The sequence below is a fragment of the Staurois parvus genome, unplaced genomic scaffold (genome assembly GCF_062004578.1).
Source record: "Staurois parvus isolate SC_StPar_1 unplaced genomic scaffold, SC_StPar_1.0 ptg000182l, whole genome shotgun sequence".
In the NCBI taxonomy this organism is placed as follows: Eukaryota; Metazoa; Chordata; class Amphibia; order Anura; family Ranidae; genus Staurois; species Staurois parvus.
Genome location: NW_028317978.1, coordinates 286,751 through 430,929, shown reverse-complemented (window position 1 = coordinate 430,929; position 144,179 = coordinate 286,751). Strand labels below are relative to the sequence as shown.

Here is a 144,179-nt window from a genome sequence, read left to right as displayed (position 1 = left end):
CAGCCTGGGCACCATTCAGAGAACATTTCGTATTTTCTCTGCTTCAATTATTTATTTATTTTTTTTAACAAATCATATAAACTATGGCTCCAATGGTTTAGCATCATTCCAGTTTCCATAAAAATGGTTTGTGCTCAACTTAGAGTGCATTACAGGAAGACAAGGTTAGCTGTTACAAAAATACACAAGACTATCAATTACATGTCATCTTGGACAATTTCCCCCAAAGGAGTACCTTCCTGACCAGTAGGGTGAAAACATATTGAGTATGCCCTCAGGGTATATACACTTGATATTTTCTCAATGGATCCATAGTGTTCTCTGATTGGACAAGGTGGAGATTGTGATGCCATTGCCTCACCTCTCCACCTAGTCCAATCACAGAATGCTTTCCATTTACTGAGAAAATGCTAAGTGTTCCCTGAATTGCCGAGCGAGCAACCTCCTGTGTTCTCAATGCAGCAGGTTATGGGACAGTAAGCTTGCGGAGATTGCAGCAGTAGTGGTGCTTATGTGGTGGCACATACATACAACCCCAATTCCAAAAAAGTTGGAATGCTGGTTCACACTAATGTGGATTGCACAGTTCGCGCTTGCTTGGGCACGGCAGACCATGGCAGACCACTCATTTGAATGGGCTGCTGTGCCCATGTCTCCATGCTTAAAGGTGCAAGAAGGCCACAGGGAAACTGCATGTTTTTTTTGACCATGCTGTTCCCGCACCCACAATCATAGTGCGGGCTGAGATGCATGGGATTGTCATTCAGAATAAATGGCAGTCCCGTGTGTCTTGTAAGAACAGAGCGATTCGGTTGAGGGTGGTTGTGGGAACCAATGAGATTCCTGCACCCATAACCAGAACGCACAGTGTGTACCGAGCCTGTACAGTGTTACAGGACTGGTGCCCTCTATGACACTTGCAGTGCTGATCATTCACTTATAAAGGATAAAGATCACACAGCACTGCGGGGCTGTGTGATCCATCTACCATGGCTGTGTACAAGTAGCAACAGACAGACAGAGCCACAGGTTAAGTGATATTCTGGGAATAGTAGCACTGGGCTCTACAGTGGTCCGTGTTATGCAAGAATCCCTCTCCTTCCTAGCAGCGCAGTTACACATTGAGGGAACAACTGTCTGACCACACTGCTTAACAACAGCAACATGGATTCCAAGACCAATTGATACATGCACTTGGTCCCCAAAGGGTTAAAAGAAAGTTTAAAAAGTCCAGTGCGACTTCTTATTTAAAGATTTGGCAGAGGGCCTAACCGTTCCTCACACTATCTAAAAAAAAAAAAGTTTTACCTTTGCATATATTAAAAAGGTATGAGAACTAGCTTTTAATACTGGAATGAAGAAAGGTGGGTGGTCAGGGGGCGGTGAAGCTGCAACCCAATTGCCTGCTTTTACCACCCACAGGCTGTCTGTGTGAACAAGCCTTTAAATGACATAATATATATACACTTATACTTTGAATATGTATAATTTTCCTTTGCAAATCTAGGGTCGTTGGTTCGAATCCCAACCACGGAACCACCTGCCTGGAGTTTGCATGTTCTCCCTGTGCCTCCGGGTACTCCGGTTTCCTCCCACACTCCAAAGACATGCTGGAAGGTGAATTGGCTCCTGTCTAAATTGGCTCTAGTATGTCTATGTATGAATGTGAGTTATGGACCTTAGATTGTACGCCCCTTGAGGGTTAGGGACTGATGTGAATGTACAATATATGTGTAAAGCTCTGCGTAAATTGATGGCGCTATATAAGTACCTGAAATAAAAAATAAATAAAACCAAAATATCATTGGTTGTTGGATGTAAAGTAACACATCCACTATAACATTAGTTGTACTAGACCAACATGTTGAAGCTATGGACTTTACATGTTTACTGTAGAATTGACGATATTGGCAAACGTAACGAGTAATGCAGTCATCTGCATACCATTCATCTTATATGTACTTTACTCACCTAATTGAATTCAATTTGCACTTATGCATAATGAAACAGAGTCAATCACATGAAAATGGATGTGAGAATATGGAGAATTGGTGCCACCTACAGACAGAATGAATAACAGTGTAAGAAAACACTACAAGCAACATCATTGCTTTCTCATTAAGGGTCAGGAAAAAAAGAAACAAGCAAAAGAGATTGCTGAGCATAGAGGTATTGATGTGAAATGCAAGCAAATTAGCTCTTTAGAGTTAATGTTGTTGTGTATTATTTCTTACAGCATTTGCCGTTATTTATGGCGTCATGGACTAAGCATCAATTCACAAGGGCTAAATGCATGCAGAATTTCCATTACAGTGTATGATTTGCTAATTTTAATGGTCAAAATTATTTTCCAGTTCAAAGGACTTATCACACAGACCAGATGAATCTACCTGTGGTATTTTCAATGTAAAACATGATTCATAAAGATTATTGTACAGGTTTCTTTAAAAATATATATATACAGTATAAAGCTTCAGGCTAAAAACAAAGTTTATATCAGAGCAATACTAAAAAAAAATCAGTACATTTCTACAATGCATGCACATGTCCCCATGATTTTTCTATCTATATTTTTTCTAAATATAGAAAAATCGGTTACTAATTACCTGCAGTGTGCTGATTCTGGCGCACTGAAATCTCAAGCAATGTTGTCTGTCCGATTCTCCTCTGCTGGACTACAGAACACCTCCCCCTCTGCTCATCTCCATAATATGAGGGGGAGGTGCTCTGTAGTATATCAGGGGAGAACCCAAGGCAAACACTTGTTCTGAGACAAGAAAAACAATTAAGCTTACCATTGATTTCCTTGATCTCTTCCTCCATGATCCACGCATAGCTTGCTAGCAGGGGCGGACTGACCATTTGGAAACTTGGGCACTGCCCGAGGGCCCGGGGTCAGTAGGGGACCCCATGATATGCCCCTGGTACCTTTTTCATAGGCTTTTTTGAGTTTGGGCAAGGACACAGGGGCCCCATGATCCCCTATTGCCCGGGGGCCCCATGAGTTGTCAGTCCGCCCCTGCTTGCTAGAATATTAAAGTGAAATTAAAGTAAAAAAATGTAAAAACCACTGACAGGTAGGGTTTTTATTATTCTTTCTTTTTTATTTTATTTATTATAGGTATTTATTTAGCGCCGTCAATTTGTGCAGCGCTTTACATATATATTGTATATTCACACCAGTCCCTAACCCTCAAGGGGTGTACAATCTAAGGTCCCTAACTCACATTCATACATACACATACTAGGGCCAATTTAGACAGGAGCCAATTCACCAACCAGCATGTCTTTGGGGTGTGGGAGGAAACCAGAGTACCCGGTCTAGATGTCTCTTCCGTCATGCATGCTTCTCCCTGCCTGTCAGCAGTAATGTACAATGAGCTGCGCATGCAAAGCTCAGAGTACATTTATGGCACCGCTCTGTGCCATGATAAAGTGACTCCCATGCACATGCACAGGAGTGACGTCATCGTGGCTCAGTCATTTCAGCAGCTGAACAAAGCAAACCCAGAATGAAGACTGGGTGGAGATGGAAGCGCCCAGGACTAGCTGGAACGCTGACAGCACAGCACTGGAGGGCTTTATTTGACAGGTAAGTCTGCCATAAATTGCTAACATGTTGTGCATACTTGTACGCTGGAGCTTCCAAAAGGGTTCTAAAGTGTTAACAGTTTTTTTCTTTTGCAGTGTTCATTGTCTGAGGTTACTCAAGTCAGCTATGTTCTGTATACAGACTAAGGCTCTTTTCACAACTGTGCGACTTGTCATACTACTTTGGACATCAAAGTCACAGCCCATTCTTTTCAATGGCACCCGTTCAAATCGGTACAACTTAAAGTCACAGCAATTTTGAAACGGTGCGTGCACTACTTTGGTGCAACTTTTGATGCGACTTAGGTCCAGAGAATGTAAAGCCGGATCAAAGTCACACCAAACGTCGAATCAAAGTCAAGCTCCAAAGTCGCACTGGAAATCGTGCATCTCCAATGTGAATTGAGCCTAAATGTTACAATGTAAATGTTTGCAACATTTTTCCTTGGTTGACCTTCTAGACTGGTGGATCTGACAGGGAAACACTGCTGGCCTCAATTTCCCACTCTTTTTCAGAGGGTTACCATCCTCTGCAGGTCATACCATACAAATTGGGGCTCATTAGTGTCCTTGGGGGAAGTGGGAGTGAGAGCGGTTCCAGATATACTGTTAAGATGTTGCTGTTACTCTGCCGGTAGCCCCCATGTTAGAGCCCAGTTGGGGTTCCAAGGGATCTGGATCTACATGAACTTAGTGTATGCTGGACTCTTTTGGAATAACTATGTCCTTTGTGGATTTACTGCTCCTGAAACTCTTGTCTTGCTATGGATTACGTTTATGAACTTTGCCATCTGCTTAAGGTATAGGCATTAGCGGGTGCCAGTAACAGTGTCCCCAATACAGCACCTTAAGCCCCACCCACATTATGACATCCTGGGGACTCAATTAAAGAAAAAATATATATATATATTTATATATATTTATTTATTTTTATATATATATATATATATATTATTATTTTTTTTTTTTTTTTAAAAGACACTGCCACCTTTCACATTTAGGAGAATGTGAAAGGTTTTTTTAAAACAACAAAAGAAAAAGAAAAGAGGGGGAGTGTTCTGTGGTCCTGTCTTAGGGTGACAATGCTGCTCCTCCATAGATACAATACAGTGCATGAGGGTTGTCACCCTAGAACAGAAGGTGGGCTACTGGCAGAATACATAAGTAAGAATAAAGGTAAGGGGAAAAAAAACTCAAAAAAGCTTATTCAGCCATCATATCTAAGAATGAGTAAGCTGAAATATGTTATTTTATATCTTGGGGTTAGATACACTTTAAATTTTGCATTTATTTTTATGGCTGGAAGTCGCTTATCAAGAAGTACTATGCTGTCCACTGTGCTTTTCTCAGCTTGATATTTCTATTAACACCCCAGGGTTCCTTTAAGTAGGTGTGCATGTTATAAAAATGTATACAGTGTTTACCAAGCAAGGCATAAGCATTCATGTTAATCTATAATCAACACTCGCTAGACAAGGAACTAATTATACATTCAGTAATAACAAGTAGAGAATTCATAATGAAATCATATGCATATGCAATGGCACACATGGTGAGAAACTGCCAGAGTGCAACAGCAGGTTACATACTGTAGTTAGGCTCAAAAAAGACACAAGCCCATCAAGGTCATATTATTAGAAAAAAATAAATACATTGAAAACGTACTCATACAAAACCCTATATCCACAGCTGATCCAGAAAAAGACAAAAACCCTTGTGAAGCTTAGTATATTTTACACCTACATGGAAAAGTTATTCTTCTTGACCCCCTAAGACAATTGGAAGTTCCTTGGATAGGACATTTCCAGTGTTATTATTTATAAATATTAATTAATATTCTGTGCAACCAGAAACAGATTCAGTTTTGCTAAACAATCTACTGAGCTGACTAGAATTATTTCCTGCGGAAGTCTGTTCCCCATTATCAAAGCTCTTACTGTGAAGAAGTTTTTTTTTTGTGGACGGTAAACCTCCCATCTCCAGACGTAAAGAGAGCCCTCTTGTCATTTGCAGTGACCTTTAAGTGGACCTTTCCTCCCTTCTCCTAAATTTCATATCATCATGTATTTCTGCATGCTGATGTGAAATTGCCTAGCATTTGTTTTAATTTTATTTCTGATTTACTTACCTTTTTCCCTTCCCCTTCCTGGTTTCCCTGAAGGCTCTGGTGACGTAGCCTCACAGATGCCCCCCTGGGAAACCAACATCAGCATTGCCTTTAGGGAAATCTCATATCTAAACTGCGCATAGCGAGATGAATCTCATAATGCCATGAGTCTAATATTGCATATCCTCTGTACAATTCATTTGTTGGGGAAAAATAGCTTCTCCCCAGAATACTGTAAGAACTCAAGGTTTTTTCCCCAACAGATGCATGTAGTGTCCTACGGCACATGGACGAGATGAAGTACATGATGTCATGGACATTTCAAATTGGTGGTGCGGGAAGGGGGTCCCAGGCAGCACAGAGGCAGTAAAAATGGGTAAATATGAAGAAAAAGTCACCCAGATGAAAGTAATATCTATAAAGTGGGGGTCCTCTTTAAAATAAACAACTTTGCACCAAGCTCACCTAGTGGACCATGTATGTATTTATACATGTTGATCATATGCCCTCTTAATCTTTCTTCATAACTGAGCCCCTCCATGCCTCTGCTCAGTTTGGTTGCCCTTTTCTGCACTTTCTCCAGTTCCCAAATGTACTTTTTGTGAACTGGTGCCGAAACTGACTTGCATATTCCAGATGAAGTCTTATTAATGCTTTGTAAAGGGACAAATAATGTCCCTTTCTCTCTGGAATCTATACCTCTTTCAATAAAAGACAAGACAATATCCTGCTCAGTTTAGAAACTGCAGCTTGTCATTGCATTCTGTTATTAAGGTCCTTCTTTATTGTGTGCTCTTCAATCCAATCTCCCTTGAATGAATGTTAGCTCTAGTCATGGTGAAGTAGTAGAAGAATGGCAGACAAGCACGCTGTCTAGAGTAGAACATTAATTATAAAAATATGTCTTTGCTTTCCCAATACTAGGATTAACCCTATGCATTTTCACATTTTAGTTTTAGTTCCAATTTAAACTCAACTCTCTGAAAAGCAAATATTGTCTAAATACAAGTATTCTTGCTTGAATCTTGGCATGTGTTGCATACGTCTTCCAGATCTGTGCAGTAATCCAGCATGTGCACCTGTGCAGGAGCCTCCTGTAGTCAAGACTAGTCAGTGCCGCTCTTTCTCTTGTGTAGGATTACTGGTCTTTATCTGCCCCCTACTGTAGTTATCTGCTGGCAGTGTGCAGTGGATGGACCTTCTTGGTCCCTTCCACAGCTCTGTTCTCTACAAAAACTATGAACAGCACAGTGATTATGTCACTTGTATTTTATTTGCTAATGACAAGGTTTACAAAGGCATTTGGTGCACACAAAGTAGATGTATATCCTTTGTGGCTATTAAGGAATATATTTACTGTATATGAATGTTTTTGTGCCCATAATTCAGCTCTAAGAAAAGAGTAAAATATCCAAAGTCACATTAAAGCTAGATTCATATGTGTTCTCTTGTGCTCTTTAGTGGATAGCAAAAATGGTGATAATAATAGCAGAAGACCCAGCTACTGTGGGAAGCCCTTACTGATTACTAGCAGCATACTCCTATTCCAGTGGTCTGGCCCTTTGTTCTTGTGTCTTGGACCCCTTTAGCTGTTCACCTGTTTTACCTGAGCTACCCTGAACTTTTCTGTGAGGGATGCTGTTTGAGGATAACTGCAAGTAGCTGTGTTCTGAGCTATTCGGAGTAATGATTCTCAGCTAGATTCTCTGTTATAGAGTATTACAGAGACGATGCTATACAGTCACATGTTATTCTGAGTGAGTCACAGGGACATTGCTGTGAAGAATCCATGTTTGTGCAGCTTTCATATTTAAGCTCTGTAGTGTATGCATGCTCTTTGCCATCCTGAACTTATTTTGCATAATGTCTTCTAGCTTTGCACTTGTTTAGTAAACTGAAAGTTATGGTTTGTTAGAAACTAGAACACCTGCTGGTAGGACTGTGGTCAATGGGCCTGAAGGATAGAGTTCCAGTGTCCATCAGTGAGTGGCTCCCAGCAGTCAGTAGGTCCCAAGAATCTCACCGTGCTTCAGTGTTTTACCTGTGTGCCTGATTTTGCTGATCTGCTGCTCTTGCGCCTGATACATGTACCCACCCCCCTTGTATCTGCTACCCTTTCCATGACAGTTCCTCCTGAACCCACTACCTGTAGCCTTTTTTCTCCTCTCTGATCATTTGGCTCATTACCTATTCTGTTAAACTTGGTGTCTTCTAATAGGATTGGCCAAGGCAGACAATGGTGATGGCGCAATAGAAGAATCTGGTAGTACTACTCCAGAGGAAAGCAGACACCACCTAATCAATACTCTTACTTTCCCCGAATGTTGACTATCACCATGGATTGCAAGGCTTTACTGTCATTGTGGAACCCTTGACCTCAAAAGTAGCTCCTTTTGTCTCCAGGATCCTCACAGTGGTATTTTTGTGTTAGAATCCATAGTACCAAGAAGATACTTCCACTCTGCTTGCTCCCTGAGTCAGCAGTGGTGGAACTGGCTCTAATCATGGATGTGATTGCTCCCAAGGTGAGGAACTTAGTGCTCCAAGAGTTTCATGTTCATCAATGCATTATCAGACTGAATATGACTTTGGAACAGGGGCGGACTGACCATTTGGAAACTCGGGCACTGCCCGAGGGCCCGGGGTCAGTAGGGGGCCCCATGAGATGCCCCTGGTACCTTTTTCATAGGCTTTTTTGAGTTTGGGCAAGGACACAGGGGCCCCATGATCCCCTTTTGCCCGGGGGCCCCATGAGTTGTCAGTCCACCCCTGCTTTGGAATGAACCGAGAGTGGACAAAAAAGCAAATACTACCACTCCTACATCTCACCACTGAGGAACTGCCACCCACTCTGTTAAAAACAGTAAGGTGCCTACTGAAAAAGTGATTAGATATATTCTCACAGGGGGGCCATTATCTGGCATGTAGAAATGGGACTAAACTCAAGATACCCACAGGAGAGCCCTGCCGTCCAGGAGACATATTGAAGCATAACTCCATCCCTCTACCCATAAGTCAAACAGATGCCAGAACAGATGATGCAACAAGGGGTGATTGAAGATTGTAAGAGCTCATGGGCAGCTCAAATCATCTTGATGATGAAGGACAGTACCCTCCACTTTTGTGTGAGCTATAGGTATCTGAATGTCATTACCACGAGGGGCTCCTATCCTCTTCCGCATCAAGGAATGTCTTGCCGCCATAGGACAGAACACATTTTTCCCCACACTCCATTTCAACAGCAGGTATTCCCTGTTGCCAAAATGGACTAGTCAAGTTCCAAGTTCATCACTCCTATGGGGATATGCCATTACAAAAGTATGCCCTTCAGTCTAAACAATGTGTCATCCACATTCCAGATGATAATTGAACACTGCCTTAGAGACATGAATCTGGATAATATCCTTATCTACCTAGATGATGTAGTTGTGTTTTCTGCCACATTCAAAGTCCATCTTGCACACTTAAAGGCTGTGCTGACCCTGGCTGCAGCAGTATGGGTTGAAGCTCAAACCCAAGAAGTGACATTTATTTAGGCATGAGATTGAGTTCCTTGGGCATATCATTTCCAGACAAGGTGCACTCCCTAATCATGAAAAAGTAAAGGCCATACAGGAATGGAGGACCCAATGACCATTAACAGGCGCAAATAATTCAGAACTTTTCTTGGGCTGGCAGAATATTATCAGCATTTAAACAAGCACTACACTCATCACTCTCCCCTTATCTGTGCTCTAGAAACAGGGCCACATGAAAGTATAATGGTGTTTGGAACAACTGGAGGAATTTGACTTCTGGAAGCAGAACTTGATGTTGGCTTCCATGCTGGCCCTTGCTGACTTCTCCCTTCTGTTCTGGCTAAGAATCAACACCAGTGCTCAGGACCTGTGAGCTATACTTTCACAAGTAAGAGGTTGCCAGGTCATCGCCTATGTCAGTCAAACTCCAAATGTGACTGAGAGGAACTCTGCAAACTAGAGCTCATTTAATCTGAAGCTATTGGCCTTAGTGTAAGTAGTCACCGAATCTGTTGCACAGTAAGGATGGTATATTGTACTGGAGAATACAATTCCCCAATGACTCACCAATAATCTGACAGGTTTTACTGTCAAGGGCACAGGCCCTTTTTATGGCATAAAGATTATATATGGAAGTAGGATACTGGGGTTTCCACAAAACATTTACCTGGTTCAAGAGACAAGGGGGTTGATTTACTAAAACTAGAGAGTGCAAAATCTGGTGCAGCTCTGCATGGTAGTCAATCAGATTCTAATTTCAGCTTGTTCAATTAACTTTTGACAAAGTAACCTGTAAGCGATTGGTTTCTATGCAGAGCTGCACCAGATTTTGCACTTTCCAGTTCTAGCAAATCATCCCCATTGCACACGTTCCTGTGCAAGTGAGCCAGTGCTTAAAGATAACATCCAAACATTTTAATAAAGTGAACGCATCACAGCGATAAAGTGCAATGTGTCGGGGTCACACTGGACCCCTTTATCAGGCATGTAACAAGCACATAATGTAATGCATTTAAAGTATCAACCACCAATCAAATCTGCAACATAGAGAGCCACTCCCTGACCTCTGACATCATAAATCCTGCCAAAATATTTAAAAAAGTCATTATAAATACTCCTGCCTCTTCCATGTCACACATGCAAAAGGTTAATAATAAATGTTGTCATGGTGTCCATGGTGCTCAAACCATGAAATGATGCACAGCATCTGATCAGACACATCTGTCAGATGAGCCTGGTCAGAGAGGTTCATGTACATCCCCAAAGTCTGGCATCATCGTTGCTAAGGGACTGGACTATCATCCAATAGGGGCCTAATATGCGGCTTGCCTATGTGCTGCACAGCTGTCGATGCCAATACAAGAGACAAGACATGTGTGTAGGTCTTTTTCAGTTGATTGATTGTCAAAGGGTTTTTTTAGGCCCAGATTCCACCTCTGACTTGGCACACATCTGCCCCACTGCAAGTACTAACCATTACCTTTCTTATCCTTGACATTCCAGAAGATGAATTCCATCAGATTCTAGTTATGGTGAACCACTGTACCATGTTTGCAGTGGCAGTACGACCTGGGATGAGACCACCAAACCACCATCAAGATGGTGTGGTAGCACTTCTGCTCTCCTTATGGCCACAGAAGATACATCCAAACCAGGGACTTCAAGTTCTTTCAAGAATGGTGCCACTCACTAGACATTAAGAAGTTGAAAAATATACTGTACAACCCTCAAGACAATGGGGCATGTAAGAAGTTCAATCACACACTGATAAAACTCCTGAGGGGATAAGCTCATGAGAAATGAAGGGATTGGGCACATCACTTAGCCGAAGTGGTCAGGAAACACAACCATTCAGCACATCCTTCAACAGGCCACCCACCCTACCATGTTATGTTTGGCTGCATTCTCAGGGGAACCACAAACCTATGGGCTACAGTGCCCACAGAGGAACTTGAATAAACTCTGATTTCCTGGATTAGGGGGTGGAAATGACGCTTGTCTGTAGTACAACAGTTTGTTAAGTACTGGTCAAGATTAGAGCAAGAAGAGATGGAAGCATGAGACTTTGACTGTTAGCCTGGGGACAGAATGAGGTAAAGTTGTTCTCCCCCTCCATCCTAGTTCCAAGAAAAACACCTACATCATAAACTCCCCAAACCCATCAAGACCCAAAGACGGGACCATAAGGGGGTTTTCCAGGAAATTGTCCAGATTCATGAGCCACCAACATCTCCACCACCAGAGGTTCTGCAGTGGCTGCCTCCTGCTCTTCTACTATTGTCTCCAAGAGTCTCATGAATAGCCATGGATCCTGACAATAATATACAACCCAGTGGTCACGGCGCTAAAGCCCATGCTCACACAGTAGAGCCTTCCAAACCACTATTCGCAGACATACCTGGAGACGGAGATACAACTCCTCTTGTTCCATCAAATGGAACTGACATTCAGTCTATGAGGTGCCTTTAGAGACCCAACTTTGGAAGGCTCCCTGTACACTTTGTGCAGGATGAATTTGAATGGTCTGCAAAGTTGCCAGAGACAGCATATTCAAGTGAGTGGAATGTAGAGGAGTGCATACTTACTCCCTATGCTCAGATGCAGGCACAGGCCTCTTCAATCCCCTTTTTGCACAAATCATTGGTTTCCTGGACATGCTTAGGGAGTACAGAATCCTCAGTTTCTCTCCCTCAGCAGCTCAGAGAGGCCACACATGATGAGGCAGAGGTAGCTGGGGAAATGATCTGCAACCAGGTGAGAGGCACTTCACTGTAAATACTGGATTGCAAGCAGCTTTGTCAGAGCCCAATAGCATGCAGCACCTTCAGAAGACCCAGCTACTGTGGGGTGGAGGGAGGACACTTCAGTTGTTTCCGGAGTACATCAGTTTCAGTAGGATGGCCATTTGTCCTTGGGTCTTGGATCCGTTCATCTGTTCACCTATGTTACCAGAGCTACCCTAGACGTCAATATGAATTACACTGCTAATGAGCATAATCACAAGAACTATGTTAATGAAGTAGTTATTCTCAGCCAGACTCTCTGTTGTTATTATTCTTATGAGTCTTACATAGACCATGGGATGCAGCCACTTGTTATCTTGATTGAGTCACATAGATAATGCAGTGAAGAGTCTATATTTATGTAGCTTTCATCAGACTGAGAGTTGTATGCATGCTCTTTGCCATCCTAAATCTGGTTTTCATCATTCTGCAGTATATGCTTGTTCTTTGCTATCCTGAATCTGTTTTGCATTATTCTGCAGTGTATGCATGCATTTTGCCATCCTGAACCTACATTATTAGTTCCAGCTTTGCACTTGTTTAGTAAACTGCAAGTTAAAGTTACTACCTGTCTGATAATTCGGCTGAATACCTATTCTGTTAAACTCAAGATGAAAAAAATCCTTTCTGAATACCAACTTGTACGGAAATGGATTTACTAATCATTATCTGACAGACTAAAGCATACCTGCACTTTGCTCATACCCGGTTTGCTGTATAGCAAGCACCATGTGGTGCCTGTGCTTATCTTCCCTTTGCCCCACCACTGCTTCAGTCTACTGCCAGAACTCCTTAAGATTCCAGGCCAAGGTTTAACTTTCTCAAATCAAATGTACATTGGCCTCAGAAAGCCCCCCCCCCCCCCATACACACACACACTCCCACTCAACACTTACAAATGGCTACTTAAATGGCAATTGGTGACCTAAGGCATGTCTTGTATTCCCTATACAAATAATGCTAGGTATTTCTCAGCATTTCAACTGCATATTGTAGATGTAGCCTACCTTTCCTGGTGTCAACAAAGTGCATAAGTGTTTTAAAGTGATTGTGAATGCTCTGATTTTTTTAAATAAAATAACTAACATTTTATACTTGTCTGCTCTGTGCAATGGTTTTGCACAGAGAAGCCCTAACCCTCCTGTTCTGGGGTCCCCTACTGGTGCTCTCAGCTCCTCCCCTCAGCCTATTGCCCCCATAGTAAGCCACACTCAAAGTGGCCATTCCCTCTTCACTGGCTTTAATTGACAGAAGTGGGTGCCAATGTCTCTGAACAAATGAGGGAGGGAAAGAGTGCTGAGAAAGCCCCTGCTTTGGTGCACATTGCTGAATCGAGATCAGGATCAGTTAGGTACAGTATAAGGGGGGCAGCTGTATGCAGAAGGTTTTTTACCTTAATGCAAAGAATGCAGAAAAAGTAACAAAGATGATCTTTTTGTGCATTCTGTAACAATCAAACATGCATAAAAATGAGTTTATATATTAAAGAGTTCCCAGTCTTAAAGTGTATGTACACCCACAATCTTGTTTTAGTATGTTTGGCCTCACGCCTCACTGCATACAGTTTTATTAAGCAAATTTTTTTTGTAAATTGATTAACCCTCTAGCAACCAATAAAAATTCATCTTGGTCTGTTATGACTTCAGCAGTGTGAATTCGCATTGGTTATTATGGGTTACTGCACTTAAGAATTTGCATTTTAAAATAAGAAAGCTTAACTAAACAGGGCTAATTGTATGCATACATGCTGGGCTGTTGTGTGAAAGTGAATAATCGGATATACTGCTTGAAAGTGTCTATAAACTCTCTTCTGCCTACTTATAATTAGCTTGCTGCGGGTGTAAAGAAATGAGGTGATCAGATCCTCAAATTTTTAGGACATGTTGGAAATTATAGAGGGTTTCTGCTGAGATGATTGTATTTGTGCTAAAGACGGGAACAAAATGTGTGGCCAGTGACTGCATTAATAAAATCAGCACCTTTACCTCCACAGCCTATAACATTGGCCTATTGGTAAATTTGGCGTTGGTTGCTATTATAACTCAAGGTCATGTAATGTAGTTAAAAGCTGAAAGAGCAAGGGGACTGCGTGATCGGTTCGCAGTCGAACGTTCAAACTTAATGAACGTTTGACTGCGAACTTTGGACCCAATGCAAATTTATGGGTCTCGAACTTGTAAATTCAAAAGTGCCCATTTTGAAGGTTTTTATGCAAGTTATTGGCCATATAAGGGGTATGGGGACTCGGGGACTGCCCTGAGGGACATGAATCAGTAGAAAAAAAAAATTAAAAAGTACTGTTTTTAAAGTGGCAGTCGTTTTCATTTCTTAAAGTTAAAAAAAACATTCCTTTAAATATCATGCTTAGGGGGTCCCCTTAAACTACCTGCAAAGTTGCACATCTGTACAATGTATAGAACCTTCTGCAGCTGAACTGATATTATTTTTTTTAATTACATTATTTTTTTTTAAAAAACAGCATGGGGTCCCCGTAATCCATACCAGACGCTTTAGGTCTGATAGGAAGGTTAAGAGGAACCCCACAGTAAATGTTTTTTTTTAAGTGCGTGGGGTACACCCTAAAAGCCATACCAGGCCCTTGAGCCTGATAGTACTTTTAAAGGGAGTCCCAACCCCAAAAAAGGGGAAAAAAAGTGTGTGGTCCACCCTAAATTCCTACTAGAACCTTTATCCGAGCACAGGCCTGGCAGGGCAGGAAAGGGGGGGTGGCTTACCAGGCCATGTGCCCTCGACATGGGGGTGGTATCGCCATGCTGCTGTTGACAAGGGCCTCTTCCCCACAACCCTGACCCAGTGGTTGTGGGGGTCTGCGGGCAGAGGGGCTCATTAGCATCAGGGTACCCCTTTAAATAAGGGGGCACCCTGATGCTGCCCTCCCCTTGTAAATGAGTAAGGGGTGCTGGTACCCCTACCCATTCACTAAAGAGTGAAATTCAGTAAAAAATAAAGAGACCTTTCTTTTGAAAAATTCTTTTAATTGAACAAAAGACAAAACAACAGTTTTTGACAAGTCCTTTAATAAAAAAAAAAGCCAAAAAAATGGTTCCATCATTGTAATCCATCGTCAATCACGGTGTCCAGCATTGTAATGACAACACCAACTCACCAAAATAAAAAAAAAAACCTGCCGACCCCTCGAGCACTCGCTGCAATATGACAGGTCTGACATTTGCCATTCAGATATAAACAAATAGGCATGGCTAGAGGTGATGTCACCGCAAACATCACTTCTAGCTCCACCCAATTGTGCTGTGATTGGCCAAAGTATTGCACCTGACCTGTGGACCAGTGCATTGTTTTGGCCAATCATGGCTCTCACATTACACAGTGAGAGTGCAGTGCATTATGTGGCACTCGGCAGGAGAACCGCCCGCAACACGCCATTGCCTTTCATATGTTTGGCGAACACACAAACAGCTGCTCTTCAAGTCGAATTTACGTTCAACTCAAACATTGAGCCCATCCCTAAGTGTGAAGTAATGCTAAATTACCTGTATGTGCCTCTATTGTTCAATGTATAAAATGGGTAGTCAGCAACTGTCCAGTGTACAATATGGACCATCATCATCTGTCCTGTGCACAATATGGGTGGCCAGCACTTGTCCAATACATAACCTGGGTGGTCAGCACCTGTAAAATGTACAAAATGGGTAGTCAGCATCTGTCCAGTGTACAATATGGACCATCAGCATCTGTCCTGTGCACAATATGGGTGGCCAGCACTTGTCCAATACATAACTTGGGTGGTCAGCACCTGTAAAATGTACAAAATGAGTAGTCAGCATCTGTCCAGTGTACAATATGGGTGTGGTCAGCCTATGTCTAATGTACAATGTGGGCTGCAATGACACCTGATATTGGTCAGATTTAGCCTTCACTATGGATAATCACATTTGTTGCAGATTAGGACAGCTGCAGTCTTACACATATGAATTTTGCCTTTCCCAATCATTTCCCTGTTATAATGGATGAATACTTCCACTGTACTAATTTCTATGGCGTTCTGTATTTGTGATTCTATTGTTACCTGTCTTGAAAATAATAGGAATGAGCACATTATACTTTCCATTCCACCAAATTTGTAATATGGCCTTACATTGTTGTTCACAGCGTTATACTTTTATAATATTCTGATAAGCGTTGACCTATCAGAAGAAGAAACCTACCTGCACTATCAGCAACAAGCTTCCAGGTAGTTTGCCAGGTAACCGTTGGCAAAATAACTGTAAATATATTTTTGTATTAATATGTCCCTATATCTTCCTTTGCATTCATAAGACAGTTTTGTGTAATGGCAGGCAAGTTGAATCACCTGCAGACTTCTTATATCTCTTAGAAGCTTTGCACCAATATATTTTCACCACAATTGATGGCTCTACTCATAGGGGTTGAGTCACTAAGCAACAATGGTTGTTCACTTTACATAGTGAATGTCCACAGATCTTAGTGAATAAGGTAAAGCTGTGTACACTTTACTTATCCAATCGCGCAGGAAAAAAAAAAAAATTTTAATCTTAAAAGAATGGGTATTCAAACAGAACACAGCTTTATCTTGATTTACTAAGTCAAGGTAAGATTCACTTTGCTAAGTGAACAACCTCTACTCCTTTAGCAAATCACAGCAGCAGTGAGGTCTATGTAACCAATAAAGGACAGCTAAACCCAAGAACAAAAACTTAATCTATTGCTTACTCTTCTTTAGACATTCATTTTCATTTTTCAGGCAGAAATGTTTTCAGAAAGTACAGAAAATACCTGCTGATCTTGGCAGAAATGCAAGTGTCCTTGTCATTTCATGTAAGCTGAACTGAAAACAAAAACATAGTTATCTGCTTTCAGTAAATTACTAAACTTCCTATCCCTGTGTTTGGGAATAAGCAAAGGCAGACATGTTTGAAGTCTAGCCTGGGTGACAACCATGGTTCTACAATAGTGGAGTGAGCGTAGTTACCCAAGGACAGGAGGTATTCTATTTGTAGGAATACCAGGTGAAAAAGAAAGAAAAAAATTAAATTAATGCAACAAATACATATCTAAAACCTCAAACTTTGATTTGGGGTTTAGGTATGTTTTAATCGATTGCTGACCACATCACATATATGTAAGTCAGCAAAGTGGGCTCCCTGCGCCAGATCATACTCTCATATGGACATAACCTAATAATTGGAGAGAAAACAGCAGCAGTGAAGTAAAGCTTTTGTTATGAAACCGTAAAACAATTTATATATATATATATATATATATATATATCTACACTATACACACACACTCACCGGCCACTTTATTAGGTACACCTTGCTAATGCCAGGAAAATATCCCCCACACCATTACACCACTACCACCAGCCTGAACCATTGATACATGGAAGGATGGATCCATGTTGTTTATGCCAAATTCTGACCCTACCATCTGGATGTTGCAGCAACCAGTCTGCACATTCCCCTCTGACATCAACAAGGCAATTTCATCCACACAACTGACTCTCACTGGATGTTTTCTCTTTTTTGGACCAAGAAATAGTTGTGCATGAAAATCCCAGTAGATCAGCAATTTTTGAATTACTTGGACCAGCCAGTCTTGGCAACAACAAGCATGCCACTTTCAAAGTCACTTAAATACCCTTTCTTCCCCATTCTGATGCCTAATTTGAACATCAGCATGTCAGTTTCACCACACCTACATGCCTAAATGCAGTGAGTTGCTGCCATGTGATTGGCTGATTAGCAATTTGTGTTACCAAGCAATTGAACAGGTGTACCTAATAAAGTGGCCGACGAGTATATATATATATATATATATATATATATATATATAGATATATAGATATATACACTATATTGACAAAAGTATTGGGACACCTGCCTTGACACATCTTGACACATGAAATTTAATGGCATCCCAGTCCTAGTCTGTAGGGTTCAATATTGAGTTTGCATACCCTTTGCAGCTATAACAGCTTCAACTCTTCTGGGAAGGCTGTCCACAAGGTTTAGGAGTGTGTCTATGGGGAGGTTTGACCATTCTTCCAGAAGCACATTTGTGAGGTTAGGCACTGATGTGGGATGAGTAGACCTGGCTTACAATCTCTGCTCTAATTCATCCCAAAGGTGTTCTTTGGGGTTAAGGTCAGGACTCTGTGCAGGCCAGTCAAGTTCCTCCACCCCAAACTCACTCATCTATGTCTTTATGGACCCTGTGCACTGGTGCACAGTCATGTTGGAACAGGAAGGGGCTGACCCCAAACTGTTCCCACAAAGTTAGGAGCATGAAAATGTCCTAAATATCCTGGTATGCTGACGCCTTAAGAGTTCCCTTCATTGGAACTAAGGGGCCAAGACCAACAACTGAAAAACAACCCCACACCATAATCCCCCTCCACCAAACTTTACACTTGGCACAATGCAGTCAGGCAAGTACCCTTCTTCTGGCAACCACCAAACCCAGACATGCCCATCGTACTGCCAGACAGAGAAGCGTGATTGGTCACTCTTGAAAACATGTCTCCACTGCTCTAGAGTCCAGTGGTGGCATGCTTTACACCACTGCATCCGATGCTTTGCATTGCACTTGGTGATGTAAGGCTTGGATGCAGCTGCTCAGCAATGGAAACCCATTCTATGAAGCTCTCTATGCACTGTTGTGCTAATCTGAAGGCCACATGAAGTTTGGAGGTCTTTAGCTATTAACTCTGCAGACAGTTGGCGACTTCTGCACACTGTGTGCTTCAGCATGCGCTGACACCGCTCTGTCATTTTATGCAGCCTACCACTTCGTGGCTGAGTTGCAGTTGCCTCCACTTTGTTATAATACCAATAACAGTTGACCGTGAAATATTTAGTAGCAAGGACATTTCACAGATGGACTTATTGCACAGGTGGTAACCTATCACGGTACCACTCTTGAATTCACTGAGCTCTTGAGAGAGACCCATTCTTTCACAAATGTTTGTAGAAGCAGTCTGCATGCCTAGGTGCTTCATTTTATACACCTGTGACCATGGAGGTGAATGGAACACCATTATTGTCCCAATACATTTGGTAATGCAGTGTGTGTATATATATATATATATATCTCAAGTAAAATAAGTATTGAACACGTCACCATTTTTCTAGGTAAATATATTTCTAAAGGTGCTATTGACATGACATTTTCTGCAACAACCCATGCAGTCCATAAATACAAAGAAACCAAAACAAATACATTCAGAAATTAAAGTTATAATAATAATATTTATATATATAATAAAATGGAATGACACAAGAAAAAAGTAACGAACGTTTGAAGAAAGGGAGGTGCAAAAAGGCATGGAAAGTAGAGTTGTCCAAGAGCCAAGGACCACTTGTGGAGAGCTTCAGAAAGACCTGTAATTAGCAAGTTCAATTGTTTTAAAGAAAACAGTAAGTAATGCACTCACCCTCCATGGCCTGTATGCACACTCACCATACAAGACTCCTTTGCTGAAGAAAAAGCATGTTGAAGCTCGTTTAACGTTTGCTGCACAACATTTGGACAAGCCTGTGAAATACTGAGAGAATACAGTCTGGTCAGATGAGATCAAATTCAACTCTTTGGATGCCATAATACACACCATGTTTGGAGGTCAAAAATGTCACTGCACATCACTCCAAAAACACCATACCAACAGTGAAGCTTGGAGGTGGGAACATCATAGTGTGGGGCTATTTTTCAGCATACAGTACTGGCAAACTTCATGTTCTTAAAGGAAGGATGAATGGAAAAATATACCAAGACATTCTTAATACAAATCTGCTGCCATCTACCAGGATGATGAAGATGAAACAAGGGTGGACATTTCAGCAAGACAATGATCCCAAACACAAAGCCAAGGAAACTCTTAATTGGTTTCAAAGAAAGAAAATAAAGCTGCTAGAATGACCCAGCCAGTCACCTGACTTGAATCCAATAGAAAATCTAAGGAAAGAAAAATAAAGATCAGAGTTCATAGAAGAGGCCCACGGAACCTTCAAGATTTGAAGACTGTTTGGAAGAATGGGCCAAAATCAGAGCTGAGCAATGCATGCGACTAGTTTCTCCATAGAGGAGGCATCCTAAAGCTGTCATTACCAACAAAGGATTTTGAACGAAGTATTAAATAAATTTCAGTTAGCATGTTCAATACTTCTTCCCCGAGTCATTCCATTTTATTACACATAACTTAATTTCTTAATGTATTTGTTTTTGTTTCTTTGTACGTATAGATTGCATGGGTTGTTATCAACATGTGGTGAACATTTCATGTCAATAGCACCTTTAGAAATATATTTGTGGCCGGCCACAATTCATTGCAGCCAGCTCTTTCCCTAGGAGGCACCTCATTCTGGATTGATCACTGACCAGCGAAGGGAGGTTCATTTATAAGAATGCACACATAGGAGCCCATGCTACAGCGGAGGTCATCAGGTCATTTCCCTTTTTCTCCTGCAGTGGATGGATACATCCTTAGGAGTGATTTCCATACAAGGCCTGTTTGCTTCTTGCTTCTGGTGAGTGCATAGTGGTGGAGGATTGTCACAGAAGTCACGGAAGTCACTTTTTATCGTTGGTCACTATTGGTTCACACAGTATGTTGGACACTTTTATTGCTGGTCATCATTGATACACATAGTAATGTTGGACACTGCAATACTGGACTGTGAGAAAGTGAATAAAATTCACTTTTGTTGTTTGTTTTTGTTCATTTATCAGCGCTGAACCTTTATTTATATGTTTATGTAGTGGAAGTAGAGGGTTTGCCACATTGTGCTAGCTGCTCATTCACTTCTTTGCGCTCACTGTTTATCTTTTATGTGTATATATATATAATTGTTTAAAGTGTTACTAAACCCAGGACCCTGCATTCACTATATCTGGTCTCCCACAGTACACAGAACATGGAAATGCAATTATTTTAGTAAATATAAACTGCTAAATACCTTTTCTCATCAGCAGTTAGAGCAGTCTTGTGACTTCAGCAGAGCACTGGTTAAAGCTTGTAGGAGGAGTTTTCTTTCTGCTCTAGGAGGATGTGAACAGTGCTGATTGGCCCTGTGATGATCACATACACTCTCCCAAAAAAAAAAAAAAACACCTCTCTAGCAATACACACCAAACTGAACATGTGCATGTGACTACGGATTCAGTCTGTATCAAGTGGTCATTTCAACAAGAGGAGGGGCAGAGAAGAAAGGATCAAACAGTCTTTTTACACAATGCAGAGGATTAATCCCTTAGGTTCCAAAGTGAGTATAACAAGCAAGCTTTACTGAATATACAAAATGATTTTACTGTTGTCAGTTTAGTAACACTTTAAGGGTTTAAAATAATTTTCAAGCTAAAATGCAGATTGTAACATGTCAACAAAAAATTAAAAAATTGCCCTGGTTGAAAATTGGTAAATTAGATAGAAGGCACAGGGTGAGTATGTTCGGAGGTTAAAGGGTTCAGGCTGCCAGCTTTGCTTTGGGTAACCCAACTCAAACAATAACTGATACTTATTATTATAAAACTTTTTAAACTAGAATTATGACCAGTGTAGATAAAACCATTTTAAATGCAGTTGTAGAACAAGTGATTATTTGAGTCATGACCATTTGTTTAAGTCCATGATTAATTCTGAAGATGTATGTTCTTCCTTGTGATGAGGACAAAAATGTAAAGCTGTATTGTTACACAAGTATTCTACAGGCCAGTAGAGCAAGGCGATGAACTGAAGGTTGCACATGATAAATTACTTGCTCCCATATTCTGACACTTTAAATGTAAGCAACACAATAAGTTGTGTCTTTGGCCTATATCAGCTAACTATAGTTCTGTCTTGTTGGACATAACATTTTGAGCTCTTTGAGATGCATATTATCACCTTTGCAGCCAGTTTGATTTCCTCTTCTTGCCCTTTTGGCGAACTCTAGCGGAATAAGGCTAGTGCTTATAAAAGGGCATTTATTAAATATAGATATTCATCCTTCATAACAGGTACTAGTTATAGGATCCATCTAGCTAAAGATTGAGCAATTCATCATAAAAAAAAGTTTCTGCAAAAGAATAACTGAAGGATACTTACTCACTTTGATGACTTGTCCAAGTTAAAAAATAAAATTCCTTTTATTATTTTAGGCCAGGGCTAGATCGACATAGAGACTAGCATAAGTGAGGTTTTAGGTGCTCTTTCTAAAGCAAGCCCAGCACTGCCTGTCCATCATGACTTAATCCAATTATAAAGGAAACAACTCCTGAAGGAACAACATTTTATGAACATCTGTCACTTGGGTCTATCACCACAGTAAGCATGGCGCAAGCAAAACTAGCTGTCCACGCAATGTGACATTCTAGCAACCAGTGTTGGTTAGAAATGAAACAAATCCTTCTACATAGGTTGTACCTGTCTGTCTGCAGTCTTCTCTTCTCTGCATCTATTCAAAGTGCTGAATTTATAACCTTGTCTGACCGTTCCGAAAAAAAGGGGGTGGGAGCTGAACTTACACACTGCAGAGCTCAGTGAGGATAGCTCTGATTGCTGATTGGAGGGAGTAGACACACCCCCCTCCACACAGCTCACAGGAACACAGCTGAGGCTGTCACTGTGCTGGAGGACCCTCGTCACCTTTTTTTCATTTGGTGTCAGGAAATTTGTTAGAAGTGATTCATACTGATAGCAGATGAATGCAGCAGCAGACAGAAATGACAGAAGTGCGCTGGACTGAGACAAGTGCACACTATAGACGGATCTGCTTTGTTCATATTTCATGTCTGAGGTTTACAACCACTTTTAATCTTCTCCAATAGGATATAAAAGGTACAGATTATTGTTGCTCTGCCAATAAGAATACATTAGTAAATGTTTATTTAAATACAAGCAATGTAAGTACCCAGAATTGACTGGGTACTAGTCTTTTCCTAAAAAAGTGCTCAGAGAGGGGTAGAGAGAAGCAACTCAAAGAGCCAGTCAAGTGTGCTGCAGTGCAAGGAGCATGCTAATAGGAAAAGAGAGCAGAATGACTGTCAGGAATGGACTTGCCAATAATGGTGGGATTCACCTGCCTTGTGGGCTGGAGTACCAGGGCTGGCCAGCGGGTGCTCTCAGCAATCAGAGACTCAACCCTGCAGTCAGCCAAACACCTGAGGCTGATTGCAGGTGTATTTAAGGGATGGCCAGACCTGCAGTCTGTGCCTTGGTGTGTGTTTTTCTTGTTACCTGCATTCCTGTTTCTGTTCCTGTTCCTGCCTGACTGACTCGTTGCCGACCCTGCCTGATCCTGACCTCTGCTGACTTCTCCTGTTTGATCCCTGGCTTGTGACCCCGACCATTCTCTGCCTGACCCCCTGTACCTACCTGCCCGTTAGTTGCTTTACCCGGCTCGTGACCTGACTACTCTCTGCCTGCTCCTCCTGTTCCTACCTGCCCGATTGTTATTGACCCGGCCTGCCTGACTACGCTTGCATTGTATGTATTGTTATCTGTGGGTGGTTTGGTTTGGTTCGTTTGCACTGTGTTTATGTTTTAGTATTGCACTGCGTTTTGTATTGTTAGTATTAATAAATTATATTGCTTATAACATATCTGAAGCCTGCGTTTCCCTGCGTCAGTTCACATACATCTGGTCATACCCGGAGCCCTGACAATGACAGAGAGATGAATTCATCAGTGCTTCTCATTTACTGTCAAAAGGGTGGTCAAGGGGAGATGACCCATAAGTGAAATTGAAACTGCAGCAGAGAAAAATCAGATCCTCTGCTAGACAAGGCTGTACTGTGGAGCAGAGCTGTGTAAATCTAAGGACTGGATGGACAAAACTACAAATCCCTTGGCATCTAAACAGAGCTCATATGCTTCCTGTCTGCCCTATAGAAGAAGTACTGCTGCAGGGTGGCACATGTGCACAAAATCATGTATGTATACATGAATTTAAATTCCTGGGTAGGGGGTGCGTGCATGCCCTACCCACGCTGCCATTTGCGGCCAAGCGCTGTCAATCACCGGGTCCCGTCCAGAGATTACTTGCTGGCGCCCGGTGATTGCTGAGCATCTCCGATGGAGCGGGGAGAACTGTAAACAAAACAGTTCTCTCCCCTGTCAGCTCCTGCACACTGCTTACAGTGAAGCACACTGACACCGCCCCCTAGTAAAACACTCCCAGTACACTGTTAACCTTTTGGTCATCCCATGTGTTAACCTCTTCCTCCCCAGTGTCATTAGTACAGTGTCAGTGCTTTTTATTAGCACTGATCACTGTATTGGTGTCACTGGGGATGTCACTGACATCAAGTCAGTTCCCCCCAGTGTCAGAATGTCCACCGCAGTCCTGCTATAAGTCGCTGATCGCTGCCATTATAGTAAATATAAAAAAAATACCACAGTATATATACCGCCATTTATAAATGCTATAACTTTCACGTAAACAAATTAATTTACACCTATTGGGATTTTGTTAGCAAAGACATGTCACAGAATATATTTTGGCCTAAATTTATGACCAAATTTGATTTTTTTTTACTGGACATGTTTAATAGCAAAAAGTAAAAAATATTGTTTTTTTCTCAAAATTCTTTTTTTTTTTTTATAGTGCAAAAAATAAAAAATTCACAGGACATCAACCCCCAAAAGAAAGCTCTATTCTTGGGGAAAAAAGGACATAAATTTAATTTGGGTGCACTGTTGCATGACCGCGCATTTGTCAGTTAAATAAGGCAGCGCTGTAAAGTAAAAAATGGCCTGGTCAGGAAGGGGGGTAAATCCTCACGAGGGCAAGTAGTTATTCTCTGTATTTAGCAATTTGTCTGAAGTTCAGCTGGGTATCAGAAGAGATTTAGATCTGCTAGCTTGATTGAAACCCCATGTATGATAAAGTTAAAATTAATTTTGGTAGAAAAATCGTTTGAGTCAGGGTTAGATTGTGGAAGAGCTGGTAGTTCTCTGAATTGTCGTCTAATGCCCCGTACACACGATAAGAAAATCGTCCGAACAATTTAGCGGAACCACTGATTGAACAATTTTCTCTTCGTTGATAAGCAGGATGTTTTAACCAATAACGATATTGTGAACGATAAAATCTGGTTAAACAACACTGAAAAATTTAGTTGTTTCACATACGAACGACCGATTTTCTATGCGGTGGTATGACGGTCGTATGAAAAAAATCTATCAAGTGCTATCACGCATGAGTGGAAACAGAAGATGACCCAGATGTTTATGTCCAAGAAATCTTCGGAAACACGAACGAAAAATCCAAATGTTAAAAGTAGATTGGCTTAATGAGATAATGAAACCAGAATTATACATATTATATTTTATGTAGCACTATTTATGTATATAGGTAATGTAATAAACTACATTATACTCATTGCTGGTAATTGTTGTGTATATCGCGCGTTCTGGCCGGAAGGGCGTGGCTACAAGTTCACACGCACACTGCATCACTTCCACTTGTGCAGAAGACGTCAACATTGTCCGATGAATGTTTTTTTTAGATTGGTTAATGTGGGCCACGATTTTGACCAACGAACGAACGCCTCTCGGTCGCCGGATGACCGATCGGTCGATTTTCTAATTGTGTATTCCTACCTTTAGTCTATGTAAGCTTTGTATACGTTTAGCTGCTTTGTGCTATTCACCGATTCTGCAGGCTTGGTGTAAAAAAAATATTTTTCGAGGGTATCAACATTTGAACCTGGCCATCTTTGTTTCCAGCAGGGAGAAGTGCATGAGGCTCAAACAGGATAGATATAAAGTGGATTTTCCGTTCCATTTGTGTATAGCAATAGAGCAGCAATACATAGGACTGTGCTCCATCACCTGCAGCCAGTGGATTACAAGTGGACCTGCACTGGGCTGCTCTATAGGTTTGCAGTTGCCTTAGTTCATGTCTCATATGGGCAGACACATGGCTTATTTCCTATGCACAGTCACCACACGCACAGCCGCATGTCATCCCAGCTCGAAGCATTCATTCTTCCAAAGCAAGGATCACTGCTTCTCTGAATCACTCCATTAAATTGCTAATATCTGATTGTTCTTTAAGATTTTGAAACTTGCTGGGAAACATTTGCAGATAATTTTTTTCGCCTGCAGTCACTGTGCCTAATGCCCATCTATTGAGTACCATATGTGTTTATATGCGCTGCAATTTTCCAGTTGATTACATCTTGCCACACACACTCTCATCCACACAGAGAAGACAACTGCACAGTATCTATTACGCCTATTACATTCAGTGCTGGGTTTTCTACAGCTGAATCATAGAGGTGCTAAAGTGCCTCATGCCTCAGCAATGACAGAAGTTCTAACAAACGGATGGGAAGCTCCATGATGAATATTAGCATAGCCTTCTTTTAGTGCATGTAAGCAACAAGTGTACTTAAACATCATGCTGCTTTTTCTAAGAGCCTTTTGTTTGAGCACACTATGGGGTTTTTGTTTTTTGGGGGGGGGGTTTTTTGCTCTACTACAGTTGTCAAACTCAGCACAGCTCTATACAAACTGGAGGCACTGGCACACGATAAAGAAAAGTACTGTGAATTACTCAAGGCTAATCCTACTCCTGCAATGACCATCAAAGATTTCAGTTGCACAAGAAGTGTGCATCAAACAATATTTAATACGTATATAGCAAAAGTGTAAAGGTAAACCTGTCATAAATCCAAGCAATACAAATGAGCATAGGAATAAAAAAATAACATAGTTCCCCCCATCCTATTCACCAACCCGGCCTATTACACTTTTAGGTGTCTAATTATGAACCAGTGGTAATAGATCGCTGCTCAGTTCTCCAGCATTCTCGGAGAACACAGTTCTCCTGTGAATGCAGTTTATGAAGCAGTGTAGATCAGTTCTCCAAACGAAGGGAGAACGGTCTACAAACGCTGGAGAATGGTCTACAAACACTGGAAAATGGCTGATTTTACTATAATCTCGCGAGATTACAGTAAAAGACCAGTTTACTAAGCAGAGGTAAATTATTGCTGCTTAGTTTGCGGTCCCTCCGATTCTCCAGCTCTGGACTGGAGAATCTGGAGGGAGAACACAGATCTCCAGTGAAGGGCTGAACATGTTCTCCGCTGATCTCCTGAGTGTCATAAACTGTGAATGACCAGAGAATAGCTGCGATCCTCTGAATCGCAGCTATTCTCTGTGTCATAAACGGACACCTATATCCCTTCATGACCAGATGACAGTAATACCTAGATGCCCAGACTAAATTAAGCAGCTTCAGTGTGTATTGGTTAACTTTGACTAATTTGCCTACCTAAATAATTACTACATTGTTCTTAAAGTGACTCTTTTGCTACATTAAAAATCCCCAAAAAATGCCATCCTGCAAAGAAAACAGTTGATACTTACCTGCCCCACCATCTCTGCCATTGATCTTCACTCTCTTGAAGGACTACACTGGCTGAAAACAGCTTCCTGCTATTATAACTTTATTAAGTATGACACTATATACCACTGATCTACAGTACTGTATGACACTAATTCTTATGGGACTTATTTATTTATTACAGGTACTTATATAGCACCATCAATTTACACAGTGCTTTACATATTTATTGTACATTCACATCAGTCCCTAACCCTCAAGGAACTTGCAAGCTAAGGTCCCTAACTCACATTCATACATACACATACTGGGGCCAATTTAGAAAGAAGCCAATTAACCAGCATGTCTTCGGAGTGTGGGAAGAAACCAGAGTACCTGGAGGAAACCCAAACAGGCACAAGAAGAACATGCAAACTCCAGGCAGATAGTGCCATGGTTGGGATTTGAACTGATGACACTATTGCTGTTAGGCGAAAGTGCTAACCACTTCACCACTTTTCCGCCACTTTCACTTTTTTATGCTTGATTTTCCAGTTTTTGGCATTGTAGAAATTGTGGATATTGGTAGAATAACCACTAGACCGGTGGTCTTCAAACTGCATCCCTTTGCTTGCTTTAATCTGGCCCTTGGATCATTATTCCCTCCACTGTCAGCAACAGTGGAGCATAGTTCCTGTCACTGGCACCAATAATGAGGCACTATTCCTCCCACTGGCGCCAAGATGCAGCACTATTCCTTCCACTGGCACCAATGATAGGGCACTATTTCTCCCACTGACACCAGCAATGGAGTACAAATCCTCCCACAGACACCAAAAAGGAACTATTCCTCCCACTGACATCAAATTTGGGACACTGTTTACTCCCACTGGCACCAAGACATTTTCTACTCCAGCTGGCCACAGTCTGGCCCTCCTAAAGTTTGAAGCACAGTAAACTGGCCCTTTGTTTAGAAAGTTTGGATAGCCCTGTACTAGAGCAGCCTTTCACAACTAAGGTTCATCCTGAGGTTGACTTGGTTCCTTAAGCAATCAGCACTGACCACCAATGTAAAGAGTGTTTTTTCCATTGACCACCAATGTAAGAACCTATTGACCACCAGTTAAGGGAGCTCATCTCAAAATGACCATCAATATAGGAGGGTCCTTTACCCACTGGACACCAAATTATACCCATTGTGAGGGTACACCACATTTGTCATTGCCTGCCTTTTCTTTTCCAGCCATTATTATCTGTTTTATTTTATTATTATTACAGAAATTTTTTTTCTATGTAGCGCAACTCAAAGTTTCAAGTACCGTTGGAGCACCACATTCCTTACTCTTTTATTTTCTCTTATATCTCAACTTGTTGTTCACACTAATGTATGTGAGTTGAAGATACTATAAGAATTAGCAAGGGTTTTCTGAGACATAAAAGTTTTTTCAGAGTTTAGCCACATCTGAACATTGCAATCCAACTGCCCCTGGCTGCCCATGCAAATGTTGCCTAATTGTTGATGTAAACCACACAGGGAGTGTATTGTTTTCCATGAGACAGCCAATTCATAGGATTTTAAGAAGGAACACTAAAGCACAACCACAATGCAGCACTGAGAAGTGGAAGCAAAGCCTACATGTGTAATGAGCAAATGTGACTGCCCCTATGCCCATATCATTATATTATTTATTACAGGTACTTATATAGCACCATCATTTTACGCAGCACTTTACCTATATATTGTACATTCACATCAGTCCCTAACCCTCAAGGGGTGTACACTCTAAGGTCCTTAACTTACATTCATACATACACATACTAGGGCCAATTTAGACAGGAGCCAACTCACCTAATGGCATTGCTTTGGAGTGTGGGAGGAAACTGGTGTACCCGGAGAAAACCCACGCAGGCACAGGGAGAACATGCAAACTCCAGGCAGGTGGTGCCGTGGCTGGGATTCGAACCAACGACCCCAGTACTGCCAGTAGTGCTAACCGCTTAGCCACTGTGCTGCCCTATATCATTAAAGACTATTCACAGAAACAATGAGGTTGATTTACTAAATCCACTAAATGAAGCTCTGCATAGAAACCAATCAGCTTCCAGTTTTTTTTGTCAAAGTTAAATTGAACAAGCTGAAGTTAGAAGCTGATTGGCTACCATGCACAGGTGCACCAGATTTTGCACTCTCCAGTTTTAGTAAATCAATCCCAATGTTTAAAGAAAAAATACACACGCGGAGAGTATTATCTACATCAAGCCAAAAAGGAAGAAGCCGATATATTTTCTGTAGAGTGTTGATAGAAAGACACAAATTGGCTATATTGTACACTTTAGTTCAGAACACAACTGAAAAATGCTGAGGCTCTGCCAAAAAACACCTAATCTGCTAAAAAAATGATCTGAGTAACATAATTTGTCCTAATGTTAATGTATTTCTAAGCAGTGTTGCTCTTTAACGTATAGCTCTTTGACTGGGAGCCAAGTGCCACCCGGCAGAGCTGGATCGCACTTCTTAAACTTTGCAACGATGATCAGGGGACACAAAATCAATATCCTTTTTAAAGAACACCCAACTGGAACAATGTGCCAATGACCCCAGCCTCTCCAGGGTAATACACCACGGCAATGCAATAAAGCAGGTCATCTAAAGACAACACGCGACTGGGAGGCACTTGCTTGTTTACACATAGTAAAACACTCAGGAGTTTTCTCTGCATGTGACATACAAGTTCCAGTCTTTAAGCATCAGACAGTGCTTGAGTGCAGCGACCTTTTAATGGGCAAATGCAGATGTTAATTAATGGCTTGAATCACTTTAACAAACCAATATGTGCTCCCTGGATCCTATACATTACATTAGATGACATGTTCATTTATTTAGTGCTAACAGTTCAGCAGTCCATACAGCAGACGTTTCCAGGTGAGTCTAAGTAGAATCCTATCATTGAAAATCGAAACAATACCGCAAGACGTCCACAATGCCATCCTCATATCACTTTAATCATAACAAGTAGACCATGCAGGTCTTCCCCATAAAATGTTGTATATTGGACTGGAAGAGCTATCTAAATATTATATGTGTGTTTAGGGCTCGATCACAGCAGTAGCATCGCCCAACAAGGAAATTTGCCTTATATCCTATGGCTTCAATTAACATCAACACGTGTACTGATGTGCGCAAAAATGAATTAGGATATTTTGCATTTTTGTGCAGCGCGTTCCTCTGTGCTGTAATGCATTGCAATGCACTGTAATAAGGATCACACATGAGATAGAAAAAAAAAAGTAAGTATCGCAGGCTGTTTTACCAATCCATTGCAGAATATGAAAGGGCGTATTCACAACACATCCCAGTGCACATTATGCACACAATTATTATTATTATTATGCAGTATTTATATAGCGCCAACAGTTTGCTCAGCACTGTACATTACAATGGGAGACAATACACGAGACAGTACAATAACAATACAATGCGATACACGAGGGGTTTGAGGGCCCTGCTCCTTGGAGCTTACAATCTAGGAGATAATATGAACTATGCTGTGTGATTGGGCCATCAACACCTTTACTTCTGCATCATCCACCTGGAAGTGCAATTTGACTCTGCAGGTGAGATAGGATATATGAGGCCACAAAAGAAAGAAGCTCAAAAAGGTTATTAGCTTGGGGCAAAATCCACTGGATAGACATTTAAAGTAGACCTTCACCATCTTTAAACTCTTTTCATAGTTTTCCTCTCTCTCACACCTCCTGTCACACAATCATACATAAAAAGTTTTCAAAGTCCTAAAATAGTTTACAAGGCTCACATTTCTGGCTTTCCAGCCTAGACAAGAATGACGTCACCCTCCTCACCCAAAGCCTCCTGAGATATTAACATCACAAATCCCAGGAGGCTTCAGGGCTATTTCCAGCACACTGTGCGGCATCAGAGGGCCAGCTGCAAAAACCCAAAACAACCAGCCCCCTGATGATGTAAAAAGAGAAGATAGCAACACGGAACCTGAGGTGCGGAAGTAGAAGATTACAGCAGACAACACCAGATTTGCTGGGTTCGTAAGCATGTTTTCTCAGGACAACCTTCTCTTCGAACTGTTCATTTAAAGCCTATGATTTGTGTACAAGCTGATTTCCAATTCCACAACAGATTACCAACTCAACACTGGTCCCCCAGCCCCCCTTACTTACAAACAAATGAGAAGCCTATATGTAGTGCTCACTCCCAAAGGAGCTGCTGAGTATTGGGTCCCCCTTATATCCTGCAGTCAGGCAACACACATTTTCAGACTTCCACTCAGTCAGTAACCAGTCCATGAGCTTGTTTTTGTTGGGGATAAACAACTTGGATAGGGTTTAGGGGTATATAGGATGCCCAACTTGACTTGCAGTAATAACTCTGGGGACAATCTTCTAATTCTGTACATAAACGTAGATCCTGAACCTTCTACTCCAGCTGGAGCGGCACAGTTTCTTAATGAATCAATGGCACAGTCACTGTGAGGAGAAGCTGATCCCCTCTAAGTGAAACCTCTTCAGATCCCAGCTAGGAAAGGCCCATCCACCTGGCTGTCATTTGAAGAATATCCTGGAGCAAGAGCTTCCAAGACAGGGATGCAGCACTGTTTCAAGGAGAACTGGTTACGTATTGCACCTAGCAGCTCTCTCTCCTGCAGGCCCCAGGGGTATAGAGGTACTCACACTGTCCTTCTGTCCTGTAGCTCTGAGTAAACTGCATTCAGGCCTCTCACTGAACCAGGTTCTGTCCCTACTTACAGGCTGTCTTTCCCCGATGGACTGTAATGCAGTGGAGCTCCCTCTGTCAGCCTCCTTTCCTTTGTTCTAGCCTGCATTCTGGAGGCAGAACCCCCCTTCTCTGGGGTACCCCCTCAGGCTACACAGCAGCACCTTCAGTATTCCATTTTCCACCCGACTCCGGACCCCTGCTGAGATGGCTCCTTATATACAGCGTCTGCCTCACTACCAGAACCTCCAGCCTGGAATTGGTCAGACTTTCATGAATATGTAGATCCAGGTCTCCACCCCTCCGCCCACTAGCCTCTGGAAGCTTTCATGAACCTCCAGAATCAGGGGGAGGCTATAGAGGTCCACCCTGCTGAGTCGTTCAGTGTAACCTGGGCTTGACCCCTACTCAGACATGCTCACTTCAACTACTGATTGAGCCATTACATTTTCCTAACTCTAGCAACACTAATGGGTGCTACATATAGAAAGTAGTTACTTTTTTTGTAGAATAAATACTAATAAACTAATGGAAAACATCATAATACAATAATACAGCCACCCTAATTATCTACAGGTTTAGCCCTGATTTATACATGCTGAATAACCTAGACCTGCTGAATACAGTTTTAAAAGACTTATTTTTTGTCCATGTCGTATTTTGAAACTGCCAATACTGTTTAGAACAACAGCACCATGCAAGTATATGCCAACAGCAAAGACACAGTATTAGGCTCCATTCACACCAATGCGTTATTTTTAGAGCTTTTTGCAGAAACGCACTACAGTCCACTTAACATGGTTTCCTATGGAACAAGTTCACATCTATGCTTTTTTTGAGCTGCTTCATTTTTGGAAAGGGTCAGGGACTTTTTTTAAAGCAAAAAGCAGGGTTTTTGCTACAATAGTTCAATGAAGAAGCTGCTGAAATGCATGGTAGTGTATTTTTGCCATGTTTTGCATTTTGCATTTCTACCCAGCAACAAAAAAATTCCACATCCAAACATAAAAAAGAACTAAACAAAATGCAAAACGTGAAAAAAAGGAATCGAAAATGCATCAAAAATGCATGTAGAAAAATGCATAACGAACTGCGAAAAGCACTGCAAAATGGACAAAAATCAAACTGCATAGGTGTGAACGGAGCCTTAGGTTTGGTTCACATATATGCATTTTGCATTTAATGCTTTCTCCAGTGCTTTTTGCAGTTTGTTTTGTGGTTTTCTATACGCATTTTTGACATGGTTTTAATGCATTTTTAATATGTTTTGCATGTTGTTCAGCTCTTTTTTTGTTACAGTGTATATTTTTTTGTTGCTGGGCAGAATAAAAATGCAAAATGAGGCAAAAACATGGCAAACATGCACTACCATGCATTTCAGCAGCTTCTCCATTGAACTCTATTGTAGCAAAACCCTGCTTTTTGTTTTTAAAAAAGTCCCTGACTCTTTCCATAAATGCAGCAGTTCAAAAAAGCATAGACGTGAACATGTTCCATAGGAAATAATGTTAAATGCACTATAGTGAGTTTCTGCAAAAAGCACTAAAAACGCATTGGTGTGAATGGAGCCTTAAGGAGCAGAGAAAGACCCATGTATAAAACACTGGCATGACCTTACTACAGCCATACCACAGCCTAAAAAAACTGGAAAAAAGCATGCATTTATGAAGCATAGCAATGTGCTTCACAAATGTGCTGAGTTGCTTTAGAACTCTGAAGGCAGTGGCTTGTTCTTAAATGAACAGAAAGGGGAAAAAAAGAAGAGTACAGTCTATTCACGTCACCTGTTAATGGACTTATCTGATCACTGCTGCTGCAATAAAATGGAACTAAACCCTCCTATCCTTAGCCTCTGTTTGATCTGCAGTTGCTCTGGTGCTGCACATGTGATCAGCTATGACCAGGGGCAGACAACTCATGGGGGCCCCGGGCAATAGGGGATCATGGGGCCCCTGTGTCCTTGCCCAAACTCAAAAAAGCCTATGAAAAAGGTACCAGGGGCATCTCATAGGGACCCCTACTGACCCCGGGCCCAAATGGTCAGTCTGCCCCGGCTATGACGCCAACTTTTTGATGGCTGGACAGTACAGTTGAGAGTACAAGCAACTGTGACAGTTATCAATCACAGCATGCCTTGAAAGTAAAGGTTTTGGGAAACAGTGAAATCAGTGGGTTTAGTTCCGCTTTAAGGACAGTGAACTCTGTGGGATATTGCAGGTTCCACATGGTGGCCTATATCATATGAATTGGAATAACAATGCTAAGTCAAGCGGACATCAATATCTGATCTCTGTTTTAAATAGACTCCTTAGTGTATCCATACTTCATAACTTTTTGAGAGAAAAAGGGACATCTTGTAGCATAAAGTATGTAAGAAATGGGCAAACCCCTGCCATGCCCCTAATTACCCAGACCATGAAGAATTAGCATGCAGAATATAATTAGCTCAACCCAGTGCTTTTTTTCTCACCCTGATTTTCACTTTATCCTGGCAATAATGCAATCATTTATAGGGTGGAAAATTTTTTTATTGCAATATAACCATTTTGGGTGTTAGATTCTACAGAGGTCTATACATCAGGCCAAAAAAGGGACAATTGTGGAGGAAAGAGAGACAGGAGATTTGATTCCAAAAGAGGGACAATCCCTCCAAATTACTACAAGAAGGTGCTTCATTTGTTTGTTCTGTAGTAAAACCCTTATAAATCTGTTGTTTCATATGGTCTGTAACTGTGACCTCCATGGATTTAGCTGACCACCCCCAATACATACCATAACAAAAACTTTATTATTACTTCAAATTATTTTAAATATATCTAAAGGAGGTCATAGGAGGAAAAAAAATCAGCAGGAGGTCATATGCCTGCTGTGATTCTCACCTGGTAGTGGCAGCAGTCCAGATACAGTACTTTAAACTTTTGCTCTGTTCACCATTACAGTTGAAGGAAGCTCAGCTCACATGAAAATTTTACAATTAGTTGTAAAAAAGTTATGGACACACAGAGCCAGCTCGGGAGCAATCATTTACAAGTACCCCCATAGCAAGCAGCTTGCTATGAGGACACATTCGGCAAGGGGGAGGAGCTAGGAGTGCCAGTGGGGGACCCGAAAAGAGGAGGATTGGCCTGGTAAGTATGACATGTTGGTTATTTAATTAAAAAATGATCCTTTACAAACAGTTTAAAATCAGGAGCATCACTAGTTAATATCATCCATTAATGCAAGACTCCAACAAGGGCCCTTTATCACAGGTCACAGACAAGTGAAAGATTCAGATACATAACTACAACCCTAGAAGGTCAGTTAGGCAATGGTGTAGACCACCATGTTTCCCTTTGGTCGTCTTTAGATTATCATAGCCTACAATTACAGGAAAACACCTTTCTTTTCAGAAAGGTAAATATGATCATGCTTTGCACCTGGCAAATTAAAAATCTAACTCTAATTCTTTTATAAGAAAAAAATCCAAATCTTGCACATATATGCTTCTTCTCTCAAATCCAGTTTTGCGGATGATGTCATCAACCTATCTAATCACCAAGGTCTCTGAAATCTCTGTTCTGGGTGTACATGCATCAGCTGGCTGACAGAGTGTAAGACGGAAGCAGGAACACATCTAGTCTACAGAGAAAACTTCAGTACCGATGTCACCACTAACATTGAACCAATGTACACTTTGGTTCAGTGCCTCTCACAACCTTCCCATGAGTGGGCGACTTTTTGAATATCAATGATTTGGAGAAATAACCTTGTTATGGGCTGGGGTCAATTGTGCTTGTAAAATTATATATCTTTTTATACTATTTATTATTTGACTGAACCATGTTTTTTTTTTTTACACTTATTCAGTTATTGCTGGGTGTACCCAGTGACCCAGAATTTACAAAATGCACAGACGTTGTTTCCTTTCAAATGAAAATTTATTTAAAGCCCAACTCCAGCATATGCAAAGCATTACAAATAATCCCACTTAAGGAAACAGCTCTCACAGCAAAACTCACCCTATCAGCAGTGCTGTACCCTACAGACATAGCATTCTGCAATCAAACATGGTCCTCATCCTGGTTGAACGATATCCAGTGTGATTCAACACACACGTCCTGTAAGCATAAGGCACCTCGGGTCATAGGAAAGTGCTGAGAGTCTGGCACCATGTCATCATTCAACATCATCCTACATAGAATTCAGTACCTAGAAGAAAAAGAGGACTGATGACCTATGGAAAAAGGTATGTTTACAAATTAAAAAAAAAAGCAAGCAAGAGCATAAAATGAGGGGGCTTAATCTGGATTTGGGCTTTAAACCTGTATGGCCTCCTTTGTACAAAGAAGCCACGGAGAGGGAGCAGGATTGGTCACTCTTTTAACACATTTCGTTTTCTGGGTAAATTTCAGTTTGAATTATTGAGCTCTGTAAAACGAAAAAAAAAAAAAATTCTTCTAAACAGATAAGGCTGTGAAGTAGCCTAAAGCGCCATGGGCTGGCTGGCTGACTAAAACACAAAAAAAAATTAAATAATCATGTCCATTGTTTCATTTTACTTGACTATAAAAAAGAATATTGTTCAAAAAGTATGTATCAGCCCTGACCATAATATAGAATAATTAAAATATATTTAAAACATCACAGACAATTCCTTTAAATTCCACATATTGAGAAAACCATTAAAAATAAAATAAAAATTTGTTGTAAACATATGTTTTGGAAGTAAAATATTATTTAAAGGCCAAGTTCACCTTATGGAACATGTTACATGTTCCACACATATTTAGGATGGAACACGTAACATGTTCCAGCTTCTGCTGCCAGCTCCCCCTTGGTGTGACAATGGACAGGGGATCTTTTCCCAGCACTCGCTGTCACTTTTTGAAAAGAGCACAGCCGTGAGGGACTCTGCCCATATGGCTGTGTCATTCATTCACAGCTTCCTGTGAATTAAGGAGTATATAAGCCCAACAGTTCATATTCCTTATATGTGCCTGCTGTACCATGTACTTGTATGAAAAAGTATCCTGTTCTCCTTGTATTGCCTACTTTGTGTGAAATTCCTGGTATTCCTGTCTTTCTGCTATCCTATTAAAAACTGAAAAATTTTCTAAAAGACCTCCTGCGCTTAAATGGAATCCTACCCTTAGAAAAGCTGCTGCCACTAAACTTATACCCAAAATAAGTAAATGATCAATTAAAATAAACAGTGTAGCGCTAATAAATAATATATATATATATATATATATATATATATATATATAAATATCCAGTGAATAGGTGATAACAATAAACAACCTCAATATACACCCCCTACAAATATATATTCAAAATAATCAAGGAATATATAATAGTGTCATGCGTGAATTCCCTCGTAGGGAATATCTAGTGCAAAAAGTGACAAATATAATCATGAAACAATATAGTGGCAAAAAACGTACAGTGCTCAAAATAGGTGAACCAATATTCAATTGCAAAAAAAGTCCAAACAATTAATAATAATAATGCAATGCTTTGTGGTGGTCTTCCCACTCCACTCTTCATGCAAAAGTAATGTGCAGTATGCGTGATCCACACGTGCCAATCCTTTAACAGCCAAAATGCCCCCTCACCTCCTTACTTAGACCCCACAGGGCCAGCACGCTTTAAGGATCAAACGATCCTATCAGAATGGATTCCTCTCTGGATTTCTCCTTTCACCTCCAGCATCCACCAGACTAGCAGCCAGCTCCTCCCAGGGTCATAATGAAACACAAACAGAGACCCTCCATAGTGCAACCAGTTTTACTGAGCGATAAACAAATAGAAAATAGAGTTCCACTCACATTAATCACGACTTAATCCAGCTTCCTACCACATGCTATGGGTGTACTGCATGGGTATTACAACAGGGTGATCCAATATGGCCCCCACGCCGGAAATGACATCACCGTGTTAACGGAAGCTCCTCCGCACGTACCGACGCGTTGCGTCACGCTCAACACGTGACTTCATCATGACACCCATGCAGTACACCCATAGCATGTGGTAGGAAGCTGGATTAAGTCGTGATTAATGTGAGTGGAACTCTATTTTCTATTTGTTTATTGCTCAATAAAACTGTTTGCACTATGGAGGGTCTCTGTTTGTGTTTCATTATGACCCTGGGAGGAGCTGGCTGCTAGTCTGGTGGACGCTGGAGGTGAAAGGCGAAATCCAGAGAGGAATCCATTCTGATAAAATTGTTTGATCCTTAAAGCGTGCTGGCCCTGTGGGGTCTAAGTAAGGAGGTGAGGGGGCATTTTGGCCGTTAAAGGATTGGCACGTGTGAATCACGCATACTGCACATTACTTTTGCATGAAGAGTGGAGTGGGAAGACCACCACAAAGCATTGCATTATTATTATTAATTGTTTGGACTTTTTTTGCAATTGAATATTGGTTCACCTATTTTGAGCACTGTACGTTTTTTGCCACTATATTGTTTCATGATTATATTTGTCACTTTTTGCACTAGATATTCCCTACGAGGGAATTCACGCATGACACTATTATATATTCCTTGATTATTTTGGATATATATTTGTAGGGGGTGTATATTGAGGTTGTTTATTGTTATCACCTATTCACTGGATATTTATATATATATATTATTTTTTAGCGCTACACTGTTTATTTTAATTGATCTATTAAAAACTGACCACACTAAGCAAGAGAACACACTGTGGTCAGTTCTCTAGCTGAGCTGGGAACTCAGCCTGCTCTCCTTCAATGATCAGACTTTTCCTGACAGTCCCCTTCCTCCTGCACAGCTTTCATTCAGAAGATCAGTGTACTACTGTTTCTGCTCCCCAGCTCTTATGCAGCTAATGTGATCGCTTAGAAAAAAGAGGGGGAAAAGGTATTTATAACTTTTTTATATCTATACACAAATGTTTTGCCTTTCATTTCTATTTTAAACTGAATGGGTTGTTTTACAAGCTGAGGGTTTACATTTATTTTAATGAACTACAACTACTGCACTAATCCACTGCAGCTGACAGCTTGTACTTTTGCAATGCTGATGCTGCTGAGCACTCTTGTAGTAAAACAATAGAACTCCCCCAAAAAAATTCCGTGCTCAAATAAATGTCCGCAGTTATCCACCAAGAAATAGTCCATGCTTAACAGATGTCCACAGTAGTGAATGTGTTTCCAATCATTCAAGGAGAAGAAGAAAAAGAGACCCACTTTTCCAATGAGGCTTAAGAAAAAGAGTGGGAATCCAAACATCTAGTGGCAACCTCAGGCAAGTAAGAACCCTTATCGGAGCTGTTGGGCTTTCAACCTGATGAAAAACCAAAATGCACTTAGGGACTCAAGCCCAAATAAATCCGTGGCAGATGACAAAACTCCACCTTGAGCTTTACACTCCACCTATTACCTTCCAGCTCACACACCATCTTGACAATTGGGGGTTTATTTACTAAAGCTGGAGAGTCCAAAATCAGACTCCCTTCTGCATAGAAACCAATCAGCTTCTAACCTCAGCTTGTTCAATGAAGCTTTGGCAATGAAACCTGGAAGCTGATTGGTTTCTATGCAGAAGGGAGTCTGATTTTGCACTCTCCAGCTTTAGTAAATAAACCCCTTGGAGTCCAGTCAAATGCATCGGGATCCTTCCTCAGCCACTTCTCTACCTCTGCTTGATTTTTCTCAACAAAGTCAGAAGTGATGATGTTGTTGAAAGCTTCACATGCAGAGAGAAGCTGATAAATTGTAGGTCCAGTTCCAAAGTCAATTAGTGGTTCTCCTTTACCACCACCTTCATTGTGATGTGTCCCTTGCAAAGATTTGTGATAACCATACTACACGTAATCAGTCTCAGTGTTGTAACAAACTCCATTTAGATGAGCAAGAGAGATCTCACCAGTTATGAAACATTTGTTCCAGGGGATGTCTGTAATTCAACTTCAAGCTCTGCAAATGCCACACAACTGATAATTTTCCACTGATGATTAGTATTGGCATCATAAATTTAAAAAATAAAAAAAACTATTTCTAAAGTAACTTAATTTGCTTTATAACACTATTATTTTGCTTCAAATGTAACAGATTTGCATTAATGTTTAATCTGAAATATGTAACAAATACATGTTCTAGAAGAGCTTTACTGACAGATGACTGAATGGATATGTATTAGAATAGGACCATGCAGTATTGCAAGCAAATTATTAATATATATTAATGTCACACAAGCTGCCGTCATGTAATATCACTAATCCAGGATGTATTTACAGCCTCTTTATGTAAGGATTACAAATATACTGTCATCTTTAGTAGACAAATAAGCAAGCATCAATGTGTAAACCAAACAAATTTCCCAAAAGGATCACCCAGCTAAAGAATCAATCCATTCATAAAAATATACTTTTGTTTTAAATCACCCATTACGTTGTTTTGGGGACTCTACTGGCAAGATGTTCCTAGGAAGTTTCAAATCTCCTGCTGTAGTGTATATAGTTTAAAGTGTAATAAACAGACATTTTTACATTGTTTTTCAATTATTTCTAGCCTACCCCTATCAGGCTACATTCACACTGGTGAATTATGCTAATGGGAATTGTAGCAGCAGTAATCTTCTGTTTCCTGTTGCAGCTTTGAGTGGATATGTGCTGCCCGCAATGCCAGTGGTGATCACCAGTGGTGATCATTGCCGGATGCACACAAAAAGCATCCAGCAGCAATTAATGCAGGTAATCGCTGGCTGTCAGAGAATAACTGTGGCCACCGGTGACCTGTCATAAACCACTTGCCTACAGGACACTTATACCCCCTTCCTGCCCAGGCCAATTTTCAGCTTTCAGGGCTGTCACACTTTGAATGACAATTGTGTGGTCATGCAACACTGTACCCATCTGAAATTTTTATCATTTTATTTTTTAGACAGATAGAGCTTTCTTTTGGTGGTATTTAATCACCTCTGGATTTTTTATTTTTTGCTAAACAAATCAAAAACAACTGAAAATTTTGAAAAAAAAGTTTCTTAGTTTCTGTTATAAAATTTTGTAAATAAGTGATTTTTCTCCTTCACTGATGTGTGCTAATGAGGCTGCACTGATGGGCACTGATAGTTGGCACTGATGAGGAGGCACTAGTAGGTGGCACTGATGGGCATTGACAGGCATCACTGACGGGCTCTGAAAGGCAGCACTTATATATGGCGCTGATAGGCGGCACTGACTGGCGCTGATAGGCGGCACTGATATGCGGCACTGAGGCACACTGATTGGCACTGATAGGTGGCACTGATTGGCAGCACTGATAGGTAGCACTGACTGGTATTGATAGCTGGCACTGAAAGGCAGCTCAGATGGGCACTGATATATGGCATTGATGTGCACTGGTAGGAACTGATATGTGGCATTGATGTGGCACTGATGGGCACTGGCAGGTGGCATTGATGAGCACTGACAGCTGGCATTGATGGACACTGACAGGTGGCACTGCTGGGGCTACACTGATCATCATCTAAGTCACAACAATAGAAGAACACAGTCTGCTGAACATAATACTACACAAACATTAGATGTTGCCATGGTTTAATTTCACATAACATGTAAACATTCACAGTGCAGGGAGGAAAAAGTATGTGAGGCCCTAGCTTAATGACTTCTCCCAGAGCTAATTGGAGCCGGGAGTGAGCCAACCTTGACTTCAATCAGTGTGATGATATTGGATGTGTTGCTGACAGCTGTCCTGCCCTTAAAAAACACACACCTGTTTTGGGTTTACTGGTTTCAAGAAGCACTGTCTGATGTGAACCATGCCTCGCAGAAAAGAGCTCTCAGAAGACCTACGATCAAGAATTGTTGACATACATGAAGCTGGAAAGGGTTACAAAAGTATCTCCAATAGCCTTGATGTTCATGTGTCCACGGTAAGACAGACTGTCTACAAATGGAGAAAGTTTAGCACTGTTGCTACTCTCCCTAGGCGTGGTCGTCCTGTAAAAATGACTGCAACAGCACAGCGCAGAATGCTGCATGAGGTAAAGAAGAATGCCAGAGTGTCAGCTAAAGACCTACAGAAATCTCTGGCACATGCTAACATTTTTGTTGACACATCTACAATAAGGAAAACATTAAACAAGAATGGAGTACATGGGAGGACACCATGGAGGAAGCCATTGCTGTCCAAAAAGAATATTGCAGTACGTTTGCAGTTTGAAGTTTGCAAAAGAGCACCTGGATGTTCCACAGCACTACTGGCAAAATATACTGTGAACAGATGAAACCAAGATTGAGTTGTTTGGGAAGAACACACAACACTATGTGTGGAGAAAAAAAGGCACAGCACACCAACATCAAAACCTCATCCCCACTGTAAAACATGGCGGAGGGAGCATCATGGTTTGGGGCTGCTTTGCTGCCTCAGGGCCTAAACGGATTGTTGTCATTGATGGGAAAATGAATTCCAGCGTTTATCAAGACATTTTGCAGGAAAACATACGACCATCTGTCCGCCAACTGAAGCTCCGCAGAGGATGGGTGATGCAACAGGACAATGACCCAAAGCATACAAGTAATTCAACAAAACAATGGCTGCAACAGCACAGAATACGCCTTCTGGAGCAGCCCAGTCAGAGTCCTGACCTCAACCCAATTGAAATGCTGTGGCATGACCTTAAGAGAGCGATTCACACCAGACATCCCAAGAATATTGCTACACTGAAACAGTTTTGTGAAGAGGAGTGGTCCAAAATTACTCCAGATCGTTGTGCAGGTCTGATCTGCAACTACAGGAAATGTTTGGTTGAGGTTATTGCTGCCAAAGGGGGGTCAATATATATACACACACTATATACTAGATTGCCAAACGTATTGGGACACCCCTCCAAATCATTGGATGCAGGTGTTCCAATCACCTCCATGGCCACAGGTGTACAAAATCCAGCACCTAGGCATGCAGACTGCTTCTACAAACATTAGTGAAAGAGTGGGTTGCTCTCAGGAGATCAGTGAATACAAGTGTGGTACTGTGATAGGTTGCCACCTGTGCAATAAGTCTATCTGTGAAATTTCCTTGCTACTAAATATTCCACGGTCAACTGTTAGTGGTATTATAACACAGTAGAAGGAACTGGGAACAACAGCAACTCAGCCACAAAGTGGTAGACCACGTAAAATGACAGAGCGGGGTCAGCCATGCTGAAGCGCACAGAGGTCAACAAATGTCTGTAGAGTCAATAGCTAAAGACCTCCAAACCTCGTGTGGCCTTCAGATTAGCACAACAGTGCGTAGAGAGCTTCATGGAATGGGTTTCCATGGCTGAGCAGCTGCATTCAAGCCTTATAACACCAAGTGCAATGCAAAGCGTTGGATGCAGTGGTGTAAAACACTCTGCCACTGGATTCTACAGCAGTGGAGACGTGTTTTCTAGAATGACAAATCATGCTTCTCTGTCTTGCAATCCAATGGACATGTCTGGGTTTGGCAGTCACCAGGTGAACAGTACTTGCCTGATTGCATTGTGCCAAGTGTAAAGTTTGGTGGAGGGGGGATTATGGTGTGGGGATGTTTTTCACAGGTTGGGCTTGACCTAAGGCGTCAGCATACCAAGTAAGCTCGAAAGAGCAGGGCCCTCAAACCTCTCGTATATTGTTTTGTTACTGTATTGTCTCATGTTCTGTCCCCCATTATATTGTACAGCGCTGAGCAAACTTTTTGGCACTATATAAATACTGTATAATAATAATAATAATTTCGGACAATTTCATGCTCCAATTTTGTGGGGACAGTTTGGGGATGGCCCCTTCCTGTTCCAACATGACTGCACACCAGTGCACAAAGCAAGGTCCATAAAGACATGGATGAACGAGTTTGGGCTGGAGGAACTTGACTGGCCTGCATAGAGTCCTGACCTCAACCCCATAGAATAGAGTGGAGACTGTGAGCCAGGCCTGCACACACACACACACACATACCCACTGACATATCTGCTAATATAGGGAGAAATATTAAAATTTTGTAACTTTTTTATTTGGATTTTGTCACTCCAATCTTTATATGATATTATTTTCGTGTTTACAAAATTTTATCTTGGCTGACATGTTCGAAAACAGTACACATTACACGAAAATAGTAAGTTCTGCTCATTATCAAGAAAATTTTATTGTTTGCCCCTTCAGAATTTTGGAATACCTGAATCGGCTGTTGAAAGTTGTGTACACAGTTTCAGAAAATCGTACAATCATTCTGAATATGGAAATTTTCATCCGATTATCTTATAGTGTGCAGCTCCCTTTACTCTGAACAATCTTGAAGTTTGTAATCTTACTTTGTGAAGATCACCAAATATTTACTTCCTTGAATTCTGTGACTCGGATTCACTATACCCTGTGAGTAGGCACTGCTGTGTCCAACATTTCACAGAGCCTGCCTTCTGAACTACAGAGGTGCTGACAGGAGGAGTTTCAGAGCTGGAGACAGCACAATTATCCCAGCTTGCAAGCAGCAAGGTAACAAAGGATCTGTAGTTCTTAAAAACTGAAATTAAATAGTAGAGGAGAAGCTCTGAAGTAGTGGTCTCCAAAATGGAGCCTTGGGGCTGGATGCAGCCCTTTGCTTGCTTTTATCCAATCCTTGGGGCACTATTCCATTCACTGCCACCAACAACTGGGCATATGTCCTTCCACTGTCACCAATGAAGGGGCATAATTCTTCCCAATGACACCAATGATGGGGCACAATTCTTCCCCATGACACCAATGATGGGGCACAATTCTTCCCACTGATAACAACAATGGAGCACTATTCCTCCCACTGACACCAACAATTGGGCATATGTCCTCCCATTGACATCAATGAAGGGGCAAAATTCCTCCTAATGACACCAACGATGGGGCAGTATTCCTACCACTGACACCAAACGATGGGGCATTGCTTAGTCCCACTGACACCAGGACAGTTTCTACTCTCACTGGTCTCAGTCCGGCACCCATGCAGTCTGAAGGTCAGTATACTGGCCCCTTGCTTAGAATGTTAGGAGACCCCTGCTCTAAAGCATACAGGGAACCAGGAAGTTGTGGAAAGAGATGGCAGCAGACAGGGAGAACTGACAACATGAAAGGAGATTTTTCAAGTAAACTTATGTTGGATTGTTAAAAATAACTATTGTTTGTATTAATATTACAATGCTGATGTTATAAAATGAAAGTGTATCCTATGACTATAGATTTTCTGTAAAAATAAAAAAACGTAAAAAATATTAAGCAAGAGTAAAAGACACCTATTTTGACAGACAAGGGACCAGACCAGAGAACACAGGTACACAAATCTTATCACAAATATTCACAAAAACTAAACGAAAGCCAGCAATAAAGCAACAAAAATATAAAATATGAGCTTTGGGTAGACCCAATTTTAAAAGTAGATGTAAACCCTATCACTACAATCTCATTTATGCTTTAACAAGTGATAGTCACTTTAAAAGTTATTTGTAATATTTTTTTAAATATGCAGCTTTCAATAAACTAATACCTAATAATACTGTCATGATGGTCCTTGATCAGGGACTTCCTGTTATAGATTGACAGCGCTTCGTTCCTGTCTCCCAGTTGTGCTCCTGTGTTGTCACCTTGTCACACAGGCTTTAGATGAAAGTGGACATTTTAACACGTACAAGTTAATATGGACAACTACACTATTATAAGATATGGTACGGAAATTATAAAAATCACAACTGAAATTCTGTGCATTGTGACATTGTTTAAATGCAATGTGATATTTCCCAGAATACAAATCTGCACTACTATAATGCTGTAAACAAACACAGCCACTGGGGAAGTACCTACAGGCATTAATCATTTCAAGAATTATGTCAGATAATGGAACAAATATGTACCGTCATTAAAATACTTTATTTTGGTACTGTAGATAGTCAGCTCCACAGTTTGAAGGACTCATTTCTACAACCGTATTTAAAAAGAACGCATTTCATTTAACCCCTCTTGCCCTCGCTTCTAATGCTCTTGCCCTATCACCACTTACACGGAGCTGATCCGGAGCAGACAGGTAATGAATCTCTCAGCAATGCGGAACATGTCTGATCATAAACATACATTACAATTACATGTTGTGTACTACCACAAGAACACTCAAATCAATTAATAAAAGCTGAAACCTTCCTGGCAGACACATCTGGGAGAGGAAAAGCTGTCATTTCTGATTAATTAGGTGCCTTTACAGAAAAAAAAATATATTGAAAGAGTGAAAATGTTCCGCCATTTTTGGAGCATGTAAAAAGGGATCCTTACCAAAATTACCAGCATTTTCAAATATTTTGTTCTCCTTAAAAATATTAGGTGATATGGTCTTCAATTAGAAGTCAATATACATTTAAAATACAGATGGGAAAAAAGTGCTGTAGTTTTTTTTTCTATTACCTTCCTCCTTTTACTTTATTCAAGTGTCCATATGGTTTAAAAACATCTGTCATTAATCACTTTCGTTGGGGAATGATGTGGTTATAAGCAACAAAAACAAAAGCTATTAAAATAACCATAGCAAATAGAATAGGTGCTATCCTGACTTATCACCCGGGTATATGAAGCTTGTGGTCTCAAAGATAGGTCTAGATTTGAAAATATCACTAACGTTCTAGTAGAAATAAAACTAAAATAAATAACTAAAATAAATAAAAAAATAATAAATTATTTGTTTTATTAGCTTATTGTTACAAGGACAAAAATCCATCAATGTTTCTTTTTGACAAGGTGCAAGTATCAAGTCCCTTTGGGTTTGACTTACTAAAGTGTGAAGTGAGGTGAAGAGCAGTGAATAAAGCCTGTGTTCACTTCAAATATTCAATCGGGCAAAAAAAACTGTGTGATTGAAATTCTCCAGCACATGGTTAAATGTACAGTATAAATCCAATACACCTAACTCTTCAGTTAGGCAGGTTTTTGTGACTTGCACCTTGACAAAAAGACCCTTTTGTGGTCTTCAACACTGTGGGATTTTTGTTCTTTTAGCTATGATGAATAAAATAAGCAGGGCTGGTGCTACAATTGCCAGGGCCTCACCCTTTCCATGGCTCCAGTTGGCAGAAGGGAAGCAAATGCAAGGAGCTGGAATGCTGTACATATAGGGCCTCCACTTTATATTTGCACATGGCCCCAGCTTAACTCAAAACAACCCTGATAATAAGTCACTGTGGGGGGATTTACTAAAACTGGTTCAATCAGAAACTGGTGCAGCTGTGCATGGTAGCCAATCAGCTTCTAATATCAACCTATTTAATAAAACTTTGACAATGTAACGTGGAAGTTGATTGGTTTCTATACAGAGCTGCTCCTGATTTTGCACTCTCCAGCTTTAGTAAATAAACCCCATTGTTTCATCATTAAAATAGCATTGGAGATTTCTGAAAACTGGACATTAGTGGTGGCATGATTTGTCTCAAATTGCACCCATTGTAAGGTCACAGTCTAGACTGTTGATCTGATCTCACTGAACAATCTCCTGAATTGGAGCTAATAATCCAAAGTATCTGAACACTGAAAGTGTTTCTGTGACTTTATTCTTATGTGAAATCTTCTGGTAGTAGGATCTAATTTTTTTGTATTTTTCAAATTCATTTGAGGTTTTATTTGTTATTAAAGGAAACATCTTCTTAAAAATTTAGTTTAAAGTGAATTTAACCACTAGCCTACAGGGCACTTATACCCCCTTCCTGCCCAGGCCAAGCGCTCTCACACTTTGAATGAAAATTGCGCGGTCATACAACATTGTACCCATATGAAATTTGTATCATTTTTTTGTGACAGATAGTGCTTTCTTTTGGTGGTATTTAATCACCTCTGGGTTTTTTATTTTTTCTTAAACAAACCAAAAACCACTGAAAATTTTGAAAAAAAATGTTTTTTCTTAGTTTTTGTTATAAAATTTTCTAAATAAGTGATTTTTCTCCTTCACTGATAGGTTGCGCTAATGGACACTGATAGGTGGCACTGATGGGCATTGACAGGTATCACTGACGGGCACTGAAAGGCAGCACTGATACATGGCACAGATATATGGCACTGATAGGCAGCACTGATAGGTGGCACTGATAGGCGGCACTGACTGGCACTGATAGGCAGCACTGACTGGCACTGATAGGCGACACTGACTGGCACGGATAGGCAGCACTGACTGGCACTGTTAGGCGGCACTGACAAGCACTGTTAGGCAGCACTGATGCACACTGATAGGCAGCACTGACTGGCACTGATAGGTGGCACTGATTGGCAGCACTGATAGGTGGCACTGATTGGCATTGATAGGTGGCACTGACTGGCACTGATGGGTGACACTGAACGGCAGCTCAGATGGGCACTGATATGTGGCATTGATGTGCACTGGTAGGCACTGATATGTGGCACTGATGGGCACTGGCACGAGGCACTGACAGGTGGCACTGCTGGGACTACACTGATCATCAGGGCACACTGATCATCAGTGCCCTGATGATCAGTGTACATGTCCCCTCCGCGGAAAGCTGATTACCGGCTCTTCTCTCCTCTCGAGCTGTCAGCGGGACACAGCGCACTGCCGATCACCGTGCTGCGCGCTCCCTGAGCCGTGCATGCGCAGTGAGAATGGGAAGATGCCATATGACGTCCTCCCAGAATGAGAGAAACACCTTGCGCCCGTCATATTACTATATGGCGAGCGGGAGGTGGTTAAACTCCAAAACTCTTGTGAACGAAGGCGTAAAATCCGCAGATATCTACGGAAGACTTCAAGCACAGTATGGTGATGAGACGCTCAGCCACAGTAAAACACTCACTATAAAGTGTTACTAATGCAGCACCATCCTAGTAAGCTAGGGGGAGCTAGATCCTAATGGTTAGGTAGTTAGGCACCTCCCTAGTTAGCTAGGGGGAGCTAGATCCTAATGGTTAGGCAGGAGGCGTTAGCAGTTCATGTGTAATAGCCAGAGGGGTCAAATTGTGGTTAGGGCGGAGAGGTTCTGCAGGTCAGCCCTTCTGGAATTTCCCCCTGCTCTGAGGCTTGGCAGGGAAGGAGCAGCCCAGCTGATAGGCCTGGTAGCAGCAGCCAACCGACAAGCGGTACAGGAGAGAGTCTGAGTGAGTACAACTGCACCCCAGGGTGGATATGGGAAGGAGCACTCTGGTGGGAAACCAGATTAGCCCCCCAACTAGTGACTGTACACCTACTTAAAGGGACATGAGCCAGAAACTCTGCTCAGGAGAACTTCCAGATTACTGGATGAAGAGGAGAATTTAATCTAGGGTCTGGGGAGGTACATCAAGGAGACGCTGGCTAGCTCTCCAACAGAGACTGTGTTGCAGAAAATAAGCTTGTGAATAGTTCCAGGAAGTTTGTCCTCAGTTATCAGTTCCCTTGGGCATCCTATACCCCCCTTACCCTATACCAGTCTTAAATCCCCTCAATAAATAACAAAAGCTCAAGGACTGATTTCTGATTCTGAACGCAAGCCTGTGTGGAGAATGCAGATTTCCTGGCTGTACAACACTATAGGGGGACCCAATTCAACAGCAACCCCTAAGAAGGTAGTGCTACATGTGGGGGCTCGTCCGGGATTCACCTACCTGCCATTACCCCTAGCAACAAACGAGCAAGAGAATAAAGTGCTGTAAAATTCAGTCAGCCATGCCAGGCTCAACTAAGAGTCTTTGTGCTGCTCCCCAGGTGCCTCCTAATAAAGACTGTGCCTTGTATGTGCTTTCGAACATATGTGAAACATTCACCACATTTCCTGCCCTGCCTGCCATTGCCCAATGCAACTGGGAAGGCTCATCAGTCCACATTTGTCCCTCTACTGCTCCTCAGGTGGCTACTAACAGAGACTATAGGACTGCATGGGACAGTGGAGTGTCTACCGTTTTTGTGCTTGCCATTGCCGGGAGAAACTGGGACTGTTTATTGCTGCATATCAGTCTGTGCGCTGCTAAACAGGTGGCAATAACAAATAATAGTAATCTTCTTGTCTGCTATGAGCAATGGACTACAAAAGCTTTATTGTCTTGTGTCAATGCAACTTAGTAACTTTAATGGTGACTTTGCATTCAGCGGGCGGTGTGCTTCATGTCCCGATGTCGCCAATGGCAACCACTGTGGAGCAGCATCATTCCCAACACTCATATTGCCAGCACTACCCATCTTTTCAATGATGGCTGGAAACCAATGTCCAGTGCCAGCCAACAAACTGTCTATGACCCTGCCAGAAGGATACAGCCATCACCATATCTGCAGTCCAGTGTAAACAGTTCCAGTTGGAGCATCAGGGGTTAATTTAGTGGTGGGAGAATCCCAGTACAGCAGTCTGGCTGGTGCCAAGAGATCACGAGAAGGGGCATGGCCATGCCCATCAGCACACCCAGGTTAACGCCCAGACATCTGCCCTAAAAACTGCCCTCTACACCCACCACGTGGAGAGTGGAGAAATATGGAGGGCATATTTTCAGTGTACTCCAAAGTTTATCAGCCTGACCTTACCCTGGTGAACACGGGAGCCCTCTTTCAGCATTGCGGCTGTTTTGCTCTAGCAATGCTCGAGGGCACTGAGAAGCTGTGTTTAGTCTGCCCTGATTGGGTCAGGGGCGGACACTGTGGAGAACCTTTGAACAAACTACTGCACAGCGATCTAGTGCCCCGTAACTACAGTGTAGACCTGCAAATGGGACTCTGCATGGAAAAGCTGAAAAGCCGGAGCTGGAAAGCGGATGGATGTTCAGAGCCTTTTATACCAAGCGGGGTCGAGTCCCGGGGCTGCGACTCCCCCAGCACCTTTGTAGACCCTCACAGTGGAGAAGGGTCACACACCACCATTTCCTGCCTGCCAGAGAATGCTGGAGAGCTGGTGCCAACAAGTGCTGCTTCGCAGGAACCAGTCGATGCCACGGACCAGCCAGCCTTGCTTACCTGCCCTGACCTTGCCCTGAGTTGAGAGAAAAAAACAACTGCTATAGTTATAATTCACGGCATGCCTTCATTGTAACTGTTAAATTGATGGGTTTATTTTCAGTGTAAAGTGGAATTAGAAGGCAAAATAAAAATAATTACATATATGATACAATCTGTCACTAGCACTATCACAGCCATTTTTGTTTTTCCAGGTCCCCTGTAACATAGTTTTATTATCTTTTGATCCTGCCAGTAGATCCATTACTTTTCCTGTAACAAGCCAATTTGTCCAGCACAAATGAGAGTTACAGGGGTTGGAGAAAACCATACAACACTCACATGGGTGCTTGCAACAGTCAACCTTCATTTACATTGTTTAAACCTTTTTTCCAGAGAAAACAAAACTTCTGCTGTGACTGCCTGAAAATGTTAGCTAGTCAAATTTGTAATTTGTGGAGATGGGTCAGTTCAGATTGATACACTTTTCCCACCATGGCAGACCAATGACTAACACTAACCTCAAGCCTGCAAATGAGCCCGACCTGGACTTCATGAGATGCATTCAACTTACACACCTCACGAAGTTCATATCTCAGATTCCACATGCCATGTTGCAAGGGATTCGTCCTAGCACCCCTTTTCAAAAAACTGTGCTTGGACCACACCCCTATATATCATTCTTCCACATTTATTATGAAGGAACACCCCCAGAATCCAAAGTTCTTATTGGAACAAGAAAGGGACTGTACCAATACATTCTCCAAAGCCCAAAAAGACCAGATACGTCTCTTTACTCACAAAGCTTTATTGGCCAATACATACCAGGAGAACAAATATAAGTTACTGACACATATAAAACTCCATAGCTACTACATCAAATATATCTTAAGGTGTCCTCCCCCCTCCCCAACCCCCATCTGCAATGCCAGAGACCAAGAACACGCTCCTACATGTTTTCTATAACTGCCCTAGACTGTAGGGCTTCTGGTCTGCTGTTAAAAGCAAAATTAAAACCCTTACTCACTCTCTTGCAGATAAACCACCAACTTAATTATTCCACAATACCCTGCTAGCAATTAAACACTATAAGAACTCCTTCCACAAACACCTCTTGAATGTAGCAATGGCCTGCATATCTGTCATGTAGAAAAAAATAGAACCGCCTAATAAATACCACTGGTATGCCAGAATAAATTATACAGCCTACTACAAATGGAACAACTCATTTCAAAATTAAACTAACAATCAAATCAAATCTGGAAGCTGTGGTTCCTCTAAGAGGACTTGTTATCTTATTGTCACAACTCTCCATAAGATCTCCATGTGCTTCTGGGTTGAGAGATAGAGCAGCACACATCAGAGAGAGAATGTTCCCCCATTTCCCTCCCCTTTTTTTCTTACGCCCCGCCCCCTCTTCCTCCTCACTCTTATATGATATGGAAAATGTAAGGAAGAATGTTATTTAAGAACATACTGAGCCTGGTGGATGTACTTACAATAGATCAAATTTACTCTGTAATCTATCCACTACCTGCCATTTTATGTCCTAGCATTTACCATTTATTAAATATTAAAAAGGGGGCTAGCTAGCAAGGTAGCTGTAATTTGTTTATCTCTTACTGTTGGCCTGTAAACCCGTTGTGGTAATGCCAGAGACAGACTGCATTATATATGTAATTTTTTTTATTTTGCCCATAGTTATGCTTTAAGTTTTGAGCCGTATGCTCAAACAATTCAAATATATTAATCAACTGAACGATTATTCAATTATGTTTCTGAGAAAAGACTTACAGTAAGATGCCAGAGGCCCTTACCATCAATGGTACAGACAAACACCTATATCAAAGTCACACCAAGAAAACAAAGAACATAACTTAAATGGCATGCTATAGGGTCACATCACTGAAAGGCCCTTGGCTCTATAACTTCTGCTTTAAACACAATTCCACTACTGAGACCTGTCCAATATAAAGTGATAACAAACACTGAATATCATAGCATTATTTCCATAGCAATCTGACAGAGGTATCTGAACTGGACTGTATGTAGACTTATTTTCTTACAAACAAGAATAACATTTTATTACTGTGAGCTATCGCTAGTTCATTCTAAATCATGGATGCCCAAACAGCACTCTGTGGAACCCTAAGGTTCCACCAGAGGTTGCTACGGGATCAGGGGCGGACTGACAACTCATGGGGCCCCCGGGCAATAGGGGATCATGGGGCCCCTGTGTCCTTGCCCAAACTCAAAAAAGCCTAGGAAAAAGGTACCAGGGTCATATCATGGGGCCCCCTACTGACCACGGGCCCTCAGGCAGTGCCCGAGTTTCCAAATGGTCAGTCCGCCCCTGTACAGGATCTTTGAGCAGGGAGTAATTTCTTGTGATAGAGAAATCAGCGAGCGCTCAAAATGAAATCAGCAGCAAAATGCACTATAAGGAAGCCAGAAATCTTCAATAGCATATACATTCAAAAAGTGCAGCACTGTAAATAAAATATTGTGAACTGTAAATGTAATAATTATTAGAAGAGGTTCCCTTCAAGGGTTCCTCCATGTTAAAAAGGTTGAGAAAGACTGCTCTAAATCATTTAATTATTTGTGTAAATTTCAGCTTCAGATATTGATCTTTGTAATTAACAAGGCTTTTTCAGCAACACAGCTAAGATTATGCAAGTAAACATATGAAAATGGGCCTAACACTTAACTTGCTGGTTAAAAATACACATATAAAATACTTATGCAATATTGCAATATTTCCTACCTATCTGATTTTTAACACGTTTTTTTTCAAATGTTCACCTCACCAAAAAACATAAGGAAAATATATTTTAAAAAGCATTATACATTCAATGTAATGTATTGCTTTTTCTCTCTGCATATTACTGTCTCCTCTTTCCAAGATAATAATTATTATCATACACTAGGTCTGTCCTAATCCTTACATGATAAATATACAAACCCATTTGTTTGGGTGTAGGAAAGATACATATTTCCAGTTTATTTTCCAGGTGGAAATATAGGAATTGGTTCCTAATTTGTAACATGATGAGTGATTTGAAATGGATCACCAAGTTGATCTTCCTTTCGCTTAGTGCTGGAGTGAACCATCTGTTAGGGCTGTTGAGGAATTATTTGGACCTCAGCATCAGCAATGAAATTCATGTGCCAGATCCAAACCGATGAGCAAAGTGTAGTGGTGTAATGTTTTAGATCCGTGTAAATGAAATGGTTTGCTGTTTATAAATTAGTTGTATATATAATGGATTGATGCCAGTTTTTGATTTACATGTGGCATCCTGCTGCCAGACAGAAGGTTCTGTACATGCCAAGAGAGGGAAGTAGTTTCCACTATCATATACTCCTTAACACTCCAAAACATGGAATCATCATAGGATGTGTAATAGTTGTATGTTATAGTTTTAAATAAATGGTATGTGCCCAACAATGACAACAAATACTATTTCAAGGTAATCTAAATTTGGTTTAGAACTTTTATCATTTAGTTAGTAGTAGGAAATACCCAGTACAGAATTCAGCTGATCTAGCTGCTAAGTAATATTGGCATACAGATGTTTATGAACACCTAGCACAGATACTGTGTATATCATCAGCAATACAGATTCAAACAGCAACAGTTCCCATTGTAATTGGGAAATTTCTATTATGTAACAAGTACAAGTGCAGTTTTCTATCTTGCCTCTAAAAACCCACCCTTTCTATTAGTCCTGGTGACTTTTATATTTGGTACAGAAAGTGATGGAAAATCCAACATTTTTAGGTTGTCACCTGAACAGGAGGTGAAGGGAAATCTTCCAATGGAGAACCTTATCTGGTGACTACTGTGTAATAAAAGGTATATAAGTAATAAAGGAAAAATAAAAAAAGGGTTCAAAAATCAACTCGCCAGCCAGCTTGCCAACAACCAAATAACCTGTCTAACAGTATGCGTTAAAAACAGGGGTTTAGTTAGCACACATTTGCAAATACATACGTAAGCTACAGAGCCACATCACGGCCCCCTGATATTCTGTGGTCCTAACTCTACAAATTTGAGAGTCCCCATAGTAGAAGCACATGCATTTAAAGGATATACCAAGAGCAGGTGCACATAAAGGGAGCCCACCCCTCTTAAAGGTACAGGAGTGCAAAGAACACCCAGCATATAGCACAATGGCAGCCAGGGCGTCCAGTGCACTCACTCACCTTAAAAACAACAATAAAATAAAACATGGCACCCGCCCGGTCTATAACTGGCTTATGAAGCAAGAAGTACGTGAACCAGGCAATGCATGTCAGTAATAAAGGAAAATTAAAAAAAGGGTTCAAAAATCAACTCGCCAGCCAGCTTGCCAACAACCAAATTAAACTAACAGTATGCGTTACAAACAGGGGTTTAGTTAGCACACATTTGTAAATACATATGTAAGCCACAGAGCCACATCACGGCATCCTGATATTCTGTGGTCCTAACTCTACAAATGTGAGAGTCCCCATAGTAGAGGCAATAAAGGGTATACCCTCACTCTGGGGAGATCCCCTATTACTTCCTGCTGTGAATGGAAACCTCCTTGATATAAATGGACCTAACTATTCCCAACTTTATGAAAAACATATACACTTTCATGAACATATTCTATCTAACACAAACACTTGGTAGCCACATAAAAATGCAATACCTCTACACTGTTATTTATTTGGCTGTAAAGTGGCCACACAATTCAAGCTGATTGTTTGATATCACAGTCATATCTTCAAGATTCATATTATATGTGAACATCTTTTAGGTTAATTTAACCACAAACACTATGATAGGAAATTTTCTTGCCAGTGTTTCAAAGTGGTAATAGCAAATGTGACATGTCTTTTTTTCATTTTTCAATTTGATCTTTTTAAACATGCAAGGACCGAACAAAAGACCAATTTGTTGAAACTGATAACGATTTATGTTGCAAATTAAAAATGTACCTAGTTAAATGCTCCAGCACCAAATGGAATCTTAGTTTTTATTAGCAGGTGGTGTTCATTGCTTTTGTAGCAATCAGATGACAATTGTACATTCAAAGATGACTAGCTGGATATGCTCTCAACTACAAGGGAGCAGAGATGGATTAATCATTATGCAAAATAATCAGTTAGGGTATCAAGGGAAGAGGGCACCACAACGGTTTTCTTTTAGTTATCATGCCCTTAATGGGTAAGTGCACTTTTTGCCCCTTTGCCCTGAGCTAACCAGTCTCATCCGTCACCTCAAAAAATGTATATTTCCTGAGATCTGACTGCTACGACCTCTATTAATCTTTATCCCGCGCTGCAAGTACTCTCTCCCCTGGCAGTGCAGGTGCATTACAGCCCCAAAAACGTCTCTACGGGTTGTCTACCTTTGTCTCCCAACCTGGCAATGAAGTTGGAGGATCTCCATAAACGTGAAGGGTTGTAATAGAGGGACCCAAGGGACTTCAGCTGTCAATAATGTATGGGAAACACATGCATTGGCTTTTGAAAAAAATGTTACCAGCTTCTGTTATCAATGACAACAAATCAGCATTCATCATTAAAATGAAACTCAGATGGGCAATACAGTTCACTACACTTTTACCAAAGTGTCCACAGATCAGTATCAGTGACTAAACATGATTATTCAGTTACTGAGCACACCAGCCTTTGGCTTCCATGCTGAATAGGTTACATGTAGTGACTATAGATGCCTAAAATCCACAACAACCCTGTGAAAAAACTTAATAGGTAATTCGTTCATACACCTGTCAGGAGCGACATGACAGCTGCTGGTCTCATTCCAGCATCCTGGTTTTGGCTGTAATACATTCTCCCTGTCTGCCTGTCCACCTGCAAGGTGATTGATGTAGACAGTCTCTGGGTAGAGAACAAACCTGATTTAGGCCAGCCAAGCCTGCAGTCTCATGCTTGTGATATTACATTTGTAACACATGCTCCAAACTCCCTGTTTCTCTGCTCTGCTGTTTGGATTCCCTGTTCCTCACTTTTGGATTGGAACGTGCACTATTCTCTGAACTCTGCCTGCCTTTTGACTATGGATTTAACCCTGACTATTCTGAACTTTGCCTGTCTTATATCTGTCACTGAACCACTCTGCCTGTCTGCAAACATGTTTGCTGTGCTCAGTTCGCACCTGCCCGGCGTGGTAGCAGGCACTATAGCATTTGTGTATAAGACCTGGGGGCAACCAAGTACCAGTAGGCCTGCTTGCTTTATGGGAAAGGGGGCTGCTATAAGTGAATCACAGATGCTAGCTATAGTGTGTGACCACCCCCGCTAGGGATAAACATGACGATACCATGCAGTTACTTTCTTGTGGCTCTATTATGCTGTTGAATAGATTGACATATACAGTACCTTTCTCTTATTCAGCAAGCTTAATAGGGTCTCAAATAGCATACAAGAAAGGATGAGATTGATAAGATCCATGCATAATGTTATGTAAGGGTTGCATAGGTTCATTGGTATACCTAGCAGCAAAATTGGTAGTAATTTACTTGTTTTGTGCTAAACCTATTGCTTGGTTTGATGCAGACGTTTATTCATTCAACAACAGTGTTTTTCAGCTTGTGGAATGTTTTCAAATTTGGTTTGAACTTTTTGAATATTAATACACATTAGATAATCTGTATTGGTTCATAAAAGGGTGGGGAATTACTGCTGCTTCAACCAATGATATCACTGCAATATTATCAGATTTATGGTTATCAAATCATTTCAAAGGGCCATTACTGCTCTGTACTACCTCACTGATGGATATGTGAAACATACCACCTGACCATTTTTAAAAAATGTATTACAGGTACTTATATAGCACTGTCAATCTACGCAGCACTTTACATATATATATTGTACATTCACATCAGTCTCTCACCCTCAAGAGGCGTACAATCTAAGGTCCCTAACTCACATTCATACATACACATACTAAGGCCAATTCAGATAGGAGCCAATTAACCTACCAGCATGTCTTTGGAGTGTGTGAGGACACCAGAGTACCCAGGGGAAACCCACGCAGGCACAGGCAGAACATGCAAACTCCAGGCAGGTGGTGCCACGGTTGGGATTCGAACCAACAACCCAAGAGCTGCCAGGCAGAAGTGCTAACCATTTAGCCACTGTGCTTCCCAATCATCCATGTTTGCAGTGACTGCGACAACAGAGTTCCCTTACTGGACTGGCCTGATTCTAAACTAGTTTTGTAACCCATGCCATCCTTTTCTTCATGACGCTTAAATTTAATACACATATATTACATAACATTGGTTTTGGTGCAGTCTGTTTTGTCACACATCTGGCCAATAAGAGGGAGAAACACTCATAATTGGGACCCTTGACCCCATGGGCCCAAGTATAGTTGCTCCCTCTATACTCCTAAAATCCCTGCAAGTATATATCTGACATGTAGAAATATTTTCCAACAAATACAATCTACTATTTAGGGCAGGGGTCTCCAAACAAAAGGCCAGTTTACTGTCCCTCAAACATTAGGGGGTCGGGCTGTGCCAAATGGGAGTAAACAATGCCCCATCTGTGGTATTAGGGGGAAAAATAGTGCCCCATTGTTGGTGTCTGTGGGATGAATAGTGCCCATTTGTTGGTGTCAGTGGGAGGAATTATGCCCCAACATTGGTATCAGTGGCAAGAATTATGCCTCAAGGGCTGGATAAAGCCAAGCAAAGGATGGCATCTGGCTGCAGTTTGCAGACTACTGATCTAGGGTATACTACAATCATCCAATAGTAGAATTGTTTCTAGAAATTAGTTTAAAGTGTAACTAAAGGCAAACTTTTTTTTCAGTTTTTGATAGAGTGGAGAGGGATTAGAACCCCTGTCCATTGTTATTTATTTATTATTATTATTATTATTATACAGGATTTATATAGCGCCAACAGTTTGCTCAGTGTTTTATTTTGCTGTCTGTGCTCCCATTAGAGAGTTTCACCCTTTCCATTTATCCTGTTTACTGTTATCACGGAAATTGAAAGCAAAAGAAAATCCCAAATTTTGAGATGAAACGAGAACAATAATAGAGGGGAAATCTTCCAATGGGGACACTAGTTCTAATGACCATGGTGACATACAGGGATTCCCTCATTTTAGAGGGATTTCCTCTCACTTCCTGTTTTGGCTATGGGACAGGAAGTGAAGGGAAATCTCCTCTATGCGACACAGTTGGCAAACAAACTAACGGGGGTTATAAGCCTCCCTTACTCTATCAAAATAGAAAAAAAATACCTTTACTTTCGCTTTAACTATAAATTCAATATGCTGCTTTTGATCACTGTGGGCAGTAGTTACATGGCATTCGAGTAAATATTTATTAACCCCTTGGTGCCGGCACCTCCTGACCCTTTAAGGGGTTTGTGATGCCAGGAGGTGGGGCAGGGTTGGGTTTAGGGTCATGTGACCGTCGTGATTGGCTGTAACAAGAAGTCACATGATTGGAAAGCTCTCAACCGCAAGTAGCAATCGGGACCTTTCCGTGAGGTGCCAATAAATGTGCCAGGAGCACGCAGGGTGCACGCTCTCAGCAATCCTTTGTTTACATTGGGTACGCAAATATGCGGCACCTCGGCGCCAAGGCCCAGCTGTCAAGAGGCCGCATATTTGCGTGCACTCAGCACCAACAGGTTAATAAAATAGGGCTCTTCCTACCCATTGTAAAATTGTATAATATGGTATTTACTGTGGACTATAGAACATGTTTTATGCTCCATAGACACAAGATTATAATTCCCAGAACTGTTTTTTTTTTTTTGGATTGGGGCACAGTACCATGTTTTAAGCAAGATTGGCTCTACTCTCTTTAAAGATTTTTTTTTACCCCATTGGAAGTCATGCTCAAGCATCTGACCACCAGCTAAGGTCTATGGCAGCTATCTTCAATATGATATATAATTTTCATGTGAACATGACGCCTCAGAATACAAATTCAGAAATGCTAATTATTGGAAAAGAAAGGTCATGTTAGACCTAATCTGCAGATGATCGACATTAATATGAATGGCTGTACTAGGGTCATCGGTTCGAATCTTAACCATGGCACCACTTGCCTGGAGTTTGCATGTTCTCCCTGTGCCTGAGTGGGTTTCCTCCGGATACTCCAGTTTCCTCTCACACTCTAAAGACATGTTGGTAGGTTAATTAGATCCTGTCTAAATTGGCCCTAGTATGTGTATGTATGAATGAACATTAGGGAACATTAGGGACCTTAGATTTTATGCCGATTGAGGGTTAGGGACTGATGTGAATGTACAATATATAAGTAAGGGCGCTGCATAAATAGACGGCACTATGTAAGTACCTGAAATAAATTAAATAAATAAAGTCCTACTGACTGTACATCCTGATTGATATCCATTTGGATACTATATGCATTGGGACAAAAATTTGGACTACATTATCCATGATGAACACATCTTCACAGTAATTCATCTTTTATGCTAAGCCCAAATACTGTGGAGGTTTGCCAGTGGTTTTGGATAAGCAAGTCTTAGGCATATGTGGCCAAACCTGGTAAAGATCAGGCCTACCAAGCCCAAGTCTGAGGTAGGTTGAACAGTCTGGTCTTTGCACCTCTGCCCAGCTTTGCATACAAATAAGCTCAATCAGTTTAACTCAATCATAAATAATATAGAATAAGGGTTCTCAAAACCCCAAATATCAGCCTTCCCTTAGGAGATAAACAAAAACAATATATTTTTCTCTGTACAAACCACAATCCAAGTAAAGCTGATTATGGTTAGATACTGACAATACTTGAAAATACCTTATCGTGCTCCTTTAATTAAATTTCCATAGACTGTGGTATATGAAATATTATTGTTGTTTAGCTATGAATTGCAAAGTGAATAGCAAGGTAAAACAATCTATTTTCGTATATGTGAAATAGTTCAAAGCTTTCTGATTCCAAGAAAACTCTACTCCTAAGATAATTTGCCATTTTGCTGAAAAACTCTTTAAAAAGAAAAGGTTAAAGATGAAGTTAAACAGAGATTTTAAACAACAAGCTTGGAGAAAGTGGTAAGCAGAAGGACAGGATGGCATTGCGCTGATCGCACACTGGCTGTCGGTGATACCAGCTCCCTCTTCATCGCTGTGTCACTTTGGTAGGAGGCAGGGTGATTGGTGAAAGAACACAAGAATGTCAGAAAGGTGCTGGTAGACATTTCTTGGTTGCCTCAAGAAAATAAAGGCCATATCTGAACCTGTCAAAATGATTAATAGCTTTGAGAGTAGAATATGGGGGAGGGAGACTGTGATAGAGCACAGGAAGGAAAAAAGGGAGCTGAATATGTAAATAGAAAGAACAATAATTCCAGTCCCCAAAGCACGAGATACAAACATGTTCTGGAGAGAGGACGAGCCATTGGTGTAATTTCAACATTCTCTGCAGATACTCACAAGCCTGTTTATTGAGTGGAGAAAAACAATGCTGAAAACAGCCAAAGCAAGAATGTACAAAGATACAAATGGTTTCGTATGACTACATTTAATATTTTAGCTACATGCACCTATCTTATTAAAACTCTGTTGTTACAGGCTTTTGCCATAACTCTCCCATAAATTTAGCAAGAAAAGAGATTCTGGGTTTTTGAGGACAATAAATCTATTACTATCAAAGCAAACTTCCATTCTATAGTGAAAACCTCTTGGGACAAGTAAGATTACTTTTCCATTTTATTTCAAGGCAATTTGATGTACAATATATAAAACTTTGCTGTAATTGAAAAACTATGGGTGAAAAGGAAGCAGGTGAAACAACAGTTGGAAAAGAGATAGATAGATAGATAGATAGATAGATAGATAGATAGATAGATAGATATGAAAGGAAGAAGCAAACGCCTCTCCCAAAAGCTTGTAAGATACTATATTATGAATTATCAATTTGGTAATTAAAATACATTTAATGGAAAACTTTTGTTTTCTTTTAGATAGAATAGGATAGGAATAAATTCCCTAGTAAGTGGTACCCAAAAAGTGTTGGAAATATAAATAGAAGATAAATAAATGATAGATAGATAGATAGATAGATAGATAGATAGATAGATAGATAGATAGATAGATAGATAGATAGATAGAAAGATAGATCACAAATGGTATGAATATATGTAAACCATCATTGATAACATATCCAGTTACAGCTGTGATGTCATATCTGTCAAAAATGGCAGTCAGGTGAATTGTCAAATGATTTATGCCTACAGAACTTTGTACTGAGATTTACAGTTGCTCAATAGGGCCCATTCACAACAGTAGCATCTGCAATGTATGAACATAAGTGCTCTGCCATGCGTTTTTAAAAAGATTCTATTTAGTTAACCGGACCAAATTTAGATGTCAGTATACCAAAAATGCATCATGCAGGACTTTTTTTTTCCAACTAACCCCTTTGACCTCTGACATTCTGAAAGTTTACAATATAGGCTACATTATTCTCATTCTAGCAGTATACAATTGCTTAATTTTTTTTCAACATGGCAGTACTGTAAAATACATAATAACATCAGTTGTTTTGCAGTGGATGATAAATATTGTCTGTTGATCACTGTATAACAAAGTGTAATTTTTTAACATATGAAAAATATTATTTATACATTCACTCATTTAGATTATGTTATACTATGCTTTTTATATTAACTGGTCTTTTTAATCACAGTATAGATAAGGGATGTATATAGACAAGTGGACAGAAGTTTCCAGTTTGGACACCTTGAGGGCTCATAAATACGAGAGTCTGTGCACAGCTGGTATACCTGCAACCAGGTATCGCATCATCTAAGAAATCCACCTGTCACACACAATGGAAAGAATTTGGTCCTGCATCTCTCACCCACGGCTTTGCTCTGACCTCTCTACAATTTCACGTTGTCCAGGCCGACATTAAAAATTGAAGATTCTATTAATGAGAAGCTAATTGTAGCTCTTGGACAAGGAATGGGTTGGGAGGAGGGATACCCCTCTCTCATTATTTGAAAACAACAACTTAAAAAAAAAAAAGACATGGGAGAAAATGAAGATCTATAAATATTGTAGAAGAAGCAGAGCAAACAATGGAGGAGTTAATGAGCCCCTGTTTTTGCAACATTAACCTCCTTCTTACCATGGCTTGGTAGTTTGCAGAGAAAATAGAAACACCACAATGAAATCAAGACATTCTCCTTACTGTGGGTTCTCCCTGTTGGGCTGAACATTCATTCTTCATACAAGGTCAATCTAAGAGCATACGTACTACCTTGTAACCTTATTAGATTATACACTCCTCTGAAGCAGCATAATATCATCCCATAGTATGGTAGTTTAGCATTAGAAAAGATGTGAGCCATATTTCCAGGCCCTCTTGGAAGAGATGATGCAGTCTCCAAAAACTGCGACAATTTTGTCACATACAATGCACTGACACTGTGCACAGCCATGCAAACATGCACCTTTATTGCATTTGACTGTCTATACAAGCCTTTCACAACCTTTTACCTTAGATGAACCCTTAAAATATCTTCAGGCCCCAGGAAACCCCTGATAAAACACTTACAGCTCACAGTAAATTACAGTGATCAGTAAATTGTAGGAAGTATTAAAGAAGAAAGAATGTTATATACCTAAAGTGTTTAACACCCAGGGCAAATATTTTCTAACATTTACCTGCTGTATACAGCAAAATTATTTTCAGTAATAATCTTGAGATTAAATTAATAATAATAACTTAAATGAAATGATGACAGTGAAAATTGTGGTGTCCTCTGACATCAGTGGTCATTGTAGAAGAGGTGTTTCAGTGGAAAGTTTCCCCTTGTACTGGTGGACAGAATAGGAGATGAATTAGCCACTGCAAACTGTTCAAAGAATTATGAGTAAAATGGCCTTTGCAGGTCCGCTTATTCAAGGTTCCACCCTTCTCCTCTCTGAAATCTTGGATACAAGGGAAAAAAAAAACCTAAGGAGGGAAGAAATTGACATATAATACTTACCATTCTCCTGGTCTTTGCCTACAGGTCCTAGGCAAGGGTAACCTCATTCTCATTCTGGAGAGATCCTGAAGAATCTGGAGTGACCAAAAGCTTGCAAAATGATGATCCTGCATTTTACTGCAGCATATTCTCATGGGATTTGGGCTACACAGCATTCCTCAGGATCTTGTTGACAGAAAGATGATGTTTCCCCCAGGGTAAGGTAAATATATTATTTAGCTATTTTCCCTGCACAGGTTCTTCTTTGAACTTTCATGCAGTGTTTAAGGAAGGGAGATGGGAGCCACACTGAATTAGTGGACCTTCTCTGAAGTTTAAGATCTACGTTAAAAAAAAAGGCTGGTCTTTAGCAGTTAGCATACATCTGAGATGGCTGGAAGGCCTTGCACTCTTCTGGTATTCCTCATTTCCTTTTGGGCCCCTGAGAAGATACTGTCATGAACATGGAATGGCATTTAGATGAGAGTTTATGACATGAGCTTCAAACAATCATTCTTTCAAACAAGCATAACTGTGTTTCATTTTAAGTCAAGTACAAAAAAATGATCAGAAGGGAAATAATGATCTGAGTAGTGTAGTTTTACCCTCAGGTAGGAGAACCCCCTACAGGTGAATTATATAAGAGTAATTGAAACTGAAATTAGGCAATGATACATGGTTACTTATCCCTGATATGTTAACATACCTGAACATGTGTATGAAGTAGGAAACCTCCACTTAAATGAAAGGGCCACTGCCAAAACAGTTGCTTATCAATGTGTGAGGTTCAGTTTAAGCACCATCAAACCTTTTAATTCCTGCAACATATCAACATGATGTTAACTTCATCAGCATCTGACCATGTACATCAGTCACCTTCATAACGCTGCTATCAGATCATGAAATAATGTATTTGCTGTTCAGTTGATTACACCTTTTCTACTTTTTTGGCCCATTTGGTTTATTTAGGATATGTTTGGTCTTCTTCTTCTTTCTTCCATCCTCTTAACGAAGATTCAGATTAATGATCCCTCATTCCTAATTGTCAAATTTCTTTTACTTCATCCTGTGTCTAATCACCAGTGACAGAAACCATTACGCAAATGAGAGCAGACGACTTGCCACAACTGTTCTCTTTGGTAAAAACCTTGTAATTTAAAGCTCTGATTTGTAAAAAGAAAGCTGTGTTTCCCCAAGGCGTGCAGGCATCTGTTCCACATATACTGCGACACCATGCACTTCCTTTCCTCTTCCTTTCACCCCCGCCACTGCCACTGCCAATTACTCCTCTGCTTGCAACAAATATTTGACTTTGCAAAGCAGTAATTAGAACTTACTTGGCACGTGTTCATCATGGTAGGATCAGATGTTTTCCAACCCATCATTTCCCTTTACCCATATTAAGGTGAAGGGTTCATTAATCACAAAATTTGGTGTCTTCAGCAAACAAAGTGATTTCTACTACAAGGCAAACCACCCAACAGTGACTTCTAAGAACAAAGCTTGACTAAAGTGTTGAGGCTTGCAGGCTGTGATTATCGTTATAACATGGGAATGTGTCGCTATGTCTCTCTCTAATAATGATTGACTTGGTGATGTTGTATATGAATGTATGCACATGCTGATTAATTCATTTACAGACACCGCCTCCTTCTTTGTAGGAATATCCCCTCCAGACATTTAGTAAAAGCAGTCACAAGACAATGGATGAAGATTTCTAAGATATGCAATATAGAGATAGTTGTCAATGAACAGATACAACACAGCTGGATGAAAGAGTAAAATATAAATCAATGGAAAAGCCTTTGAAAAATAGAATGGTTTTATAATAGTTCACACATACTGTATAGTACATAAAAGCTGACATGTAAGATATCATTTATCTGCACTTGGTGCTAGTCACTAGGCCTTATGGGTAAAGGGAAAGCACCACAGTATGATGTTTTTTAACATTACATGAATTAATGTTGTTATATACAAATATAACATTGGACTAGACCAGGGGTGGGCAAACTTTTTGACTTGAGGGCCGCAATGGGTTCATATATTGGACCCGGGGGCCGGACCAAGAGTATATGAATGATGTGTATGTGTCATCCATAGTAAGTATAGTAATATTCCCCCATAGTAAGCATAGTAATTAATCCCCCATATAGTAATTCATCCCCCATAGTAATTCACCCCCCATATAGTAATTCATCCCCCATAGTAATTCATCCCCCATAAAGTAATTCATCCCCCATATAGTAATTCATCCCCCATATAGTAATTCATCCCCCATAGTAATTCATCCCCCATATAGTAATTCATCCCCCATAGTAATTAATCCCCCATATAGTAATTCATCCCCCATAGTAATTCATCCCCCATAGTAATTCATCCCCCATAGTAATTCATCCCCCATATAGTAATTCATCCCCCATAGTAATTCATCCCCCATAGTAATTCATCCCCCATATAGTAATTCATCCCCCATAGTAATTCATCCCCCATATAGTAATTCATCCCCCCTATAGTAATTCATTCCCCATATTAATTCATCCCCCATATTAAGTCCCCAAGTCCCCCCTGTGTCAATTCACTTACCTTTGCTCCGCGCGTTCCTCTCGCCGTGTTCCCGCGCCGTTCCGGTCTTCAGGGCGGACTGTGAGAGGAGCCTAGCTCCCCTCCCCTCACGTTCATCACGCTGCCCCGCCTACACACATCCTGACAGCCATCCTGACAGTATCACGCTCCGCGGGCCGGATTAACAGGTCCGCCGGGCCGTAGTTTGCCCATTGCTGGACTAGACATATGCATCTGATTCTGCATGAAACGTGATTTCTAGCATTGTATATTTTACCTTTACTTGTGATTTTTTTCCAATGTAAAGTTTTATCGTATAAGTTTAGTTAATTAAAAAAACAAAAACAGCACAGTACTTACATTTATTGAGACGTGTCCCTTGTGTTGCAGACTCAGTTGAAATCAGAAGTCCTCTGCCCCCCCCCATCAGCTGCAATCTTCCAGCGGTGTGGGGGTTAACACAATTGCTGAACCAGACATAGGCATTTGTCAAGAGTGCTGACTATGCCCACCTTTTTCGCCCTCTCCTCCGTTCATAGAATCTGTACTATGGCTTTCATCAATAAAAAGTGCTCTATGAATGGATGAGGTGGATACATTACAGCTTCTCTGAATGGTGGGCATAATCAGCACTCCCGAAGATAGGTCCAACTGATCTTATTAACCTTTGTGGCACCAGAGGATTATAGCTGCAGGGGTATGGGGAGGAGGTTGGGGGTGGAGGACTTCAGATAAGAGAGCAGCCGACAGTACAAGAGAAACTTTGCGTTTAATGTAAATACTGTCCTTTGTGCTAATTAAAAACATAGGCTTTAAGCTACTTTAATATCCTTTCTTTATTTCATCTAGTAAATTCTGCATATAGTACAAAGTACAGTATCCCAGTTGAGCCTTTGTTAACACTTCTTTATAGGTACACTGCAGCAACAATACTTCTACAATCAGAAATACAGTGGAAATGTAGATACACCAAGTGAGTACAGAGGTCACAGATTCTTTATTGTCCAAGATGAAATGTGTATGGATATGTCTACACTGTCCAAATGACATCTGGGTTACCTAAAGTCCAAATAACATCAGCCTAATGCATTCCAGATGCTTCAAAACAAAAGGTCTTATAGTTAATTTTCCTTAAAAGCAGCCACATCCTGAGTATTAAAGCCTGTCCCCTACCAGCAACTGTAGAGTTGGACCCTTGCTCTTTGTGGGGAAGCAGGGATTTCTTTTGCAGAGGTCCAACATGTCACCTGCTGAGTCAAAGCCAGAGCTCTCCAAGCAGCAGGGGCATGAGATTTGGAGCAGGAGGCAAGTCAGACCTCTGCAGTGAGACCATTGTTTCCCCATAGAGAACAAAGGTCCCACTCTGCAGCTGCATCAAAGCTTAAATTATCAAAGAAATACTAAAATGATAATGACTTCGCAAGCGAAAGCATGCTGGGAATTGGAATCCTTGAATAGCTGGCAGGCAGCAATTTGCCTGCACTTGATAAAGATTGCTTTCAGTAGATAAAGGGCAATGGTGATCTTTATAAAAATGTATATATCATCTTTCTTAAATCTAATCTAGAATCTATAGCTGCTTCAGTCTAATGTTAGCCTGTGACTAGCTCTGGAGCAGCAATATTAGACACAGATCTGAGAAGATTTTGTGGCAGCACCCAGATATGGCAGAGTTCCTCTTTAAACTCAAACACTGCTAGCAGCCTGTGTTTGTAAAAGCAAGGTTTTCAGCTCATTTTCCCCCCTCCCTTATTTCCTGTGAGTGATATGTACCGGCTTGTAGCTTATCTGCAGCTGCTATTCCAAGGTATGGTCTGCAGAATTTAGAAAGCCTTTTGAGTGTATAGAAAGTGAAAGAAGGAATGTATGCATTGTGACGTAATCAGTGGTATATACGCTTGTAAGAAGTTTTCTATAACTCACTTAGCAGATGAGAGCATGAGCCGTCTGTTAGGTCAAACAGCGTTGTTTTGAATAAATCACTTGTTTTCCTCAGAAGTCCGTGTCCGGAGTTTTCCTGGTTTTTCAAAATTGCTACTACAATTTATCATTACTGTCCCCAAACTAGTCTAAACCTTAAAGCTGAACTCCTGAATAGGTCCAGTAAATATTGTCTAAATACAAGGGGCAGGCGTATTTCTTGTATACAGTATTTCTTCCAGATCTGGGCAGTAAACTAGTGTGACACTTTGCCTCTGTGCAGGAGCTTCTTGTAATAAAAACTGGTCAGTGCTGCTCTCTCATCTTGTGCAGGGTGACTGGTCTTGTCTCCACCCCCTCCTGTAGTTTTCTGCAGACAGTCTGTAGTGGGTGGGCCCTCTGCACAAGCTGTATAGACTAAAGTGACAATGTCGCAAGGTAATATCTGGGTTTGTAAACACATTTGGTGCACACAAAGTGGTTTTATATCCTTTGTGGTTATCAAGCAATATATTTCACTGAAAGTATTTGTGCCCAGAGTTCACCTTTAAGAGGAAGAAAAGAACAGCTTCAATCTCAGGCTTTTCACATTGGCATTTTGCTTCATAACAGATGCTCTTTAAAGCCGGGTGAGTTTCTGGAGAAACAAATAGAACACATTTGTAGAGACCTGTGGCTCTGCAAACACATGATTCCTTTAGTGTGGATTGGATTTGCATAGCAATGCACATCTGTGTTCTTACACAGCAGCAATAGGACAACAGAAGCACTGAGGCAGAGAAAGTGCTGAGTTCTGTGTTTCAATCTGGAAAACAAGCAGACATTGATGGCAACTCAAGTATTTCTTACTTATTATACAAAGGAGGTAGGATGTCAGGAGGGATGTACAATAATAATATGCTCATGGATTTCTGTGATACATAGATAGGGTGCAGTTACCAGTCATACAGTCAGAAGGTTATTTAGAACAGAAACCAATGGACTACAAATGCTATGCATTAATAAAGACTGCCTTTAATGTATGTTGGATTAGTATCTTCTTACATCAATATATAGTATATATACAGTATATGTGGATAAGGAACATGTGCACAAAAAGAAAATGTTTTTAAAGCTGAACTCGGGACACATTTGTGTAAATATACTCAACAATAGCCAATAGAATATAAATCCACCTGGATGGCATCTTCATACATAATCTGTGTAGAGGGCAGAGCTGTGGGAGGGACCCAGAAGGTCCACTTACTACAGGCTGACTGCAGAAATCTATAGGAGGGGGCGGAGACAAGACCAATCACACTGCAAAGGCCGAGAGAGCAGAAGTGACTGGTCTTAAAAAGGAAGCTCTTGCACAGAGACAAAGTTTCACACTTAATTGCTGCACAGATCTGGAAGAAATACACAAATCACATTACGATTTAAGAATACAAATGACAAATGTATTTAGACAATATTAGTTTATCGCAGAGTTAAGCTATGAAGGTCCTATACTCTCCTTGATTCTTAATGTAATTATGAATTCTAGATGTGAGATTTTTCGAAATTTGTATCACACATGTAAACAGTTGTGAAAAAGTAAGGGATCAAAAAAACCCTTTATCATGTCACATAATAGGATAACTTCAAACATCTGCTATATCAGTGTTTTACTTTCCATGTACCATGGTGCGCCCTGATGTTCTGCCTCTATGTTTGTTTATAAAACAAGATTTACAGGCACTTGCATGTGTATTCACATATAGTACTCTAGCAGTTTCAAAGCCTAGGTGATCTGACATACAAATGACGACTTTAAGACTTGAACTCACAATTGACCATTTCCCACACCTTCCACTATTCACTTCAGCATGATGGGCTCCTCATGGGTCCATAAGTAGGTGTAAGCAGGGCCGTGGATAAGGGGGTACCACCGGTCTTCCTGTATGGGGCCCAGGCAGCTGGGTGATTGGCATCGGGGGGGCAGTTACTGGAACAGATCCCCTGTATGGCTCTCTCTGCAGCAGCTGAAAGCTGGCATCTTCTCCTCTCTCCCCCACTGGCTTTTGGCTGCTGCAGAGAGAGCCATACAGGGGATCAGGGGGTCATTGCCCCCCACCTTACCGATCACCCTCCCTGTGCACCATACATTTCCCTTTACTGCCCAGGGCCCCTATGTACCCTTCTTACTCCCATAGTGTTGCTTGATTTCCTCCTCTCCTTCCCACCAGCAACTGCAAGCACACAATAGGATCCTTCAGGGTGGAGAGTGGGGGAAGGGTGCAGTAAATATGTCACATTTACCAGCCTCTTCCTTTCCTGAATGAACATAATGAGTGATTGGTACTGATTGCTCACTGTGTTCATTCATAACTGAAGCATAGTAAACAGTGTTTATTTGAGGGGGCCCTGTCAGGTTGGCTGTATGGGGTCCCATGGTTTCTAACAGCAGCCCTGGGTGTAAGGCAGTAGGGATGGGGCCAAGTTCATCTCTTTTTGCATATTCAGTTACCTCGACTCTGACGCAGGTGGAGGGTTGTTCAAGGCTTGTTGACACAAATTTAGCTACCTTTAGGTGCCTGGTGACTATCACCAATGCACTTTAAAAGAGAACATAGAGTCACTTAAATGTACTTTTAATTGTACTTCCCAAAGTTCATATATGCTCCTAGTGCCCCCTGAAACCAATGGATGCATTAGAAAAAGGCCATAGTAAATAATGGCCACGGAAAACATGTATGCTGAGTTACAGTACAGAAATAGATTTTTGAAGTTCACAACTCAAACAATGTGATGGGCTCATTCACACTTGTGCATGTAGCAATGAATCCAATGGTTAACATGTGTAACCACAACACATGGCAACACACTTGAAATGCACCCCACATTTTACAGTAAGGCTAACGCATCGTAGAGCACCACAACCGGGGGCGGACTGACCATTTGGAAACTCAGGCACTGCCCGAGGGCCCGGGGTCAGTAGGGGGCCCCATGAGATGCCCCTGGTACCTTTTTCATAGGTTTGGGCAAGGACACAGGGGCCCCATGATACCCTATTGCCTGGAAGCCCCATGAGTTGTCAATCCGCCCCTGACCACAACACATGTACTGCGCATCATGGCCATGTGTGTTTTATCATCCATTGGGGTGTGTTGACAGCCCATTTCTAAGATGCTATAATGCATGTTAATGCATGCGAACGTGCTGCAGTGGAACACTTTAGTGCAGGGGTAGGCAACCTGCGGCTCTCTAGCTGTTGTGGAACTACATTTCCCATGAGGCATTGCAACATTACAAAACTGACAGTTACAGCTATGACTTGCAGAGGCATGATGGAACTTGTAGTCTTGCAACAGCTGGAGAGCCATAGGTTGCCTACCCCTGCTTTAGTGTGAAAGAGCTCTAAGCCTAGGTTCACACTATGAATCATCTATGAATCGTACACCAATGCACACCACATTGCTGTGCAATTCACATGCAATTCAGTGCTGTGCGATTTGAGCTAATTCATTTTGAATGGGTTCAAATTGCACTACATTGCACCAAAGTTGTACAATGTGATCTGGGGAAGGCAAATGCACTGCATTTGCACAAGCAGTCTGTTTTGAACACAGTGTGGGAAACGTACACGGATCGCGAATCAGCATGTTCTTGTGTGGATCAGGGCTAAGAGTAGAATCTTGGCAGACTTCCAGCCTTTTCATGTAAACAAACAGCAGGTGTTTCAAAGCTGTTAGAAACCTACTAAAACCTGACTTCAGAGTATTTGGCCCTCATTCGTACTGTTGCATTAGCCCTGTGTGCATGTATATGGAGATCTATGATTTGGGCCGCCTTCCACCTGTCTTTGATATAACTGGACCACGTGCCTCCTGGGCAGTTAGACATGACCCTCTACACAGGGGTACTGATCAGTTCCCTCGTGTGAATGAGGTATTAGTTGTGATTTTGGAGGACCTTAGAAATTCATATTAAAAACAGCAAGAGATGGAAGTGTTGGCTTTCATTAAGAATCTTTTACTGCTTGCTAGGAACATGCAAATAGTTAAATATCCATAACCTAGGCACCAATGCACTTTAAGAAATGTTATTTGAGGCTTATATATAATATCCCAAATGTGTCTAACCGAGGAGGCAACCTGGTGGACAAATTCAATATCTCAGCTGTAATCAATGAGGGGTAACTACTGAATTATCTTGTAGATATATGTTGTCTGTCATAAGTGGTATGACAAAAGCCTCTACCTTTTTATTCACATATTGATTGTCTTGGTGCCCTTTGTGGCCATGTATCATACTTGGTGGCTGCGTTGGCTGTTTGGTCCTCAAGCAGATATACTTGTTCTCTGACACACTTGTGTTGTGAATATAGATCTTAAATGGACAGAGACCACCTATATCATCACTGAAGCAAACTTTCTGCATGCTTAACAAAGCACAATGAGCCCAGAGCTGGACAGAAGGTGCCTCCACTTTCACACCTGCCTTATACACTATATGATCAAAAGTTTGTGGACACCTGACCATCACACCTACAATATACGAGTTTGTTAAATATACCATTCCAAAACCATGAGCATTGATACATAACTGAACAACACTTTGGGGCTATAACAGGTTTCACTGGAAAGCGTGTCTGTAGGAACTTGGCCCATTTACTAAAGAGAGCATTTGTGAGATCTAGCACTGAGATTGAACGAGAAGGTCTGGCACGCAATAGGCATATGAGTTTATCCCACAGATTTTCAATAGTGTAGAGGTCAAGGCTCTGTGAAGTCAACTCAGTTTCCTCCACACTAAGCTCATCAAACAATATCATTTTGGACCTGACTTTTTGGCACTGTCATGTCCTAAAACTATGGTCACAAGGTTGGAAGCACACAGTTGTTTAATATTTCATTGTATGCTGTAACATTAACAAGAACCTTCATTGGAAACACCAGCACTCAAACATTAGGAGGGGTGTCACATACAGTAATTTTTGCCATATAGTATAGGAGATTATCAGGTGTCCACAAACATTTGATCATATAGTGTATGTCTGCTGCTTTTTGGATCTGCTTTGGTAGCACCCTCAAAGACTAGAACTACTAGGCAAGGAACAAACATGAAATCTCCTCCAACTAACAATGCAGTATTTGGTGGCAGAATGACCTGTAGCCAGGCCTGAACACAGCCTCAATAGATTAGGTGTGTGTCTAGCAATACGAAAATACTGATTTCAGAAAAATCAGTATTTGCATAGCATCTTTGTAGGCTGCAATGGCAGAACTGGATGGTGTTTAAGCAAGCTCAAGATTCTTCTAAGCACCGTACGTTGTCTGCTATAAAGCCGTGGAGTAGTTTTGATTCGTGTCACCTTGTAAAACTTGGAAAATATTTAGGCCCCTTGTACATGGGGTCATCCAGGTGCAGTGTTTCCCTGTGTTTTAGTGCGCCCAGGAGAAACAAGTGCAGTGCCCAGTTTTGCTGCAGGTAGCCTGTCAAAGTCTATGGCAGGATGCCGCTGGACGGGGCTGAAGGCTCTACCACTAGTATTTAGGACCTTGTGCCAGTCTGGAATGAAGGTCTGGAAGGCAGAAAATCCAGACCTTTGTCCCTGAACACACAGGGCCCAACACACCAGTACCCTTTAGTATAATGTTCACCCCTGTCCAGCCGCAGGCTGCCACAGAATTTTTCAGGCTTCCTGCAGCAGGGCTGGACACCACAACTGTCCATTCTTGGTGAACTAAAATGCCAGGAAGGATGCATTGTAGCTGGATGGCCCTTAATGCAAGGAGTCTTGCCCATAACAGATCTATTTTCAAAATACCAAATTAACTTTAACCACTTCCGGAGCAGCGATGTACCTGTGCGTTGCTGGACTTTGGGTAGTTGCACCAGGATGAGGCCTGCAGCTGTAGGTACCACCCCTGTACAGTTTTTTCAAGCCGACGGTTGGCTCTCTTGTAATAGCAATCAGAGTGGCTAACTAGCCCCCCCCACCCCCCCCACCCCCCCCCCCCCGCTTGCCTGGGCTTTCCCATGCTGAGAGACCAGCCAGTGCTTCCACCGGCTTTGATCGGCTCTACGCTATGGCAACCCAGAAGCGATGACCTGATTTCACTTCTGATTTACCTGGATGTCAACAGCGCCATTTTTAAAAACTCAAAAGCAGTGTTTTGAATGCTTTTGTGCGCAAAGCTGAGATTTGGGGTCTTATAGCCCACATGGAAGAAAAATATATTTGAAATATATTTTAAAAATATTCTTCCCAAGTATATTGCCATATATTTGAAATACTACAATTTTGGCCATATTCAATATATTTCAAAATATATTTCAATAAATATATATATATATATACTGTATGTTGAAATGCGTTTTTATTACAAAATATATTAAAAATATTTTTAAAAATACATTTCAAATATACTGTATGTCTTTAAAAATACAAATTTACATTTTTGGAATGCATTTACAAATATATGTAAAAAAAATATGTTAAAATGACTTTTTTATATGTAAAAAAAAATCTGAAGAATATATTTAAAAATATATATATTTTGAAATATTTTTCATATATTTTGTAATAAAAAAGCATTTCAACTTACAGTATAAATATATATATTTATTGAAATATATTTTGAAATATATTGAATATGGCCAAAATTGTAGTATTTCAAATATATGTCAATATATTTGAGAAAAATATTTAAAAAATATATTTCAAATATATTTTTTTTCCATATGGGAGACCCCAGATCCCTCCATAAACAGTACTTGTAACATTCCTATTGCTGTGCTGTGATGTTTACATTCCTTGTGACAGCAATAAAAGTGATAAAAAATGTAAAGCATCAGTGTAAAAATAAAAAAATTAAAATAAATAAAAAATTAAAGTGTCTCTACCCCTGTACGCACAGGTGAACACGGGCATCGGTCCTGTACACATGCAAGCAGCAATCGTCCCAGACATGTGAAGCATCACCGCGAACATCAGATCATGGACAGTAATTCCAGCACTAGATCTTACCTGTATATCTAAAGTTTTAACCTGTAAAGGCTTTTAAAGCATTGCCTATGGATAGTAAAATTTTCATCATTTGTCGTTGTTGCCTGGCCATGCGAAAGTTTAAAGTGTGTCATGTTTGGTATCTATTTACTCAGAGTAACATCATCTTTTATACACTACAAAAATAGGTTACGTATTGTGATTTTTGCATTAAAATTCAAAAAAGTTAATTTTTTCCCCAAAAATTGTGTTTGAAAAACTGTTGCACAAATAACGCGTGACATAAAAAATTGCAAAACCAACCAATTTATTTTTTCAGACCTCTGCTTTATAAAATATATAATGTTTGGAGGGTTATAAGTAATTTTCTAACAAAAATTACTGATTGTTACATATTCCACCCATTTTTAGGAACTGTGACAGTGGGTGGGGGATCCTCTCCTCATACATGCTGTCACTATATGAAAATAATACAGCTCTGCCCATATGGCTGCATCATTCTTTCATTCACAGTTTCCTGTGCATGAATGCCTACGTGTACCTTAGACCACTGACAGATTGTAGTTCTCAATTAACTACGAGTGTACTTGTGAACACTTGGGTAGTTCATTGATCTTCCTGGTCTCCGGTAACTACCTCCCCATACGAGGTACAGGCAGACAGCTATGCTGGCAGAGTCTGCAGGAGCATAAGATTGTATTGGCAATCTGCTGATCACAGGTGCAATGCTCTGCAGGCTCCTTAGGGAAAAAAAACATTTTTACCTGCAAATAATATGCATTTATGATTTTTTCAAAAGGTGAACTTATCCTTTAATTGCTATCTTACTATTATTTGGCCCTCAAGTGCTTTCATTTAGGCTCCATGTACATGGGACGTTTGGAAAATATTTCTGAACGATGGAAACTGACTGCTGGAAAACGTAGGTTAAAAATGTCTGTTTAGCCGAGTTTGCATATCACGCTTTATGTGCGTTTGCGCTTAAAAGTGTTTTTTAAAGATAACATCAGGAGACCTTCCAAAATGCCCAGAATGCACTGAAAACCAGTAAAAAAAAAAACAATTTCACACATTTTGAGAGAAATAGAGAGAGCAGAAGCAGAGAGAGCAGTATGTGTTGTGATTACCTGACTTTTCTGGTTGTATTCACCATGGATCTCATCATGAGCATAATGCACCACGTGCTACCATTTTTTCCTTCATGCGAAACCTGGAACTGACTGCGCTGGTCTGCTAAGTCTATTTGAATACATGGAAAACGCTTTGCATGCATTTCTGATGAAAAAAGGCTCTGGACAGCATTTGGATAAGGGACAGTTAAAAAAAAAATGCTTATAAACGCAAACGCTTATAAACGCGGTTAGCCACGTTTACAAGCGTTTAGCATTTGAAACGCTGATAAAATCTACTCCTGAATGCAAGTTTGGTGCATTCAAAAAAACGTCTGTAAACTCAACTGTAAATGAAGATGTGTACATGGACACATAGGAAAACATTAGGGAGAGTTCAGGGGCTGCTGAAAAAAAGCTGAACAGCTCCTGAACGTTAGTTTATCAACTGCAGTGTACATGAGCCCTTATCTGGCTGAACTATGCTCTGTTTATTCATGTCTCTTATGTAAAAAAAATTTAGTAACTGAAAATAGCAAAAAGGCAGACAAAAAAAAAATTTAAACATAAATGATTGTTTAAAAATATTGTAAGCATTGCTTCACAATCCATGCTCATACAAAGATGCAATAATCATAACTGATTTGAACAATATTAAAATGATTGGAAAAACATATGCGTATTGCAAATTCAGATATTCCAGAGTTTTACCATTTTTGTTAAAAAAAACGATGTCAATGCAGGATTAAGCTGCTCACATACAGAAAAACATACCTGAAGTTAAAATCTTACCACTTCTGCCCTCTAGTGCTTGCAATAAGGTACTGCATATATATCTTAAAAATAGGACCTATTCAGACCAAAAAAGAGATCACAGTAATTTGCAAACTGCAGACATTACGCAAACGTCAATCATAAGCTTGTCATAAGAACAATTAGCTACTTATGCCTGCATTTTGTTTGACAAAAAAAGTTAATTGTTTAATTTTTGGCTTGTTATAATTCATACAAGTGCTTATGATGCAAGGATGTTTTGTGTACCTTCAAGATAAAGCTATTGCGTAGCCTGGCATTGCAGAAGACCCACCCAGAATCAATATGCATAATCAGTATAGCAGCTGGGTGCTCATAGTGAGGGAGCTTTAAACTGGAAGTGAAGTATAAAAAATAAAAATTGCTAGGAGGTAGAGTTTTTTGGCAGATTAGTTTTTTTAAGTGCAAAAAAACCCTTTTTCTCTGCTCCTATTAGCTTTTTTGTGTGGCTACAGGCTCAGTGCAGTTTACACCCCTGGCTCATTCCTGGTAGCAGATATTGATCAATTTGGTTATATTGCTCTTTGAGTCCATTCGAGTCCTTACTTCATTATTCCATGCCCTGATAAAGGGGGTTTTGTTGCCCCGAGACTGCATTGGCTGTTTTTAATCACTGTGGATTGGCACCTATTTGTATGTCTATATTATGAGTTGCTTCCAAGTACTCATTAAAGTGGTTGTAAATGCCAGACATGAAATATAAACAAAGCATATCCCTCTATAGTGTGTACTTGTTGCAATCCAGAGCACGAAGTGTCATTTCTGTCTGCTGCCTCCTTCCTCTGCTATAAGCTTGAGTCACTTCTGACTTCCTGAAACCAAGAGAAAAAAGGTGACAGAGGAGCAGAGGAGGGACATCCAACAGAGTGACAGCCTCAGCTCTGTTCCTGTTCTAATCCCTGTGTATCATCTGAGGCCAGTCACTTCACTAGGTATATGTGAGGTTTACAACCACTTTAAACTGTTGCACTCCGCCCTATAGCAGTTTTACTGCTACAGGGCGGACTCCCTGTGCAAAATCAGGTATGTTCACGGGGAGGGGGTGTGCACGTGCGCCTGCCGGTTGCTGTGATTCAGCACAGCACCTATCACACCAGATTCAGGCTATTGATGGGCTGGACCTGCTAATCAGCTGTACCGAATCAGAGGTCTTCCTGTGCCTGTGTTTCCATTACACAGTCACAGGAAATGATGCAATCTTCTCTCCCTCGAGCACATTCAGTTCCAGAGAGAGAAGAAAGCAGATCCAGGTGAGTCAAAGCACTACACAAACAAAGTAAACCCCCCTGAGCACCACCCCCATTAACCCTTTCACAGCCCTGACACCAGTGTCGTTAGTACAATGTACATACTTTTTTACTGATCACTGTATTAGTGTCACGGGCGACTTCAGATAGTGTTAGCGTCAGTTAGCAATGCTCCCAGATATGATCAGATTGCCTGGAACTACATCACTCATCAATTTTAACCCTTTGATTGCCAGGAACACTCTCACATATACCTCCATTGCTAGTATAGTGTCATGAAAGGATCAATATCTTTGATCAGATAAGAATTATACCAGCGTTCACAATAGTATAGTTTCCCCAAAAAATGCAGCGTTAGCAGGATCAGCCCTGACACTTGCCAGCTCCTGCGTTTAGCACCCATGCCTAAACCTCTCCCCCCTAGCAGGTGCAGTGTCAGTAGATCACCGTCACTTGATACATTGCACACAGAACTGCATGGTTAACAAGATCAGGCCTGACCTCTGCTAGCACTAGCACATACATTTTTTTGTAGTGGTTCAAGCAGTCCCTGAAAGAAATTAGGGAGAGATCGTGCAGGAGCGCCTAGATGTTTTCCCTGGATAACCGTGAGATTCCTTTATTCCCATAATGAGATTTTAAAGGCTTTGATAATGTGAGCAGTTTTCAATAAAGTTCATGTTATAAACTATATTGGCGGTATTACACTATGTCCTATATGTTTTTTTGGAGACACTGTGAGCAGAGTGTCTGAGGAGTCCAGAGAGTGTGGTGGATACAGGATACAGCAGAGGAAAAGTTCCTTAAGAGGTCTAGCCTGTGGAGTTCCTGGACTATTATAAAGCATATTATATTGGGATGGTTGGTAAGGGTACCCTTACTGCAAAATAGAAGTGTACACTTTTTGAATTTGAGTTTTTTGTGGCACTAAAAGAGTGTTATATACACTGATTTGTTTTGCACTGATCACGTTTGGTTCACGTTTTTCACTATTTTCACCTATATTCACTATAGGAAGTATATGAAAGTTTTTATATATATATAATTTTTGTGGAAGATAATGCACTATATGAGTTTTCTTTTTTTTGAGGTGGACATTTTATGAATATCGTTGGAAGAATTGATTGGATATTTTAGTGGACTTGAAAAAGAATTGTAGTGGACTTTATTTTTGTAGTGGATTTTTATATATAATTTTTGTAAAAGTTTGGGGATTAAGGTGTTAACAGGATTATTTTGGAGAATTTGTTAAAATACACTGTCACTTATATAGTTTGGCACACTTTCAGGGGAAGGTGTTGATTGTGTTGTGGGGTAATTATAGTACTAAGGAGGTGGTTAATTTATGATTACCTGAAAGTCAGGTGCTCTTTTTCCCGTGAGTCGCACTCAGGGCTTCTGTTAGAAACCACAGGGCCTGATACAGCCAACCTGAAAGGGCCCCCCCCCCTCAAAAAAAAATACAGTGCGTGATCAGTACTGATCACTGTGTTTATTCAGGAAAGGGGCTGGTAAATGTGACATATTTACTAGACCCTTCCCCCACTCTCCATCCTGATTGATCCTATTTTGTGCTTACAGGTGCCGGAGGGAAGGAGAGGAGGAAAGGTGGCAGTATTATGGGGGCGGGAGCACACGGGGGACCTAGGCCGTAGGGGAAATGTATGGAGCACAGGGAGGGTTATGCGTGCAGTAGGAGGGCAATTACTGGGACTGATCCCCTTTCTCCCTCTGCTTCAGCTGAAAGTCAGTGGGGGAAAATCCAGCTTTCAGCTGCTGCAGAGAGAGCCATACAGGGTATCTGTTCCAGTAATTGCTCCCCCAGCCACGGCGATCACCATCTCTGCCTACATCAAATTCACTCATCTGCCTGTGCCCCCCTGCTGGCCTGGGCCTCGTACTACGGCCCTGGTCGCACTAGGTACCTATAAATTTAGTAGTCAAAATGTCCAACAAAAGGTACTCTAGTGAAGAGACCTATAGGATTCTGAGCATGTAAGATAAGAGTGAAGGGGAAGCCTCACTGACAGAATCAGGCTCAGAACATGAACCTGTAGAGAGCAGCGGCACCCTGACAGATAGCTCAGACAATAGAGTAGAGGTCCCTGCTAAGCTCAGGCGTACCTGACCCCATTCCCAGGTTGCTGAGGTGTTAGAATTGCATGATGATTCTCATATGCAGCAGAGTGCCAGTACTAGTGCCCCTCTACCTTTTGGTGAACTGGCGAGTACCAGCGGCTTAGCACATCCTGGTTTTTACATACCAGCACTGCAGTATCACTTGGTGACGTGGCAAGTTCCATAAGTGCATTACAAGCTGATGAGGTGGCCAGCACAAATAGTGTCCCACAGCCACTAAGAATTTGAACACAGGCCTGTAGAGCCCAGTGTCCTTCCGGATTTGCTTGCAACTCCTGATTGGCAGCCTACAAATCCTGTAGCACCCGAACTTCCCCCATCCACTGCCCTCCCCTTGATTTTTTGGAGCTGATTGATTGTGGACTTAAGCAATTTATACGCACAACAATTTATCGTCACCGACCCAAATTCAAACCTTGCCAGACTGTTTGCATGAAAACCTGTTACGGTTTCCGAATGTAAAGGTTTTTTTGGCCTAACTCTCAACATGGGCATTACTAAAAAGAATGAGTTGCGGTTGTATTGGTCCACAGACCCGATTCATATGTCCGTTTTCTCTGCTGCTATGGCCAGGCATAGATATGAGAATATAATACAATTTATGCATTTCAACGACAATACACCCGGCCCTCTTCAGGGTGACCCTGAATATGATAAGCTCCACAGAATTCGACCCCTCGTAAATCACCTTAACCAGAAATTTGCAGATGTGTATACACCCCACCAAAACATTTGCGTTGATGAGTCCCTCGTTAATTTTTCTGGCCGCCTTGTATTCAGTTTCTCCCCAGCAAACGTGCCAGATATGGGGTCAAAATGTATAAGACCTGTGAGAGGGCAACAGGCTATACATGTCATTTTCGGATTTACAAGGGAAAAGATGTCACGTGGAGCCCCCAGATGCCTAGACTACACGGGGAGCCGTGGCAAGATAATTGGACTTGGTGTCACCATTTTTCCATATGGAGTACCACTTATACGTGGACAATTTTGATAGAAGCGTGATACTATTTAGACATTTCTACAATCTTGGAATTGGCGCATGTGGAACCATGCGATCTAATCGCTGGGGCTTCCCCCAATGGCTTGTACATATCTGACTTAGAAAGGGGGAAAAGCCTGCTTGAAAAATGATGGATTGCTCACAGGGAACTGGAAGGACAAAGGGGATGTTTTCATCCTGTCTTCCATTCACACAGACACAACCATCCAAATTTCCACGGCACCTGGTGTTGTTGAGAAGCCCCTCTAAGTCCAAGACTATAACCTTAACCTTAACATGGGAGGGGTGGACTTCATTGACCAGATGATGAAGCCGTACTTATTTTCCCATAAAGCCAGACGCTGGTACAAAAAAGTAACTACAAAGCAACTGGACGAAGTGGACCCTTCCTAAAATTCCAGAAAGAGATCATCATGGCCCTTTTATATCCAGAAGGTGCTGTGGCTCAAACCCCCAACCCAGATGCAGTGAGCCAGTTGCATGAGAGGCATTTTCCTGATGACATTCTTGGTACCCCAACCCAAAAGTCACCCCCAAAAAATGTCATGTCTGTAGCAGACAATAAATAAGAATAAAGCGTGACACCTGCTTTTTTTTTGTTTCTCCTGTCCTGGCCAACCTGGTCTCTACCTCAAGGACTGCTTCTGTCACTACCACACACTAGTGGAGTATTAGTATAGAGTACAGTATGGCACAGTCTAGGGTACATATTTACACAGGGTCCCAAAAGATGTTAGGTAGTCAGAAAACTGGCTACTGCATTTTGAGAGACCCTCAAATCAGGAATGTTAAAGCTTTTTTTTTTTGTAAGTTAAGTTGACAAAAAATGTAATAGTTGTCTTTTTATTGAGCTATTGTTCTATTGTTAATGTTTTATTGTTAACCATTGTTGTTTTCTTTGCAGGAACACCATTCAGCTGCAGCACTGGTCTATTTGTTCTGACAGCAACAGGGTGTACTCTTAGAATATACGTATGTGTGTGCAGCGTTGCTGGATGAGATTTTTCAGCCGCAATTAAAAAAAAGAACATATATGCCCAAGCATGGGGGCCTAGGGTGGCCAGTGGGTGGATAGCTCCTATGCTTCAGCATATTTTTTTGTTCATATCTTTGGGCACAGATTTCAATAAAAAAAAGTTGTTTTATTGAGTTACTGTTATATTGATCCTGTTTTATTGTTAACTGCTGTTGGAAATACCCCCTCCCCCCCCTCACCATTGCCTTCCAAGGCTTTCTCGGACTGTCCCGTCCCGTCCCATCGGGGATCCTGAGAATGCAGCCAGCATTTCTGCCAGCTGACGTTAGACCATAATGGCTCCTGTCATCTCTAAAGTCTAAGTATTCAGAAGCTACGAGCTTTTCATCACTTTGGTTTTGCTGGATATTAGCAGCGCCATTTTTAAATTGGGAAAGCAAATGACCGAAGGGCAGAGGAGATATCTAGAGGTTAATAGACCCCAGACTTCTCAAACTAATGCCTGTCACTGCCTATTGCTATCACAAGGGATATTTACATTCCCTGTGATGACAATAAAAGTGATAAAAGAATAGGGACAGTGTAAAAAAAACAAAATAAATATTTTTTACAAAATGTGAAGTACCCTCATGCCCCCCACGCTCGCACATAAGTGTTGGCCCGTGTCGGTATGTACACAGCGGTTGCACTACGCATGTGAGGTATCACCACGAACATCAGATCAAGGGCAGTAATTCTAGCACTAGGCCTCCTGTGTAAATCTAAATTGGTAGCCTGTAAAGTCTTTTAAATTGTCACCTATGGATATTAAATATGTATGTAGTTTGTCACCGTTGCACGGGGCGTGCGCAGTTTTAAAGTGGTTGTAAAGGCTCAAGGTTTTTTACCTTCATGCATTCTATGCAAAACTTCTGTGTGCAGCAGTGCTCCCAGCCCCCTCAATACTAATCAAGATCCAGCAATGTGCACAACAGCCTCGGCTGTCCCGGATCTCTGCCCCCTCATCAGCTGAGACAGCAAGCGTTCTCTCCTGCTGCAGTCAATCACAGCCAGTCAGCCAATGAGGAGAGAGAGGGGGTGGGGACAAGCAGCGGAAGTCACTATCCCCGTGCTGGACCGTTCCTAGCCGACTTCCTGCACCCTCAGATAGGCAGGATGGCCGCCGGAGGAAAGAGACCAATCTCTATGATCATAGAGAGCACAGGCTCCAGAATACATTCCAGGACAGGTTAAGAAGGCAGAGAAGTTGGAAAATTACCCATAGGATCTTGACTACTGGAGCATTATCCTTTGAGAGGCACAGGGTGTGAACGCACCTGCACCCCCTGCTGCCCCCCTGTTGGTCCAGGGAGAGAAGAGAGAACACCACACTTCTGTGCAACAGACCTCAGATTGGAATCATTCCCCTTATCCTTATACCAGAAGATACTGAAGTGGATATTTCTCAGGAGGTATCATGGCTGACTGCAAGGTTTTTTTGAACATTGATATGCTGGATAATAAATAGGAAGACCATTCTGGAGGAGAGGGTGGAGGAAAGTGGAGCAACAAAGGAATTATACTTGAAGAAGAGTCGGCCACACACTGGAGGATTGATGAATATAGTGTATATTTATTCATCCATAGGACACACAAAACATAAGGACATGAATACAGGACCTGTTATTGCATTTCACATAATCTCATGCTTAATCGCTCCCCCTTTAGACCTGGTAGGACTTTTAAGGGGAACCCCACCTCCCACAAATTGGGGGAAAAGGCTTGGGGTTAACCTAAATTCCTACCAGACCCTTGATCCAAGCACAGGCCTGGCAGGGCAGGAAAGGAAGGGCCCCCCACCGCAGCTTACCAGGCCATGTACCCTCGGCCTTGAGATGGTATCCCCATGCCAATGGGGACAAGAGCCTCTTCCTCACACCCCTAGTCTGGTGGTTGTGGGGGTCTGTGGCCAGGGGAACTCATTAGCATCAAGATACCCCTTTAAATAAGAGCCCCCACCTTATAAATGAGTAAGGGGTACCTGTACCCCTACCCATTCACTAAATGGTTACATTCAGTAAAAAAAATAAAGAGACCAGTCTTTTGAAAAATTCCTTTAATTGAACAAAAAACAACAGTTTTTGACAAGCCCTTTAATGAAAAAAAAAAAAGCCCCAAAAAATGGTTACAGCATTGTAATCCATCATCAATCACAACATCCAATGTTGTCGCGCTTACACCGACTCACTTAAATTTTTAAAAAAACCAACACCTGCCGCACACTCACCACAATATGACAGGTCTGACATTTGTTGTCAAATGTAAACAAATAGACATAGGTAGCGGTTATGTCACGACTAGCTCCACCCAATTGTTTACAATTGACTGTCAACTGTCAGACCTGTCATATTGCAGCAAGTGCTCGGTGGGTGTGGATGGGTCGGGTGGCGTCTATTTTTTTTTCATGTCAGGACAATGCTGGATGCTGCAGGCATGTGGCCTGACAACCACAGGGAGAGGGAGCACTCGATTCTCCACCCTTTCCTTCCCTGCCAGTGCTCAGATCAAAGAGGAACCCACGCTTTTTTCCATTTTGGGGGGGGTGGGGTTCCCCTTAAAAGCCCTACCAGGCCTAAAGGGCTTGGTATGGATTTTAGGGGGAACCGCAAACATTTTTTTTTAATACATTTTTTACTGTGGGGTCCCTCTTGACCTGCCTGCCAGCCAGCCAAAAGGCTTGGCATGGATTGGGGGGGGCGAGTATTCTCCCTTCGGCAGTGTCCAGCAACACACTGCACAAGGCTGCAGCCTTACATAGTGTGGGGTGGGGAATGCGCACTGTGAGAGCGCAGTGCATTGTGGAATGTTTGGCGAGCAAACAGTTTGTGGTGCATTCACACCATAACTCTTCAGAGTTACACTGTAACCAGAAAGTATTCACAGCGCTTAACTTTTGCCACTTTTTGTTACAGCTTTTTTCCAAAATGGATTAAATTCATTTTTTTCCCCTCAACATTCTACGAACAATACTCCATAGTGACAACGTTTGTGCTCTGACATGCACTGTTAACTGGGGGACCTTATATGACAGTTTATGCCTTTCCTAATCATGTCCAATCAGCTGCATTTCCCACAGGTGGACTCCAATCAAGTTGTGGAAACATCTCAAGGATGATGAGTGGGAACAGGATGCACCAGAGCTAAATTTTGAGTGTCATGGCAAAGGCTGTGAATACTTATGTACATGTGGGTTTTTATCTTTAACAAATTGCAAAGATTTCAAAATGAACTTATTTCTCAATGCCATTATGGGACATTGTTTGTAGAATGTTGAGGAAAAAAATGAATTTAAACCAGTTTGGAATAAGGCTGTAATATAACAAAAAATTATATGCACCTGTCACACAGTGTGTTGCAAAAATGGGCCTTGGGTGTTGATGCCTCTGCACTGTACCCCTTACATTTACTCATGATGAGTGCAGGAATTGGCACTGCTCAAAAAAACTAAAATGATATGCACCTGTCACAAAGGTGCGAAAAAATTTGGTGTTGGTGGTGCCTGAACACTGTAACCCTGCAGTTATTCTTGGTGAGTGCAGGAATGGGCCCTGCTGTAAAAAAATTTGAAAACAAATCTGTAAAAAAATAAATGAAATTAGATGCATCTGTCAAACAGGTACAAATTGGGTCTTGGTGGTGCCTGAACACTCTAACCCCTCACAGTTACTCTTGCTGGACATAGAAATGGGCCCTGCTGTAAAAAATGGTTTCAAATGTGAAAAAAAAAATTAAAAACATAAATTACATGCTCCTGTCACATGCAGGTGAGTGTTGGTGGTTCAGCTGACACCTCTGTGCATAATAGTGGAGCTATGGAAAGAGTAGCTGTGGATGAGGAGCCTGTGGAATAGGCCCCTTTGGCAGCTGCAGTGGAAGGTGAACTAGTATGAGCCTGGGCAAGAGAGGATGAGGAGGAAGAGGATGGCTTAGTTATCCAATTCACCACCTCTTCTGCATGTTGTGGCTTAATAACATGGCCAGCACTGGGGGGAAAAAAAAAAAAAGGACAAGCGTGCCCTGCCTGCGGAGAATGCACCATGTCCACCACTTTTCACTGTGGACACAGAGGCTGCTTACCCTCTTTTAACTGCCTGTAAGCGTCTCCCTTATTATTTTAGAGTGTGGGATGGGAGTGCTTGGGTGCAATACTTTTGTGCATTTTATTATTGTTTTTTTTTTAGTAAAGAAAATAGGGGATTTGGCAATTATGGAAAACAAATCCAAAAAAACAATAGTGACATAGAAGGAAGAACACCTGTGAAAAAATAAAACAAAAATTCAGAAAGCAAAAAAAAAAAGGCAAAACAACTGCTGACGTAGAAGCAGACAAAAATATGCCCTAAATATTTTTGCTGCTGCAAAAATTTATATATATATATATATATATATATATTTTTTTTTTTTTTTTTTTAAGAAAAAAAAAAAAGGGAACCACTGTTGACGCAGAAGAAAGAACACCTGCGATGCAGAAGGGGGGAGCAATTATGCACTAATTATTTTTACTGCTGCGGCAAAAAATAAAATACAATTTAAAAAAAAAAAATTAAGAAAGTAAAAAACAAAAAAACAAAGGAAACCACTGCTGACGCAAAATGAGGAACACTAATGATGCAGCAACAGAACCAGATACTGCGGAAACAAACAAAAATGTAACAAAGAAAATAAAAATGGGAACAGCGGTGACACAGAAGTGCTGTAAAACAAACTGACACCACTACACTGCTCTTCACAACACTGCACTACACTCCTAAAACACCACTAACTCCAGCAACACACTACACACTGCTGTGTAAGCAGCCTTATGTAGTGTGATGTGTTGATTTACCTGTGAGCCATATTGCTGTGACTTTGGCCAATCTTAGCTCTCACAGTGCATTGTGCTCGAACATCGAGTCCAATACTAGTTGGAACTAGGACCTGAACACACCCAAATGTATCCCCAGTGGGTTTTTTTTTTTTTTTTTAACTGCTTGAGATCCCAAACAAAGCTCAAACAGCTCAAGTGTTTAAGAGTGAGTATACCAACATGGACAAATTAGTCGGTACCCCCATAGCTCATTCAAACAATGCTTGGTTCCGCTTTAAAAATAATAAAACTAAAAACAATTATCTCATGTAAAGTATATCTGCATGCCTTTGGTACAGTATTAAGAGTAAAGCAAAGAAAGTGTGAAAAGAGATAAATTATTACAAAGTTAATTTAAAATGTCCTGGACAGATTTGTTTGTACCCCAGAAAAGGTTCTAAATAATTGGATTATGGTGATATTTCTTTTTTTCTGTAATTAGAAACACATCTTCAATTCTGTAATCAGTCAGCCTATTTAATGGCATTACTGCTGTTTGATATTGTGTGCACTACACTGAATATGTATTTTATGATGTACTAGCTCAGGGGTGGGCAACTGTGGCCCTCCAGCTGTTGGTGAACTACAAGTCCCATCATGCCTCTGCCTTTGGGAGTCATGCTTGTAACTGTCAGTTTTGCAATGCCTCATGGGACTTGTAGTTCTACAACAGCTGGAGGGCCACAGTTGCCCAACCCTGTACTAGCTCGTAGCTAAAATATATTATAACATAAATATCTTCCAGAAGTCTCGAAGTTATGTATCTGTGGTGTAGTGCTCCTTGTTAAGCGTTCAATGTTTGACATTCCTGACAAAGGATGGTCACACAGAACAGCTTCTAAAAGAATGCAGTTTAATTGCTGTCCACTAGTAAAAGCTATCTTCATGAGAAGCCATAATCTGTGAATACTACAAACAACCATTTATATTAGATGTACCAGGACAATGACTCACTAGAGAGGAAAAAAAAAACAGGAAAAGTATAACAGCCCTGTAGCCTGAACCCTGAAAGGACAAGCCCATGTCTGTAAAAGGTTCACTAGTTCATTATACCTGGCTCTATTAAGGTTGAAGAACTAAAAACTAAAAGGCAAAACTATATTTTTTATTTGTATATAACAGTAAGGGAACAGAGCAGTCCCAATCCTCTTCTCTGGTCCCCCACTGGTGCTCCGGTCTCCTCCTCTTCTTGATGTGCCACCATAACAAGCCAATTTCTATGTGGCACACCTGCATGCTCAATCCCAAGCCCTGCTATCTGGTGTCCATTGATACAGACAGTGAGGCTCGGCCCCGTACCCCACTCCCTCATCACAGGATTTAACTGCAACCAATGGCTTCCACTGCTTTCAGCAAAGCCTGTGAGAGCAGGGAGAAGAGGAGAGAACCTCTGCTCTTGTGTACAGCACAGGATTGAGATTGGGGTTTACGGAAGTATTAGGGATCGTGAGAGGGCAATATTAAACATTTTTTACCTTAATGGAAGGAATGCCTTAGGGTAAAAATGTTTAGGCTTTACAACCACTTTTAAGTGTTACTAAACCCACAACAGTAAAATCAGTCTGTATATGCAGTAAAGCACGCTTGTTATACTCACCGTGGAACCTAAGGGGTCAATCCTCTGCTTTGTATAAAAAAAAACTATTTGATGCTGACTTCTCTGATACTCCTCTTCTTCAAGTGTCCCCCTTTTATTGCCTTATAAGACATAGTGGGGAATCTCTTTGCACATGCTCAGTTTGGTGTGTATTGCTAGTGCTTTTTTTTCCTGGGGAGAGTGCATGTGATCAGCACAGAGCCAATCAGCACTGTCCTGACAGAGGCCAGGGGTTCTACAACCTACTAGAGCAAAATGAAAAACCTCTTACAAGCTTTAACCGGTGCTCTTTTGAACACTGATAGAAGTCACAAGACTGCTCTAACTGCTGATGAGAAAAGGTATTTAGCAGTTTATATTTACTAAAATAATTGCACTTCCATGTTCTGTGTACTGTGGGAGACCAGATAGAGTGAATGCAGGGTCCTGGGTTTAGCAACACTTAAAGGTTACAAATGTTTTGACCACTAACATTAGCATGTAAACAAACAATACTTCTGCATTCAGATCCATAGTAAGCTATGTGCTATTTGGATTTCAATGCAGTTTTTATACACCCATTTACACAAGCCCTAATGCTGCAAGCTGCACTTGCATACAGACCAACTGAACAGAAATCAACCTCCCCAATCACATAGAAAGAGTGTAAGTTGTTGCAAAGTTATACTGTAATTGGGACATGGAAAATTATCCATTGAGACAGAATAAGTATTTAGGCTGAGTTTACTGATCTGCATACTTGTTTCAGGTCTGTGACCCAGGAAGAACAACCAGGTAACCAGCATTTTCAGAAGAATGCCAGTAACAAAACTATTTCTTATATCTTCCAAGAATTCTGGTGGGCAGGAGCAGAGATAGGAACTATAAGAAGCAGAACTCACCATGGATGTCTCTAACACAGGGGTTCACTCTGGCTCCACTTATAGATCAGTCCTTCTAGAGCTGAAGGGGTTGAAAACAATCAGTTTCAATGTGTGCATTACTTGCAATATTTGTGTGCTCCAAAAAAAAAAAAAATACACAATGATGGGACCCATATCAACTGCAGTAAAAAAAGGTTGATTGCAAACATTTTATTAGAGGAGGTAGAATTTCGTTCCAAACACAAATATATAAAAAGTAACATAAAATGTTTCCCTCCAGTTAAAAAACAGCCAGAGTAATTGTTTTCTTTATTTAATAATCAAAAATACATTAAAAAGCTGCTAACACTGAGGCCAGAAAATCTAACTACAAAATGTACATTAAATAAATGTGCACATTAAACCAATGTTATTGGGAGCCCAAAGTCAATGAGAAGAGGCAATCACATCAAAGCTGCAGTAATTAGGGCAGACTCCTAGAGCAGATGTACAATCATTTTCTAAATTATAACTTTCATTCCTAAAAAAAAAGGAGGCATTCTTGTACCAAAAGCTTTAACATTTGATAAATAATGCAATCCAATATTTAGAGATGTAGTAAGAACCTGCATGAGCTTCCTGGCGGATATTCATTTCAGCAGCAAAGGCATTTAATCCTAACAGTAAACACTGGGTTGAAAAAAGTACTATTTTATGCATGCAGGTAAAAAACCTTCAATGTGCAGCCCCCCCCCCCAAATCCTTACCTGAGCCCCCTCCGATCCAGCAATGTTCACAATAACCTTGGCTGTATGGGGACTCTCCCTCCTCAGAGCGGGGGGGGGGGGGTGTTGCGGGGAATGGGTGAGGCCGACCTGCGGCTCTATCTCTTATGGAAGCAGCTTTCTCTGGGGGCACTGCTTGAGGGAGAGGAGCCAGGAGCACCGGCAGGAAATCCAAAAGGAATAGGATCAAGGCAGCTCTGTGCAAAACTACTGCACAGAGCAGATAAGTATAACATGTTTGTTATTCTATATAAAAACCAAAAAAAAAGGGGAAAAAAAAAACACCAAGCTTTAGTATCACTTTAAATCTGTTCCCGCTCCTCTATCTCCTTTAGTTTGGGTCTGAAGGTTGTAATTTAAAAAACAAACATGTTATACTTACAAGCTCTGGGCAATGGTTTTTACACAGAGCAGCACTGATCCTCTTCTTTTTGGGTCCCTCGCTGACATTCCTGGCTTCTCCCCCTGCCGAGTGCCCCTAATAGCAAGCCTCTTGCTATAGGGGCATTTGAGCAGGCTCAGTTCTGAGCTATGCTCCTCTGAATGGACACTATTCATTTACACACAGAGTGAGGTTCAGTAGCACAGTAGCAACCCCCCACCATGCATGCCCATTCTCTTTATTGGCTCACTGGCTGCTGTGTAAGCCAATGAGAAGAGAGAGCCCCGGCTCCCATGTCATGCACATTGCTGGATCGAGATGGTGCTCTGGAAAGTATAAGGGAGGCTGAGGGGGGGCTGCACCTAGGAGATTTTTTACTTTGCATCAAGGTAAAACACCTTCTGCTTTTAGAACCACTTTAAAGTGAACTGGCATTCCTTTTTCACCTTTAAAAATCTTGTCAAAGAGCAGACACCACAGGATACCTATGGTTAGATATTTTACTCAGAAAATCTTCTTTTGTGCAATTCTTTAATTGAGGGCCCTATTTAAAATGGAGGGTGGGTTCTCCTCCTGCTGTGCCTACATTTGAATAATTGTCGACTGAACAGCGCTTGCACCAAATTAGATGCAGGCACTGTTCGGGTATTATGCCAGCAGGGGAGATTCGTGTATCCAACACTGTTTAGAGCGAAAGGATGAATCTGCTAGAATCAAACTATGAGTGTATGGCCTTCTAAAGCCCTGTTCAAGCCCTGGTAAGCACAGTTAAAGGAAAAAAAATGACTAATGAAGCAGTCTCATTGGACAGTAAAATAGCAAGGCAGTGCTTGGCCATGAAGCCAGGGTATGTCAGTCCCCAGAATCAAAAGTGAATTTATATCAGAGAATGACAGACAAATGTTTTCTAACTAATAAAAGGTGAAGTAGACCTATTGTAGTGTCTGCTCCAAAGCAGGACTTTTGCTTTGAAAGTTTACAATGAAATATAGATTTACATTATAATAGTCACACAGATTCTGGATCACATTTGATGTCATCTTTTACCAAGAACAATGCATCGTGAGGACCTACACAAACCACCGTTTCAATTTACAGTATGTCTAATAAATTCACATTTTTGCAGAAAGTGTGGATTTATTATTGTTCTCCCAAGCAGTCTGATCAGTGGATCACGGGTGCAATGTCAAGCTCCTGCAGACAAGTCTTACAGCTTTCTGCCTGTACAGGCTGCCAATTTGAAAACTACAGGGCTTGTGAATGTAAACTACAAGGGTGCTCATTATTGCCCTTGCGGTCCATCGTGAACTACAAGCCATCTGTTGCAGTGGCACAGATTCCTGTGGATGAATGATACGGCTGTGCAGGGTTTTGCCAATTTTGAAATGCGATTGTAACCCCCGCATGCTGTCACAGGGGGAGGGGGGGGGCTTAGAGAACCCTAAATATGGATGTAACATGCTCCAAAGGTGAACTTATTCTTTAGGTTAGGTTGATCAGACTACTCAAATCAGAAGCAAAGTCTGTATGTATAAGCAGGAATATTAGGACAGCACAGAGTAGTAGGTACCTATATTTCCAATCTATTGGTTCACAGCTTTGTTACCACCATGGCAATTAGAAAATGCTAGAGAAACATCTACCACCTGCATCATTTTTGGGTTGATGCTGGCCAACTGGATCACACAGTGTTTTAATTAACCTCTCAGGGAAACCGGTTGACAAAATGAACTGCTAGAGTTCCCAACACTGCCACATGTCCGCAGTCTTTACAAAGCCAAGTGATGGTGTCATGCTATCCTTTCTGGGTTCCCCACAATGCACACCAACCTGTGAATCCAGACATAGAAAGGTAACTGACCTCAAAGAGTGGCAGTAACACAAACACAGTGGTGAGGAGATTATAACAGCAGAGCTGAGATATAAACAAAGCCAGCCACTGACTCGTATTAATGACATTCTTCCAAGGCTACATGCACATGGGCACATTTGTCTATGCAGCGTAAACAGATGCATATTTTTGTCTGCTGGTCAAGAATGAGTGAAGGCAGCTGTGTGCGGCTATGTTCTGCTAATAGTGAAAGTAAGGCATGCACACAAGACAATGTCCTAAATGCAGAGCGTGCGTTCGGGACATTATACCTGTGCACTTCTCTACACTAATAGCTGCGGATAGCTACAGCTACCTATGAATGGCTGTATGCAGCTCCAGGACATCCCACGCACCTGACATACACAGATCAATACACTGCACAGACAACTATGCTCATGTGCATGAAGCCGAAAACTGAAATATCAGTTTTAGATGAACTTGGCCTTAAACTTGAACAAAAAAAAAAATTGAAGCAGGCCCATCAGGTCTAAACCAATTAAGAGGAAATGTACAGATAAGGGTCTGATTTCTGCATATCCTTCATTTAACCAGATCCAACTATAGTTCCAGATGTTGTTCACAGTCTCATCTGCAGGTAAAACCTGGAATTATGGTCTACAAGCAATAAACCTTGATCTGCAAAATAATTCACACTCTAGCCTGTTGATAAACTTTGATTCCTCCTTCCTATAGGAAGGAGTGACCATGTGTATTCCCTTTTGGTATAGGTGTGAAGTGGTGGGGCAGCTTACAAAGGCCATGATAAAACTGTGAAAAGGAGATATATCAGTGCTGAGGTAGCTCTACTAAGCGAGTCAGTAGCCATTATGGGATAGGACATACATGTGTTTGTGCTTGCTGGATTTAAAGCCCAACTCCAGATTTTGTTTTGAGAGTGGGAAAGAGTTAAAATTGTAATTGGGATTTTATTTCTGTACATGATACCTGTACAAGAATAGGGGCAGTGTCACCACCAGGACAGGAGGGCATAGACAGAAATGAAAAATACTGCAAGGTTTCTTACCCTTTCCCACTCTACTAAAAATGTGTTTTTCATCTGTGTCCCCATTGGAGAGATTACCTATCACTTCCTGTCCTGAGAAAAGGGACACATATAACAGAAATAAAAATCAAGCTCTATCCAAAAGAAAGAAAAAAAGTTTTTGTAGGAGTTGGGCTTTAAATCATGATTTGGAAGATGTTCACTTAATAGGGACATATAGCTCAAATATTGGACATTGTCCACTGAAAAAATCTAGACAGGAAAAAAGTCTAGCTGTGGCATATATGGGACTGCAGTACCTCTTTACCCTTCTGCTACAGGAGTCTCCAGCAGTAATTAAACATTTTAACATGAAAAACTCCTCCAACAAATAGAATATATGCTACTATAGCATTGGAGAGGCAACGTAAAAGGACAACTATAGTGATATTTCGTATTTTAAATTGGTTACTTTAAATATATTTTTTAAATAATTCTTTAGTTTTGAGGATTACAAGTACAACTCTGGAGCATATGAAATGACAGAACAGCAATTCATTCACAAAATAATAGGTCAACTGTTTGATAAAATTTTATTTACTCAGAATCTGGCTGCCTGTCAGATAATGAAGAATCACACATACATTAAAAAGGTTGAGGCTTTTGAGTCTGACTAATGTAAACAAACTCCAAAAGATCAACACGCCAAAACCAGCACCCCTAGTATTTCACATTAAATTACAACAGAAATCACTATGTTCGGTACCAATTGAACTGAAAAAGGTGAAGTAAAAAAAAAAAAAAAAGTACAAAAAACAAGTCACAATGCATAGAAAAACTACCACATTGTGTGTCTTGGGCACATAAAGAAGACACATTTAATTACAATGTCAGTATTAAAAAAAAAAAAAAAAAGGTTTGGCCAAGAATCCCATCTACAACCTAGTTTTGTCCACAGTAGACTGACCACATTTCAGCATTCTATACATAGCAAAATTAACCCTTTTAATGTGCTGATAGACTATCATTTCAATGCAGCCAATTGTGATGTAAATTCAGAAGGTGTGCCTATGCATTGTCAGACACATGACCTTACTCATAAAGAACTCAAATTCTTAAGTGTTAATTCCTAAGGGCAACAATCCACAGCAACCAGTGTCCATCTCATGCTGATTTGACTTCAGGAAAGTAAATTATTATTGACTGCAATGGAGTACTGCATTTCAGTATCAGTGCCTAAAACTAGGAACGCCAAACTGAAAAAGGCCTACAATGGCTTATTTAATTAATAAAGTTGGAAAAGAAAAATTACCAAGTGTACACTAAGGCTCTATGCACACTGGCGTTTTTTCCAAATCAAAAAATGCTGGGTAAAAAATGCTGGCAATAGTTTTAGGAGCGTTAGCATTTTATTAGCGCTTTTACAGTACATGTAGAGGGGGGAAAAAAGCTACCAAAAAAAAGCTGTTATGAGTGTTTTAGAAGCATATAGGAGTGTTTATGAGCGTTTAGCGTTTTTGTCTGCTGGAAAAACACTCCAAAAACAATTTTTTTTTCTGTTCCTTGATGCTGACACTCATAAAATGTAAATAGCCTAAATTAGTGTGAATGGACACATTGGATAACAATATTTAGCTTCTAGGAGAAGAAAAAATTATGCTGATGTTAGCGTCTAGCTTAAAAAACGCTAGTGTGCATGGAGTCTAAAGGTGCCTGAAGCCCTTGGAGGATGTTTACACATACATGCACTCATCCTCACAAACAGGATCAGGTGGTGCTGTGGTCTATAGACATGGAATCGTCTTTCGATTGGGCAAAAATCACCAGATAGGGCAAGCGCCTTCCATTATTAATGGGCAGCTCAAACAGATCTGTTTAGCATAGTCAACTAAGTGCAAATAAATTCTGACGTGTTGTCAGAAGTCTCAGTACACAGATACAGCCAATATCAATATTATGGTTTGTGCAATGTCAATTGTCAACAAAATTCCACCACTGTTACAATTCTGAAAATGATTTTTGGCCTGAGATGCTGCAACCAACAAAGTAGGCTAGAGCTCCTAAGAGAAGAAGCAAGGGTAGGACAGGGTTTACTGTAAATGAGTCCAGGAGTGTGGGATAGAGTAGATTTTATTAATGGTACACATGGCCTGTACATGTCCCATATGCTCCCTCATTGGCTTTCTTATGGCCACTCATTTAAAATGGCTTCTTCACTGTCTGTATTTTAGAGATACACTTAAATATCAACCTTTTTCCATAGGAACTAGCCTTAGTATAGCGTAAATAGAAATCTGCTAGTTATTCACTACTGAGAGTCTGCAAATATTCAAGGGAACTGGCCTTGGCGCTGACAGATGCGATGAAAATGTTGCTAGGAGACTAATTTTACTCTCTTTGCATGGAGAATAAATGTTTTAGGCACGAGCAAGATGAACAATTTGGTTTCCTCTTCTTTAATCCTCAGTATCACAGAAAATGACTGTGAAAGCAGCAAAGAGAGGTACATACAATGATTTCACCTGTCTTCCATGTGCAGCCTGGACATCAACAACTCTTGCAAAGAGAATCCAGCTTTCTGAAACACTGATTCATTTACAATGATCATTGTAAAACAAAATAACTTGAAAAACGGGTTAACCACTTGGAAATATGTTCTTTCCAAAGATGAAGACATCTGTGTTATCTAAATGTAGTTGCCTGAGTAGTCAATTAGCCTTTTTACAACCGTCTCCTTTGATAATGTCTGTAAAGCATAAGCTTTATATAAGAAACAGAACAAAGTTCAATGGCAGAAACAAAAAAATGGATAGGATATCATCAAAAATTGTCCATGAAGGATGCCTTAGTTAAAGCAAAAGTTTATCATGGCTGATTGAGGTCTTTGGATATGGTACCTGAAGCAGTGAAAGGATGTGGTAAACATGCAGACAAGATGAGAAATGGGCAAACAGAAAGCCATCCAAGTCCACCGTCTGAACAAGGAGTGCAAGGAGCATTAGGCGTTGCATTGTTTTGTTGATCGTCATCTTCCTTGTCTTCAGCAACCAAAATAAATACAGAAGATCTTTAAGTACAGTAGTGAGTGGTGTAATCCAAAGTACCGGAGAACAGTTGGCCAGTTAAGTGCTTCCATTATGCTTTTTGCTCATCTCATAAGTGAATCAAGAAAGCAGCAGCACACACGCTAGCTTCACTGCTCTTTACAGTTCAAATTAATCATAGCGTCCCTTTATCATTGTGTTTAACAAAGGTCCAACCTGCAAACATGACAAATGGAAGAATAAAAGTATTAAAGTCTAACCAAAAGCAATACAAAGCATCACAATATGTATAGATTTGTTCATATTTGGTTTGAGTGTGGTGTGGGTTGGCCCCCCCAATGAGGTTTTTACTGCTGTATAGGACCCTGGTGATGAAAACTTTCCCTTCTCTTGATGGTAAATTAATTGGATTTAATGTCCTGGGTGGACAACATATGATGTCCTCCCAGGGACACGCTACGGTGCAATCTGTCACCTGCTGTGTCCACCGGACACAGCAAATGACAAATCATTGTACCGAGCTGCTGTCAGTACCATGTGATCGCTGTGACCAATTGTTTGCCTAAGTTTATGAAGAAAGATTATTTGCAACATTTTATAACCAAAACTAAGGAAAAAAACATTTTCTTCTAAATTTTCAGGCTTTTTTTTAATTTAACAAAAAATCCAGTGGTGATTAATACCACCAAAAGAAAGCTATATCTGTTTCAAAAAATGATAACAATTTCATTTGGGTACAGTGTTGCATGATTGAGTAATTGACATTCAAAGTGTGACAGCTCTGAAAGCTGAACATTGGCCTGGGCAGGAAGGGGGTGAAAGTGCTGAGGTGGTTAAAGCAATCCAAGAGTAATGGGCTCACATAAGACACAATACATTCATAATATTTGGAGGAGAATATGTGAAACATTGATTGGATAAGTACAACCATAGATGAATTGTGATTAAATAACCCTTAGATCTATCTTCATTAAAAAAGGTAAATACCCTGTTCACAGATAAGTACTTAGCTGACGTTCTCCAGGAATATGTTTTGTAAAGCGCTGTGCAAACTGTTAATACTATATAAATCCTGCATACTAAAAATAATATCCCAGCAACTTGTGCTATTGGATGCAAAACAGTGGGGATTAGAGGGAGGTTAGTGGCATTTTTAGCCTCATTTTTTGTACCCTTTTTTTTCAAAGGGAGAGGAAAAGTTTAAATATCCTTTTATCTACTGCACAGATCTGATCTACAGTCATGAGAAATATTTGGTATAGGTTAGTGCTGCTAAAGGGGACCTGGAAAAAAAAAAAAAAAAAAGAAAAAAAAAAAAAAGATTCATCCACTTTTCCAAGAATGGACTCTGCATATTTCAAACATTCTCAAAACAAGAGAAAGTAGTACACGCATGCAGATGGTGCTTAGTTACTATTGTGACTTAGGAGACAGACTACATTTAGGAGCCATTCATGCAGAACTTGTTCAAAGGGTTCATAAACGTCTTGCAAACTGTAGGTGCATGTACCATAAAAAAAAGAGGACATACAAAGAATATATGACCAAAGAAATACATAAATTCTGCAAAACAGCACCGGGTGTTCTAAGGGCAGACTCGGATTAAGCTAGTGAAATAATTTGTAGTGTAATGCCAGTACCACTCCAAAAATAGTTGCTGTGCAAATGCAGGGGCTGGGGGGAGTGGCAGAAGGCCAGGACGTACAACACATGTCCTGTGTACTGTCATTAAAGTGTTACTAACCCCATGACTTGGCATTTACTATATCTGCTTTTCCACAGCACACAGAACATGGAAATGCAATTATTTTAGTAAATATAAACCTTTTCTCATCAGCAGCATATAGCAGTCTTGTGACTGCTATCGGTGTCCAGCTGAGCACTGGTTAAAGCCTATAGGAGGAGGAGTTTCCATTCTGCTCCGACTGTCCTATGACGCTGCATAATCCCTGACCCTGTCTGGACAGCGCTGATTGGTCCTGTGCTGATCACATGCACCCTCCCAAAGAAAAAAAAAACTCTCTATCCATATACACTGAGCATGTGCAGAGTGACTCCTAGAGCCCTGTACTATCAGGAGATGATTGCAACAGTAAAAGAAGGGAAGGATCAGAGAAGACAGGATCATACATACTTTTTACACAATGTGGAGGATTAACCCGTTCCACAGTGAGTATAACAAGCGTGCTTTACTGTTTATATACAGACTGATTTTACTGTTGTGGGTTTAGTAACACTTTAAGTTTTATGGATGTGTGTGAGATGTCCAGTGTCCAAAATTGGTTAGAATAAAAAAAAAAAAAAGATAGAATGTGATATTTCAAGGAAGTGGAACCTAGGCAGCCTATTCCTCTCATAATAGGCTTCCATTAGGCATTATACCTCTCAGTTTAAATAAGCAGTAAGACAGTAGGGACAGCTTTTACAGATAAGGAGACCAAACAAACAACCGTTGGAAAATAAAACCACACATTAGCTGGAGTAAGTCCTCACATACCTCTTGTGGGTTTCCAAGAGCTTCTCCAAGCATCTTTTCAATATTTCGCATTATCGCCACTTTCTGATGAGCTTTGAGTGGGTATTCTATTCTTTTTGGGGTTGGGGCACCCTTACAGGATAAAATGGCATACAAATAAGCAGAAAATGTAATACTTATTTTGCAAATTATACATTAAATAGTATAGCAAAAAACGATGTAGCATTAAAGGAGCTCTTTGGGCCTTACTTCTCCTATGGATTACAGGAGTACAGTTTGTTCTGGACTCCTGTGACCCATTTTCAAGTGACACCAGGCTAAAGTCCGCTGTCGGCTGACGTCAATCAGTTGGTCCAGGCTCTGGATCGATCCCAACTTTACAGTTGAGATCCACCCAGATGCCTGGACCAGCAGCTGCCTCAGCCTCTCAGCGCATCGCTGAGAGCCTTAGCCAGCTGCTCTCGCCCCCTCCACAGCCCAGCGCTCCAGTAACTGACAGTCACAGGCTTTCTGCAGACTGAAGACAGAGAACTGGGCAAGCAGCGGTGTTCGATTGCTCGTTTCTCCATCCTAGAGCCCATGGGGGACAGATTCAGCTGGGATTGGTGCTGGAGCCATCTAGGTGAATGAGAATGTGTTTTTTTTTTATATTCCAAAATGTCTTTTAACGGATAAGTTTACCTCTTTAAAAAAAATAATAACTGCACATCTTTTTGCAAGTAAAATATGTGCATTTATTATTTTTCTTTATTTGAAGCCTGTAAAGCATTGTTCCCACGATCAGATCAGCCTTACCCATGGGACTGCTGTACAAGGTAACAATCATTATCTTAGTCACCACTACTACAGTGATCACCACTGTTTTCTGAGTCCCTGCTGCACAGTAACCACATGGGGTGGGTCGCTTGCTCAGCACAGGCACCATTCAAAGTATGCCCTGCATTTTTCTGAATGAATGCAATGCACTGACTGGAGAAGGTGGAGATAGTGACATCATTGGCCTGCCTCTCCACCTCCTCCAATAAGATCCCACAGATATGCCATAAGCATGAATATTTGGTTACTTAATTATGCAAAAAAATCCGTACCTGGAGTTCAGCTTCAGGTTTCGTTACATTTAAGAACTAAACAGGTTTCATTTGTTGAATGTATGTATTAAATACACACAACCATTATAGGGTCTACAATAAATCTACCAAACTATGCATTCTTATCACACTATTCAGATAAATCCACTTTATAAAATGTATATTTAAAACTGAATTTACCTTATACCAAAAGTTAACTGTAATTGTTATTCCTCCATCAAGTAATGATTCAATATGATGCCACCTGTAATATATACGGATTGTTAAATAAAAATGATACATGCTCTATTTTGATTACTACATAATTTGAACAATAAACCATAAAACTAATTACTGTATGAAGCATGCAATGAAAATACATGATGTGGCCCTAAGGAAGCCCAACCAATGACTTCCCTTTCCTTGCCAGAGCCATGTTTTAATTTCTGCACACATGCTAAATGTTTTTTTTTTTTTAACATGAAAACAAGCTTAACCCCTTAATGCTAGCACCTACCGACTCTTTAACCGCTTCCCGTCCACCCTATAGCAGATTTACTGCTACAGGGCGGCACTAGCGCGCTAAATCACGTATATATAAGTAAATTTGCATTCCGGGTAGGGGACGCGCGTGAGGGCCACGTGCACCCCACCCACGCAACCATTCACGGCCACGGCTGTCAATCACTGGGTCCCGGCCAGTGATTGCACACACAGAAACAGCCCCATAGTAAAACACACTCAACACATAGCTAACCCTTTGATCTTCCCAGATGTTAACCCCTTCCTGCCCAGTGTCATTAGTACAGTGTCAGTGCTTTTCATTAGCACTGATCACTGTATTGGTGTCACTGGGGATGTCAGTGACACCAAGTCAGTTCCCCCCAAGTGTCAGAATGCCCGCCGTAGTCCTGCTATAAGTCGCTGATTGCCACCATTACTACTAAAAAAATTAAAAATCCCTGTATATATACCGCCATTTGCAAAAGCTATAACTTTCATGTAAACCAATTAATTTACACGTATTTGGATTTTTTTTTAGCAGACATGTAGCAGAATACATTTTGGCCTAAATTTATGATGAAATTTGATTTTTAAATTTTTTTTACTGGACATGTTTAATAGCAAAAGTCAAGAATATTGTTATTTTTTTCAAAATTGTCGGTATTTTTTTTTTTTTAGCGCAAAAAATAAAAACTGCACAGGAGATCAAATACCACCAAAACAAAGCTCAATTCGTGGGGGAAAAAAGGACATAAATTTAATTTGGGTGCAGCATTTGTCAGTTAAAGTAACGCAGCGCCGTAACGCAAAAAATGGCCTGGTCAGGAAGGGGGGTAAATCCTCTGGAGGGCAAGTGGTTAAGGGGTTTCTGATGCTGGTAGGTGGGACGGGGTTTATGATCATAGCAAGTGATATTCCGTAGTAATCAGGTGGTTTTCGTTAAGCACCAGTAACTGTGCTCAGCACAGGTTTGTTTACGTTTGAGTACGTATATTTGCAGCGTCTCTGCGTCAAGGCTCACCCGCCAAGAGGCCGCATATATGCGTACTGTTGGCACGAAGAGGTTAAGACCCCAAACATTTCCTATCTTCTGAAAGTTGAGGACCCATAGAAAAAAAACATGCTAGTTGCAATTTTTTATGCTGCACAATATTAGCTCAAATCTTTATCTTCAGTAAAAAATACAATTAATTCTAGTGCTCAAAAACACAAAAACATACAAAATTTTCTGTAAACTATAAAAGATGAGAGAATCAAGTAAATATATCAGGGATGTGGTTCAGATGGATCAACTATACCTAATAACAAAGTAAACATATCAAATAAGCCAAGACTCCACACTGAGTTCTCCAGCAACATGGTGACAAATTAAGATACCCATAATTGTCTATCAGAAAAGTTTTTAAAACTTTCAAAAGTCATCAACTTAAGCCGATCATACATGAAATTCATCCAGTTCAGCAGGGATCAGCCAAATTTCAAACCATGTATGGGCAGGCTTGTTGTACACAAGTCGATCGGCTTGTGGACAACCTGACTGTTGGAAAAATCTTCTCTGCTGATCACTGTATTCTGATGGTGCGGAAGTTTCCCCATTGTCAGAATATAACACAGCAGGAGGTATTTCCCCATCCATCTTGAGGGTGTGGATGGGGGAATTGAGTACCGCATATACTCGAGTATAAGCCGACCCGAATATAAGCCGAGGTACCTAATTTTACCACAAAACTGGGAAAAACTATTGACTCGATTATAAGCCGAGGGTATCAGTGAGAGGAATAGTGCCCCATCGTTGGTGTCAGTGGGAGGAATAGTGCCCCATCCTTGGTGTCAGTGGGAGGAATAGTGCCCCATCCTTGGTGTCAGTGGGAGGAATAGTGCCCCATCTTTGGTGTCAGTGGGAGGAATAGTGCCCCATCCTTGGTGTCAGTGGGAGGAATAGTGCCCCATCCTTGGTGTCAGTGGGAGGAATAGTGCCCCATCCTTGGTGTCAGTGGGAGGAATAGTGCCCCATCCTTGGTGTCAGTGGGAGGAATAGTGCCCCATCCTTGGTGTCAGTGGGAGGAATAGTGCCCCATCCTTGGTGTCAGTGGGAGGAATAGTGCCCCATCCTTGGTGTCAGTGGGAGGAATAGTGCCCCATCCTTGGTGTCAGTGGGAGGAATAGTGCCCCATCCTTGGTGTCAGTGGGAGGAATAGTGCCCCATCGTTGGTGTCAGTGGGAGGAATAGTGCCCCATCCTTGGTGTCAGTGGGAGGAATAGTGCCCCATCGTTGGTGTCAGTGGGAGGAATAGTGCCCCATCGTTGGTGTCAGTGGGAGGAAAAGTGCCCCATCCTTGGTGTCAGTGGGAGGAATAGTGCCCCATCGTTGGTGTCAGTGGGAGGAATAGTGCCCCATCATTGGTGTCAGTGGGAGGAATAGTGCCCCATCGTTGGTGTCAGTGGGAGGAATAATGCCCCATCATTAGTATCAGTGACACCAATGATGCGGCACTATTCCTCCCACTGACACCAATGACACTTGCTGACCCCTGTTGCAGTATGGTGCTGCTGCAGCCAGCATATGTGGTTGCAGCAGTACCTCTGCACTGCACACTTACCGGCTTTCCCTCACTCGATTTTCGCGGGTCCGCTCGGCTCTGCCTCCTCGCCCGTGATTGGCCGCCTGTGTACCTTTCCTGAGCTACAGTTCTGGCGGCCAATCACCGGTGAGGAGGCGGAGCCGAGCAGCAGGAGTGAGGGAGTGGCCGGAGTGACGGAAGGAGCAGCGCTTCCTGGATGGATCATCGTGAATCATCATTGAGCCAGGTAAGAGACAGCAGCCCTCTGCCCACCCCTGTACGCGCCCCCCTTGACTGAGCCTCGCGCCCCCCCTGCTAGACATCTGCAGACGTTGACTCGAGTATAAGCCGAGGGGGCCGTTTTTCAGCACAAAAAATGTGCTGAAAAACTCGGCTTATACTCGAGTATATACGGTAATTTTCTTTCAATCAACCCACTGGTTGAACAAAAAAATTTAGAGCCAGCCGAGATAACACTAAAAAGGCCCTAGAATTATTCATCTCATTCAGCAATACACAAGTGTTGCGCAATTGTTATTTATGTAGACCTGTACACCACACACATCTTTGTGTGTGCGCAAATGCAGGGGGCCTTAAAAACGTTTGTATTATTATTTTATAGGTTTTATTTTGCACTTTTTTCACAAGGGAGCTGATAAGACCTCTATTTGATGATAGCACTTTGTGAGTGACAGGTACTCCCTATTGCAGAAATCAGGGATCTTTGAAACCTAGTGCCTCCCCTGCACGAAGGTAACTTTGATCAAGGACACAAAGTTCTCAATTAGCTGTTTTACCTGATTCTCCAAGCTGGGGACTGACGGATTTGAACCCAAAGTGCTCAGAGATGAGCTCTTCGAGGTTCCTACTTCACAGCAAAGATGGAGGCACAAACATTCCTCTCTGTCCGCTTAACATCCTAATTTTTTTTTTTTCCGTTTTCAATTCTGGGCTGCCAGAAGAAGCAGATGAGCCCAAGGACTGAGGAAGGGATTGGGGCACATAAAGTTCTGAAGAAGTGACACATGTACAGCTGCCAGAACTCTTTTACAAGATGACAACCTGCTCTTGAATTGTAAACTCATTTGTTTTCGAGTTTGTTTACATGCAGTTACTGACACTACATAGTTGTTATATTGATTGCATTAAAAAAGAAAATGGTTCACAAAGTTTTGCTCACAGCTGACTCTGAAACACATTCTTTTCACCACAAGCTCAACAAGAGGTCTTATGGCACCACAATGGGTCTGAACAGACTTGAGACCTCATTCTCAATGAAATCATAGCCTGGCCATACACAGGCTGAAGGAAAGAGAATCGCTCGATTCCACCATCAGCATACCCAGTGTTGATTGGGGAATCCCTCCTGCTGCACTCTTGTATTCTGATGGTGGGAGGTTCCCCCGTCATCAGAAAACAGTGATCTCTGTTGCCAGTGATCACACCAAAAAAACCTGACAGGTTGGTTGTACTGAAGTACATTGACAGATTAAGTTCAGTACAACCAGTCTACCCATAGATGGATCAAAATTCAGTTCAGCAGGATTTGATCCGTCTATGGCCGACTTTAGTTATATATATTTTTCAGAATTTTTTATCACAGATAAAATCTATGATCATCAGAATATCAATTTTTTCAAAAAGATTCCTTTCCGTACCAATGCACTGGACTGCAGTATGTTGGAAAAAAAAATCCTGTATGTTGCACATTGGATGGAATGATTTACAGCTTGCTATTCAAGTCAATTTAAAAGGCTAAATTGGCCTTTGTAATAAAATGCACTGTGCAGTTAAGGAGCTCCAAGTACATTTTAAAAGAATACTGTGAAACTTTAACATTTTGAGTTTAAAGTGCCATACATGTGGGCTCATCACAGCTTACACTGTTAACTGAAGAACTACTGATGGGAGTGATCTGCAACGCCCTGTACGTTGAGCGCACTATGGCATAACTGCAATGAGTGCTTTTCCTCTTTAACCATTTGCCGCCTGCCCTATGGCCGAATGGCGGCTGGCAAATGTCATCAGCGTTCCAGGTGGACGCCATATGGCGTCCTCCCGCACATGCGCAGATTGAGCTCCTGCAGAGCGGCGCGATCTGTCACTGGCCGTGTACCTCGGACACGGCCGATGACAGATCTGAGTATCAGCCCCCGTTGCCGGTACCATGTGACCTGCTGTGACCAATCACAGCATGTCACATGACAGTTGTATACAATGGATGGCTTCATTCATGCCATCCATTGTATACTAGTGTCTAGCTGTGAATGGTCACAGCTAATCACATGCACATGTCATGTGATTAGCTGTGGCCAAATCACAGCTAAGCACAAAAACAAAAAAAAACCCTGAATGAATCGATGTCATTCAGGTAAATGCTTGCTTATAGCAAAGTAATTCTTTGCTATAAGCAAATTGTGTTATAAAAAAAAAAATACTGATCACTTCCCCAAAGTAGTACAATGTTACTATGGTAACATTGTACTACTTTGGTCATAGTGAAATAAGAAAAAAAAATCTTAAAAAAAATTTAATAAAAAAAATATATATATATTTTTTTTTCATACTGTCACCAGTCCGTGTCCCTGATCACCGCCATGCCAGTTATATGATGATGCTGTACTGCACTGGTGACAATATGTAAAAAGAAAATAGTGAAACTAATTTTTTTAATTTTTTCATTTTCTGAAAAATTATGACAAAAAAAACACAACTTCAAAAAACTCACCATGCCTCTTATGAAGTACGTCGGACTATCTACTTTGCAAAAAGGGGTCATTTGGGGGATATCTGTACTGTTCTGACATTCTTGGACCTCAAGAAATTAGATTGGCTGTCAGTACTTCAGGATTGATCAATATTCAGATCTATACCATAGTTTGTGAACTCTATAACTTTCCTACAAACTAAAAAATACATCCTAATTTGGGTTATTTTCACCAAAGACATGTAGCAGAATACATCTCGGCCTAAATTCATGAAGAACAATTATTTATTTGCAAACTTTTAACAGAAACAAAGAAAAACGTGTTTTTTTCAAAATTTTTGGTCTTTTTTTTGTTGATTTAGCAAAAAATAAAAACCCCAGTGGTGATTAAATACCACCAAAAGAAAGCTCTAGTTGTGTGAAGAAAATGATAAAATTTTAGTTTGGGTACAATGTTGTATGACCGCACAATTGTCATTCAAAGTGTGAGAGCACTGAAACCTGAAAACTGGCCTGGGCAGGAAGGTGTAAAATTGCCCGGTATTGAATTGGTTAAAGACCAGCAAACACACGGTGCTCCAACTGTTGCCACACTGGTGGAGCTTACAGGTATGGCACTTAAACTCACCTGCTCCTCTCTCTCTCTCTCTGAGTGCCTCCATAGCAAGCCGCTTGCACTCATGCAGGCATGCTCCTAAGCAAGGTTGTGTGGGTCCATAGACACACAGCACAGCTCGGCCCTGCCTTTCACACCCTCCTCACAGGATTTGATTGACAGCAGCAGGAGCCAATGGCTCTGACTGTTGTCCCTGTGCCTATGAGAGAGGGAGAAAAGACAAGCACTGTTGCAGACGGGCACAACTCTGGATCGAACGAGGAGACAGGTAAGTATTTAAGGGGGTGGGTGATGCTTGTAGGAGCTGATCATGGAAGGTTTTTTTTACCTAAACCACTTGCCCACCGGAAGGATTTACCCTCTTCCTGACCAGACCATTTTTTTCTATTTGGCACTGAGTTATTTTAACTGACAATTGCACAGTCACCCAACACTGTACCCAAACGAAACATATTTCTTTCACATAAATAGAGCTTTCTCTTGGTGGTACTTGATCACCTCTGGGTTTTTATTTTTTGCGATATAAACAAAAACAATATATTTTTTTTACAGTTATAAAACATAACCAATAATAACATTTTAAAAATCTAATTTCTTCATACATTTTAGCCAAATTGTATTCTGCTACATGCCTTCAGTAAAAAAAAACATATCAATAAGTGTGTTTTGATTGGTTTGTTTGAAAGTTATAGTGCCTACAAACTATGGGATATATTAATGGAATTTTTATATAATCATTTTATACTACTAATGGCGGTGATCAGCGACTTATACTGGGACTGCAATAGTGCGTTGGGCAATCTGACACTAAATGACACGGGGGGGGGAACTAACTGCCACTGACATCGCCAGTGATATTAATACAGTGATCAGTGCTAATAAATGCACTGTCACTGTAATGACGCTGGAGGGATAGGAAGAAGTTAACATCTAGGGCGATCAAGAGGTTAACCGTGTGCCTAACTCTGTGTAATGTGTGCTGCTTTTACTAAGGATCTAGGGAATGAAAAAACAACAAGACTCCCTGTTAGTGAACAAAGCTCTGTATTGTTTACAATGACAGAAAAGTGTTCAGCTGCTTTCAGTGCTTATCACACTGACTCCCAGCCATTGTTTGCCGGGACCCGATTATCAGCATGTGCTGTAATGAATCACAGGACAGCCAGACCGGCAGGCACACGCAGCTCCCTGCTTGAGCGCACAGATCATGTACTAGGTACTTGATCCAGCGCAGAAGAGCCAATCTGCTGCCGTATATGCAAGTTATACAGTCGACAAGTGGTTAATGCATATAATGCCACCATACAGCCACTCTGTAACTTGGCTGCAAATCCTCCTGCTGCCTTTCATGTGCTCGCCCATCCCATTGGGTAAGCCGGGACTAGTTCAATCAGCAGCATTCTGTGGACTGAATAGAAAAAAAAGAGCGGGCATTGTTTCTCCCTCTCTGTGAGTTCAGAAACTGGAAGCAACGAGGATTTCTCTTCCATCACTTCCAGTTTCAGTCTTTCGTTTACCAGTCATTACCAGCTTGTATAAGTATCTGATCATACAGATCTCAGTTTTATCAGATGTTGACCTGTCAAGGCTCATGCTATCACAAAGGATGTTGTTCATCCCTTGTGATAGCAATAAAGTTGAAAAAAATCGATAGTGTAAAAGTAAAAAAAAAAGCTTTAAAAAAATTAAAAAAAAAAATTAAAAAACACCCCCGTCCCCCCATGCTCAAATGAGAATGCATGCGGAAGTGCAGTACACATATGTAAACTGTGATCACACCACATGTGAGGTATCGTTGCAAACATCAGAGTGAAAGCAGAAATTCTAGCACCATGCCTCCTGTATAACTCTAAACCGGTAACCTGTAAAAGCTTTTAACCTCCCTGGCGGTATTCCCGAGTGTAGCTCGGGGTAAAGTTTCAGTACCACTCGGGCTTACCATGCAGCGTTACATAGGGAATCCCTGCATCGCTTACCTTGTCCTTCGCTCCCGCGATGCGTCCCCTGCAGTGTCCCCGGCCATCTCCTCCGGCCGATGCCGGAGTCCATGTTCCGGTCCCTGTGACGTTGGGACGTACGGGCGCCGGAACCGGCGGCAACTTTAAAAATTTTTAAAAATGTAAATTTTTTTAAAATGATTATTACATAGTAAAACATTGCTGTTTCAAAGCATTTCACATACATTTTGTCCCTAGTGCTTTGTCCTGTGCCCTGCCTGCATTTTGACTGTTCTTTCTGCCTGGAAACTTAGAAAAGTCCATGGCGTCCAAAAAGCGTCCCTTTAGGTCAAAATCGGTTTTAGACCAGCTAGAGATCAGCGATAGTAAATCAGAACCACTTGCAGAATTGAGTGATAATGATTCGTGGAGAAATTCGTCATCAGACACTGAAAATGTTTCTGCGACTTTGCTCAGCAATGTGCGAACTTGGCGCTATATTTCAAATTTCAGTGTTTTTGGTTTGATTATATTATTGAATTAAATTTATTATATTATTTTTTATGATTATTTATTAAATTATAATTTATGATTTCGTGTTTCAAGTTTTATCATATCCGGAATGTTTACTAGACTCTTGTTCGGTCAGATTTCAGTGAGTTATTCGTAAATTACAGGCCTACAATTAAAAAAAATACATATTTTCATGCAAAAAAATGGTACCGCTTTCAGCACCAAAAATCTGAAATAATCATACCGCCAGGGAGGTTAAAGGGTTGCTTTATGGAGATTTTTAGATATCATAGTTTTGCACTGTTCCACGGGCGTACGCAATTTTAAAGCATAAAATGTTTGGTGTCTAATTACTTGATATAACAATCTTTTAGATTTTACCAAAAATTGGGTATTACATTATGTTTGTGTTCACTAAAATTCATTACACTATTTTTTACCAAAAATTTGTGTTTGAAAGACTGCTGCACAAATACCGTGTGAAATAAATAAATGCAAGACCCACCATTTTAGTCTCTACGGCCTCTGCTTAAAAATAAATTAAATATATAAAATGTTTGGAGGTTCTAAGTAATTTTCTAGTACATAAATGCTGATTTTCTGTGTATAACGCACATAGCATTGGCAAGCCACGCCCCTGCACCCTCCCCAAGGCAGTTTGACTGATGGCAGCAGGAGCCTACTGCTCTGCTCTCCTCAGAGTTTGCTGAGGATCACAGAAGTTCAGGAAGTGGCACTGATGGATGCTGGACCTGTTGCCTATGACAAGGATGGTAGATATATGTTTGGGGACAAGTGGCAATAAAAGTACTGGGAATTTTTTACCTTAATCACCTGACGACCAGCGACGTACCAGTACAAATTGCCAGTATATACTGGCCGGCATCATCATGGTACCGTTTTTCAGAGCCGACAATCGACTTTCTTATATAAGCAATATCCAAGCGGCTGATCAGCCCTCAACCTCCTGCCTTATGTAGCTCTCTCTACAAAAGAGTACCTGTCATTGCCTATTGCTATCACAGGGGTGATTTATATTCTCTGATGACAATAAAAGTGATCAATATTTAAAGTGATAAAATAAATGAAAAATGTTAAAGCAAAGGAGAACACGTGTCAATCCTGCGTGCAAGCAAACAGCAATCATCCCACACATGTGAGATATCACCGCGAACATCAGATCGAGGGCAGTAATTCTAGCACTAGACCTCCTGTGTAAATCTAAAGTGGTAACCTGTAAAGGCTTTTAAAATGTTGCCTATGTATAGTAAAACTTACATTGTTTGTTGCCGATGCAATTGCAAGTGTGCACAATTTTGAAGTGTGACATGTTTGGTAAAATTTAAAAGATGATGTCATGCCGAGCAATATAGATAGATACCAAACAATTGGGTATTCTATTGTGTATTTTTTCCAAAAAACATTGTGTTTGAAAAACCACTGCGCAAATATGGTGTGACATAAAAAATTGAAACACCCATCAATTTATTCTCTAGAGCCTCTGATTTAAAAATATATATAAAGTTTGGGGGTTTTAAGTAATTTTCTAGCAAACAATACTGATTTTTACATGTCAGAAAAGGCTTGGTCCTCAAGTGGTTAACATTGAGAATGCATTAAGGTAAAAAATAAAAAAGGGTAGCCTTTACAACTACTTTAATTTTAAAATCATGTTAGATTGCTCTACTTAAATATAGCATTGATTGCAAAAACACAAACACATTCAATTATGCTTAGTGTCTTACCAGTACATAGGTATATACAGAACATCACCGGGTCCCACCACAGTCTCATAACCAACCACATTCCGGAAGTTAGGAAACCGCTCTACATCAGGATTCTCAAAATCCACCTAGATCATGGAGGAAAATAGAACTGTAAGCTTGAAGTGTATATATTTCAAAAAATACTTTATTATGAAAAGGAATCAGGTCTGTAAAGGAAGTCAGTGTAATAGAATACAAACGTTTACTTATCCACCTATATCTCAAACTTTTTTGCCTGTACTTCTCCTGTGGATCAGTTTGTTCTGCACTCCTGTGAGATGGTTTCAACTGACATTACTCAGCCGGTCCAGGCTGGGGAAAGATCCTGACATCAAAGTCGGGATTCACCCGAGAGTCTGGAGCGACACCAGCTGCGCCCTCCCTCTCCGCAGCCCAGCGTTCCAGTGAGCTCTGGGGGGGCTCAGCGGACAGCAGTGACTGACAGTCCCGCTCTCTGCTCACAGTCATGTGATTGCTGAGTTCTCACCCTTAGAGCCAGCGGAGGACAGATGCAGCACCAGACAGATGTTGCATCCGCCTAGGTAAGTATAAATAGGAGAAAAAAAAAGCCCTACTTCTCTTTTAACTTCATGATAATGGGCACTAGATCTACAGCCTAATCTGCGTGGTGTTCCAGCAAAAGGCCATAAATCTACTGCCCAGCTACCCCCATTTCATACACACTCCTAAGTGGACATAGACAATGATAAAACAAATTAAAAGGCAATCTTACTTAATGCGTTCAGGATTTGCTCACCCTTCAGGGCTGGGAAGAACTCCCTGGCTTTCACAACTGTCCATGTCACAAATTTAAAGTGGCTAGACAACATCCAAATTTACCCTTCCCCCTTTTCCAGACTATATCCTAGACTTTTTATCTTGTTGTTGTAGCAAGAAACAACTTTTATTAGTCCCTGTGAGATCATCACAAAACTGCTGGGAGCTTGATTCCTAGTAACGTACACACATCCCCAAATCACAATTGCCTTTTTCCCCACACAGTAAGGGAGAAGGGATCTTGGGAATGAAGGCAGCAGTATTATTTTTTGGGAAAAAATAAATGTATGCACATAAAGTGGGACAAAGAAGGGCAAGGGTATCAATGAACGTCTGTTGTCCAGCCGACAGGGCTAACAACACTGGCTGGGATTGCTTGCAGCAAAGGCAATGTGTTGTCAGCTCAAACAGGAAATTACAAGCACACTGGATTTATGGCAGATCAAATGATATTTGTTTTTACTTGCAGTGTTATCAATAGGATAAAAAAAGGAGGCAATTATTACACCTCTCCCTTTTTACTTGCTTTTTCTTCTGGCTCTTCCTTTTCTTCTGTTTCTCCTGCCCCCACCCCTCTTCCCCTTTTATGGACCCCCCTCTATTGTTCCCCCCTCCCCCTCTTTCCCCCCATTTTTCGTAGGGTACCAAGTAGGACCTTTCCTCCTGCTCTCCCACTTTTCCTCGATATTGCTCTTTTTCTTTACCTGCTACTGGCAATAACTATACCTGTTGCCATTACAATATCCTATTGTTCCACTGCATATCAGCCTGTTTTTTGATGCCCTGCCCTTCTCCCCTTGCACTCTGGCTTGTTTCAAGATGTATACTTTTTGATCTATCTTTACTTGGTTTTGCCTGGTCCATTATCCCTGTTTGTATTATACCCGGTTATACAAATTGATGGTCTTATTGTATACAGCACACTTTGCTTTTGGACGGCATTTTCTCTTGTACTTTCACCATTTGTACTTGTCACAATGGTTGTTGTTTATCTTTTTTGTTTATGACGCCTTGCATAAAAATATAAAATAAAAAAAAAAGGAGGCAATTGGGGATTGAGAGCTATTGAACTTTAACAAAAAAGATTAAATAAGTTTTCCCTGACGTTGCCTTTAGAAAAGAAAAAAATAAAAATAAACAACAATGTACACATTATACTAACCACATATTATCACTAACCACGAAGAACAAGGCTCTAGATTACACTTTTCCACTGACATGGGCATTCAACAAATTAAGGTTGTATTTTAGCAAGCCTGCCAAAGTGTGGCTCTCACCTGGCTCTGTCTGTCACAGGGGTGGTGAACTGGATAAGGATAGAGGCATTCAAACTGTTCGGGTGGAAAAAGGATACACCGCTTGTATCCCTTGATCTGTGCAAAGAAGTTCTGCTGCTCGTCATAGTGCGCCGGAGTCACGTTTCCTATACACAAACAGCAACATGAGCTTAGGCACGTACACAGGAGACCAACACATGTCAATGTTTTACTGAAATAATGTAGAATGATCTCACTACACAAACACAATTGTAAATACAGTTACAAAAAAAAAATGTTAGTGTGTGAAGACTGAGCAGTTTTCATTAAAGAAGAACGTCATATGAATTGTTAAACTAACATTAAAACAGTTAGCTTTAAGTCCCTAGTTACAACAAATGACCGTGGAAAAACATATATTAAAAGTTACATAAACTGGGTTATGGCAAGGTTTCACCTATAGCTCCTAGGTAACATTCAACACATAGGATGTGCATACATTATCAGTGCACAGCTGGGTAGCTTACCTTCCATGCCGATCAGCAGCAGGTTTGAAGTCAGCTGGCCCCAGCCGTGCTTTGCTTGTTGCCTATTTATCCAATTCCAGTTAAAACCTAAGAAATCCACCACAATTTTTCGCCCTACAGTATCATTCAGAGTTTGCTGCAGATATAACCTGCACGGAGAAAACGTGTTAAAATTTATTTCTGTTAACTACACAAAGCTAGAAGTTTGGCGTCATACTAAAAGCTACTAAAATAGACTTTGCAGAAACTCAAAGTAAATATTTTTATTACACCCAGTTTGCTGCTGGCTGGAATTATAATGCACTGTCCCAGCAGATGTAGCGCCTTATCCACGCAAACACGATGACATTCGCAGGTTCATTATAACACTGGCATAGATGGGATGAAGCTAGCCATAGACAGGCGGCAACAATCTCTTGCCTATAGGCTTGGAAAACACTATTAACTAACCATTCTCCATGATTACTATATCACAGCCCTGATAGCTAACCATTTTCTAGAATTACTTCCCCCACACAGCAATAGTAAACCATTCTCTATGATTGCTATCTCTCCTGCACCCTGGATGAGTGCCCCATTATTGCTTCTTCTCTTTCCCTATGTCTCACGTGACCTGCATTGTTTGAGTAGTTAATGCCACAAGAAACTGCCGACCTCTGGAAATACTGAACTATTTTGATGCAACATTACTAGTCAGTTGGTATCTGATGATAAATAGTGGCCAGCAATGGGTGAGGTGGGATTCTGAGCCCAAATGTGTGTGTCTACTGAAGAAAAACGTAGACCGCTGACATATTTATCTAGGATTATTGTCTGATGTGCATGATGTACTGGGGGAGGGGCCAAGATGAAAAGACAGACAGGGCTCATTGAATGCTCTGCAGTGCATGTGTTTTTGTGTACTGAAGTTCACTCTTTTATACAACCTGTTCAAAATGAATGGGCGGCATAGCACCAGAAATGCACCAACAAAATCAGAGGCTGATAGCATTTTGAAGCACACAGGACACCATGCTGCTGATTTATGCTGGGTGTCAGTTACAGTGAATGGCACCAGAGCGCACATAACGTGCATTACCACACATCACCGAAACGCAATTGGTGTAAAGCAGCCACAGCTCATGATAGAGAAAGGCCTCAGATGAGGCCAAGCTCCCACTCCTCCACCAAATTGCACATCAGCACAAAAGGAGCTCGATCAGGACAGTGAAATGAAAGCAGTGGAAAGGGGAGGCAGCTTCCTGAGCTCTGTGCCTCCCCCTACAGGGCAGTACCTTGTGCACGTACAGTATGGCAGTTTTTAAAAAGGGTGTGCGTGCATGTGTGTGCGTGCATGTGTGTGCGTGCCTTTTCAGGGCTTATTCATTATAGCGATCGCTCCTTTGAAAAATGATCCATGCTCAAATCACTTTTCAAAGACATTTGATAGGTCGTGAAGAGGCAATATATTGCCTCCTCACCACTTGTTTTAATCCCCTAAATGCAGCAAATCGCTGTGCCACAACCGCATTTAATGAATGCAGTTGCAGGGAGGTTTCAGTGCAGCCCTATTCACCTGGGAGTATACTTTCAGCTACAGCCACAGCATGTGTACATATCCCTGGCTGTTGCCACTATAGCTAAAGGAGAGCAGTTAGGAATAGTAAAACCACAGCTCAACCACATGGTTTTACCATCCCCCAACCTCACTTGTGAACAAGCCCTTGGTTCACATCTGTGCAACTACATGCTGTGTGTAGGGCAGCTCATTCACTTCAATGGGCTTCCCTATGCGCAGGAACACAGGGAAAAGTCACTGATCCTTTTTTTTTTTTAAATCACACCTTAATGAAAATGCACTGTGGTTGCCAATGAATAGGGGGTACCATTAAGAATTAATGACACCCCTGCACGTCTTCTAAAGAACAGCGCATTTGTCTTGCTGTTGGAATGCACGTGATTTTGTGCATGTTCCCAAACAAGCAGTGATGTGAACCAAGCCTTAGACTGGGGTGACTCGAGACTGAAAATACTTTGAGGGCGTCCTAACTGGGGAAAAAAGTTGAAAAACACTGCTTTAAAAGGTATAACTATTATGTTCCTGTTTGTTTTCCAGGAAAGCTGTAAAAAACTGTTGTGTTCATTTCCCACATCATGCAATCTGCTACGATGTTTGTAACCAATCCGACACAGAATGGAATACAAAAAAATACTCATGTTCTTGCACATGTTTAGAAGTTTTCAAGACAAAATGTTAGCTGAAAATGGATGGAACTTACACTAACTGAAGGAAAATCAATCATGTACAGTAGTTGGTACATGAAGAATAATGTTTTCTAGATTTAGTCTCTAATTAAAATACACTGGTCAAAGAACTATAGGGGCTGCCTATGCAGACCTCCTCCAGAAATGCTAGCTGTGTCCATATCAAATGCTTCTGCGTTACTGACCTATAACTAACATGCACCAAATGAACATAAGATAATATTCATACTTCTTCCACATCCCTTAAAGTGATATTAAAGGCAGTTAAAAAAAAAAAAAAACAGACATGTCATACTTACCTGCTCTGTGCAGTGGTTTTGCACAGAGCAGCCCAGATCCTTCTCTTCTTGGGTCTAATGTCCAAGCTCCTGGCACCTCCCCCCTGCCAAGTGCCTCTAGAGAAAGTAGCTTGTTATGAGGGCACCCAATTAACTAGATTGGAGGAATCCTGGTGCACAAAAGAACAGTGTCCATTCCCCAGCCTGCCAATGTAATAATCCAAAAATCTCTAAAAACATAATGTCTATAAAAAGTCCATAAAAGTCCATAATAGCTGGTGGGCACCAGTGGCAGCTCTGCTCAGAGTTAGCCAGCTCCGTGTGCAAGGATAAGAGAGAAAAAAGGAAAGCGCCACCTAAGTGCAATATTATAATAAACTAATTTATTAAGTGAGGTTAAAAACACTCACAAGAAGCAAGTGATCTCTCATCATAAACTAGATCAGCATCAGCCGCTCATCCCCCTCCTGGACAACCGCCACCGCAATTCAAAGCTGTAGAAGGTAGTGCTGGGGGGCAAGTACACCCTGTGGACACCAGGAAGTCCTCCTCAACCAGCGTAAAACGTATGGGTGGAAGTGACAAAACCGGTGAGATGAAGGTGAGATAAAGGTCGGAGAGATGACAGGCTACAGTGGATATGAAAAGTCTACACACCCCTGTTAAAATGTCAGGTTGCTGTGATGTAAAAAAATGAGACAAAGATAAATCCTTTCAGAACTTTTCCCACCTTTAATGTGACCTATAAACTGTACAACTCAATTAAAAAACAAACTGGAAAGAAACATTTTTTTTTGGGGGGGGGGGGTAAACATAAAAACTAAAACAATGTGGTTGCGTAAGTGTGCACACCCTCTTATAACTGGGGATGTAGCTGTGTACAGAATTAAGAAATCACATTCAAAATCATGTTAAATAGGAGTCAGGACACATCTGCCATCATTTAAAGTGCCTCTGATTAACCCCAAATAAAAGTTCAGCTGTTCTAGTAGGTCTTTCCTGACATTTTCTAAGTCGCATCCTACAGGAAACGCCATGGTCCGCGGAGAGCTTCCAAAGCATCAGAGGGATCTCATAATTCCAAAAGGTATGTTTGGCGCAAAAACAACACTGCACATCACCAAAAGAACACCATACCCACAGTGAAGCATGGTGGTGGCAGCATCATGCTTTGGAACTGTTTTTCTTCAGCTGGAACTGGGGCCTTAGTCAAGGAAGACAATTTATGAACAGTTCCAAATTCCAGTCAATACTGGCACAAAACCTTCAGGCTTATGCTAGAAAGCTGAACATGAAGAGGAACTTCATCTTTCACCATGACAATGATACAAAGCATACACCCAAATCAACAAAGAAATGGCTTCACCAGAAGAAGATTAAAGTTTTGTAATGGCCCAGCCAAAGTCCAGACCTGAATCCAATCGAAAATCTGTGGGGTGATCTGAAGAGGGCTGTGCACAGGAGATGCCCTTGCAATCTGACAGATTCGGAGTATTTTTGCAAATATTGCCAAGTCAAGATGTGCCATGCTGATAGACTCATACCCAAAAAGACTGAGTGCTGGAATCAAATCAAAAGGTGCTGCAACAAAGTATTAGTTTATGGGTGTGCACACTTCTGCAACCATATTAATTTTAGTTTTTTAGCCCAGACATATGAAGAATACGGGAGATTGTAGTCACATATACCACACAGCCAGCACTTGCCAGATATTTCTGCAGCTCCTTTAATGTTGCTGTAGGCCTCTTGGCAGCCTCCCAGACCAGTTTTCTTCTCGCCTTCTCATCAATCTTGGAGGGACGCCCAGTTCCTGGTAATGTCACTATTGCGCCATATTTTCTCCACTTGATGATGACTGTCTTCAATGTGTTCCATGGTATATCTAATGCCTTGGAAATTCTTTTGTACTCTTCTTCTGACTGATACCTTTTAACAATGAGATCCCTCTGATGCTTTGGAAGCTCTCTGCGGACCATGGCTTTTGCTGTAGGATGCGACTAAGAAAATATCAGGAAAGACCTACTAGAACAGCTGAACTTTATTTGGGGTTAGGCACTTTAAATGATGGCAGGTGTGTACTGACTCCTATTTAACATGATTTTGAATGTGATTGCTTAAATCTGAACACAGCTGCATCCCCAGTTATAGGAGGGTGTGCACACTTATGCAAGCACATTATTTTAGTTTTTAATGTTTACTCCCCCCCTCCTAAAAGATTTCAGTCTGTTTATAATTGAGTTCTACAGTTTATAGGTCACGTTAAAGGGGGAAAAAGTTCTGAAATTATTTATCTTTGTCTCATTTTTTTACATCACAGAAACCTGACATTTTAACAGGGGTGTGTAGACTTTTCCTATCCACTGTAAGTCTATTATTGTTGTTGCTTTTTGTTTGCTTCCATGATTTATGTGCAGTTCTTTAATCAGTACAATTGTTTTTTATGGAAACCGCTGGTCTATGTAGTCCTCCTAGCCACGGTTCTCCACATGCTATTTATAGTCGTTTGTAGTAATTGCAGCCCAAGGCTTGCAGAAGGAGCAGTGGGTTTCGAGCACATAGTCTGTCATCTCTCCGGCCTTCCTCTCTCCAGGGACATCACATTTTTCCCGTACGTTCCACGCTGGTTGAGGGGGACTTCCTGGTGTCCACAGGGCGTCCTTGCCCTAGCACTATCTTACACAGCTTTGGATTGCGGTGACGGTTGTCCAAGACAGGGATGAAAAGCTGATGCGGATGTCATTTATGATGAGCGATACCTTACTTTACTCCTTGTGAGTGTTTAACCTATTGCTAATAAATAGTTAATTATAATATTACACTTAGGTGGGACTTCCCTTTTTTCTCTTATGGGGCACCCAAGCAGGCTCGCTGCCAAGCCGCTGCACTGTGTGTTCATTCACACACAGAGCCGTGGCTCGGCCGCGTCCCCTCTCTCTCCTCACTGGCTGTGATGGACTGGCTCCCACTGTTGTCTCAGGCAATGAGGAGGGAAAGTCCCCAGAGAGCCGAGGCTCTGGTGCATATCATTGGATAGCAATAGGGCTCAGGTAAGTATTAGGGGAGCTGAAGCACACAGGAGGAGAATGCATGAAGGTAAAAACCTTGAGCCTTTTTACAACCACTTTAAGCACTATACAAAGAAACATAGAGTAAACAATCCAGGCAGCCACACTCCAAGAATCTTCATCTTTATTGAATGTAATATAAAAGCAACTATTTACAGCTATATAGAAACTATGGAGACTGAAAAAGTTGGTGCGTTTCAGTGCTTAATTATGACCTGACTGTCCTGACACGGTCGTCTGACATATTGGAGTTCATTGTACGAAGAAATGCCTGGGCGCATCACGCCAAATATTAACAGTAGTGAGCTCTCACGAGGACTTCATAACAGGTGAACCAGATATCTGCAGCATTAATTGTGATCTGACAATTTGGTGGGACTCAAATGTAGGATCACAATAATTGCTCTGGATGTCAAACTCACCAATTGTGGGCTCCTGACATTCTACTGGACCTTGGTCCTGCCAGAAAACATAAGTGAGCATACAAAGAAGGCCCTGCCAAGTGAATCTTTATGGCAGAACTTCAAGGGCAAATAGAATGCTAAAGGTGCAATAAATAGTCTTCAATAAAAATGTATTCACTCTTGATGGAGCTTGTAGGCAATTTGTTCCGGATAGGGGAAGAAAGGAAAAGAACCTCTTTGTTAGGTTTCATTTCAGTCTATGTATATGCTTTCAAGATTTATGCTCTTTATTTTCCGAACGGCTATTGTCACTTCCAAAAACCTCAGGCGTCAGAGGCTTTTACTTGGGACATCAGCTACCTGGCATCTGAGGTGTGCTTAACCCTAATTACAAACATCTAACACAGGCATCACTAAATGGTGGACAACAGTCCAGATTCGGACCGAATCGTTGTCCCATCTGGACCAACAGTCACAGCAGCACAGCAGAGAGCGAGAGGCAGGACAGGGTGGAAAGCAGGTGGCAGGACTGGGCGGAGAGCGGAAGGCAGGACAGGGTGGAGAGATTGGCACAGTAACACTGGATGGAGTGCGGGATCAAGAGCTGTCTGAGATAACTTTCCAGATTAACCAGCAGCTGGACTGGTTGTAGGACACAAAGTGGTCCTTGCAACCAATCACCAGCTTGTGAAAATGCTTCCACCCTCCATCCAGTGCTGCTGTGCCTCACGTTCTCTGCTCTTTCCTGCTTCCTGTTCTGTCCTCCCTTCTGCTCTCCATACTGTGTAAAGGGGTGGAGGACCTGGCTATGAAGGATGGGGGGCAGGGGATGCTTTATGTGAACTAGGTAGAGCTCTACTGTGCAGATAACACTACTGTATGTGGAGGGTTATGTGAAAAGGGCAGAAAGAACCACGAATGGGGGTGATGGAAAGGGGTAGAGAGCACTACTGTGGAGGGGTGAGGAATGATGTGAAGGGGGCAGTGCTATGTGGGGGGAGTGATCTGAAGAGAGGGCAGAGGACATTACTGTGGGGGGGTTTGTGATGTTTAGGGAGGGGCACGGGACACTACTGTGGGGCATGATGTAAAGGGGGCAGAGGAGGACACTACTGTGGGGGGGATGATGTGAAGGGGGCAGAGGAGGACACTACTGTGGGGGGGATGATGTGAAGGGGGCAGAGGAGGACACTACTGTGGGGGATGATGTAAAGTTGGTTGAGGACATCAATGTGAACAAAGGGGGGTTCAGAACACTAAAGTGAAGGGAAGCTGAGGATACTGCTGTGAAATGGAGATCTGTGATGTAAAGAGGGATATGCAGGGTGATATGCAGGGTGGACTGAGGACACTGAAGGAAGAACAGAATTGGGATACCAGAGGATTGGGGGTTGTGATGTGAAAGATCTGAGTCTTTGGAAAAATATGAGATTCAGACCTCTGCTGGAAGAAAATTTTACTGATCGGACCTCTGAGTTTTAATTCAATACCCCTGAGCTAGCAGGAAAGCCATCTAGGTTCCTGACATTAAACAAACACTACTTTACCCATGTCCCTCAGCTATGAGTCTTTCTTGTTGAAGAAAACTTAATTGTGAAAATCTGACGCTTTTGTGACAAAATAGACATCACCGTTATATGTCATGACATCTTAGGAGACAATAAAATTAGTTTATCTTACCTCTCATCACCTCCTCTCTGTTCTATGTCTCTGAGCTTTTCTACAAACTCAGGAAACTTCATTTCTTGTCTAACAGATTTAGGCTTAAAGTTCTTAAAGTTCACCATTTTCTTCTCATCATAATAGAGAAACTTGTGGCTGTTGGCACTGTACACAGAAAAGTCCCCATTGCCAATGTTTTCCTTCAGATAGTCTAAATCCCACTTCAGAGCTGGATGAACCAGATTCGTATCGGTCAGAACTACAGGTTCCTATTTCAGAACAAGAAAATAATGGAGTTAGGTTAAGCAACTCTGATATGTTAACAAGTAAACCTTAAATGCCAAGATGTTCTGCATTTCTACACTAAGTAAAATGTGCTATATTAGTTACACTCACAATGAAAACAAAATACGTGAGCTATCAAGCAGGAGTGAAAGGAAGGAATCCCCCCCCCAGGTGCTCTCGGAAGAAGAGGTGCACCCCTTCTTCTCTGTGCATCCCCAAAGGAAGCCGCATTCCTATGGTGGAGCAACTGTGGGCTCAATCTCGAGCCGAGCTGTGTGCATCCATAGTCACACACAGTACAGCACTACTCGCTCCTTTCTCACAGGCTTTGGCTGACAGCAGCAGGAATCGATGGTACCCACTACTTCCTCCGTGTCCTGTGAGGAAAGAGAGAGATAGAGAGAGTGAAGAGCTCTGTTACAGACAGGCACAGCAATGGATTGAAAAAGGACTCAAGTATGTATAAGGGGGGCGAGGGGGTTATACAACTGCTAGGACATATTGTACCTTCATGCAGCAACTGCATTAAAGGTATACCCTGCCTTTAAAATCACTTTCATGTACATTAATAGTTTTCTAAAGGTAAAGAATAGCAGTAGTGCATTTCTTTTGAGGTTTTCTCTCTTTATTTAGAAATATCAGACTGAAGGACCTTTCAATGGTTAGTTAACTGCATTTTGTGTACACTTCCCATATAAGCCATTCTTGGTCATATATATATATATATATATATATATAATCTATATACACACACACATATACACACACACATACACATATACTGTACATGTATAATGCAAATAAAAGAACTGTACAAACTGTTGGTACTACATAAATTCTGTGTAATAATAATAATAAGAACAGTATCAGAATAGGATTAGAAAACTTTGTGATACAAGAGTTTTTTATTTAACATTAGTATGAATAGGTTTTCTAAATATACGCAAAATGCAGCATGTCCTATACGTTAAATCACACTAAGCTGCAGCACACAGATATGAACTGACCATGCAGAATTGAATGGGCTTTTTAATTAAACCATATTTTACTGTAGGATAGTAGACATGTTGGAACCAACCCTAACTCAGCTGTGTGAGCTTGAGCTATATAGATCTGCAACAGGCTATTTTTAAGCAATGCAAGTGATAAGTCCTGTAAACACGCAATATAGAGGATAAAATTCCACCTGGTAAATGTTGAACACTGGAAGATTGTGTGGATAATCATACACACATAATGTGTGTGTGTATATATGAGATATATTAGGAATCAAGTGAATATGTTGTCCCTGAAGTTGATGTGGTGAAAACAGAAAACAATGGGCAAGCGCAAGGATTTGAGCGAATTTTACAAAGGACAAAATTGTAATGAACAGACAACTGGGTCAGAGCAGCTCCAAACTGCAGCTCTTGTGGGATGTTCCCGGTCTGCAGTGATCAGGATCAACCAAAAGTGGTCAGAGGAAGGAAAACTGAAAAGAAAAACTGCAATAGGGTCACGGGCAGCCAAGGCTCACTGATGCACGCAAGGAGCAAAGGCTGGCCTATGTCGTTTGATTCAAAAGAAATGCTACTGTAGTTCAAATTGCTGAAAAAGTTATTGCTGGTTCCAACAGAAAGGTGTTAGAACGCACAGTGCATTGCAGTTTGTTGTATATTATTATACAGGATTTATATAGCAGCAACCGTTTGCTCAGCGCTTTACAATATAAGGGAGACAGTACAATTACAATACATTTCAGTACAGAAGGAATAGGAGGGCCCTGCTTGTGGAGCTTACAATCTAAAGGAAGGGGGAGGTGATACAAAAGGTGATAGCTGCGGGGGATGATCTGGTGGAGGTGGGGTAGGCTCCCCTGAAGAAGTGCGTTTTCAAAGATTGCCTAAAGGCAGACAGGGTGGGGGCTGACCGGACATGCTGTGGTAGGGAGTTCCAGAGGATGGGAGAGGCTCTGGAGAAGTCCTGGAGGCCAGCGTGGGAGAAGGTGATGAGGGAGCTGGAGAGGAAGATATCATGGGAGGAGCGGAGTGGGCGATTTGGGATGAGGATGTGGATGAGATCGGTGATGAGGCTATGGGCAGTGTTGTGGATGGCTTTGTAAGCTGTGGTTAGTATTTTGAATTTTATTGGATTCAAAGGTTATTGGAAGCCAGTGAAGGGATTGGCAGAGAGGGGCAGCAGTCGCTGATCAGTTGGTAAGGTGTATGATAAGGTGTAAGATGTATGTTGCATATAGAGCTGCATGGCTGTGGTATTGTCAGGGTGTCCATGGTGACCTGTGTCCACAGCCAAAAGCATCTACAAAGGGCACATGAGCTGGACCACAGAGCAATGGAAGGTGTCCTAGTCTGATTAATTAAAAAATGGTTTTAGGAACACAATGAGTTTGAGGTGTTGACCTGGCCTCCAAATTCTTCAGATCTCAATCCAATTAAGCATGTTTGGGATGTGCGGGAAAAACAAGTCCGATCTATGGAGGCCTGCCTCACTACTTACAGAACTTAAAGTAATACTAAGGACAAATATTTTTTTTTGTTAGTTTTGGATAGGGTGGAGGGGGATTAAAACACCTGTCGGTTTTTACTGCCATTTGTGCCCCCATTAGGGAGACTCCCCATTTCAATTTGTCCTGTTTACTATTATCATCAAAAATGAAAGTTAAAAAAATAAAATAAAAATTTTTGAAATGACACCAGAACAGGAACAGAGGGGAAGTCTTCCAATAGGGTCACTAGTTCTGGTGCCCCTGTAGATACCCCAGGATTTCCCCTCACCTCCTGTTTTGGCGCTGCCTTACTCTATCCAAAATGAAAAAAAGTTTTGCTTTTAGTTCTAGTTTAAAGTATCCGATACTGACGGCTTGGTGCCAGATACCACAGCATACCTTCAGAAGTCCATAGGAGCCCATGAGTCAACAGGTTATGGTGGGTGGTCATAACGTTATGGTTGATCAGTATATATAGGGTTTCCAGTCATTTGGTAACCCCAGGTATAATCTTTGTATTGCATATCCCGCATAACCCTCCCCACACACCATTGTGGAAGCACCCAGGTACCCCTTTCATACTACACAACTGGAACAAAAAAAAAAATGCGATAGCCTTCAACTTGCATTACTTTGTTTTAAGCATAGACCATACCACACAGGTAGGAGATGGGAATATGGTTATGTGGCAAGAGAGATAAAGCATTTGGTTAGTGAACACGTACGCATGTATGGTAACCTGGAAGGCTTGCTAAACAAATGACACACAAGTAGTGGTTCATTAACTAGGACTCAAGAAAGCATGTTATCAGATAAGTCTGCTGTAGGCCAGACATGTAATCTCTTTGCTGAGGTTCACATTAGTACTGGAAGTATCATCGCAGGATTGGTTTGTTACACATTTACAAGTGACAAGCCTATGGTATCTGAAATAAATCTAGGCGGAGATTAATAATGGGGATATACATTCCTGAGCAATGTTTTGGTTTGTGAACGTGAAGTGCAGAGGAAGAATAAACAGAAGCCGGTGTATTATTTCAAAGCAGTGTAAATATTGCTCTACTGCACTATCTAGAAGGCATAGCGGAACTTTAATGTAGCCGCTCAATTCAGCAGACCAAAGCACGTAATTTGCTACAACTTTGCTCCCAAGTGACTTTTTATTATAGTCAAATCACTACTGGAGGCCTCATAAAACCACTAAATAAATAATATATAAAAAAAATAAAGACTTGTCTTTCAAATATCATAACACTGACAGCAGGTGGAAAAAGAAAAAACAATCACTACAATGCCTTTTATGCATACTGGTGATGATGACATTATTGACATGCTACCCTTCTGCCTTTTATATGGAGTACTCTAACTAACTCCGGTCTTATGCATTGTGGAATATTCGGTCGGATATCCCTGTATGTTCAGAGGTCTTCCTTTTTGATTAATGCTGATCAGTGTCTCGTGTGCTTCACTATTTGTAATAATACAGATGTTATGTTTTTTTATTGAGAAAAACACTTCTGTTAAAAAAAATAATGTTATTAAAAGAGAAGTATGGCCAAAGCTCTTTTACCCCAATCCCTGATGTATTCCATGTCAGAATACAATTCTTACAGTACCTACCTATATGGGGAAAGTTGCACTTATCCCTTGTTACCTTAGGTGCAGTGTGAATTACTACCACTGGTAAAACACTTTTTATACTCCTGGAAAAGCCATTCTAAAAAATGAGTGAAATCAAAGTAAATCAGACTGTTCAAACAAATCTATCCAAATTTAGGATAGAATAGCCAAGGTTTTAGAAAACACCCCTTCCATAATCTCCCATTAACTAATATCTAAATAGAACACCTCAGATGCAGTCTTACCCCACCCTCTTTTTAGGCTTCTGTAGTATACCAAAATGGCAGGCAGAGTCCGGCTCCTTTACTGAGCCAGTGATGTGTGCTACAGACCAGGCATGGTCAATATTATTATTATTATACAGGATTTATATATCGCCAACAGTTTACTCAGCGCTTTACAATATAACGGGAGACAATACAGCAACAATACAGTTCAATACAAGAGGGTTAGGAGGGCCCTGCTACTTGGAGCTTACAATCTAAGATGGAGGGGGTTAGTGGTACAAAAGGTAGTAACTGTGGGGGATGGACTGGTAGGAGGAGTAGAAGATTTCATTATTAGCTGAGATCACCTAAAAGTGAGCAGATTAGGCGATAGTCTGATAAATTGGTATAGAGAGTTCCAGAGGATGGGGGAAGCTCTGGAGAAGTACTGGAGACAAGCATGGGAGGAGGAGACAATGGAGCTAGAGAGCAGGTGGTCGTGTGAGGAGCGGAGAGTACGGTCAACAGCCAGATTGTTTAAATAGCTTCTAAAATGTCAATTAGATCAAACCCTGGTAACCATGCCTGCACCGTATTGCAAAAGATCACCACTCCATGAAGGATTCAAACGCTACCCTGTGGCTACTGGCAGATAAAGCTAAAGAGCTCTGCTGGTTGGAATGGCAGTGCTTGGGTAGTAACCATTTTCCATTGCTTCTCCCAGGCAAAAAAGCCACAGGAGAACCTGAAAAACACACAGATGGATTCTCCATAGCCCTGTCTAACAAGAAGCACTTAAAGTGATATTAAAGGTAGAATTTTTTAAAATAACAAACATGTCATACTTACCGGCTCTGTGCAGTGTTTTTTTTCCAGAGCAGCCCCAATCCTCTTATTCTCAGGTCCACCACCAGCACTCCTGGGCTCCTCCCTCCTGCTGAGGGCCCCCAGAGCAAGCAGGTTGCTATGGGGGCACCCAAACAGGCTTGCTTTCGGGCTGCTGCTCTGCGTGTTAATTAACACACAAAGCCATGACTCGGGTCCGCCCCCTCTCTCCTTACTGGCTCCCACTGCTGTCTCAGTCAATGAGGAGGGAGAGTCCCCGGAGAGCCAAGGTTCTCGTGCTCATCGCTGGATCACCATGGGGCTCAGACAAGTATTGCGGGGCTGGGAGGGCTGCTGCAGACAGAATGTTTTTTGCCTTCATGCATAGAATGCTTGAAGGTAAAAAACCTTTGAGCCTTCACAACCACTTTAAGAGTGAATATGCAAGAATGCTATTTCAGACAACAATTCCAAATAATACTGTGGCTCCTGGAACTGCTGGCTATACACTAGTTGAATTTCATTTGAAATTCTTCATTTTATAGACATTTGTTTGATTTTCTAATTGTTATTGGGGTCAAATTGACATTTGTTTTCCATCCTGCTCCTTCTAATTTTCTTATCACTGAACAAATTTCTCACAATCTATGTAGTTTTTGTTCAGGAATTTAAATGTATTCCAAACTCGAATGTTAAAACGCAAACAAAATATTGAAGTATTAAACATCATTTGTCCAGTCATTGAATATACACTACGAATGTTCGTACGAATATTCATAAAAATGTTCCTTTGGAAATCTACTAGTGCACAGCCAACATTAGCAAAGAGTGCGGCATGTGGGAGGATGAATTTCTGCTTGCAAGCTGCAGAACGTCTGTCAGACTGACTCTTTATGGATGTGTGGGCTACAGCTGCACACATTGACAGATCTGTCATCTGCAAAGTGCAGGTCTGGACCAGGGGCGGACTGACAACTCATGGGGCCCCCGGGCAATAGTTGATCATGGGGCCCCTGTGTCCTTGCCCAAACTCAAAAAAGCCTATGAAAAAGGTACCAGGGGCATCTCATGGGGCCCCCTACTGACCCCGGGCCCATGGTCAGTGCCCGAGTTTCCAAATGGTCAGTCCACCCCTGGTCTGGAGCCTTGTGAAGCAGTGATGCATATCTTGACATATAGTGCAATCTGCCTCCAAGATTCCAACCCGAGTATCCCAACTCTTTTTGCTCCCCTTCGCTGTTCTATTCTTCATTCCTTAGCATCTCTTACTGCTTACAGATCTCATGCTCTTTGACGCTAGTGAGCTGAATGTATACACTACTGCTATAAATGGAATATCTTCATTTGACTGCAACATCATTCAATGCATTTTATGAGTAGTGTAACAACATAGACCACTGCTATGTATGCATGTCTCAGAAACATCATTGGCAACTAAAACAGAACATGAAGGAATTAAATTGTGCCCAGCAGTCATTAAACTGCAAATGATTAAGAACAATTGAATTTGCCAAAGATCAATGATTAGAGCAGACTGTTGTCATCATGCAGTGGGGAGGTTGCAATCAGTCCATAGTGATGCAGAACTGGTAACTTGCATAAGACCTTAGTCAGGTAGTGCATTAGAGCTAATTATGAGTGACAGTGCTGTGATCTCTCCTAATGTGTTGCCTACTAATGAGCACGGGCATATTGATGAAGCATGGATTTTGACTTTTTTTCCTTTGTTAAAAAAACTCTACAGGGGTAAAACCCTGGCATTGGTTTACATTTTAAACACGACTGCACATTTCATCTCCCTACCTTAAAGTGCTACATGGTACAATAAAGCTATAAATAGGTGTATGTTAATACATTCTTTCATTCATTGTATAGACTGGATAGAGGTGTTGAAAAGTTCAACAAACATGAATTTATAGGAAGTTTTGTACTCTTAAATAAAAAAAAAAATAAAAAAATCAAGGTTCGATTCACACCACAATTTCTCTGTTCCAGTGCCTTTTTGATCCATTCCCCCCTCTTTTTCTTCATTTCAATTCAGGACATGTGCGTTCCGGTGCATTTTTGACATTTTGCCATATTCCATATAGAAAAAAAATACAGCATGTCCTACTTTTGTTGACTGCACTGGAATGCACTGCGCTGGTGTGCACTAGGGCCATTGGAATACATGGAAAACACTGTGCGTGTGTTTTTGATGCAGAATAAAAATGCACTGGACTGCATCTGGTGTGAACCAGCTCTAAAATTTATACTTAACCAATAAGGCATTTGCCAGCTTAAAAGAAACACATTATTATTCTGATAATAAAATCAACTTTTCTTTCTAAATACCGTATTTGCCGGCGTATAAGACGACTTTTTGACCCTTGAAAATCTTCTCAAAAGTCGGGGGTCGTCTTATACGCCGGTACACATGTTTAGGGGGGCTGCGGCATTAAGTACAGGGGTTTGCAGGAGCTGATGTCTCTTACCTGGATCCAGTCCCACGACGATCCGGTCCAGGAAGCGCGGCGTCTCCTTCAGTTCGGCCACTGGATGTTCGTGCGGCTGCTTGGCTCCGCCTCCTCACCGGTGATTGGCCGCCAGAACTGTAGCTCAGGAAAGGCACACAGGCGGCCAATCACCGGCGAGGGGGCGGAGCCGAGCGGCCCCGCGAAAATTGAGTGCCGGAGCAGCAGGTAAGTGTTCTGTGTAGAGGTGCTGCTGCAACCACATATGCTGGCTGCAGCAGCACCATACGAGAACAAGGTCAGCAAGTCTCAGTGGGAGGAATAGTGCCCCATCATTGGTGTCACTGATACCAATGATGGGGCACTATTCCTCCCACTGACACCAACGATGGGGCACTATTCCTCCCCCCCACTGACACCAATGATGGGGCACTATTCCTCCCCCCCACTGACACCAACGATGGGGCACTATTCCCCCCCCCACTGACACCAACGATGGGGCACTATTCCACCCCCCACTGACACCAATGATGGGGCACTATTCCACCCCCCACTGACACCAATGATGGGGCACTATTCCACCCCTCACTGACACCAATGATGGGACACCATTCCTCCCACTGACACCAATGATGGGGCACTATTCCTGCCACTGATACCAATGATGGGGCACCATTCCTGCCACTGATACCAATGATGGGGCACCTATTCCCCCCACTGATACCAATGATGGGGCACTATTCCTCCCACTGATACCAATGATGGGGCACTATTCCTCCCACTGATACCAATGATGGGGCACTATTCCTCCCACTGATACCAATGATGGGGCACTATTCCTCCCACTGATACCAATGATGGGGCACTATTCCTCCCACTGACACCAATGATGGAGCACTATTCCTCCCACTGACACCAATGATGGAGCACTATTCCTCCCACTGACACCAATGATGGAGCACTATTCCTCCACTGACACCAATGATGGGGCACTATTCCTCCCACTGACACCAATGATGGAGCACTATTCCTCCACTGACACCAATGATGGGGCACTATTCCTCCCACTGATACCAATGATGGTGCACTATTCCTCCCACTGATACCAATGATGGGGCACTATTCCTGCCACTAATACTAATGATGGGGCACTATTCCTCCCACTGACATCAATGATGGGGCACTATTCCTCCCACTGGTGTGCATTGGAAGAGGGGTAGTCTTATACGGCGAGTATAGCCCAAACACTACATTTTAGCAGGAAAAGTAGGGGGGTCGTCTTATACGCCCAGTCGTCTTATACGCCGGCAAATACGGTAACTAAGACCACAAGTTCTTGACAACCAGATAGATTGCTTCATGTCATTAAAGCAGGGTCAGCAAGCCATTGATCGCGATCTACCTCGGAAGACTGTGGGCAACCTACTGGTAGATTATGAGCACGGCTCTGCTTCCCCCCAGCCTCTGCTGTTCACAGGGGACACTACAGTGGGAGGGTGATGTGAAAGGGGCAGGGGACACTTATATGGGGGGGTGGGGCTACAGGACACTACAATGGGAGGGTGATGTGAAGGGGGCAAACAACACTGCTATGAGGGGCAGAGGGCACTACCGGGGGGTGATGTGAAGGGGGCAGAAGACAGAGGGGGGGGGGAACAGACAGAGGACACTACAGTGAGAGGGTGATGTGAAAGGGGCAGGGGACACATATGGGGGAGGTGGGGGGGCTGCAGGACACTACAATAGGAGGGTGATGTGAAGGGGGCAAACAACACTGCTATGGGGGGCAGAGGGCACTACAGTGGGAGGGTGATGTGTAGGGGGCAGGGGGCACAGGACACTACTGTTCTTCATGACATCTTTTTATTGGGAACTTACTTGTTTTTTCTTTTAAAAAAGCGCTGCTTAGCCACCCCCCACATCAATTTCCTCCATGTTGTCCAGGTAGATCTCAACCTCTGAAACGTTGCCTACCCCTGCATTAAAGACTGCAGACAATCTATTATTTTCAGTCAGACAGACCCAGTCTTCTGATGGACTTGTGAGATATTGGTGAATTAGCTGGGCACAGCAGTGTGCAGCACTAATATGCAAATAAGCAGGCTGCATATGTCATGAGTAAAGAAGGCTTTCCATGTACATATACAAAAACAGGCGCATTAGTAACGGTTTCAGTTTGTGCCTTTGCCTTTTCAACATAGTGCTCTGTCTATAGTGCCAACTGTACACAGCCCTTTACAGCTGATGGCAAGTAAAGCTAGCCATACACTGGCATATTTTCTATTGAATATTTGCAGGAAAAGCTGGGCTCAGGGAGGATGTGAGTGAGTTGATGTAGACAGAAGTGGCCATATCAGAGTGAGATAGGAGTGAGGTAATCAGTAGCAGATGCAGAAGAGAAGGTGGTCACTGTTTAATGAATTTGGAGATGATGCATTTACTTTCCAGCTTATCTGTCATAAACACGCCTATATACTGTATATTTTTTAGACTTTAACCACTTGGCGCCAAGCGCACGCAAATATGGGCCTTTGTAAACAAAGGATATGCCGAGAACACACATTCACAGACACATTCACAGACGGGAGCTTTCCAATCATGTGACCGCCGTGACAGCCAATCATGGCGGTCACATGACCCTAGAGCCTGCCCCGTCTTTACAAACCACTTAAAGGGCCAGGAGGTGCCAACACCAAGGAGTTAAAAGGGGGAGCATTTATGTTTATTCTGATGCAGGAATGCACTGTAAATAGCCCGTACATTGCGACCTGTGCCAATGGGATTTCTTTGTTACAAATGGGTTTACATTACCATGAAAGTCTAGGAAAATGCAAAAACCTTTTGAAGCAGGTCAAATGCAGGTCTGATGAAAGTCAAATGCATCTATCAATGATTTCTGAATAACCTCACAAGCATCCCACACTGATAACACGGACACAAGCCTAAAGCCCAATCAGAGAGGCCCTAATAAAAGTGGCAATTTTTGTGGAAATTATCTGTATGGCCTATACTTGCCCCTTAGTTTCCATTCTGTATTGCTGAAGGCAGTGTACAGAACTAAACACGATCAGCTCACAGATTCCCTTTTGATCAGTACAGAATCCACCCCATGTGAAAAGCGGCCTTACACTTTTCATGCAAACACTGTACCCAAATTCATTTTTTAATATTTGAGGCACAGAGATTTCTTTAGTATATATAGTGGGAGAATGGAGATGAACGGATTAAAGTACTGAAATGCAGGATAAGGAAGATGAGGGGTTTAATATACAGGTCATGGTAGAAACAGCAAGGAGACTAGTAATACAGGAGAGGAGGAACAGTGAAGGGATTAGAAACAACTGCACAATTGCTGTTGCTGATCTGGAACTTGTGACTGAATGAGTCATTCCTTAGTTCCTCCTTACTCTGTTGTAAAAGAAAGGGGTGTGCTTACCAATGTAAACACTACATGGTTTATATTTGTGATCACTGTGATTGGTTAGCACAGCGATCACCTTTGTACACTGTTTCTATGAACCAGCCATCCGAAAATATCTCAGTTCACATCCTTTATTGGGCGCAGAGGCCTACAGCTAAAAAGATGGATGTGTGCTTTTACTGCTTGTTCAATATGTACAGTGGGTATAGAAAAAAAAACACCCCCCTTTAACTGCTTCCCGACCGCCCACAATGTACTGCAGACGGGTGGTAGCTGCAGGGAAAGTGACATACCTGTATGCCGTATGTCGCTTTTGGCCTTCCGGGTTTAGAGCGCACATGCACGCGCCCGTCCGCTAACCACCGCTGTCATTCGTTGTAGGAGGTGTATGTCAGCAGGTCTCAGACAGTGACTTTGGCTGGGATTCTGCCAATCTCCTACAGCAAATTGAGATGCAGAGCTGTGCCTGTATTTGTAAATACAGGTGTCTATTTTAATTGGCAATGTATAATGCTTTTGTAATTTACAAAGCAACTGGAAAAAAGTGAATCCTTCCTGAAATTTCAGGTGATCATCCCGGCCCTTTTGTATCCAGAAGGTGCTGTGGCCCAATCCTTAAATCTAGATGCAGTACCCCATTCCAAAGGTCACCCCAAAGAAGATGTCATGTCTGTAGCAGAGAAGGAATAAGATGCGACACCCGCTTTTTGTCCCTCCTGTCCTGGCCAACCTGGTCTCTGCCTCAAGAACTGCTTCCGTCGCTACTATACACTAGTGAAGTATTAGTATAGGGTACAGCATGGCACAGTTCAGGGCACATATTCACCATTCTCACAAAGGTTCTCCAAAGATGTTAGATAGTCAGGAAACTGTCCATCACATTTTGAGAGGCCAGAAACTCAGATGCTGTTACAAAAAAAAGTATGAAAAAATAAAGTTAAAACATTTTTTTTTAAATTTTACAAAAAAAATAGTTTTTATCGGGTTTTATTGAGTTGAGTTGTTCTATTGTTACTTTGTTTTAATGTAACCTCTTGCTTTACAGGAACACTATTCACTTTGTGGTTTATTAAGTTAATGTTCTATTGTTACTTTGTTTTATTGTTAACCATTATTTGCTTTGCAGAAAAACCATTCAGCTGCAGCCCCAATCTGTTTATTCTGACAGCAACGGGGGGGGGGGGTCTTGCTCTCAGAATATACATAAGTGTGTGCAGCGCTGCTGGATGAGATGTTTCATCCGCAGTTAACTAGTAGCCGACCGCAGATAGCCGAATGATGGCTACACTGCGGCCGGCCAGTTCTGAGTGGACGTCATATGACGTCCTCCCAGAATGCGCTCTACTGCGCGCCCCAGGGGGCGCGCACCCGGCGATCTCCGTGATCGCTGCGTCCTACGGACACAGCTGATCACGTGATGTGGTAAAAGGCCAATCACAGCAGCCTTTTACCACGTGATCAGCGGTGTCCAATGACACGCTGATCACAGGGAAATGCAAGTGCCGGTTCTCGGCTGCACTTTCCTCACGCTGTCAGATCGTGAGGAAAGTACTGCCGAGAACCGGCATTTGTCAGAGCGGGGATCGGCACCGATCATCAGGGCACTGATGATCAGTGCCCTGATGATCGGTGCCCAGCAGTGCCACCCGCAAGTTCCGCCCACCTGTGCCCAGCAGTGCGCCCACTAGCTCCGCCCACCTGTGCCCAGCAGTGCACCCACCTGTGCCCAGCAGTGCACCCACCTGTGCCACTCTGCAGTGTCACACACCTGTGCCCAGAAGTGCCACCTACCTGTGCCCAGCAGTGCCACCCACCTGTGCCCACCCACCTGTGCCCACCAGTGCCACCCACCTGTGCCCACCCACCAGTGCTGCCCACCAGTGCCGCCCACCAGTGCCGCCCACCAGTGCCCAGCGGTTGTGCCAGTCAGTGCCCAGCAGTGATGCCAGTCAGTGCCGTCTATCAGTACCCATCATCAGTGTCACCTATCAGTGCTGCATATTGGTGCCGCCTATCCGTGACACCTCATTAGTACTGCCTATCAGTGCCCTTTAGTGCTGCCTATCAGTGCCCATCAGTGCCGCCTATCAGTGCCCATCAGTGCTGCCTCATCAACGCACATCAGTGAAGGAGAAAAATTACCTGTTTGAAAAATTTTATAATAGAAACCAAGAAACTTTTTTTTTTTTTTCAAATTTTTTCCAATTTTTTTATTTATAGCGCAAAAAGTAAAGTGCCCAGTGGCGATTAAATACCACCAAAAGAAAGCTCTATTTGTGAGAAAAAAATGATCAAAATTTCATATGGGTACAATGTTGCATGACCGCGCAATTGTCAATCAAAGTGCGGCAGCGCTGAAAGCTGAAAATTGGCCTGGTAAATAAGGGGGTATAAGTGCCTGGTAGGCAAGTGGTTAAAAAAAAAAAAAAAAGAGCATATATGCCATAGAATGGGGTCCTGGGGTGGCCAGTGGGTGGATGGCCCCTATGCTTCGGCATATATATTTTATAATATTTTTAGGCACATATTTCAATAAAAAAAGTTGTTTTATTGAGTTACTGTTTTATTGTTAACTACTGCTGTTTTCATTGCCAAAATGCCATTGAGCTGCAGCATCGATCTGTTTATTCTGAGAGCAAAAAGGTCTTGCTCTCAGAATATACATAATTGTGTGCAGCGCTGTTGGACGATTTTTCATCCACAGTGAAAAAAAAAGAGCATATATGCCCAAGCATGGGGGCCTTGGGTGGCCAGTGGGTGGATAGCCCCTGTGCTTTGGCATATATTTTTAACATTTTGTGTTGGCAGAGATTTCTTCATCCACATCGATCGATGTGAATAGAAGAATCTATTACGTTCTTTTTTTTTTGTTCAGCCCATGAACATTTCATGTGTGCCCACCATTAGAAGTGGGTGGATGCAGGGAGGTATATTCTAATGGTGGGCATACCACACACTTTTTCTGGCAGAGATTTCTTCTCTTTTTTTAGTCAGCCCATCAGGTGTAGCTAACCACCTTCTCAATGGCAAAAAAGCCATTTGACTTTCAACTGTGATCAGCTTTGGTCATTTTGATTGGCTCAGCTAAAAGAGCTCTCCTGGAGCATTTCAGTCCCTGATAGTGCAACTGAAGCAAACAATTCTGTCACAAGTTAGCCTGCAGTGTCATGTTTGTGTATTCTTATCTCCTTGCTGCAGTGCTGTGCCTGATTCCTTTCACATGTGTGGTTTGTCTGTGCTCACCTATGGGCGTCGTCTGCTATTCTCTGGGTTTTAATTCCTTCCCTTCCATCACTTCCTGGCCCGCCTCCTAGTTTGCTTGTCTATATAAGACATGCTCATTCTAGCCCACTTTGCCTAAGCAACTTATTAGTTCTCTAAGAACTTGTATCCTGTATCTGACTACCTGTGCACCGACCCTGGCTTCATCCACTGACTGTGCTGATCTCCACCAGTCCTGACCTCAGCTTGTCTACCGGCTTCTCTGTTGTCTCCTGGACTACACTCTGCTCACGTGATTGGTCTCCACATCCTCATCTGGGCGTACCTGGGGGCCTGACCTGGTTCCAGCTTGCTGCAAGTCCATCCCCACCATCAGGGACTCTGGTGAAGAAGCAGACTGGGGCTTAGACTCCGCGTCCTGGGGAACCCCGAGTTGGCGGTCTACAAGGGCTCACTACCACAGGTTCGTGACAAATCCACTATGGGTGGCAAGGCACTGTCAAAAGATCTCCAGGATAAAGTTGTGGACAAGCCAGGAGATAAATACAAAAAAATTTCAAAGGCTTTAGCAATGCCTAGAGGTACAGTGAAGTCTATTATTAAGAAGTGGAAGGTATTTGGTACAACGCAGACCCTCCCTGGACAAGAACGTCACTCCGAACTGGATGAAAGAGCCAGGAGAAAACTGTTCAGAGAAGCTACCAAGAGGCCTACAGCAAACATTGAAGCAGTTGCAGGAGGGTTACAAGAAAAAAGGTCACTCAAGAAAGGCCACATGCAGTCACCACTGACCTTTGCCAAAACGCACCTTGAAGATTCTGAGGCCACATGGAAAAAAGTGTTGTAGTCAGATGAGACTAAAATTAAATTATCTGGCTTCAACACTAAACAATATGTGTGGTGGAAATCCAATACATCTCACCATCCAAACATCACCATTCCTACAGTAAAGCATGGTTTACCTTCCAAAATCACAATGACAAAGCACACAGCAAAAATGAGTGGTTAATGGAGAAAAAGGTGAATGTCCTGGCACTAGTCAGAGACCAGGCTTAAACCCCACTGAAAATCTGTGGAATGATTGCAGCCCACAAACAGTCACCATCAAATTTAAATGAACTTGAACTGTTCTGCAGAGAAGAGCGGGCAAATATTGCAACGTCTAGATGTGCAAAGTTGGTAGAGACATATGCCAACAGACTAAAGGCTGGAATTAAACCAAAAGGTGGTTCAACAAAATACTGATACAAGGAGGTGATCCTTTTTCCAACATGTTGGTGTATATCTTTCACTTATACGTTGTACTAGTAAATACAGCTGGATAAAACAAAAACTGTGTCTGTCTTCATTTCAGCCTGCAAAGCAACACTTCTTTCCTCCTTTCGTAAAAATTCATATCAGCATGCAACTTTGAGCGTAGATGTGAAATCATCCACAACTAATTTCTTAAAAATAAGGGGGGGTGTGATAAAACTGCAAGAAGAAGCGCAGACTTCATCAGTGGGCTGCCACAGGAAACAAGGAAGGAAGCCAGCCATCGATGATGCTATATTGAAAATAGGCTATGGGGGGAAAAGGGGCACAGAAGGACCAGAGGCTAGGTGAAAAAGACTAAACAAACAGAAAAGTGCATAGACAAATGTAAGTGCAAGTGTTTACATACAGTAGTCTCACATATTGAAGCCAGTTTTTAAAATGAGAAGGGGAGAGGGTGGGAGAAGATCCACTTTAAAGTTGACGTTTGGCTACAGCTTCAGTCACATATCCTACTTGTAATGAAGTGTAGTCCTGAGTGATGTCTACTGTAGAAATCTTCTCCCCAGTGAAGCCAGCTCCCTTTCACAGCACTGAATCTCTAACAGGGCATGGATGGACCACCCTAGGTCTAACACTGAAGCAGGTCTTGAAAGCCCCCGTCCCCTTTCTGTCCTCTTCTGCATTGAGAACTATCCTTGCATTGTGTTCATAATATGCAATACATTCTGTGATTGGGGGTGTCATTCCTTCCCCCCCCCCCCCCCAAACTCATAGAAAGTGTAACATTATGTAAAAGCAATGCCTGGGTTTTTGTCAATGGAGGAGAAAACAGAAAGAGGTGGGTGGCCATCAGGACCTTCTTCAATGTTAGATTTTTAAAAGCCTTTACAAGTTACCAGTTTAGAGTTACACAGCAGGTCTGTGTGTGTGGTGCGACTGCTGTTTACATATGCGTGCGGGACCTATGTGTGCATTCTCATTTGTGCATGAGAATGGGAGAAAGGGGGCGCTTTCAATTTTTTTACCCCAAATCTCTCCTCTGGCCTCCAATGCAGCCAACCAGACAAAGATCAGTCTGATCGTCTGCTTCCCTGGCTGGTAACGGCCTGGTAAACAAAAAAAAAAACAAAACAGGAAGTTATGAAATCCTCGTAGCTTCCAGTTTCTGATGTCACACAGTGGGAGGAACAACATCTGTTCCTCTCAGTGTGTGTCTAGAGATGGATACTTCCAGTCGCATCCTCGCCGGCCTCTCTGATCACACGGGAGAGCCCGGTAAAGGGCCCCCTGTAAAAGTATTCCGGCAGCTCGTTAGGCACTTGAATTACTTTAACTTTGTAGAAAATCTCTGGCCCAACAAAATGATACTTCGATCATTACTGCACTGATGACTGAGATATCGTCCTTCCTGTCCAAGAACATTTATAAATGCACTGCGGATGTAAAGCGGTTAAATAAACCAAAGCCAAAACAAAATTTTATCTAAACTACAGCTATAGTTGTGAATAATCTGGGCACAGTTTCTCTTTAAGAAATACATTAAAAGTGCTGAAAAATTTACATCATAGTTCACAAACAAGAAATTGTAATATTCAGATTGAAGTATAAATAAAGGCAGCACTTTTTTTTAGCTTGGGATGAAGTGGAAAAGGATTAGAACACCTATTAGGTTTTTATTGCTGTCTGTGCCCCCTTTAGGGAGAGTCACAAAAAAATACAACATTTTAGGTTATCCCCAGAAAGCAATAGAGGGGAAATCTTCCAATGGTGACACTAGTTCTGGTGCAACCCCAGGATCCCCTTATTTTGGAGGGATTTCCTCTCACTTCCTGTTTTGGCTATGGGACTGGAAATATAGGAACATTTCCTCACAGGGGCACAGATGGCAAAAAAAAACTGACAGGGGTTATAAGCCTCCCTTACTCAATCCAAAATGAGAAAAAAAAAAGTTTTGTCTATAGTTCTGGTTTAATAGAAAAATAGCTGCCCGTACTTGAGATAATGGGGTCAATTCAATAAGAGACAGATGAATACTGCAGGAATTTTTGAGTTAAAATAACTCATGCAGTATTTATTAAAAGTAGTCAATTCACTAAAAAACATGCATTATTTACTGAATGTGTTACCTGTTTATTTTGTGATGTTTATCATTAAATTTAGCTTTCTTTTTGGTGTTTTTTTTGCAATTTTTTTTATATGCCAACATTGCACCAGAGGAAGAAATAAATGCACAGAAATATTATTTTGAAAGTATGAAAACATTGCAGTATGCTTTCATTCATAGAACGATCTCCCTCCGGTGAAATGTTACATTGCATACATTTATGTACAGCAGGGTCCAGTCTCACTGGATGATATTCATAATGGGATTCCTAGACCTCCAATTACTGATGCGTTTCGAGGACTTGCCTCGGAGGAAAAGCAATTCCTCAAAGTGCATCAGCCAGTTGAAGGTCTAGGAATCCCATTATGGATATCATCCAGTGAGACTGGACCTTGCTGTACTTTATATGATGTGCCCTTGACATTGTATCCTTTGGGATTATATTACCACTCCTTGTCACATATACGCGAATTGGATGCGTTTAGGACGTTATCCGATTCGCATGACGTGTACCAAATCGCCTTTTTATGGAGCTGGTTCACATAAGTGAAGGCCAGCGGCATTGTGTTTTTTTAAAAGTCATTTATGATTTTCAGTACAGTTCAGGAATAATTTCAAGTGTCCTACACTTTATAAATTCACACGTGAATCGCTGAACAAAACCGCACTAAAACCGGCCCCGCACATACAGTTAGGTCCATACATATTTGGACACAGGCACAATTTTGGCTTTTTTTTCATGTATTTACCAAAACATATTCAAGCTATAGTTATATAATGGATATGGCCTAAAGTGCACACTCTCAGGTTTAATTTGACGGTATGTACATCCAAATTGGAGAAAGGGTTTAGGAATTATAGCTCTTAAGAACAGCCATCCCCCTTTTTTCAAGGGACCAAAAGTAATTGGACAATTGAATCAAAAGCTGTTTCATGGCCAGGTGTGGGCTACTCCTTTGTTATTTCTTCATCAATTAAGCAGGTAAAAGGTCTGGAGTTGATTCTAAGTGTGGTATTTGCATTTGGAATCTATTGCTGTGAACCTACATCATGCATTCAAAGAAGCTGTCCATGCAAGTGAAATAGGCCATTGTAAGGCTTCAAAAACTAAACAAATCCATCAGAGAGATAGCAGCAACATTATGAGTGGCCAAATCAACAGTTTGGTACATTCTGAGGAAAAAACGCACTGGTGAGCTCAGGAACATAAAAAGGCATGGACATCCATGGAAGATAACAGTGGTGGATGATCGCAGGATACTCTCTATGGTAAAGAAAAACCCATTCACAACATCCAGACAAGTGAAGGACACTCTCCAGGAGGTGGGCGTATCATTGTCAAAGTCTACAATCAAGAGAAGACTTCACGAGAACAAATACAGAGGGTTCACCACAAGGTGCAAACCATTCATATGCCTGAAGAATAGAAAAGCCAGAATAGACTTTGCCAAAAAAAATCTAAAAAAGCCAGACCAGTTCTGGAAAAGCAATCTTTGGACGGGTGAAACTAAGATTAATCTGTACCAGGAAGACAGGAAGAAAAAAGTGTGAAGGCTTGGAACAGCTCATGATCCAAAGCACACAACGTCATCTGGAAAATATGGTGGAGGCAGTGTGATGGCATGGGCATGTATGGCTTCTAGTGACACTGGATCATTGGTGTTTATTGATGATGTTACAGAAGCAGCCAGATGAATTCTTCAGTGTTTAGAGATATACTGTCAGCCCAGATTCAGCAAAGTTGATTGGACAGCCTTCACAGTACAGAATGATCCAAAACACACTGCAAAAGCAACCCGGGAGTTTTTGAAGGAAAAGAAGTGGAATATTCTGCAATGGCTGAGTCAGTCACCTGATCTCAACCCAATTGAGCATGCATTTCACTTGCTGAAGGCAAAACTAAAAGGCAGAAAGACCCACAAACAAAGATCAACTGAAGACAGCTGCAGTTAGAGCCTGGCAAAGCATCAGAAAGGATTAAACCCAGTCTTTGGTAATGTCCATGGGTTCCAGACTTCAGGCAGTCATTGCCAGTAAAGGATTCTCAACAAAATATTAAACATTTTATTTATGATTATATTCATTTGTCCAATTACATTTGAGCCCCTGAAAATGGAGGGACTGTGTATAAAAATGGTTGCAGTTCCTAAAATTTGTACTTGATATTCATATCCAACCCCTTGAATTAAAGCTGAAAGTCTGCACTTCAAATTCATTTGGATTGTTTCTTTTTAATTTATTCTGGTGGCATACAGAGCCAAAAGTATGAAAATTGTGCCTGTGTCCAAATATATATGGACCTAACTGTATGTGAAACCGGTCTTAAGGCTTTCTTCACGCTGATCTGACCATGTAATCCTATGGAACTCTTCACAGTGATCCACTGCTGGTCCGCTGAGTGTAGTAAAATCCTGCTTGCCGCATTTTTGGTGTAGTAAAAAAAAATGCACCAAAAAACAAACCTCCCCAACAAAATGCATGGAAAATGTGGCAAAAATGCAAACAAAATGCACCAGCATTGTGTTTTTGAGTTACATGTCCTGTGTAAAACACACTGCAAATGCAGTAAAAAAAAAGGCAGCAAAACTGCATTTGCATTTTTAGCTAGTTTTTGCTATGGATCAATGTCAGAGTAGCCTTAATGAGTTTGTTTGGGGGGGGGGGGGGTTTGCAGTATTTTCTTCACATTCAATATTATACTTAGATGAATTGACTCTTTATCTCATGTAATAGTTCTGAAAAAAATGGGTCACATGACTTTCATATCACAAGCAAATTCCTTTAGTAAATTGAGCCCAATGACTGAAGAAGCAGTTCATTACCAAAATCCACTTGTGGCATCTGAATCCAAGTACCAGAGTGTTCTAGAAAACGATGTAAATAAAAGGAAACCAAAGATCCAGCTCTAGAGAACTGCCCCAATAAACTGAACAGAAGTCTGTAAAAACTATTGAGCATAATCAGATGACTCCCACACACCATGTGACTTCACTGCTATACTAAATAAGCAGCACCCTTTTGGCCCGGCTACACCTTATTACACAACAAACATTGGTCAACTTTTGGCCTCAGAATAGTCACCAGGTCACTGCTCCACAACACTCAACCTATAAACATGCTCCAGGCATCTGGTAGCCCACCTGTTCCATTCTACCCACATGTCGTGCTCCAACCACCTAATGGCCCACTTGCCCCATTCTAACCATCTGGTGACTCACCATGCTCATGCTGACCACCTAGTGGCCCACCTACACCGTTCCACCTAACTTGAGGACCTGCTGTGTTCTATTCTGATGGCCCACCTGTCACACTACCACCAACCTGGTCTCTTACCAGCTGTGCTCCAAGTGTCTGGCAGCCTACCTGTTCCACTCTGCCCACCCAGTGGACCCACCTGCCAAGCTATGACTTCCCGCTGGACACACCAGGTCTTGTGTGCAGTGCTCAGACTTATCTGGTCTCTCACCTGCCACACTCCAAGCATCTGGCAGCCCACCTGTTTTACTCTGCCCTGTTCTATCGACCTAATAGCCCACCTGCCACACTCTCAACCCCGTGGACCCATCTCCAATGCTATGACCACCCCGTGGACCCATCTCCAATGCTATGACCACCCCGTGGACCCACCTTCAGTGCTGCGACCACTCGATGTTGCACTACGACTACTTAGTGGCCCATCCATCCTGGTCTCTCACCTGCTGCTCTCCAGGTGTCTCTACCCACCTAATGAACCAGCTGCCACACACTGTCCACCCGGAGGACCCTCCTGCCACGTTCTGCCCACCCGGAGGACCCACCTGCCGCGCTCTGCCCACCCGGAGCACCCACCTGCCGCGCTCTGCCCCCCCGGTGGACCCTGCTGCCGCGCTCTGCCCACCCGGTGGACCCTGCTGCCGCGCTCTGCCCCCCCCCCGGTGGACTCTCCTGCTGCGCTCTGCCCACCCAGACGACCCACCCGCCGCGCTCTGCCCACCCGGAGGGCACCCACCTGCCACGCTCTGCCCACCCGGAGGGCACCCACCTGCCGCGCTCTGCCCACCCGGAGGGCACCCTCCTGCCACGCTCTGCCCACCCGGTGGACCCTCCTGCCACTCTCTTCCCACCCGCTGGACCCTCCTGCCACTCTCTGCCCACCCAGTGGACCCTCCTGCCACACTGCCCACGCTCCCCAGCTGGTAACCCCTGAGTGACCCCCCCAGCACTCTCCAGCTGCCTCCTCCCCTCCCCCATGTAGTACGTGACTTCTCCATGGCACTCCGTACAGCAGGTGAGTACGGGGTCCCGGAGACAAGAAGAGCCCAGCGGAACCCACACCTGCCAGAACTGGGGCCTCACCTCGTTATCGATGAGCTCTTCCGCTCTGGGGTCAGAGTGCTGCAACCGCGGGATCTGTCGGCTCTGAAACTGATAGGAACGTAACTGAGCCTCATTCCACCCGGGGCTCCGGAGCTCGGCCTCCCCACCACCGGCTCTCCTCGTCTCAGCCACCACCTCAGCAGCCGACACCCCGGCCTCCGCCATCCCCCGGCGGCGCACAGACTTGCCCCAGCACAACAATCACCGATCTACAGCCCGGCCCGACGAGGAGCAACGACACCAGCGCTGACTGGCCAGAGCGGCAACCTACTACACAGTGCCCTCCAGCGGCACCTAGCGGGAGACTGAGGATACTGCCTCCAAGTGTACAGCTGAGACTTTCCATTGTCTGCTCAGCCCCCTACTGCTGTTGTCTATTCGTTCATAGAATATTGGGGGAGGAACTGAGAAAAAACATATACATACGAGGTTATGGGATGGGGGGAAATCAATCGAGGTGGCAGAATAAAGAACAGGGCTCTTACACCTAATACAGTAGGAAGGTCTGTTCATGTGACCAGGATCCATGGAATCATTGGGGGCATT

At 41.7% G+C, this 144,179-nt stretch overlaps 1 protein-coding gene across 1 annotated transcript; it reads right to left on the bottom strand.

Moving 5' to 3' along the window:
* Positions 1 to 90,189: 90,189 nt before the first annotated feature.
* Positions 90,190 to 143,889, bottom strand: HIF1AN (hypoxia inducible factor 1 subunit alpha inhibitor). The gene is made up of 8 exons (XM_089677222.1): positions 143,613 to 143,889; positions 121,418 to 121,668; positions 113,747 to 113,895; positions 113,241 to 113,386; positions 111,166 to 111,272; positions 100,784 to 100,847; positions 99,537 to 99,647; positions 90,190 to 97,255 (listed from the first exon to the last, which is right to left on the bottom strand). Exons 1-8 carry the CDS (start codon positions 143,796 to 143,798, stop codon positions 97,211 to 97,213), a joined length of 1,059 nt encoding a protein of 352 aa, XP_089533348.1. The 5' UTR covers positions 143,799 to 143,889; the 3' UTR covers positions 90,190 to 97,210.
* Between the last annotated feature and the right edge of the window lie 290 nt (positions 143,890 to 144,179).

Coding starts and splice junctions, on each gene's coding strand:
- HIF1AN (XM_089677222.1), bottom strand. CDS start 143,798: ATGGCGGAGGCCGGGGTGTCGGCTGCTGAGGTGGTGGCTGAGACGAGG. Junction 100,848..111,165: donor CTGTATATACCTATGTACTG/GTAAGACACTAA, acceptor TATATATTACAG/GTGGCATCATATTGAATCAT. Junction 97,256..99,536: donor CTCTTGGAAACCCACAAGAG/GTATGTGAGGAC, acceptor TCATGTTTGCAG/GTTGGACCTTTGTTAAACAC.